Source organism: Semicossyphus pulcher, unplaced genomic scaffold (genome assembly GCF_022749685.1).
Source record: "Semicossyphus pulcher isolate SPU_LCO1_2020_fin unplaced genomic scaffold, fSemPul1.0.p SCAF_6, whole genome shotgun sequence".
NCBI lineage: Eukaryota > Metazoa > Chordata > Actinopteri > Labriformes > Labridae > Semicossyphus > Semicossyphus pulcher.
Window position 1 is genome coordinate 25,330,276 of NW_027211737.1, and position 144,179 is coordinate 25,474,454.

Genomic DNA, 144,179 nt, shown 5'->3' on the forward strand with positions numbered 1-144,179 from the left:
CATCCTCCACCAGCTGCCTCACCCTGATAGCAGATATATTTGATAATAAGTATTTCCTGCAAAAACACATGTACATGTATGTTCTATATGGTAGTTCTCATGTACTGGTGTGTCCAGGCAGCGTCATTCAGTCTGTCTCTGCTCCATGTCTCCACTGTTAGCAGAAGCTGCCAGACTCAGCCGCAGACCAGACACCAGCTGGGGACCAGACCTGGACTCAGGGGGGAGCAGCTCCTCGTCCAGGAAGTTACAGGAGGAGGACCGGGCCAACAGAGCCACAGGCCAAGAGACCGGCTCCGCCCAGATCTTCTAGGAGGAGAGGCAGGAGCGGGAAGAGGAGGGAGGTGAAGAGAGGAGGCCCTGAAGGAGGAGAGGATCATATTTTGTCTTAGCTGCAGTAAGCATGTACCTGGGAGGGTAGAAAACCTGTGCTGTGGCATCATTCAAGTTTTCAAATGACAAAGTTTCATCAGTAAATGTTTATACCATCCTCAAACAAAGTGTCTCTCAAAATGCGATCTCATTTATTCCCAGTTTTTACATGAGTCATTTCTTCTGATGAAGGGCTGCTATTCTGTGGTTAGACATGCTCTTTGTAAAGACAGCCAGTCTGTGTGTCTGACCTGGTTTCTGCTGCTGCCGCTGTGTTGTGTGTCCAGCAGCAGTGATCTCATGTCCTCTGCTTCCTTTACATTACTAATCCTGGCCTGTGGGAAGAAGCAGGATGTTAGCTGTATATTTAGTTAGTATGTTGACATAAAGATTATAATGCATACATGTTAAATGACTTTGTCCGCTAAACAGCTGCCACTTCAACTGCTTTCAGCTACTAAAACAAATTACAACAATGTATTTTTTTTATCTGCGAGCAAATGTACTTTTTCGTTTATCATGTTTTATCATGCAGTAGGTAAACAGGGTCATTGTGGGGAGTAAGACATAGTGCTGAGGGAAAGGGCTGTCTGACGTTAATGTGAACAGTGACAAAAATTCCAAAATACAGCATACAATTAAACTGAAATGTTTGTTTATATATAGGACTCTTTGAAGTGGCTAAAGTGCGTGGTACTCTTGGTCCCGTCTGCAGAGGTGCTTAGCTTAGCCTTAGTGTAGGAACCCCAAGCAGCTTCTTCTAACAGGGGCCGTGCTGACTGATATCTACTTTACATAGTACACTTACTTACTATTGATAAGTACCTCATACAACCTCACTTCAAACAATCCGAACCGTCCCTTTAAGGCACTTTGACTTACTTTCACTTTTGAAACCAAAAGGCCACACACACTTCTTATTTTATCATCACAGGTTTAGTCATCAGGTAGCATCGTATAATAACTACGTGGTTTAAAAGAAAACATTGCTCAATGTAATATGGTTTGATGGTATGAACAGATGAGGTTGAATTATTTGCTCTAATTTAATATTAGTTTTATAAACTGCTCTGGTATGGGTTGTGGTCACTGCAGTCATTGCAATTAAGTCCCTGAAGTGTACAAAAAGAGTAGGGTGGAGGATGGGCAGTACTGAGGAGTCTTCTTACTACCACACACACACAGACACCCACACACACACCCCTCTGAGGCACAGAGGTCCATAAATCCTGTCACAGCTCCCAGACGGTGACAGGCCTGGCCTTTGCCTCTCTTCCTCCTCACCCTGACTCATCCAATGTACACAAAACTCCGGCTAAGCCCCCGACCTCGCCGCTTGTCTCCTCTTCTAACATCAACAAGGAAAAGTGAACAAGGAAATGTAAATATTTGATTAAACATGTATAAGCGGGGACCGTGAGAGTCCTTTGGGCGGATCATGCACGTGTGTTTATGGAGCGTTTGAGTGAGTGGCTTTATCAGAGAGATACGAGGAAACAGAGAGAGTGTGTCGACATTTTTCCTGCTAAAACATGCATTCATAGTTATGCTGGAGTGATTGAAATAACAAATAAATCAGAGCTGACACTGATAACACTCACTACTAAATAAGTGGATTCAGATTGAACAATGGAACAATTTAACGTGCCCACTGACTTCAGCTGGAAAATGCATTTGCAGTCTGTCAAACAGGTTCCTGGAAACAAACCTGAAGTATCATCTGTCTGTCACATGTTGAGTTTTGAGCGTGCATGTGTCTATTTGATATTCTGGAAATAAGACTTGAATGCTTGAGAACATGTGTGAAGTGTTAACCAGCTCTCGGAGCTTCCAGTGCCGGCTGACGCCACCTCAAAAGAGCGTCATTAATTAACATGCCATTATCAGAGCTGAATGCTGGCGGGGGGAGATTAATGCTGCGAGGAGCTGCTAGTGGATTAAAGGTCACATCCTGTGTGTTAATCAGCCAGCACCCCTGACCCCTGGAAGGAAACATAGTAGAATGGGCACATTATTGCCACCTGGCTGGGCACCAATCACTACAGGGATCAAAATGAGGACTGTCCCTCTGAGCAGGCAGTGAATGGACAGATCAGAGAGGAATAAAAGGTGAGAAAGGAGCAGTCATCTGCTTCGATTGGATGAGCCAAGAAAGTGAGATAGAGGGAAAGATTAATAAACAGAGCAACAACAGATAATACAGATTTATGGCCAGTGTTGGGGCTAACGCATTACAAAGTAATCCAATGGATTACTCTGATTACTTTTATGTTGTAATGAATTATGTAACGTGTTACTTCTGCAAGTCAACTACTCATTTAAAGTAATCAGTTACTGGAAAAACAAATTGTCACAAACATGTACAATATGACGGTGAAATGTAAGTTGTGTCTGGAGGATAAGTGCTTGTCAGCTGTGAAGAGCTCGACTTCAAATTTAAAGAAGCATCTGCAGCTAAACACAGCTCCACAACACTGGTGGGACTAAGAGCCTGTGTTGTCCTGTCATGGAAACAACTGTACCTAATATTGTATGCCTCTGCCCAGTTCACTGTCAGATTGTTAGCATAATAAAGAGTTATAAAGGTTATATCATGTCTGCCATTCCTGTTACTAGGCTGCAGAGTTACAGATTATGGCCCGTAAACGAGGCTATGCAATGACGGTAGAGTCAATTCATTCAAAGGTAGACATACAGTAGGCTATACGCCGTCCTGACAATATAACTGACATGTGTAAAGAGTCACAAAGAGGGTTTAAATTTTTGGTAATGCTAAGGCAGTAATCTAGTAATGTAACAACTTACTTTTAAATTAACTGCTTATGGCTGCAATGCCAATAACAGTAGTAAAAAGTATTGTAATGATAATATAACTATGACAGTTGCAGTTGATGTCAAAAAGCTGAATGGGCTCAACAAGCATGTTAACCAGGATAAGGACGTAATAATGTATCCATCCTGTCGTCCATATATGGTCACCTTTGGTTCCAAGTAACCAGGACGATGATGACAGATAAGCAGAAGTTGAGGCTTCAGAGAGAGGGTGTTGCGACAATGGGTGACGTCATTGCTGCTACTTTCATTCCATTGGTACCGTCTGTGGTTTTTACCTCTGATGGTTTCATGTGATGGCTGAGGTCACTGAGTGCAGAACTGCTCCAAGGGCAGCAATTAGAGTCGCTGTTGTCAAGTTACACACCAGCGCCGAGGCAGGAGTATAAGCAGAGAATATCATTAGCATTGACTTATTTCAAACAAAGCAGTGAATGTGCTTCTTACTCGAGCCTTTCAACACATTAAGTGTATGTCCGCCTCCCTCACAGTCTCCTCTCTGTCTCTTACAAACATAAACACACAGAGAGTGGTATACAGGTCTGTTACAAACACATTCATTCTTAGTGTGAAAAGCCTCGAGGACTCTCCAAGGTGGATGGATTAATTTCTGGGTGTTCGAGAGAAAGCGCTCGCAGGCTGGATCAGCGCTTCTATATCATATTTCTGCAGCCCACACACACCTCCCACTCTCCCACATCTGACAAGAATCTCTCAGATCGGAAGTGACTCACTCGCTCGGCAGTCGAAGGCTAAATTCTTCTTCTGTTACTCTCTTACGATGATCACTCAGCTTTTTCCACCGCCTTTATTTTTTTAAAACTACAGTGCAGCCCAGCCTCTGATGTGTGTTGACATATTGAAGAACACACTGTTTTACAGGAATCCACATACTGTTAGAATGAGGTTTTGATTACACTCACATGAGCGCCATCTGAGAGCTGTGGTGGTTTTTTCACATGAATCTGTGGCAGACGCAGTGAATTCTATTAAAATGTAGCCACAGGAGCATGACAAAGACGTTTCTGCAAACACACCTTGAGTGTTGTTTCCTGTGTGCCAGAGGACGGAGGGCCAGGTCAGGTGGAAAAAGGGAACATACACTGTGAATGCTCAGGGAGCGTTGTAGATGCTTACAGAGCGTCCTTTATTCTCAGAGGACCCTGTATTCCTGCATCAACGCTTTCCAGGATGCAGGCGCGTGGTTCACTGCTCGTTTGATGGACTATTTTCCCTCCTTCCCGAGCAGGGCTGTGTACGTTTTGACCTTGGTGTCAGCAGAGCCAGACAGAAGCTGCTGAATAGGATATCTCCCTCTTCCTCAAGGACGCTTATAGCAACATGCTCCCTTTGTGTTTTTCCAGACGATTCTGAAAGCAGATACTTATTTCTCTCAGTGTTTAATTTGCTTAAATAGAGTGTTATGTGTAATCTATGTCATGTGAAATTTGAAATGTGTCCTTTTTTTGATTAAAGCAGCTTTTAATTTATCTGCAGAACACAATGAAAATGTAGGTCGGCTGGTTAGTCCACCACTTCTGCCCTGACAGAAATAGCTCAACAACTATTGGGTGGCTTACCTTGAAACTCTGTAAAGACATTCATGGTCCCCAGAGGCTAAATCATTGTGACTTTGGTGATCCACTGCCTTTGCATCTTGTGCCACCATGAGGTTTACATTTATTTGTGTGTGAAATGTCAAAAAACACCACTTACAGATTGAAGTAATAGCTAATTAGCAAACCTGAATATGCTAACATGCAAACATCCATGGGGCGCATCCTTAGCGGCCCAACGTATCCCCAGATTCATTGCGCACTAATTCAGACAAGATGGTGGACTCTCTTTAATTATCTTTAAAATAATAGGTTACGTTACATGATGTTATTTATGCTAGCTAGTGAGCCCACCAGCTACCTGTTGCTAGGTGACAGAAGCTGCGTTTGGGGCAAGGGTAAGGTCGGGAACAGCTGGTGACACAAACAGAAAATCCTCTGTAGACCAGACCGTCTCCTTTCAGTTCAAGCTTAGCGGCTTACGCTGGATACGAACGACTCATCCTTTGCAGACCGCGTCCTTTGAAGGATGCAGCCCCTGAATACGGAGGCGGAAAGGTGGGGCGAAGTCGTTTCGCCTCTGAGATGGCATCGGAGGTAGTAACAGGCGAAATGGCGTCTGTGTAAACAGCGAAGTTGGCAGGGCAGAACAGCGCAGTGTGTGTGTATATTTTTTTGTTTACACCTCACCTAGTTTTGCTTCCGCACATTGGTCCTATCTAAAATGGCAAAGGCTGCATGACGACGGAACTTCGTTAAGGTGCTGAGGCAGAACCGTAATGTAAAAAGGGCTACAGCTTGTAACTGCATGTTAGCATGTTAGCATGTTAGCGTCCTGATTTTACCACTGTACCCAAGAAACCACTGCACATCCTCACAGATTTATTGGTATGGCTTTAGACTTATGTTACAATAACAATGAATAAAATTACCTAACTGTAATGTGAAAGGACTAAAGCTGTGAATCGTCATCCAACTGAGCAGTTCTCTTTGCTCCAAGGAGCTTTAGCATCTTTAGCATGGCTCACTCTCAGCAATTTTCAGTTATAATAGAAAGAAGTTTTCATAAAAAAATACAGGTCTATAAACCCACTGTACACTACTAGACTTAAATGAAATGGCAGATTGACAAAGTTAGCAACAGGCTAGCTCGTATGGTAGAGCATTTAGCAGCTTAAGAGGCTCCTTTAGGACCAAAAACCTAGCTAAAAAGGAGATTGAATATTGGACTGACATCATCCGGATCATATTGTTAAGTTGTGTCTCAGCTTGTGCCTAGTGGCCAAAACAAAGCACAAAAGTGTATGTATCACAGTTTAGTCTTTGTCTCTTCTTTGCTGTGTCTGCAAATGAACAACTAATCTGCAGGGAGCAACAACACTATAAAGGCACCTACAGCTGGGAGTGGAAACACTAAGTCTGTGCAGCACTGGAGCAGCTTAAAAATAGCTCAGTCCTCCATTGTCCTGTCAGGGTCTGAGTCTTGGGCTGCTGCAATTCACAGGAGAGCTCCAGCTTTATGCCTGGAGACTCCTTCTGCTTTCATCGTCAGATGTTGCCTAATCAGGTTGTCTGTTTGTTGAAAGGCACGTCTGAGTACTGAGCAGGGAACTAAACTCTGGATGCCCTCGCTAAGGGCTCACAATGTTGTCTCAAAACACAAAAAAGATAGAAGTCAATGACGTAGCGCAGGGTGGAGGCTTAGCTTTGAGGAGATTCAGTCAACTTCCTTTCACTCTCTGTAAAGGCTGAAATTACTCAGCGTCTCCAGTCCGAACAGCCGAGTTTCTCCAAGGGCAAATCTGGGTACAAGCACTGCTCAGCCTAACATTTACAGTCGGAGTAAAAAAACTGAGTGTTTGAAGATGTGAAGTGATTGACAAGGATTTTATTTGCTGTCTTTCTGTGGCATGTTCGAGTGTCGAGCTTCCACCTCCCTGTTGAAAAGCCCTTCCCTCAGGGCGCCTTACTCAGCCTTGCCACAGACTCTGCCACTACCTTGTGATCTCACAGCAAAAAGCACATGAAAGATCAGTCGGAGAGAGAGGGGGAGAGAGAGTGTGACAGAGATTACTTCAATCACGCTATCTGCTATTGCACTCTATTCTTATCTCTGTGCTGTTATCAACTCCCAGTAGACCATAAGCTCTGTTGACATTTCACCTCATTTCTGGTGTAAAATACTTCCAAGGCCTTATTATCTCCCTCAAAAGCCTTGTTTTAATCCACTTCTCTCTGTTTGGGGAAAAAAGAATCACTTCCTGCGCCTTCATATTTTCAGTCAGTCCTCTGGGATCATTTAATTTCACTGCTCTGTTTGTATCATAATCGTAGGCATGTGTACACCTGCACTGCTCTACTTTGTCGACAGCGTTGCTTATGAATCATGGGAACCTTATCAACCATTTATGAGTGTGTGTGTTGACATTCCCTTCCATGATGGCTGCCTGCGTCATCTGACACAAAGAATGCATGCTTATCTCTTCTACATCCACCCACAGAATAAGAATTAAGACACCATGTCTATGTCGGAAATGGCGAACGCATCAATTTCCACGGCCTGCAGGACGCATGTGATTGGCTGCAATGTGCTGAGTGTGTTCTGTGCTGTACGTCGTGCCGCCCCCTGCACTGCTCCCCTAAAGCAAACCCATCCCCCCCCCCGAGACATTTCTGCTCTCTATGTGTGACTACATTACGCCAGCTTCCTCTCCCCCACCGAGTGAGCCTTTCTGAGCCGGTCCCTGGGGTGGGAGTCGGCGTGGAAAGCAGGCCTTTTTCCCTGTCCATGGGATGTTATTGATGAGGTGAGGTAATGGATCTCCCCGCTGTGCTCGCAGGGACACTGAGGATAAATCAGACAGTGGGTGAGACCCAACCAGCCATTCCACCTCTCTCCAGACTCAACTGCCATTTCATTAGCTTTATTTATGGGGGTGCTGCACTCTTCTGAACCCCTCCCCTTTCCGTCCTCCCACTGAAAATGCTGCTATTCTTCTTCTTCCTCCCTTATATAGTGCTATGGCAACCCATATACAACCCCTGTCCTGCTTTCCTGGCTTTTTCCTGGAAAACCTTGTATCCTCCCTCCCACACATTTTCCCAGGAACTCTTCTGCTAAATCTAGTTAATGTGGGAGTGAAGATGTAAGCAGTGCATGCACCTACAGCCACTTATCATGCAGTGGACAAAGGGCTGTGTAGATAGCGTTGTGGTGAAGGACACAGCGCTGGCTGGGCTTTTAACATTACATGCAGCAGTGCAAGTCCATCCAGCTCAGCACTTCCTGCAGAGATGTATTTGAGCTGGCTGAGCAGCAGCAATTCACCTCTGGGCTTATGGCTCAGCCACTTAGCGAGAAAAACCGCAGCCAAAAGCGGCTTTGTCCTTGAGGGAAGAGAAAGAAATTCCTTATGTGTCCTCAGTGGAAAGCACTATTCTTTACCACAGGATCAAATGTCAATGCTTCAGCAAAGACAACGTCCATTAATTGGTGGGGAAACTCACTCCACTCTGCGTGAAAAAGGTCCATGTCCATGCCGGCAGAATGCCACTTTGATTCCCTTTCATCACTGAGTCCTGGATTTATCACACATATCAGAATAACACACTGAAAAAAGTCCACAACACCATGACCTCATTTAATCTGTAGAAGGCATCAGTGTTATCAGCGTCTGTATATGTTGTGGCAAACGATCAGAGAACAAATATCCAGGCTGAGTAGCTGTTTGATATCTCTGAAAAGCCTCACCAGTGCCACAATTTGATCCATATGTGAAAGTTGATATACATACATAATATATGCTGTATCATGTCTCTGTATCTAATTTATTTAAAGCACGGAGACCTGGATTAGACATGAAAGGCAGTGAATCACACTCTGCTCGCATGCGTTTTCCATCAGAAAGAGACAAGAATGGGGCTTTTTGTTCGTTTCACGGCGAACATTGATGTCATGACAATCATGCTTGAACATGTCCATACATGGTCCACTCTCGTTTACTCTGCATGATTCCATGCAAGCTAACAGATGGTTGACTGAGCTAAGCTCCAGCGATGCTGTGCCACTGCCAGTTTCATTACAGGGGTGCACTTGGACAGGGGACAAGTGCGAATATGTCTGTCACGCCCCTGGCAGCCTGTGACACCGAGGACATTAAGGCAGAGTTTGCGGCATGAAAACAGGAAACGCATAACATCATTAAATACCTCGTTTAAAGTGTTTAGATGTGTTTTTAAGCAAATATGGTGTGACGTCTTAATATAGGTGCAGTTGAAATATGTGCAAATACAAATTATTGAATGCAATTAGGCTTGTTGTGAGTGCATTACTGTGGTTATTTGAAGGTTAAAGTGATAATCTCGAATCTCTGCTGTTTACACTGACACCGTTTCACCTCTGTTACTACCTCTGATGCCGGCTCAGAGGTGGAACGACTTCGCCCCACCATTACGCCTCCATGTGTTTTACATAGAAGACGGAATGTAAGAGGCGTAATAATCCCGCCTTGAACTGGCAGTGTAAAAAGGGCTAGTGTTGCATGCGTGACGTCCACAGTTGGCTCCGTTTTCCTCGCTGACGGTCGCTTTCCTTTTTAGACTGTTTGCCTTCATCTGAGCGTTTTGAAGTTGTATCTGTAGTCATCGATCTTTTCTTTGTTTGTTCAGCCATAGGAGATTACTGTTTACTCGCAACACTTGCAGAGACCGGAAAAGCAGCTGCTTAGCTCCGCCTACCCTCTCTGCCAGACCAACCACTGCTGGGTGATAGAAAACGCGTCACTCACTGGGCGTCGCTTGTGATTTTTTCCGCAAAAGTCGCCAAAGACACCCAGTCTGTAATACTGCAAATGCAAAGGCTTTCATCAGTGGGCCACAGGCTCAATCACCATTGTGTTACCTCATTCGGACAACATAGATTATCACTTCAAATCAAAAACACAGAAAAAGAATATTAAATGATTTTTTCCCTGCATGGATTTAGATTACATTAAACCAACATAAGTAATAAAAATGCTGGAAAAATTCTTGATATGTGATGTAACAGAGCTACAAACCACAACCCCACTTTATACTACCTTTGGGCGAGGGTGGAAGACTCAGTATTTTGTCTCTCCAGTAAAATTTAGTCTACATATGATCTTGATCTTGAAAGGGAAGGAAAGGGAAAAATGAGAGAAAAGCGTGTGCTGGCGGTCGTCCAGGTGTGGACAGACTCAGGAAGTTAAGCCGGAATTCCAACAATGCAGGCAGTCGTTCGACTCTTCACTGAGATGCTGCCATTTTCCCTCTCAGTGCTGTCTTTGTTGCTGCGAGGAGGAGGCAGCTAAGGTGGCTGTGGGTAAATCCCAGCCCTGAATTTGCATCGTGAACATGGACTGATTTGTGAATGATAGGAGGAAAATAGTGCCATGATTAAGCAGATAAAAAAGGCTGGTTTTCTGCCTCAGATTCCCGCAGAGAAAGATCATTTTCCCAGGCTGTTTGAGCCCAGAGCTGACAATAATAAATGCCTGCCATGGCAGACTGAATAATGTCTCAGCTAAAAATGTACATCATCGCCAAAAGGAAGAACCTGGCATGTAATTATGCCAGTGTTATACATAGCAACACGTGCCGTATTAAATCCATCACCTTCTTCTAAAAATGACATTATAAATGAAACACATGGTTTCAGTTGGAGATATTTTATGTCCATGATTCTGTGTTTCTGATTTAATTGGGCCTGAATTCAATTAGTTTTAGTTTAACTGAACACGCCTTAAGTGCTACCCTTGAGCACAATAGAAAACTGAGAATGGCAGTGTAATAATGTGTTTCTAATCAGCCACAGTTTTGGAAAATGGCTCCAGCGAAAGCGCTATTTGAATTTGTAATCAAAGCCGATCAGTCACAGAGGGGAGCTCCATTAATCTGGTCGACTCTGGATGGCAGCTCGTCTTTTAGGAGGCCTGTTTTGATGAGGATTTTCCCTCCAGCCTCTTCTCTGTTCTCAGGGATTTTCTGTTGTTCATCTTTTATTTCAGAGCCGTAATGACAGTCTGCAGTGCATCTATCAACTGACAGCCTTTTAAAAAAAATCTCCAAAGTCTGCTTAGCTGATGCAGTCAGTCTCAGCGGAGCCTTTCATGTGGGTCTACTGAAACTCCGGCTCTTTTTAATAACTTCTAGAGCAGATAGCTCAGGTGTTTCCGCCTGAAGGAGTTTGCAAATTCATTTCTGCAATCATGAAAAGTACACCTTGTCCAGATATTAACTTTTCAGTTTCTGGTTGTTTTCATGCGGCCATTTGGGCTTTGTCTGCAGCTCCATTTAACTCTACAGGGGATCTGGCTGCAGATGAAACACAGCTGTTGACATCAAAACTGGCAAGTGAGAAACATTTGTGCTTTATCAGTGAGCTGACAAATTGGGCATTGCAGAGATGGGGGATAGATTATTCCGACATGTGCCCCAGCTGAAGTAAACAGCTCTCTTTCCTCTTCCTCTGTGATGGCTGGATGAAGAGATGGTGGTTATACTGATGGTTAGAGGGGGTCTCCCAAACCGCAGAGCAGAAAGAAAAACACGGGGAAGAAAAACAATCCCGTCTGACATCATAGGGAAGGCTGCCGCTGAAATTTAGGTCAGGATATAGCCTGCCTGGAGTGTGCCAGATAGCTAGATGGCAAAGCCAGGATGCCGACGCCTCGTCCAAGTAGAATGACATAATACCAAATCATAATTGTACAACATAAAATATAATTAAACTAATAAAATTAGCCTGTCAAAACCAGGATTACATAGTAGCAGGTTTCTGTCTTTAATGGGCCCTAATGACTGACTTTTCCGTGACTGAGAGCGCTGCAGTATGGGTGGCTGTCAGGCATACACAGAGGTTTCAGACCATTAAGAGGGCAATGGCTTCGACAGAGTCATCAACTATGTACACAGCATGGTGTGTTGTGATCTCCCAAATACTATCCTTCAATGTTAAGTCACTGTATTCACAGCTTGCACTTCTCCACGGGCATCAAGCAGCACAGATGTAGACTTCCTGTAGTGTCAACGCTTGAACTGACCTCCCTTTTGGAGCCTCTGGGTTCAGGCTGGAGCAGGACGGGAGGGAGCGAGAATACAGAGGGGTTTGTCTTCATGGCTGTGGTGTGAGAGGGTCAAGATGTTAATAATATGTGTGCTAACACCAGGATGTAGTGATGCAGGGGATTGTAAACCTAAACTTTTATTTGTTACATCTATTTCACCTATTTGTAATTGTGTTGTGGAATATTTGCTTTGCATCGCTTGTCATACATGTGCATTGCGATGGAGATGAAAACAACATGTAGCCTATGTATCGTATGGAAGTTCTAAGCGGACATGCGTCCATACATTTTATGTGCTCCGTTTTCCTGTGATAATGAGTAATTTCTGGTTGTTTTCTCGAGTACTTCTTTAGCTTGTTATCTCGAGATAAATCTCGTGATAGAGAGTTAATTTCAGCTCATAACTCGTATCGCAAGACTTGCACAAAGCACAAAACAAACATAGAGACAGGCTTAACTTACCTCATTAGTGTGGGTGATGTCTGTAATATCACAGTGACCAGCCTACTGTACTTTTTCTAGATTGAAACACAAAACTATTCTGTTATCACAAGAATCTTGTTATCTCGAGTTAATGAGAAAAATTAATCCGGCATAATGGGTAAACCAGCCTTGTTACTGTCCTTGCTCGTAAATCGAGATCTCAAGAAAACAACAGGAAATGACTCTTTATCACGTCAAAACGGAATAAATAAAATGTATGGATGCATGTCCGCTTAGGGCTTCCGTAGTAAAGAAATACAAAATGTGCAACCTTTTTACGTTATCAGATTATATATGTAGCATTACTTTACATACAGAAGTCTTTAAAGAAACATTAACATGTTTTTATGAGCTGGTATAAGGAAATACAGGTTTTGGGGAGAAATGCGTATTAGGTACATAAATAATAGGCTAATGTGTAGAATGTAGTGCAAAAAAAAAACAGAAACAGAATGAGCTTTGATAAGGTGCGTTGTGATCACACATCACAATATTTGTAATTTGTAATAAATACATTGTGTACAGATAAGCAATTGTGCAGTGTTTTTACATCATTAGATTATATATATATATATATATATATATATATATAGCATACACACACTTACGTAACATTAACATGTTTATATAAGATGATATGTGCAAATAGAAACCCAGGAAAATACAACTTGTTTTGTTCTTGTTTTATTGTACCTAATGATAATTACTTTAACAGTACAGCTATAAGTATAGAAATGTAATAAAAAACACTTTCAGACACATAAAAAAAAACATGTACCCTACATGTTTATATGAGATGATTTGTTCAGAAATATGAACAGGTTGTGTGGAGAAATGCATATCAGGCATATGAACAATAATGTGTGGGACGTAGCGCAGAGACAGACGCGGTGGAAAATGCCGTTAATGTTTTTTGTTTTGGTTCCTTCTGATGATCACAGACTTTAACACTTCATTCCTATATTTCTTGCGGGCATGGGAAAAGTGCAGTCCTTGAGTAAAGAGGAGGGGCGAGGGAGCACGCGGACCTATTGAGAGAGAGAGGCGGTTCAGCCCTGCTATGGTCTCGGCAGCAGCGGCTTAGGGAGCAGTGCTATAGACCACTGTGTTGTGCAGGAACAGGCACGGCAGAGCTGAAAACCGCCAGCGGAACAAATGAAAACGAAAACCACTCTTTCATTTGGATTAATTCACGGGAGAGACACTCAACCGAAGAGAGGAGCCTTTTAAGGGAAATTGGACCGAGTGACGAGGACTGGGACGTTAGCTGCTGTATGATAACACTGCCGCTCGCGCTGCCCCGCCGCTAAGGTGAGTTAGCTTCCATTGCTGTCCGTTGGTTCGGGGGGTCTGTGTTCTGTTGTTGGGCGACGGGGTCCGGCTATTCTTTGGAGGAGAAACACACATAGCAGTATTGACCTTTTCGAGGCTACACCTTACGTTAACGCTATGGTCATACGGTGTGTCGACCCTTGATGTTAGAGAACAGTTCAACTACCTGGTTGCTTATACCACTACTGTACTCATAGATGGCTGGCTATCGTCAGCTAGTTAATTATTTTATAAATCAGGAACACGTGCTACATGGCTAGGCTAGGCTAGCTAACAGCTAACGGTGCTAGCTGCGTAAGCTAGCTGTCAGAACTGCAGAGGAGCTAACGCTAATTTTATTGAGCTGAATTACTCTTACATTGCTGTTATCAGTGAACCGTAAACATGATACTTCCCCGCACCACACCGTCAACATAATTTATTGTTAAATAATGGCAGCTTCCTCCTTGTGTGTCTATCGTTATTGTGGTATGTGGCTATATTCGTTAGCCTGCTATCATGTCAATGCACAGAAGCTATCGGTTTGTAAACAAAGCTTTCATATGAAGTTGACATAGTGCGCTCAAGCAATGGCTCATCTGAAGTTAACCGGTAACGCATTGTTTTGTTGTCAATGGGATTGGATTTTATAAATTAGTGACGATAGTTGCCCAACAAGATTGATGTCAAGTCAGTGACACAGTCAATAGGAACGTTAGGTGAGTAAACGCTAATGGTTGGTTGTCTCAGATTGATTAATGGCTTTTGTACAGTTAACAGTATTATCGTTTTTGTGTTCGACTGTTTTTTACGTTAGTTTATCTCTGTTGTTTGATTTTTTTTAAGGAAGGGTGCTCTAACAGTCACAACTTTTAACAAGAGTTAAGTTATCCACCTGTAAGCAAGCTCTAGACGCTGTCATTTCCCACCTGTTATGTTGTCAAACTTTCGGTATCAACAAATATTTACGGACAAGCTGGTGACACATTGATATAACAACAAAACCATTAGGTGAAATGCGAAGGGGCGGAGCATTACCACAGATTAGGTGGTCATTGACATAAACAAAGGAACTACTAAAGATGTGGAAAGGTGTTCATGTATGTTTATTGTCGGATGATCAATCTTTACAGCCATTTCCATGATAAGCTATCAGATGCACTCTATTTTTGAGCTGTCACTTAGCAGCTTGACAACCCCACTATCACTGCCTCTGGAAATGAAGGTGGCTTGATTTGAATTGTAACACAGCCAAGTGTGTTTTTAGTGGCTTTTGGCCAATAAGTTTTGCACAAACATTCTTAATTCGATCATAATGAAAACAATGTAAAATACTTAAAACTGCTTTGCCATTCACATTCAATCTGCTTCTGAGAAACGGCACTAGGGAATTATTTCTATAAAACTTTGACATATTTATCTCAGTTAAATTAAAATCAAATACACAGGGCAGTGTGTTATCATTCAGAAGATGAGTGAATGATGTTAGATGCTTCACTGATGTGGAGGTAAATGAACTTTGGTTGCATGATTGCAACATGTCTCAAATCCTGGGAACACTAAACCCAAACTGTCTGTAAAGTTAGATACCACTAGTGGTAAGTGATATGTTTTTTGTGCCTTTGGTGAACTGTCCTGTTTGATTATGTAACCCACGGTTTCCCCCAGGAAATGATCTGGCTGCGGTAGTAAGCCATGGACTTGACGCACCTGATCTTGTGATCCACTTAGCTGTTGATGACATACAAACAATAGCCACACTCATAACAACATTTGCTGTGTTGAAATGGTAACTGTGCTCATTTGCCCTTAAGGTTAATGTTTTATTTCATATCATTTTATCATTTTGTGGTTGTTTCAGGCGATATGACTCACCTCTGCTATGAAACACTGCGAGAAACGTTGTGACCATAATTCATTGTGTGCTAGAACACTATTTATGCACTCAAATGGCCAACCATCACAAGGCCTCTCATTATTAAACTGTTGCAGATATTGAAAACCCTCAGTGAATAACATCAGTGACTAATTCTCCCTTGTAGTGTGAAATTCATAAATACAGGCCTATTTGATTTTTTTGTTCGAGTTATTTATTCCAAGAAATAATTGGCAAAAGAGGAAATGACCACAGCTGCAAGCTCCTGTGTTGTGTTAGCATCATAGGTTCAAAATACTTTTGGTAAGAGTCGGCTACTGCATAAGTAGCCTTCATTGCATACAAAAGATTCACCTAGTATGTGACAAGAATATAAAAATGAATGAGAGTTCAAGTGAGGAAATATCTGACAGAGATGAACTAAGAACACAACCAAAGATTTAGCTCCTAGATTTATACTGGGTCATAGTGCATGGAGACAGTTGTTGTGTTTGACAAGAAAATCTAGAGAGCACAAAGTCTGCTAATAATCCATAACAGTGTGACATTGCTGACTTGAGCCCCCTGTACTGAAACTACAGTGTCAGCTGAGCCGTTCAGGTTGTAAAGAGTTAAACGAGAGTGAGGCGATATCTCTCCCCTTTCCAAAAGGGTAATGAGGGCAAAGATAATCCCGTGCTCAGCGTGGTGCCTCAGGGAGACCGTTTCACAGCTAGTTCAATTTCTGCTCGTATTATGAAACACAACACAGTTATGAAACTGGAAAGGGGTGAGTACTTGCTCGTTTTATTGTCTGTGAAAGATGAATCCTCACAATGAATTCTTGTGGGAAGAGAGAGCATGTTGCATCATCATTAATCACAAAAGACTTCCATTAAAGTCAAGTCCTTTAAAGGCATTTATGTCAGAAATCTTCAACTGGTTGACAGCAGATATCTGTCATTTTGAGAACCAAGTAATCTCTCATTCTCATTAGTCTTTATTCAGACAAAAATAGTTTAGATTTATGTTGTTTTCAAAGAGCCACCAGCTACCAGGTACTACCTTTCTGATAGAAAACATTAGGGGATAGGTTTACGAGATTACAGAAAACTTTGGGAACCATTTTGCACAGTCTTCGTCCACTACTCTTTTGGGTTATTGTAACCTGTTCATATGTGCTCCTGATGGCTGTGAGGCTGATCTTGCCTCTGTAACTCCTCTTTATGTCATCCTTTTTTGAGTTCATAAGATAACCTCAGTGCTTCACACCATGCTGTACTCTCCTCACAGCAATCCTCATTAACCAAATGGATTCCTGGATTGAAGTTTTTAAAATAAGACCTAACACCCCGTTGTCTTTGACAACAGGGGGCTGACTCACCAAAATTGCTTGTTAGTTTTGTTTTTCTTTTTTCAATTAAGGTTGATTTTTACATTTTAATTCAACATGCTGAATTGGCTGAATGACAGATGTTTAAGCAACGTTTTGCCCTAGGCAGCCAAAGGCAACCTGTTTAAAGCATTACTTCTTGCATTTTTTCAATTATATACCTCCTTTTGAAATGCTTTTTTCAGCTAGTTATCCCCTGAACCCTTTGACACCAGCTGATTTAAGGAATCACAATACATCTTTGTGTCATCAGTGTCTGATTTACTGAACAACAATCTTGATTTACTGGTACTACAATCTTGCTTTACGGAAGTTTTTGCTAATTTCTCCCACAAAAAGTGCAAAGACATGGGAGATTATAAAACGAGGATTAAAACGTTCTCTTCCTGACTCCGACTCATTTCGTACGCCATGTTTCTGCTTTGTTTTTCACTACTTTCTCAGCCTTTTCATAGGCGTTGCTACAACTTTCAACCACAAATCCATTTTCTCACTTTTCGTCTGTAATGAAATATTGAAAGGTGCTTCACGCAAACATAAATAACCTTACAAAAAAAAAATTGAACATGAATACATTTATAGCAAATTGACTTTATCAAACTTCCATTTACGTCTTTTATTGAACTTATTGTAACATAAATCTGTAAGGAATTACGCAAGAATAATATTTTGTAAAGGAACATTTCATTCTCAGGTGTACCCCCTGCAGGAGGCCCATTTGAGACACATTGGTCTTAATAAATATTTTGATACAGACTTTTGTAGAAATGTCAACGTGAATTTTGGAAGCTGATAAGTTTGGTGACAGTGATGTTAAATTCTAACCCTCAAATTCCACAGGATCCGTCTCCGGCACGTTCCGTGTGCGCCGCGACCTCCAGAGTTGATCGCGCCCATTCAAGTCAATGCTCGTGATTCCAAAGCACGCACCGCGGTCCGTCTTCGGTGCATCCCACAAGACGGAGGCCGCTTCAAACATGCGTCAAGCTGAACGGAGCAGATCATTCCAAACAGGAAGTCACACACGAAAACAGCATACAGCATTCGGTCATTTCAAAATAAAACACCATGTACAGACTGGTACAGACTGAAATTTTGAAAAAAGAGCTCTTTTAATTAAGTAGTGCACTCAGCCATGGTAGAAGCTCAAAAATCACGGTATGATATACAAATGAGCAGCAAATCAACCTGGGAGGTGCAAACTGAACTGTTGTTTGTGTTGCTCTTTTTAACATTTATGTTATTGCATGATTTCGCAATCTCGCGCGATAACGTAGTTCTCCCGCGATCGTGTGATCTCGTGAATCCAGCTGCTTGGGCCAGCGCTCCGCTGCGGATCAGACACACTTCCTGTGGGCAAGGGCTCGTGCCGTGTGACGGACCAGAACCGCGGCGCAGATGGAACGCGGCGGACACGGATCCTTTGGGATCCAGGCATAAGTTTACATAGCCCTTGTTAGTTTCAACAGGGTGAGCTGCTTTTATTTTGGTAAATCCACTCATGGTTTTATTCAAATGTAACTGTTACACCACTGCACACTGAACCGAAATTTATATTTACTGTAATTACAGCACATAAAATAATGATTTGGGGGAAATGACACAAGCTTGGTATTTTGCGGTGCACCCTATGAACCCTTAAAGTTTACATGCAGAAACCAAAGAGGGAAATATGAGGCAGTCACCGTGAAACTGCCTCCCAGGCGCGTTCCCTCCTCCCACCCAGCTTCCCTCTCTCTCAGTGAGTAACAGCAGCTGTCTAGCGTTTCTTGCTCACTAGTGGACTGCACCTGGTTGGTTTCGTGTGTGGAGAATGTTATCCTTGACTCAGTGTGGTACAATATTATGATCAGGCACAGCTGGTCTGTTGCAGTACCTCAAATTACTCACAATAAAGGTGGCATTGAAGTGGACACGGTGCCACATCAGTTCCAGTGGTCGAGCAGTTGTAAGATTGTCTGGCTTTGCCAAATGAAACACTGTTATGGTGTATTTGAGGAAAGTGCTTTTTCATATTTTTATTCAGAAATCCTGTATATCTTGCAAACTGCTATCAGCTTCACTTTTTTGTCTTCATTTTCACCGCCCGCCCACTTTCATATTTAGGTTGCAGTTCTAAGGATGCAGTAGTCAAAGGGTGGGGGTTGGGTGCATTAGGGCTTCTGGCCCAGAGGTTAATGGGGTCCTTAGGTCAGACTGATTTTGCGTCTGTCACTCTGCGGAGCTCAAAAGAGCCACGAGATTTATCTGTCCCTCCAGGAATTTGCGAGGCTGCTTGCAATAATTGAATTCAGCAAATCAGACAAAGACAAATCAGAGTCATGCTTCTCATTTTCACTAATTACCACACTTTTCAGCATAAATCCAATGAAAAACTGACTTGGTGGTGGTGGGGGGGGAGGGGATAAAATCCATCTTTTACATCAAGAAACAACATTATTATTTCTGTGAAGCGATAAAGGTTATTTCTTTGAATTGTCTTGTACATCATACCCCGAGGTGTCTGACACTTCTTACAAGTGCTGCCAACTCAATTCTCAGCAAACCAAAGCAACATCCATTGCTTTCTGGTAATTACAATGTTGACTGAAGGCTGTTTTGATCCTGTGCTTAACACATCAACTGTGAATTTTGTACCCCTGCAAGAAGAAAACAGATGGCTTTACATATGTTTAACCATACATTTCAAGGATAGGAGAAATTGGATAAAAACAGGTTCTTTCAAGAGTATGATTTAAGATCCAATTTTAATGCAAAAGAGATACAAGCAACAATACACTTTTATTTTCTGAAGGCTCGTTGAATATTTTTATAAAATGTAGGACAGCAGCTGCTCTGACACTCGAGCATGATTTATTCTCTTGAAGGCAATGTGTGATGTATTTGGTTATCTGTCAGTTCAGTAAACATTCACCTTTTCTTTTCTTGTGGCCTTGTGGTTTTTATTTAATATTTAGATTTGCCCTCTGTGTGGATGACTTGTCCGCCCTGTTGACAATCATAAATCATACTGTAGCAACAGTTGCAGTATGATTTATGATCGGGAGAATGCACGTCAACCTGGTCCAGTTGATAGGGCAATAACTGTGTAAACCTGCTACCTGTATGCTTCTGTGTTTTGTTTTCATTTAGCCTCTGTCTAAGGTCAGCTCAGGTTAGTTTCTATTTAATGTTTTTCTCTTCTTTCTCTAGACTAATCTGAAAATATTTCATAAAGGCTGTTCAGATCCTCTCCAAAACGTACTATAACGCAAACATGACTTAATCCTTTAGGCTCTATACACTGGTGAAATCCTATGACCTTTAAAAAAAAAAAAAAAATAGCAAGAAAAAAGCAATATCCAATATTTGACTGGACTGCATCAAAGCAGGGGTCTGACTTTTAAACGTTAAAGTCTCACTGAAAGACCGACTTAATGATGAAGGTCACACCATTGGTTGGTTGAATGTGTTAAAGGTTCCCATTCACCATCTTTCAAAACGAGACTCTATGAGGATACACGCAGCCCTCAAAGACTCTTGCTTACTTGGTTTATGCCTCGCACCACTCTCCTAGCATGTTTGACTTTTATATCACTCTATCTTACTACTTTGACCACATGTGTTCACTGTAAGGGAATAAAAAACCCAAAACCTTTTTGCACAATTAACACTAGAAATGTGAAAGGATTCTGAAAATAACAAGGCAGTGCATAACTGGTGTAACCTCTTTACTTGAGAAGTCGTGGAGCTTGTTTGTTTGTAACGTGTATAATTTCAGCTCAGTCTGGACAGGTTTTTCTTTGGCTTGTTAAAAGAAACAATGAGCTTCTAGCTTAGAGGGCTGGGTCTTTTTGTAAGTAGCATTTGGGGTTATGGTGCATTATCACTCGTTCTATTTTTTGCTTTCATAGTTAAGCACTTGTGAAATAAAGATGAAGCAAGATGTTGTCCATGATGTCCAAAAGGATCCTTCCTGGACCTTTACCCGCAAACACACTTAGACGTCACTTCAGTAAATACTCCTTCAATATGTCACAGCATCACAGTACATCATATCTTTTGCTGTATTGCAAAATTGTCTCCATGTGTCATGAGTAAATAAGACTGCAAATTTAAAGCACACATTTGAAAATCTCTCTGACCAAACTCAAAAGCAGATTAATCTTTATTTACAGACTCTACATAAAAATGTAGAATATCTACACGCAGGACTGGACTTAGGTATGAGAATTGTTCCGGTTCCTATTTGTAGTACGCTTGTAGTTTCAGTAGTACTGACCAATCACATATCATCGGTGTATGCAGAAACGCTTCTCGAGTTCCTAATTGGACTGTAAAAAATGCAGCACGACGCAAAGGAAGTTGTTTATTGCTAACCGCTGGCTACAGTGGATATACAGAGAAATTGATCATCATCAACAGAGGCATATATTGTCATCAACCAATAGCCGATGGGTTCTGAGATTGGGCGCAGATTGCAGGTAGAAATGTTCATATTGATGATACAGGATCCTGCCATATAATAGGTTTCTGCCACTGCTAGTTTAAGCTGTTTATGTTGCCTCTCTGTCTAAACAGTGATATAGACAAAAACTGTTCTGTGCTTTCAGTTTGTGATGATGTCTGAAGGTTCCAGTATGAATATGTGTATGTGAGGACAAAAAGAGCCTCTTTTAATAATTCAGATTTGATTATTGTGACCAAACAATTGTAGTGTAGTTAATTAAATGTATCGAATAACTTGTCCAAATACTTCACACATTCTTTCCTCCTGAGACCATCTCTAACATCTTTTAAATATGACAACACTATCATGCTAGGTTTAAGCTGCTTTAATGACTTTTCTTTGTTTTTCATGATAGAAGCAATAAATTAATTCATATAAGAAGGCTTTACCTGACAAATGGACCTTCGAATAGTAACTTGCTGTGCATGTTGTGTGACTTGAATATCCAAAACACCATAATTTAAAAGCCTAATTTAAATTCCCTTTGATTGCATGTTTTTGTTTTGTGTTAATTAGAAATTAATTAAAATATATTTATTATTCATGAGGCTTTCCATTTTAAATTCTCCAGCTAGGAAATGGAGTTGCTATTAAAACCAGTCAGCCATATTTAAACACACTGAAAGAGAGGCAGACAGTGGATTAGCAGAGATTAGAAATGGCTCTGTGGTAAGTTATTCACTTGACTCTGTTACGCAACACAGATGACAGGACATTACTCGTGTGTGTGTGTGTGTGTTTCAGCTGTGTGTAGCGTTAGATTTATCTCTCTGATTAGCTTTAGTTTTTCTACTAGGAATGTGTGTTACAGCATAGTTTGTTTTTCACGTTGTGGAGAGCGTGCTTGTGAGTGCAGCCGAGGGCACACACCTCAGGGTTGATGATCTTTCAGTGGAAATATGAGTAACATCTAACAGTGAAAGGTATGACGGCCAAAGTGGAGTGTAATTACAGGTTATGGTGTGCTCATGTGGGAGGATAGACTCCTGTCTTGACATGTGTGCGGCATCCATGACAGTGCAGTTTGGAACAAATTAGCCCTTTGATGCATCAAAACATCGAGCGGCTGCTGATGTGACATTTAGATGTCATTGTGAATCATTAGGTAATTTCAACACTCAATTTTTGTCTACGTACAATTCAAAACTTTGTGTGTCAAATTTTGATTGAATGTGTTGTCTATAAATATAACTAGCATGTGTAGGCATTAGTGTTTGGCATTACACACGCGCGCTCTCGCACTGTATGCACACCCTTGAGCCCTCTCATGCATAAATGGAAGCTCTGTACTGCTGCTGTCATGAGGGGCAAACAGAGACACTCGGGTTGCATGCTGCCATACAGAAGAACATTTCAAAGCTCGTGAATAATTAAGTAGCAGTAAGGAAGTAGGTCAGCCCAGCAGACGAGTGCACTACTCAGTTTTATTTGCTGCTCCTCAGCATGGAGAGCTGAATGTCAGGTGGGCTTTAAGAGCAGAGAATAAAGAGGGATTTGTAAAGTGAGACTTTTACACATCAGAGTGATGCTGTCACTTTGTGTCCTGTTGAGCTGAGGCCTGTTTGGTGTAGTGCCATGCAACAGGATATGCAGAGTTTTCCTGGGCATTGGTGCAAGACATAGTTTGATTCACGTTGTCAGTCAGGTGGGGCTATTAAACTTCTGTTCTTAGCCTGTTTATGTTTTGTTTTAGTGCTTGTATAATTCATGAAATTTGGTACAGAACCAATGTGATGCTTTTGACACTTTCTGTAAAGAACGCAAACGGCGTGCCTGTAATTGATACCAAAAAATAGCAGTATAATGTCCTCTGTGTTTGTTTTAGGCATTAAGGGAAACCATGATTTATTTAAACTGACACATTTGGCAAATTTCCTGATAATCAACGTTTCACAGTCGTTTATAATCATAATCTGCTATTTCGTCCATGTTTTCAACATCGCGGAAATCATAGGCATAGCTATTTTTCTCATGTTAATTCCATGACTATTTTGATATGATGGAAACAAACAAGCGTTCCCCTTTTTTCTTACAGCCTGTGCATCTATATCTCTCAGATGAGATGCTGCATTAATCCCAAACACTGTTGGCAACAAACTTGGTATCAGTAAATAATCACATGGGCTTTGGTCGTTGCTGTATTCACATCTTTGATGACCCAATAATACTTTGTTGTCCCAGACATCAGCAGTGCTCCATATTTTCAGCAGAGGCCAACACTTTATCGTCTTTCACAAGATGGGATACTGATTTTTCAATCGTCTTAATTAGTGGAAAAGAAAAGGACGCTTCTCAGAAAGAAACAGAATAAGCAAAATTCTCAATATGTTGAACTATTACATTAAATATTTATGGATTTAATCACGCTTTTAATATTTCTTTTTATATTTTTAAAACAAATCTCTATCCATTTTTAAATGTTAATTTTCACATAAATCACATGATTTAACTATAATAATTTGGAGTGGGACAAAATATAGATATTGCAATATACCTTCGTCCCGACTGGTGTGATACAATTATCATATCGCTGGTGCCAAATTCAGCGCTCTGAACAGATCTCTCTACCAATTTGACCGCATCATTGTCTATCTCATGATCATGTATCATTATATGATTGTCTTTCAATAGATCAATTATCGCAGAATCGATGAAGCGTATCGTATCATGAGTTACCCTGCGATTTCAACCCCTAAGAATAATACAAAAAGTAAATGAAACAAAATCCAACAGGTCTCAAGGACTTGATACACTGAAGAACAGAATCACAGATTTAAATTTTGCTGTATTCTTCACAAGTTCTTGGCTCAGACTAACAAGTTATCTTTGCATATTCAGGATCAATCCCCCACACTAATTATTGTGACATGATCCATGTTTGGCAAACTTTGGTATATGTTTAAAAGAGCTCACTGAGTCAGTGGTGGAGACTTTTGGTGATGGAGAGCGCTGACTCACCTTTCAGCTCTATGAATAAATGATTTTCCTTGAATCTTTGAACAACAATGCACTTGGACAACAAATCAGAGCAAAGCACAACTTTTAAATGTCGGTTGTTACGTAGGCGAGTCGACCAGCCTGTTCTGTTTGACTTTCTTGGTTGTCAAGTCTTTTTCAGGTGTTCTTATTTTGGGTTGTAAATACTTACGGCCTTCACCTGGATGGCTATAATGTTTGTGTTGCAGTCAGGGTGCATATTTATAACAGAAGATGTGAGGTGTAAGTTGGCTTTTGTAGCTCTAGTGTTACTTGGCTCAAGGACAGGTCCATGAAGGTATAACAGTTGATATTGGAGAGTCAATCATGTCTGTATTAATAATAACAAACTACAACAGACAAACAGACTCTCGCAGACACACAGAAGGACTGTGACTGGTATAATGACCAGTTAAATCAGCAATAAAACATAATTATAATGATTCATTCTTTAGGTAATGTTTGTTACAACTTTTCATCAAATATTAACGCAGACATATACACAAAAGTCAGTCGTCAGGAACAATCACTGTGTGAAGTGCAGTGTGTCAAGGCCTGAGTTCTGTGCCTGCCAGCAGGGAGGGGGAGGGGAGCCTTATGTAATTTCACACAGTGTGGCTGTGGCAGCCGGCGGCAGGGGAACAGGCAGGAAATCCAATAGCTGCTCTGCTGTCCAGCCTGGATACAGCTGGATGATCACATCTGGAGGGACAGACCAGCCAATCACTGGCCTGTTACACTCTTCTGTCTATCCTGTCAGACACACTTTTACAGTCTGTCTTGAGACGCTGCGAGTGATACAATATCATCTGTTGGAAGATAGAAGGATGCCAGAAGGAGTTTGCCTGCCCAGCTTTTTTATTGGACACGAGTATGAGTCAGTTGATCATTTCGAGCAAGTTAAAAGAACATTTTTCATGTTATTACCAGCTCAATACAACTGACCAAATGTCCACTCTGAAGTGCATCTCTGGTGTTTATATCCATCATTTATGGAAATATCACAAGCAACACAAAGAGATGAAAGTAATAATCTCAAAGATTTTCATTTAAATGAAATGTTAGATAAATGTCTGTTAAGTCACTATCTATCGCCAAATGAGGTAACACAATGGTGATTAAGCCTATGGCCCACTGATGAAAGCCTTTGCATTTACAGTTTATAGTATTATGACAGAAAAAAAATCACTAGCGGCGCCCAGTTAGTGACGCGTTTTCCATCACCCAGCAGTGGTTGGTCTGCCAGAGAGGGTAGGCGGAGCTAAGCAGTTGCTTTCTGCAAGTGTTGCGAGTAAACGGTAATCTACTATGGCTGAACAAACAAAGAAAAGATGGATGACTACAGATACACCTTCAAAAACAAGTGAAAATCCAAAGAAAAAGAAACAAACTCGACGCTCAGATGAAGGCAAACAGTCTATGAAGGAAAGAAACCATCAGCCAGGAAAATCAAGAGTTACGGCCGGAGCCAACCGTGGACATCACACATGCAACACTGTCTGAAAATCTGGGAAGGGTGCTCCCTCAATTACCGTTTATCGCTCTAGGTGCCACCAAAGAGAACTAAATTTAAATCTATATATATCTATGTACGGTGTCTTGAGTGATGAGAAAGGCACCTTCAAATAAAATGTATTATTATTATTATTATTATTATTATCTTCGAGATTATCACTTTAAAGTCTGCAACCATGTCATCGGTCAGTCATTAAATCCAAGTTATAATATCACCTGCATTCAGCTGCAGAGCTGAAAGTGTCAGAGCAGTGAACAGAAAACTGTCTTACATAGTCTGTGTTTACGTGCTACTTGTTTTAATACCCAGTAGGGATGCATGATATTATTGGCAGGTTATCGGTATCTGCAGATTATGGCTTGAAAATGACATATCAGCATCTGCAAAATCTGCATTTATCTGCAGATGTTTCTGCCCATAAAATAGCATTTTAATTCTGTCTAAAACCTCGATGATTCCCCCCCAAAAAAGGAAAATGTTACAAACAAATAAATATGGCATTTTGTACATAACCTAAATTTAAGTAGTTTTCTTATCTTGCCCAGTGAATGAGTACATTTTAAAAGGCACTGTATTATGTTATTTCGGCATCTGCCAGCTGGCCACTACAATATGAGTAGGCATGATGTCAATTCAACTACAGGGGAGACTTGATGTTCTCTGCAATGAGGTGGAAAAAAACATGTGCCCAATATATCGGTATCGCAATCGTCAAAAAGGGTTGGAAAATATCGGCAGAAAAATCCAATATCATGCATCCCTAATCCCCAAACTCTATTTCAATCAGTTATGTTTTAAATCTGGTAATTCTGCTGTTGTCCTGCGTTGCTCTTTGTAAAATGAAGCAGTGAAAAAATACTGTCATACCACTGACAAAATTGCTGCAGCTCAGTGTGGGATTTGAATCATCCGACCTCTGGGGCAGCCCTGCGCTCACCAATGTGTTGCACTAGCAAAGGGCCTGCAGCTAATGCTCCAATCCAGGCTAAAGGACAATTGTTGTTGTCTGGCTTACTGTTGTGAAACTGTAAACCTTGAGTGCCTGATCCGTTTTTGAAGGATAAATCCATTTTAATTCCCCGTTTTCAACATTTTCAAGGTACTAAAGCAGTGATAAATAAACACTGAGATCAAAAGTCTGAGGTTCTCCTGAGTTTCTCTTCCTTTTCTTGGCTGAGGAGGAGGAAGCACTACCGCTTTGAGTGGGAGCCTAATGGATGCTCACATATTTTAAAGCTAAAAATAAAATGTGAGAGGCATAAACTGTTGACTAATGCTCTGTATTTCTGTCACATTTGAAACTAAGTGGATGACCTACTTTTGACACCTTGCTTTCTAGAATTTTCTGATACCACATCTCTTTAGTTTAATTTATTATGAGCTCCATTTAGTCTATATTAAGTGACTGCTCGTTTGATTACATTAGTTGTGTGGTACATTTACATCTTAACAATGTATTGTCTGAAAACATTACAGCTAAAGATGGTCTATATCAAGGTACTGCATTTTTACATTGTTTACATCCAAACTACTTCCATTTTCAGTTTCACAATCACTTGTATTAGTTTTTTACTCGTCGCTCGTCGCTGCAGGTGTTTCCCTGTAGCTAACAACTGTGTTGTTAACTTGGGAAGTGTGCCGCTCTGTCAGATTCAAAATGAAAGGTGTGACAGGCTGTGGTTTCCAGAGATGATTGTACCTCTTTCTGTCAGACAAATTACAGCTGTGCCAAAGTTGACTGGGTGTTCACCCTTTTCTCACAGCGTCTTCAGTTGCTGACTGCGTGTTGTGACTGCCGACTTCCTGTCTGAACGTTTAGCATATGTAAAGCAAAATCAGTTTGAGGTGTCGGGATTTTAAATTTACTGTTTAGTACTAAGAGCAATGCGGTAGCCACCTGCCTGCCAGGAGCTGCACTATATATCAAGCCTGCACACAGGTAATAATTATATCACCTGCTGCCTTTTATAGCCCCTCTGTCACCTTATATTTAAATCCTCTTAGTAACTCATTCTCTTGCTGCCTGTTTGCCTTTAATGGATGTAAGACATCATATGCTTTGATTTAGATGTTTAAGATAACCCCTGGTCTGTTCATGTTGATGTTTTAATGTTTATTCACAGTAAAGTATCTTACATTACCACCCGTGCACTACATTGATCATGTGTTGTCTTCTTCTATCTTAATGTCAGTGTGGCAACGTCTACCAGGAAAGCAACATTCTGCCTTGTCAGCACTCTCTCTGATGTTACTGCTCTGCAGTGTAAAGGGCATGTGGTTGAGCAGATATGGGTTTTCCTGCTGTTGTGCAACCATTTCTTCAAACATGTTTACAGTCACCTTTTCGATGGCTGTTGTGCCGCGACTTCCTTCTTTACTTTGTGTTGTGATTAGGGCTGTGCAATAGATTGCGATTTCATTGTAATTGCAAAATAAGAATTCGCAAGAAACGCATTGCAAAAGTCTGACTTCATCGCAATGATTATGAAAAATGGTGTTATGTAAACAAGCCAGGCTTTCTCAATTGGCACGAGTAAAATGTTATGTATTGGGTGTAGCCCTGGGTACAATGACCATGCCTTTCACACCATTTTGTTTTGATCATATGAAGAACAAGCTAGCTATCAGCACCTCAGATTAAGCGGTGTCTATTAAGTGGTGTAAGAAAACTGCTTTTTGGATGTAGGATTATGCTGGTTTAACCAGGCAAAGTTTACACTTGACCTCATTTTTGAGTTTTACACAGAACTGACGTCTGCAGAAGTCAACTAATAGCTAATATGCACTCTTTTTAATATATCTTTTTTTATCACACTGCATATTATTATAACATAAAGGAACAATGTAATCGCATATCAGTACTCTTGCAGGGCTGTTGTTGACATATACGACAAAATGAATAGAATGGGGAGAGAGAGGCATTGTGATTGTAATTTATTTTTTAAATACATGAAATGTCACCAGATACATGCAGTGCACAGTTATAGTTACTAATCATACTGTTAATCATTTAACGCTCCTGTGAGGAACTTTTGATTGGTGTTGATTTTGACGCCCCTTGTGGACAAAGCTGTCCCCTTTATCTCTTGCCCGTGATTCCACAGCACACGCCGTGGTCCGTCTCCGGCGCGTTCCAGAAGCGTCTCTCCACTCCGCTCCGCTAAAGATACGCGGCAGGTCTATTTTTGACGGAGGCCGCTTCAAGCACGCTACAAGCTGAACAGAGCAGAGCGTTCCAAACAGGAAGTCACACACGAAAACGGCATACAGCATAAGGTCATTTCAAAATAAAACACGATCTGTACAGACCAGCACAGACAAAAACACACTGAAATCTTGAAAAAAGGAACACTTTTAGTAGTGTAGTGCATTCATCCATGGTAGAAGCACAAAAATCACGGAATGATATCCAAATGAGCAGATAATAAACCTTGGAGGTGCAAACTGAACTGTTGTCTGTGTGTTGCTCTATTTAACATTGATGTTATCGCGTGATTTCGCAATTCTTTGGCGATCTTGTGATCTCGCGAATGCAGCTGCTTGGGTGAGCTGCTTCCCCTGCGCTGCGGATCAGACACGCCTCCTGTAGGCGAGGGCTCGCGCTGTCTGATGGACCAGAACTGCAGCGCAGACGGGACGCGCCGGACAAGGATCCTGTGGGATCCAGGCGTAAGTGGTGGATTTTAAATCTGACCCTGCTGACCCATATGTATCACTCACTTTAAATCTTTGCCCTGTAAAATGTAAACAAAGGCAGCGTGCAGTTCATCGCTTCGTCTGACACCTACCTCCAGCCAGCGGTTTCAGGCATCAGTCCTATCCCTGATGGTCTGATTTGCTTCTGTAGGTCATACAAAGACATCAGAATTAATCTGTTTCTAGTCTGTTTCATAATATGGATGGAACATTACTATCTGACAATTTAACATTCATGTAAATAAATAGCCTAAAATGGAAAGCCAAGCATTTATTGAAGAACCTTAACAGGCCCTTCAATTAACGTTGTTGTAACATTCCGTTTTTAACGTCACAGCGGTAGCAGACTGTATGGACTGCTGTTCTGTGTTACTTAACACATAACTCACGTTTCCCACTCTCGTAGCTGTTGTTCGGCGTGGTGGTGGCTTGTACTCCGGCTCAACCAACGCCATCACAAGGCTTTACTGAGAATGGGAACAAAGACACTCAAATGCCGCCTCTCGACCTGAACTTCTGTCTTTAGCATTCAGGTGACATTATCTCGTAAATTAAACCCCACTGTGTGCAGGTTTAGAGGCAGGTGACACACAGACTCTGCATGCGCAGCGGCCATTTCGTTGTGTGCTCTGGTAAATGGTCAAAAACATATTTTTGTAGATTAGTCATAGAAATTGAAAGCAGTGCATGTTTTAGTTTTGCATCAAGAAAGTATGAAGCATGACGTGTTTGAGATAATTTTCCTCACCTTACATCACACTTAAATACAATGTGGCATGTGAGCTAAAATGATATACTGTGCGGTAGTACATATAAGCTAACAGGGTTTAAAGAATGAGGCTGTATTGCACAGAAATAAAAGAAAATATTTTTTAGTCCCCATAAAAATCTAAATTAGTAACAGGCTTTGCATGGTACCTTAGGTCTTTGCAGTGTTATGAAGAGCACCCTCTATAGTTTTGATTAAAACGAGTGAGGTCACATGGAAAAGGGAAAGTGTTTTCAACTGTGTCTATCTTGATGATCTGTGATTACCAAACGCCTTGTTTACCACCCAGATTAACCTTGTCTCTGATCCCTGACCTGAATAAACCTCTTGGTTCTCTACTGAAGCTTTAGTGGATTAATTGTAAGAGCTTTGTTTTCATGTTTAATTTGGATGGACGATTGGGGAAAGGCGAAGGCTGGGTGTGCAGAAACCAACACCTCCAAGAGGGCGTTTCTTTAGATGTATATTTTAATGGCTGCTCTGGGCTTCCTGTCTGTTCTCATGTTGCTGGAAAAGACCTCCAGTTTCTCTCCAGAAATACAGACAATATATTATTTCCAGGAGATGTTAGGGGTCTTTTACATGGCGTCACTTGACATGAGCTGGACCACCCATGCTGCAAGTAAAGACAGGGGTCATTTGTTAATCATTCAGAGAGCAGTGGTTTGCATGTACATATAGTGTTTGTGAGCGGTTCAATATTGATGTTGAGGGTGAGTGAGCAAAAGGGTAAGCGAGCGAGAGCCTCCTTGTCCTGGGCCCTTCGGTAATGAGGCTCCAGGGAGATAAATCCTTATGAGACCTGACAGGGTGCCACATTCCTGGGCTGAGAGTCCTAGCAGCCCCCCTCCCCTGAGCTCGGCTCTCTAGGGCTCTGCTTTATAGACTTCTGATGTTGTTCCCAGACCGAGCTTTATGCCCATTACGCTCACTCATCTGCCTTTTCATACCAGCTGCACGCATTTGAAGGGAGCCAACATCTCTCTTGGCTGTCATAATGATTGCAGAAGTCCTTGCTGACAGCTCAATACTCTCATGTGGTTGTTTTATGTGTAAAAATACTTTATAATTAACAGTGCGTTATTGCTTCACTGCAGCTTCTTCTCTGTCATTGTCCAAGGCATGCTTTCAAGGCTCTTAAGAAAAATATGTTACAAGCTGTTGCAGGCCTTGTTCTCTCTTTTGGAGCTTCAATGTCAAGCTACCAAGTCGGACCAGACAGAGATTTGATGAACTGTTTATGTCAGTAGAATTAAACTGTTGTTTGAAGTCAGCCTCCTGCTCCCCTTGGCAGGCGGGAAGCCGTCTGTGTGCTCTGTGCTAGTATTTCCACAGCTATTCCTAAAATGGAGAGGGGAGGGTGGGTGGGTGGGGGTGTAAGAGGATGAAATATTGGCTTGCACCGCTGAAGGCTGGGGCCCACTCTACTCTGTGCCGAAGACGAAAGCAAAAAAAAAAAGAGAGGGGGAGAAGGAGAGCACGCTAGAGTGAGAGGAGTGAGGTGAGTGAGTTCATTCGCAGTGCTGGCTGCGAGCCAACGACTTGCCTGTGGGTGTCTGTAGCAGTGCCAGTGCATGTGTTTAGCCTCCCGTCTGGAAAGGCCCCCTCCCCTCAGAGTTTATGTCAAAGCTCTCTCATTGTGTTGGCCCCTCTCATCTTGATTCAGGTTTTTTTTTGTCCTGAGCAGATCTTGTGACTGCCTTCAGATTTGTTTTCGTCCCTCTCAGGGGAATCTCTCTGGACTGGACGCTCATCAAAGAGAGGCTTCCCAGGAGGATGGCTTATCTCACCGTTTCTTTGTCTCGCAGGCCTCGTTGCTGCACATTTTTCTCATGCTGTGGCAATGTTATGAGTTTTCCTCATCTTGTATTTCCCCATCAGTGAAGTCAAGTCAGGGACTTTAGCACTTCCCTTTGTGTGGTCTGTTTATCCAGCTCAGTCTGACTGTTTCTTGGAAATATCTGAAGCCACAATATTTGACCACTTGACTCAAAAGCAAAGTCTCTCGTCAGTGTGAGAATTTCAGCAGCGTTTCCCTATCTCATGGCCTCTCCGAGCTAGTGTTTACAGAGCTCCTCTGTTCCTTAAAGCCAGAGCAATGTTCAGCTGTTGGTAATAGAGCCCTTTGCGTAACTGAAATCAAGTGACACTTTGTGTTTGTGACAGTCGAGCAGGAAGGAAGGGCAGATAGTGCCTCTCTTTGTACTCCAAAAAAAGAGCCAAAACCAGACTCAGACAATGGAGACTGGCACACTGGCACTCTACTCCCTGTTAGACCCTGCCAAAGATTCAGGGCACTCTGTGATTTTGGCTGGTCCGAGTTTCATAGCGCTTTTAAATGTGCTTGTTGACTACCGGTTACTAAAACCCTGTCCGTGTTGGAAATCTTACTATGGGTTGTGAATGTAGCTGCCCTGGCCTGCTACTAAGCTAATATGTCACAGTTTATAGACCCCCTTTTAATGTGAGTAAAACCCAGTTTTATTTTTGTTAAGTTTAGTTTATTACATGCAACAGTGACAGCAGTGACTCGTGTTTACACTACCGCTGTTTGTAGAGATAAAAGTACTACCTAATGTCACTGAACTCCACTGACATCTGCACGTTCATCAGGCCCAAACTGTTTGTTTTTCTTACTAATCTGGACTGAGAGATGCTATCAGTAATGCATGGCTGATAAACACGATCTGCTGCAAGGACGGCTCTTTTATTTGGACTGTGTGTTGTTGTCAAAATAAGGATGTAACTAAGTTGCACCTACTACTCAGACATCAGTGATCGCAGATGGACTCTTGTTATCGCGTGTGCGTCCATGAAGTTAGTTTTGCACTGATGTTTCTGTTGCTCTCTGTTAGCGTCGGTTTTGGTCGCGCGTGTACTTTCAGCACGTTGTTATACAATATGCCTTTCCCCATAACTCTCATGTGGCTTTGTTCTTAACGCTATGCGATCTCGTAGCCAAATCTCGTACAAGTTGAAGCCCAATTCGTTGAAGCAAAACCATGAGCCAGACGGACAGACTAACAATCTGAAACTGAAAAAAAAGTTCATAAGCTGTCTAACTATGAAATTGTTAATATTTTATTGACCACTGTGTGTTTGTCATGTTAAATAAAAAGTACATGATGTAACTTCTGGGGTCATTTCTTGATGTAAACATTAAAAATTGTGATAATGCACCAGGTTAGAGGTGCATTAATACTGTAACTGGAATACCCCTAACGCCTGGATCCCACAGGCTCCGTGTCCGGCATGTTCTGTGTGTGCCGCGGTTTAGGTCCGTCAGGCGGTGCAAGCCCTCAGCCACAGGAAGCATGTCTGTTTCACAGCGCAGTGGAGCGGAGCGCTGGCCCAAGCTGCTAGTTTTGTGCGATCTTAATCAACGTTAAACAGAGAAACACAAACAACAGTTCAGTTTGCACCTCTGAGGTTGATAACCTGCTCATTTGGATATTATTCTGTGATTTTTATGCTTCTACCATGGATGAATACACTACTCAATTAATAGTGTTCTTTTTTCAAGATGTGTTGTTATAAAAACAGGAGTCTGTACCTGTACATGGTGTTTTATTTTGAAATGACCGGATCACGTGACCGATCACGATTATTATGCATTAATTACTCGCAACATTACTAATCACATGAATATTCTTTAGAATTTTTAAGGTGTTAATAATATAAGACTAAGATTAACTTTATTGATCCCCCAGGGGGATTCCCTACCAGCTCAACGTTTCATTGTAATACTATATCGTTAATGTAGTGCTTGGTGGAGATCCAGATGCAGACGCAGAGCTGCATCAAGTTTGATGTATTTGACACTTTAGCCGCAGCTTTTTTCCTGCAGGTTTTGCAGACGGGGGATCTGTCGTCTTGCGTAAGTCTCAGGTCCTTCTTGGTGTACCCGAAATGCCGACATGCCCACACTGCCGACTTCACTCGTTACTTTGGTGGATGCAAAGCTTCGCTGCGTGATCTCTTTGCCATAGTAAATGCTAATGTAGCGTAGCCTCCATGTCTCTTGATAAGCATGTCACATCAAGCTTGTGCACCACAGGTGTCACTTTGTTTTCGTCCCATGCAGGTTGCACCAATAGTAATGTACCGGCCTTTTTTAAAGTGGGAACTGTAACACCCGGTGTAGCAAAGCCTACAGATAATTTAAAGTGCAGTTAATATTGAAACCAGTTAATCGCTGCATCCCTATGACACTATAATTATTTAAACTAGTAAACATCGTTAATATTTAGATTGAATAGTTCTTCCATTTTCAACTATTATCTAAATAAGTGGACATGTACACAGTGTTAAATCTTATTCTTTGCCATCTAGAAAATAAATGCACTGGGACTTGTTTTGGGACTTTATCTGTGTGGTGGTTTCTTTTCCATTCTGTTTACAAATTGCTGTGCATCTAACACACTCTGCTATCTTGTCAAGGTTTAGATCAGTGCCTTGTTGAGAGCCTGTATTTCTGCCCCCATGCCTCGCACAGCGCTGAAACGTTAGCCATGAGAGGGACAAATCTTTTGTCAGAAGAGAATGGCAGGAGTCCTAATTTCTTTTTTAGCAGGAGGCACGTGACGTCAAGAGTACTACTTACTACTACTACAGGCTTTTTTAAGTGTCCAAGTGAGACTGGCTGCAGTTACAGCCTGACCACGGCTGAACATTGTCTGAACGTTGAATTACTCCTAATGCATTTTTGTTGAGGGTTTAAGCTATTTTCATCGTTCTACATTTTTCCTTTACAGTGTTATTTATTTTCACTCTACCTGTGTGCAAAATAACAATCTTTTGACGTACAGAGGGGTAGCCTGTGTGGTAGGGGCAGGCACGTACTCATGTACTTGTTTTGCACCTCAGTATCCATTCAGTTTATACGGTAATTGCAAATTTTAGACTGAAGCTGTTCTATATATTTAAAGTTTACACCTATGGAGTCATATGTCACTCACTATTTTTTTCAGTACAATAATAATTTAATGCCAGTACCTGAATATGAAAGTTGTATAAAAATAATAGACGAGACATTCTTTGAAGGTGAGACCACTGTGGTTTGCATAACGTCATGTGGAGCTGAAATCTAGAGCCGGACTCTCAAGACCTACATCTCGATCTGTCATTGAGTTATTTGTGTTTCCTCTAAAGCCCAATTAGACGTGGAGTATTTTTGGTTTGCAGGCTAGCGGCTTGACTTGGCTGCTGTTTGTCTGTGAGTCCTCAGTGTGAGGACAGTGGGCCATTCAGTAAGCAGAGAAGGAGGGGTGCAGCCTAGCAGGTGCAGGAATCGCGCTCCTTTACTCTGAGTGATGAAGGGGGGGCAGCTGTGGTAGGGAGGTGATCACATTCTGATATCCGGAGCAGACAGACACACGCACTTTCATCTGTAGCCACTTTGAAAGTGCCGGCCAGACACATCAAATTGTTTCTGGGCAATGGTTCTGCATATTGCATAATGTTTTATGAATTGCTCTTTGCAGGTACGAATGTGTCTGGAGCTATTCCGATGATGTTGCACAACTAAAACAATGCATTTTGTTCTCCACAGGTTGCTGGCCAGTAAAAACAGCCGATAATGCCCGGCATCTGCTCCGGAGCCACACCCACTTCCTGCTTGTAGAGGAAGCGGCTGTGCCAGCATGTCCTCTCATCCCCAGTCCGTGCCGCCGGGCCGGAGGACTGTGGACACACGGCACCTGCCAAACCCCGCCACTCTACCACTGCAGCTGCAACGGGCGCACACGGTAAGGGACCTGGCACGCAAGGCGATGAACAGCACCGCCTGTGGTGCCTCAGATTTTGAGACATTTTACTGGAGTAACTCTGGCTGCTCGGAGGATATTTAGTAAACATGGCATTACTGTGAACCACTGCAGAGAGCGTGACCCTGGGGGCCCTCTATTGGTGTTTCTACAACAGAAACATTCCCAGGTTCCAGTGTTGTGCACACAGAACTGTTCCCTCATTAGACGTTTGAGTTGAAAGTTCATGTTTTCATCGCCGTCCCACATCTCCTAATTATCAAGATTATGTTCTTCTACGTATCAGGGACAAAGCCATCAAAGAAGAGGCCTCTAGCTGATGTACAAGTTGTACAAGTTCATTCAGTGACCTCCAGGTTTTCACAGGTCGCTTTTTTTGTTCTTGTTTGGCAGGAGAATCACAGGCTTACCCCCCAGGTTCCCACAGCTGCACCTGTGGTTAATCGTTCCCCTCCCATTTATCATCACATTCAGGATGAGATGAGGGTTGACAGGCTGTGTCCCACAGTCACTGATTGGCAGGCGCGCCAGTTTACAGTAGCTGCATGGGTTACTCCACTAGTATGGGAGACAAAAGAAACAAGAGTAAGAAATGAGAGCTGGAGAGAAAAGGACAGGGTATTACAGAGGGAAAAAGGCAGGGAATGAGGATGGTTTTATTCTAACTAATTGAGACTTTGCATAAAAGCATGCATATTATTCCTCACTGACAACGTGTTGTGATTTGTTTTCCAGGAAGTGGGATTGGTTGACTACCACTCTCATCATGCCAGGGACTACAGCCCTCACCTGTCCCAGCCCCATCGCCGTCGGCCTTCTTTGCTTTCAGAGTTTCAGCCTGGGAATGAAAGGTAGGTGCTCTGTTTGCACGAAGTCTCTTCTCTCTTCTCTTCATGTGCTGCATATTGCTTTGTTTAAGATGGCAGTGTGTGTAGATTTAGGCTCGAAATTAACATATTTACTTGGCAGCACTGATGATCCCAACTTCAAAAAGTTGCACCAGCAAAAATTCAGGAGCTCCCACTGATATTTATAGAGCACCACAACTACAATATATATAGGGCTGCACGATATGGGAATGTTGCGATATCTTTTTGCTCTGCGATATTTATTTCGATTTTAAAAAATACAGGAAATTATAGGCAACCTGATAAATGCAGTGTGCTTCATGTTTATGTAAACAATTAACCATCATACTCAGGGTCCAAAATTAACTTTTTGGTCTACCTGTCTTTGGTGGGTAAGCCTAACAATGTGACTGTCCAAAGGACGCATAGCAGCAAACAGAGGAAGCCCACTGTCAACCAACGACTAGTTCACGTTAAGAGCTGCTCTGTTCGTAACCTTCAGGTGCACTGGTGCAACCAGTGAAGTTTAAACTCATACTTAACAGATTGTTGATGCACTAGAGCGCTGCACGAGCTAAATAACGGAAGCGTGAGCGCGGGCCGATGGTGGTCAGCGAGGGACAATTACAAGATCGCAATTACAGGACACGCCAGCGACGTCGTTGCAAAACAAACCTTCGTCAACAGCTTGTATGTTTTGTAGTGATGGCCCGCCCCTGGCGCATGACCTCATTTATTTTAGTCGCCAAATTAGATTTGTACCCGCATTTGGCGAGTGGCGTGTGCTACGTTTGGACCCTGATCATACTTTTTATTATTTGGGACTTTTGAATCTATTTGCTTATAATAAACCAACCCCCCCCCCCCCCCCCCCTACTTTTATCACTCTTGGTACAGACCCTGACACCTGCGCTTGAAATGCATGGATTCTGTGGCGAACGCAGTGTCACTGTGTCACACACATGGTCACTGTATCAGCTCATGGCAGGCACACGGTGTGTTAATTAGTGAACGAAATGGGAAAACAAGGTCGCACTACATCAATTACTTGCAGTCGCACAAATACTCCCAAATATATTTAGAGGTCGTACAGATTAAATTTCGGGTGCATATGCGGCTCCCTGCTGTCCTTCTTACATGTAGGGTTTATTCATGCAGTGTTATTTACAATACAAACATAGCACTAGGCGATCTATCTTATTCCCTATCATTTTCTGCTGGGGACTGACGACACAATATTTTTAGTTTCATATTTTTTTAATCAGATTTTCTGTTGCGTATTGACAGTTAATGTTATGTTACAACATTAATATGAAAATGGTTCTATTGAATGCATTTGTCCTTGTATTTGTCCTGACGATGAGGGACAAAGCACCCTCAGCTGAAGCGTCATGCAGGCTGCATTTTTATGCAGTATTATTCTTCTAAAGCCCCCGCCTGTTAACCGTCCCCCAGTGTAATCCTTATGTAATTGGCATCCGCAAGTCATTCCTCTGTAATGTTGTGTTAAACGGCTCTGCTGGGCAATGAAGCTTGCACAGTTTAGCCATCTTCAATAGACCAACAGTTAGTCAGGCAAAGCATTGTGTGTATAGTAGTTTCTCTCCGGAGACTCAGGTCTTATACCTACCAAAGGTTGTTTATTATTCATATAGCCATGCTTTTTTGAGATGAATCTTCTGAATGATTAATGTGAATGCCATGAATTTAACATGATGCTCAGAGGATAAGACGATAAGTCACAAGACTTTTTTTTGACTGTCATGGCAGACTTTCTGGCGTATGTTAAAACATGCAAGAAGCAGAACATTAAACTTTCAAGAGGCAGATTTTACTAGAAGTCGTGTACAATATGTTGTGTACAGAGTGAGGCCTGTCTTTAAAATATATCAGATCATTTGTGCACTTTTAGCCGCTGGAGCACAAAGGACTTACAGCAGCAGACAGCAGATGGTAGAGTGACTCTTTAGCAGTGTGTGGTCTTCACATGTTGTGTCGGCGTCTGTAAGTATCAATCAGATGGGATTATGCTCTTCAATGTAAAGCTCAGAGCTGTGTTAGGTCCTGTTTAACGCTTAGCTTTGCCTTGCCCACAAAGTGGGAACACTGGGTCACGGGTTGAAGCAGAAATAAACACCACACTGTTCAGCTTCTGCCCACCAGCTCCTGATTTGCTGACACACTTCATTCAATCACTGGTGCTTTGGCAGTCACTCTCTGTATACAGGATGCCTCTTTCTGCAAGACGGATGCCTTGTAACTTCGACAGTGGACATTAGATAGTGATGATATGAAAAGGGGAGACCAGCAGTTAGTTTCTTTGTGCAGACTGAGAAATAAACCGCTGGTCCTGCTGGCAGGCGTCTGTGGGTGGGGAGTCTTTCAGTTAAATCTATCGGGCCTTCAGCATTCCTTTAGAGAGCTTAGTATCCAGTCTGAAGCCCTTATTCTTCACTCTCATTCAGAGTGTGAATAGTGTAATTCTGGCCTTGGCAATCCTTCCACCTATTCTCCTCTCAGATGTGTGCTCGTCTTTTCATAAGTCTCAGTAATTCTGCACACCATGTCCTCGTTTGTTGCGATCTCAGGGTTGTTCACATTCTGAGAATACAGGCGCGAGCACGGCCTCACAATCTGTGCTTTCCTTTTAAAAATGCCATTATCTCTTTTCAGTGTGATTCATCTGTGTATCCTTCATCTCCTCTTCATTTGTCTTGGACTGAGGACAAGGGGAAAATGTGCTATTTAGTTAATGCTCCAAATTAACCCTAATTATAGGTCAGAAAACCACTACAGTGTAATCATTGGTGAGCCACTGTGCTTGTTGTTTGTTTCATCCTCCTCTTTACTCCAGGCAGTGTCTCAGTCACTCCGCCTCTTCCCATCTGTCTGAGATCACCCAGGCTACTCGAGAAAATGAGAGAATACATTTTATAGCAGGCATAACAACACAGAGTAAGCACTTAACTGGGTGTCATTTCAGGCCAGAACAGACAGTAAAGTGCCAACAAACCGGAGCAGTAATGGAAGATGAGTTTGTGTAAAAGCTGTGATTATTCTCGTCATTTATCTGTGAACTCTGAATCTTGTATTTAATGGATATTAAAAAAGTATCCGGAGGCTCCGCTCAGACATTAGTGTGGTATTCTGTTAATAGTTAAATCGCTGTCTTTTTAAATATTTGCGCAGTACAGCATGTATGAGCGTCCTATACTGTATAAGGATTTTAGCGACCAACTAAACTTTAACTGGTGTGAAACAGTCTTAGTTTAGTAATAATGCCTCTATTTTAGGGTTGCACGATTATGGCCAAAATGATAATCATGATTATTTTGATCAACCGTGGACGTCACACATGCAACACTGTCTGGATATCTGGGAAGTGTGCTCCTGTATTTACCGTTTATCGCCGTAGGTGCCGCCAAAGAGAACGAAACTGAAATCTTTGAGATTACCACTTAAAATAAACGGAGCACGCTGTAGAGTTACTGTTATGGATGTCTGACTTTGTGACATTTATTCCTCTTGGCCTTCATACACTCATTATACTGCACTTGTGATGTTTTCAGGTGGTTTTCACCAAATTTACAAACCCGAAATACCCCCAACCAACTGATGACGCTCTCCTGTTTTAGCATAACAACAAGCATTCAAAACGCGACCGCACGTTAATAGCCTATAGTGACATGTTTGCACAAACACTTCAAAGCTGTAACAGAGTATGTAGTTTTGCTCTCCTCGCGGGCTCAGCTCACCTTACAACAACAAATAGTGTGTTTCCCAAATATATACATGTATATTTAAAAAAGACACAATTTTATTTAACCGTTTAACTGGTAGTATTAACCAATTAAATTCTTAATGGTCGGTTAACTGGTTAAAATGCACATCCCTAGTGTGGACGGTTTGTTACCTTCACCTGTGCTCACTAACTTCCTACTTCCCGTGACCTATAAACACCTGACCTATCATGTGACCTATTACTCAACACAAATACACACCCTAGTGGTCAAAGTATATCATTCAAACAATATACACACCAAACTATTTCCAACATAAGACAACGATAACACACATGCTAAAATGGCTCCTACAGAGTATATTTTGAAATCGCAATGAAGAACAATAAAGAGACATTCACGAGGACAGCTACGTAACCTCTTCCCGTTTTCAACAGTTGCTGTAACCACGACAACCACAGACGCATTCGACTGAAAGTCGCCAGTTAGCATGGTTGTTAACATTGATCCAAAACACCGGCCTCTGTTGTTTACCCTTCCAATCTAAACTGCAAGGTAGGCGCTCATGCCATGCCATGCCATGCCAGCTCCCCCAAAAGTTAAGCTAAAACCTCTCGATGGACTCTGGAGGAGTGGCTGTTAGTTAAGGGAGCGCTTGATTTGATATGCAGCAGAGTTTTCTACAGGTGGAGCACACATTTTAAACGTCAATATAGCTGTCAATATTTTTATTGTGAAAATCCGAAAATCGTGATCAGGATTAATATTCGATTAATTGTGCAGCCCCAGATTGACTATATCTATAAGGTTGTTTTTAAAGCCTGATAGCGCTGCCACAAGGCTGGATTTGGATTAAGTGAAACTGTGATATTTCAGCCTTTGTTGTTTGTTATGTCAAAACAAAAACCCTTTGACTTCTGATAGGAGCTTAAGAGTGTCAGCGAACTGCGATGTATCCAAGAATTGATTGGTTTCCCCATTCCTGCCCATGTGTAACTTTCAAATCTCTTCCAATAGTTTTCTTTTATTTCAAACGTTTATCAGTTGTTGTTTTAAACCATTGAGTAAAGTGGTTTTTGTTCAACAGTATGAACAGAAAAGTTGAGCACATTCTGCACAAAGTCTTTGGACTCCACCCGTCGTCCCTCCTCCTCGTGTTTCATTCATCCCAGCTGTGGTGCATTTAGCCTGGCTTCTCTCCCTGTTAACCATCTCTGTGTCGTGCACAGCTGTGGAGCTGCTCCTCTGGGGAGCAGTGCGGAGATTGGCAGGAGCACAAGCGACTGTAGCGCTTTTATAATAACAGCCTGCTATCAGTTCACATGATCTCTGTTCGTGTCGTAATGGGGCCCAAACCAGTAAGAAAGTAATGTGGGTGTTGTGTTGCCCCAGTCCCCCTCCTCCCTCCCACCACCTCCACACACATCTCTTTTTCTCATCCTCCAGACAAATCCTCCCCAGGGATCAGATTATTCTGCACGCTCACAAGAGGGACAGGGAGAAAGAAAGCGGGAGAGAGAGAGAGGGGGAGAGAAGAGCGAGGGGGGGAGTGGGCTAGAGCTTGATGATGTGATTATGTAAGTGCCAGCCCTCTATGGAGATGAGGAAGTGTGTGACTGAATGAGTGAGAAAAATGCGTTCTGGGGGAGTCGTCGCACACCATCTGGGTATTAATTTCGTCCCCCTATTTTTCAAGGTATAATTTAGGCAATCACACAGATAAACACGCACAATCAGTCTCTTTCCTCTGCACCGCATGACACCTTTTAACATGCATATTTAGCCCCTCGTATTACATAACTGACATATCACCCATGTATAAATCTCTGTTGTAGTCCGGGGAACGTCTTGATTGTTACACCACCCCACCAGCATCCTACTATGCAGACACAGGCTCCATGCTCTCTGGCACACGGAGAAACCACACACTTTGCCATTGTGGGCCTTGTACAGCAATTATGGTTGTGTTTTCCCTCCTCTCTTCAGAAGCCACTTCCATTTTAACACAGGCTGCAAAGTCACTGACGTCCTGGCATCTGACTTAAAAAAACGTCTCCCTCAAAGAGAACAGAGAGCCATGTACAAGTGGGCTAATAGTATCGACTTTAACATTCAGAAGCTGTCATTTGACTTCACGTGGCTGCCCTGCCCCCCCCAGTGTACTAATGAGTTTAGTGAATGTGATGAACACGTGCAGAATGTGGTTTATACTAGCACCACACACACAGTAGATCATGACCAGATCACATTACAGTGAGCTGCTCCCCCTCCTCCAGCGGCTGTTAGTGTAATTGTTAGCATTCCCGGCCTCAAGATCACATGTAGTTTTGGGGTACAGTGGAGGGAGTGCCACAGCTTAGCTACTACTGCACATATAAACAAAGCACTTATATGTAACCATGGAGCCGCTCCACCATATGCTGCTAAATTTAAAATCTTTAGACGGTAACATTTCAGTGAGTCACCCTTTCCAGTTTCCTCGCTTTCCTTTCTTTCCACTTTCCACTACGTAGTGACCAAATGCAGGATCCCATTTAGCAGAAAACATGGTCGTCACTGATTACTTTATGATGATTCTGTTTGAACCAAAACAAGCCAGCTGGCGTTTGTGTGCGCGCCTTGAACACACCAGTAAAGATTTAGGTCAGCCTGGTCTGAGGCTGTTACTGTCATCTTGTGCTTTTGTGCTAATTTGTCTTAAATGCAGCCTGCAGAGATGGGATCTGATTACGTCGACATTAGGGCTGTCACTTTTCAATGATGTGATAGAATTCAAAATTGAAGCACGGCAGAAAATGATTGTCCACGAACAAATTAGTAATCTGCTTTCCAGAGTCCCTGAATGCAATCTCATTTAAAGTAGTGTGCCTTGTATTCCAACATATGGTGATAATATGCTGCCTGCTACAAAACAATAGAGAAAACTAACGAGCCAAGCCGTTGTTTTGCTGCTTCAGCGTTGTGACCGTAGCCAGAAAGCACAGGGGAGACATATTCCTGTTCTGCCTCAGAGCGAAGCTGTAGCTAGCTTCGGGGCTAACTCCTGTCACTTAAACTGGGAATCTACACCGACACTGTAGGGTCAGACAGTGTGCGCAACACGTAAGCATCACGGCAGCATCTACTTTGCAATCTACACCTGCTGCTACAGCAAAGATGAGTCACAAAGTTGACCAATGGTAGTTGTGATTCCTGGCCATAAATAGGGGTGTCAGTGACGCCAAAATGTGTGCAGTCTGCCAGAAACAGTAGAAGACAACTTATACTGTAGACTTATTTCTTAACTGTGCATAAATTGTATTTATGTATGAAATCAAATGAGAATGAATTATTAGGATTGGTTTACCCAGATGTTGAGGAAATGTACATATACATTGTTTTCATTTCTTTCAAATGAATCTTGCCTCCTCATCTAGCCGATCAATAACTTGAATAGGAAACTGACACGGTAGTCGGCTAAAATGAAGAGATCACAACGTTTAAAATGGATTCCTTGGTTGTGTTTACATTAAATGGCTTTCTACGCTTCACTGATGAGCAGCAACAGGGAAAAGATTTAATACGTAAAACGAAGCTGAAAATTACTTGCGTATCACGCCCACCTCCCACGCAGCATACTTGGCGATTGGAACATTGAACAACACTGGAGTGGTTCTCTCCCGGCACATGTGTTTAGAAAAATACGCTTCAGATACGTTGCCTGTGTAGATTCCTCTTAATACGCCAGCAAGCAAGACACGGAAGTGCTGCTTGAGTCTTGAGAAGTCATGATGCACAAACACAGTCTAAACTGTACATTAAATCTGTTGTGTATACAGCTACCGATCACTCTTTTCTCTGCTCTTCCGCTGCTCTGGTCGTAACACACACACTTACGTTGTCTCTCACTCGCTCTACCACCCCACTCTTGTACTAAACAATGATTGTTATCACAAGAACTAGTACTTGCAGTTTCTGTATATCCTGTATACATTTTCTGTACCTTTCTATTTGTCTCTAATCCACACTGTATTTTTTTTTCTGTTGCAGAGGACAGGAGCAGCATATCCGCTATGAGCACCTCTACCTGCCAGAGCCCAGCGGCCAATCGGAGGTGGAGTATGCGGAGATCAAAAGGCCCCGTTTGGACATGGGGCCAGAGTCTCTGATGAGGGCTTCATCCCACCGGCCATCATTGCCTCTGGGAGGGGCTGAGGATATGGCAAAGGTTAGTAGTCACTGTAAAATACAGTCAGGGAAATACAGACAAATGACAAGCTATATAAAAATAGAATTAAATTGATTATATACATATTGTGATGATGATGACGCATGTCACCAGTTCCAGTTGTGTGCCATTCATTAGGGAAATAGTGGTTTGTCCCTTCAGGAGTTGCACACTTAAAAAAAGACTTTGAGAAATGACTCAGTGTATATCTGGACTAAATTTTTGGTAAGTATTCCCACTGTGTTCTGCAAATCTGTTGTTTCTGATTAATCTTGCCGGCCCCCTTCAGAGCCCCACACGATATTATTAGACGCAGCGCAGCCGAAGTCGTAGAATGAGATGCTGCTTTGTTGGAGCTGGAGCTCTGCGAGCAGCAGCGGGAAGACTAAGGGAGTTGTGAAACAGCAATTAATAAATAATAGAGCTGACCTAGATTTCAAAAGACTGAGGATGAAACTGTGTGTGCTGCACATCAAAACGACTTGCTCGCAGTGTAGAGCCGCTGATGGGGAGGTGTTCCTGACATTACACAGAGTGCTTCAAACTGCCAGGGGAGGCATACAGCCAAGGAATGGTAAATAGATACACCAATAACAGAGGGTACAGGAAAAAAAAACATTGACTTTTAAGCTAGTAGGGAAATATTCAGGAATGCCAGTAATTCCCCTCAGAGCTCAGCAGGCTGTAAACCCATTATATAAGTCATGTCAGATGCAATCACTGCCTGGAACAAGTGCACAGAGTGATAACGGGGACAGAGGGGGAGCTGCAGCTGAAAAAGAGGCAAAGGGCAAGTGTAGAAAAGGGAAAGGGAGGAGTAAGAGACAAAGAGCGACAGGAAAAGAGGGAGTAGGCCAGTAGTATCAGACAAAGCTTACACTTGTGTTATGACTCACTCGGACAGTGAATCACAGGACAAAAGCAACATTTAGTTACTGTAGCCATTGTGCACTCAGCTTCATTTGACTCTCTGTGGTTAAAGTGTGAGGTATAAAATCAGATCATAATTAGAGGCTCTGGGTTGTCCTCCTTTCCCAGGATGCTCTCATAAGTTATCCTTGCATATCAAACTAGCTTTACATGACTCAAAGTATAAGCACTGCTTTTTGCTATATTTGTACCGTTGTGGAAATCTACACGAGACAAACTTCATAAAACATTCAGAGCAAAACAGTAATTCTGGTCAGACCACTGTCAGCTGAGTGTCTCAATGCCTCCATGCAAATATACTGAGCGTCTCTCTCGACTACAGCCAGACAAAGAAATGGGCTGGGCTGTCAAAGTCAGTATTAGTGTATCACTGATAAATGGGTGTTTGGGCCTCACCATTAAAAGTCGATGACTCATGTCAGGAGCAGAGAGGACCCTGAAACTCTTTTGTCAGATGAATCGATGCATTTTGCAGTGTCATGGTGCACAGAGCAACACAAGAGCCACAGTAAGGTAGGCTGTTAACTTTCGAGCGGAGTCTCAAAATGTCTGAACCACAAAAACCAACTGTAATTGATGTGGAGGGTAGCTTGAAGTAGTGCTGCGTGACTCATACCTCTCAGCTCGGTTGCTGACTGGTAGTGAAGTCAGCTAAATTACCTTTGAACCAGACGCTGTAACAGCCGTCCAGTGTGACTGAGTGCTGGTCTGACAGAGCTGTCAGCAGCCCAGCAGGAGAGCTGCTCCATGGTGTGCTAGGATTTTATAAGTGAACTATGACACACAATTTGACCGTCTCCAACTGTGTGGAAACCTGATGTTTTGACATCATAGAATATGAAATAACGTGGCTGATGTAGGCTGATAGAAGAGGGGTTCTGCACACATATCATTCCTAATATTTGTGGGTAAGGTGTGTTGAAGAAAATACAGAAGCAGTGTAATTCGTTTTTAGACAAACAAATATACATCTATAGGTAAGAAAGCAAAACACAACAAACATGACGATTTAATATATGATGGCACTTTGGCTTGAACAAGACATCCAGAATCTGAAAACAAGGATTGTCTACTATTTTAGTTTTTGAGCCCATGTTCATCAGAGTATACAACAGCGCTGGCAATATCTCAGAATTGTCAACATACAATTTATACTGAGTTTTTAATTTTAAAGAGTCCCCTTACCAATTTTATTTCTCTCATTTTCTTTAAAGTTCTCGATCCAATTCAGGGTTTACGTTTGCCGGTATCTACCGGCTTTCACATGCCGGTATCACATGTAGTTGTACAGCAGTTAAAGATATCAGGGTGAGAATGTCCGATGGGAAAATAAAACAAATACCGGCCATCAAAATTAACTGTCAGCTTGAAAGGCATATTTCTTATGTACTAAAAGAAATAATAACAAAACCCAGGCCGATAAGTGCCAGTTGAATTTCAAAACCATCATTGTCCTTATCTAAGCCAGGATGGTTCGGTGTGGCCGTTGTCACAGCACTGATATGGCAGGCGAGCTGCCCGATTGGCGGCTGTCCTCTTCCCGCTCGCTGCCCCAGGCCAGCCCCGCCCGCCCCGACTGCCTGTGCAGTGCTGCTGCACACGGGACAAGAGGAGAGAAAGCAACTCGGAGCTGTTGGCAGAGGAAACTAAACTGTGATTAATCTGAGCAGCATACATGGGAATGAATTACAATATAATACATTTCACTAGTCTGAAAAAGACGCGAAAAACAACCCTTAGAAGCCGCCTCACTGAGGTAAAGGTTTAGGAGACTTGCAAGTTGTCCCAATGGGTTGGATGGATTTTTTGTGTTTTATTGCTGCGCTCATTAGGCCTACATGGCTGTTCACGTCATATGTCCAATAGTTGTTCTATATGGCCGGTATTCTGGAATATTAACGGCCAAATTGTCAAAAGTGTAAGGTAAACTCTGATCCAATTATTTGAACTATTATTACAGAATTTGTAATTTGTAAGTGCATTCTATCATGAAAGAGAGAACTAATCGAGGAGCAGTAGTCCACACTTTGTGACTGTTTTTGACGATGACACAGTGTTGACAGTGAGACTTTGTCTCTAGGAAAAACATTAAAAAGGTTGCAGCACGTCAGTCTGCAAAAGTGGTGACATTTTAAATTCACACCAGAAATCTTGCACCATTTAGATCCATTGAGACCAGTTTTATTCCATGTTTCAGTTTCTTTATTCTCTGGTTCAAAATACCTCCTTTTTATCATGAGATTGCTGTAAAATGTAAGGACATCTTTCTTCAGTCACAGCTGATTCAGTTGCTTTGTGCACCTGCTGTTGTGTACTCTGCCTCAGAGTGGGCTTTACACCCAAAACGAGCGGGACTGTTGTGAACATAAATGCACATTGTAGCATGAAAACAGGATGTTTACGGCTTTATTCATCTGTTGCCTGGAATGCGAATACTCAATAGTACGTGACTCAGTCACACAGGCTGGTGCTCGCTATACTAAACACATTTACACAGACACGCTACAACACCCGGAGGTTATTTAAAAAAACCCTGACACATGCACAGCCGGAGACATCATGCGATGGTATGTTCTAATTGTGACCCGGGTTGTCGAGGGCATATAAGCTGTAAGCCGTGCTGGGGCAAGGGCTTAGCTATTGCCCCCTGACCTTTTCACACTATGTCGCAGGTGTAGTGACTGCTGATGTGCTGCTGCAGCGTTGACAAGGACAGAGGACGATGTAGGGCACAAGACCCGGAGGGAAAACTCAACATACTCTGAGAATGCAGACTACTTTGACTTGACAGTTTTTTGTTTTGTTATACCATCAAATCCCTCATGGTTAAGCACTCTCTAAACACACTTTGCTGTCCTTCACTTTGCAGGACAACAAAGTGGCAAACTCATGAGCAAAAGACAGCTGCAGCACCAAAAATAGGAATGAAAGGAATTTAATTTTTTAATTTTCAAAAAACCACTGACGTTTTTCCTTTTTCCAGTTCAATGTTCTGAATCTCTTAAACCCCTGTGATTAGGATTACCCTTCAAACATGTTGTGTAATGTTATCTGGTTTTACATCACCATGATTTTTCCCCAGAGAGATTTCTGGCATGCTGAGCTTATACACAGGTCAGAAAGGTGGAGTGTTATTAGAAGAAGCCATTCCAGGAGCTGTTTCCATTGTATTATTTATAGATGGAGATTTTTTTTAACAAGCGTTGACAAACATAAGATTCTTCATCTCAGCCCCTAAACATCCTGTGGTACTGACATTTTCAATCACAGCAGGTCGACGGGGCTATAACGCAGCCTGGCTAGTCCAGATTAGCCCACTTACATAACCTTCATTTCAGACGTTTAAAAATAACGCAGAACAAAACCCAAGCTGGATCACACACACGCAATCATTTATGGAGGCTGTAACTGCAGAGCGCTCACATACATGCAGAGAGAAACACGCATACACTCAGTGGCCAGGAAGAGATGAATCCAGCCCCTGCAGAACAAGCGGGCTTTCTCTCGTAACATTTACATGCGTTGTTGTTACATAAACAGGAAACAGCGCCTCCCTCCCCTCATGTGAATGGATCATTGAGAATTGACTTTAAGCATTTTCTACCAGACAGGAAAAAGGCTTTTTTATCTGAGCTGGATTATTTTAAAGGCAGCTCCCTTCAGGTCAGCACTTTTATAAACAACTCGCATTGACCAAAGAGCTGTACAAACAAGGCGGGCAGAATAGAAATAAAATCACAATAAAAGACTAAGAGCATCCACATACACAATAATACACACATACAAAAATGAAACATAAGAATAAAACAAATAAGAGCAGAGATAAAAACGTAAACAGAATCAGAATCGGGGTTTATTGCCAAGTAGGTTTACACATACAAGGAATTTGTTTTGGTGATTTTGGTGAAGAACGATTAACACAGAACTAGAATAAAGATAAGTAAAAAACTTAAATATATTAAGATGAAAAATAGGCAATAAGAATAAAAATATAAAAAGCAATATATATGATACAACAGGTGTAATTAAAAACTGTACAGGTGTGCAGGATATTGAACAGTGCAAAAAGCTTGCCGTATAAAATTAATGATAGAGCAGTGACCAGACATTATAAAAGTCTAGTGTGCGTTACTGTAACGTATAGTCTGAACTACAGTCTTAACATTCGTGAAATGTTGAGTAACTGAGGGGCTGGATGACAGTCCATGTCACGTGGGGGGATGGGGGTGGTCGGGGCCTTGTTGATGAGGCTGGCAGCAGAGGGAAAGAAACTGTTCTTGTGGCGGGAGGTTTTGGTCCTGATGGAGCGCAGTCTCTTGCCATAGTGGAGGTTCTCAAAGAGACTGTGTCCGGGGTGAGAGGGTTCAGCCACAATCTTACCTGCACGCCTCAGGGTGCTGGAGCGTACCAGACGATGATGGAGCAGGTGAGGATGGACTCAGTGATGGCGGTGTAGAAGTGCACCATCATTGTCTTTGGCAGGTTGAACTTCCGCAGGTACATTTATCACCGCCTTGAAAATGTCAAGCGACTGAGTAGCTCTCATATGAACAGGTAGGCTGTTCCATCGCTTAAGAGCAGCCACCGCAAAGGCTCGATCACCTCTGAGGGGTGCATTTAGACCGGACAGCTTTGGTCCGTTCATTTGGACAGGTGAGAACATGCATTTGAACTCTGGTGCAGCCCAAACAACCATTCCATGGTCTGCCAGAAAAAAAAAGAAAGGAAGCAAACCAAAAAAAGTGGGTGTTGTGGGCTGTTAATGGATGTTGACACTTGCAGAGACAGCCACGCAGCCAGGCAGCAAGATGAGTAGAGGACGATTGTGGGGGAGCGACGAGGTGAGGCTTCTAATAGAAATATGGACTGGCCAAACAATTTCACAAATGCTTGTCGATAAGAATACGGAGGTTTACAAACTATTCAGTGAAAAACTAAAGGATGGTCTGCGATTCTCTCTCTTCTTTTTCTCTCTCTTTGCTTTCCCATGTGGAAATTCTGACCAATCGGAGAGCAGTTTGCCCGCACATCAAAACTTTTGCTCCGCTACTAAAAGCTGCCGTGTGAACACAAACCAAACTGGAGGAAAAATGCAACATTTCAACACTTTGGTTTTTTATTCGGATCAGGTGAAAGCACTCTCAGGTAAATGTGGACCAGAACAGAGACACGTTATCACACTGTCTTGGAAACAACAGGTGGCTTAACAATCTGTCAGATTGGTTAGATAGGTTAACAGACCTAAATAGTTGACTGTGATCTAAACAACATGAGGTAATTGTCACATTATTCACTGTTATAGTTCTATTGGAAATGTTTGAGGAGCATTTAAAACAAACAGTATAATGAACTAGAATCACTTCTGTCTCCCAGATGAGGACGTTTAGGGGAAATTAAATTAAATCAACTACCTCCTCAACTCAATTAGATTTGGTGATTTGGTGTAGTATAAGAATTGTTAGCAAGTTTGATATGGAATAATTGGTGAACCTTTTTAAAGCAATGTTTCACTTCTTTAATTTTTTATGCAAGTACTGTGAGGAGCGTGCAGTCCTAAAATTAATATGATAAGATAAGCTTTTATTGATCCCACACAGGGGGCAAAACGGCGCAGCAATGTTTAATGGCAGTAAACTGATTATTTTGGGGCTTTGGACTATTGAATATGGCAAGTTATGTTTAAGAATACTGTGAAGGACTTTATTTTTCATGAAATGTATTGACGTAAAAATGTTGTGATAAATCAAGGTTGGATCAGTATTAAAAAGTGATTATACACTGCAGCTCTAATCTCATCCTCTGGTACCCATTAGCTTCCAGCTGAGCAGCTGTTAGGATGAACCTCATTTAAGTTTAAAATTTGCCTGTCTACCCTGTGAAGATGTATGAAGCTCTGATGTCTGCTGTTATTTATACCAGGGATGGTCCAACGTGGTCCTGAAGAGGGGTTTACGATGCGAGTGTAGACCCTGACTGAGGAGTTCTGTACTTCTCTTAGAGGATCAGTGTTTTGTGGATGGCTGCTCTCCACTCTCGTCAGTTTGACTGCTCGGCTGATGATCCACTCTGTAAATTATTTGACTGACACACACCATCTTTTTTTCATGCACCAGCCTTCAGAGTATTTCCCATTTCAAACAAGTCTCTCAAGCAGCGCCAGCTGCTTGCTCTTAATAAGATGCATGCATAATCCTGGTGAGTGAGGCTGTGACCTCATATTCATTAGCGAGGTCTGGTGACACTGAGGCACTACGCTGGCTTTCATCACCCGGAGGACTTAATTATTGCTGTGTGTTACCTTCTGAAGGATGCACAGACTGTTTGGATGACTTCTTGTAGCGTAACCTCCAGACTTGTAAGAGGGACTGAAGTTTCTCTCCCCTTAGATTTTAAGTCGATAACTTTATTGTGTTTGATTTTTGACAGTGTAAGAATGTGTACAATACATCTTTCACATCTCACCATACTACTTTTCCTCTCTGCTGTGCCTCTGTAGGACCGTGGAAGTGCCATGGGGAAGCTGGAGCCGATCTCCCCCGTGAGCCCGGTCCACATGGACCCCGACTTGGATCTGGTGCCAGCTCGCTTCTCCAAGGAGGAGCTGATCCAAAACATGGACCGCGTGGACAGGGAGATCACCATGGTGGAGCAGCAGATCTGCAAGCTTCGCAAGAAACAGGTCCGCACGATTATGGGTCCATCACCACTTTGAGACTTGTAGACTGAGGCTTTGTAAAGTTTGCTCTTTGGTTTTAAGAGGGACTTATGTTTCTGGGTAGGGGTGTAATGGATCACTAAACTCACGATTGTATCACAGGTTTTGAGTCATGGATTGGACCATATTTCGGATCAGCAAGAAAAAAAAAGGATATTTATAATAACTGTTACACTCCTCTATGACTGTCACTCTCAGACAGAATAACATCTAATGTAGCTTAATGTTAAAAATCAGACTATAACAGTCTTAATTCTTAAAAGCTGCATCTTTTTAAAAACAGTATCAGTGGGAACCACCATAAGTAAACATGACAAACTCCAAACATAAATCCCTCTGTAGTCTAGTGCATATAGTTTGCTATAATTTACAAAAACAAGGTTTTTACATAGCGGATTTTGCTACATTTAACATGCTCAGCGTTCACAGTGGACGTGTGTGTATTTTGTTTTACTGGCTACACCTGCTGCTTAAGTCACAGGCAATAAAACAAACCGCGAGCGTTATGAATCTAACTTTGTGTAAGAAGGGTACCGCTCAGTTAATATCCTCACAGTAGGCTACAGCAGGCTGTGGGACCAATTTGCGTGCCCTGAGCTCCTGATTGTTATCAAAAGCAACCGGCAGCTAGTTTTCTTCAAAATAAATGCAGACGCAGTGAGAGTGAAAAGAGACGAGCAGATGCCCTGCACCTCTCGTAAAAAATATCACACAAACGCACCACGAAATCTCTGTTCTCAAGCAAGGTTTAGCATCAAGGCGAAGCTTGTTTAAGGTTGGATATATTCAACTGACTTTGGTGAACCGCTGTTGAATATCCAAATTTAAACTAACTACCAACTACAATCTTAAACGTTTTTGTCTCCTGTGTGTTTAGGTGTTTGGTGCTGCCACGGCATCTATGCGGTATCATTCATGTCCACATGACACCTCTAGTCATTACAAATAAGAGTCAAACACAACACTCAGCCTCTTTTCACTGCGACTCTGCATGAGGATTTAGCAAAAAACACATTTTACATCATAATGTTAAACTTTGCATCGGTCCGCGGATCTCATGCGATCCGAACCATGGGGAGTGATTCGTTATGATCACGTATAAACTATGATCCGTTACACCACTATTTCTCGGTAATGTTTAACCTGTTGAATTTACCACCCAAGCACTGGATTGATCTGTTGTTCCCATTGGGAACATAAATCTGTCTGGCTACTTAAAAGAACACAAATAATGAGCTGTTCTCGTTGTGTTTACACTCTTTTTATTCACTTTGTGATGAGGAAGTGTAAAAACAGAGAAGGATGGGATTTGCAGGCGACTTTGCCTCCCGAGATCGCAAATATCACTTTTAGGGAAAGTGTTTGTCATGATGTTTATGTGCTTTATAGGTCTTTGTCTTCAAGTGTTATTTTGTACACAACCTGCAAGAAAGAAAATTGAGTATACAGCACTGTGTCACTCATGTGATGTCACATGTGCGCATTCTGCACATATTTTAACCAGGCGTGCAGGCGTGCCTAAAAGCACTTTGAGGTACTTCAGAGGTTATTTGTCATGCTTGTAGATGTCCAAGTCTTTGCCAGTGCTGGCAGCCCTGTTGGATTTTCTTAGCGGCAGTGCTTGGCGTGTTTGAAATGATCATGTGTGGTTTTCCAGTGCGACTCTCCCTGCCAGACTTGAGTTGGCATCAGTGCAATAAAGTCTTCAGCAGACTTTGCTGTGTTGTAATCGTTGCATTCAAGTTCAGTAGCTGTTTGTTGCTCACTGCGCCACAATCCTGCACACACACTCCTCCAGGCAGCTGCCGTCTCTTTTCTCTTCCCCTCTCTTTGGCTTTTTATTTAGGAGAAAAGTAGGTTAAAAATATATAAGGCTATAAATAACCTGTTCCCTGGGGGAGGAGGAGGATTATGGTGGAGGTTTTGTGACTGCTAAACCACTCATATCCCTGCCACACAGTCTCCCTTTTGGCCGCCTGCCATGTTTTAGAGGAATTCTATGGTGGAGCTCGCTCTTTCTAACTGAACCCTCCACTGTGCACGCTTTATATTAACATACTGTTTGATTTACTCAATTATTAAAAAAGGAAATCATCAGTCAAAGCAGAATGCAGCTAATAATATGACTCTTCTGTACTAAATTATACCTTTGACATCTCTCTGGTGTAGCAGCCTGAACTAAAGCTGGTTTAACAAGCTGATATAAGATGAGACAGCACTTTATTTATCCCAGAGGAAATTTGTTGTGCAGCAGTAACAGAGCAAAATATAAAGAGAGCAAATATATAGTGTGATAAGCTGGCGCACATCCTGCAGCCAGATTCAAACAGAGGCCTGCTTCTTGATGACAGAAAAGCCTCAGTGATAGTATTTAATGAATGAAGTTGCAAGAGAAACAAGAGTTAAACTTCTGAATGATTCATAGATGAAGCTCTACTACTTACGAGCATAAATAAAGTCCCCTCCTTCCCCTCTATACACATGCGGTGTTTATATGGATATTCTCTTACAGTCCGGCTCTCTTCAAGCATTAAAACATCTGGACTAATTAAGTGTCACGGTAAAACTTTATTTAAAGAGTTCTTGCAGAGGCAGTGGATGGGCGGGGGTTAGGGCTTAGGTTACCGCCAGCCTGTGTCGTGTCAGCCAAGCCAAGGATGGCTGGTTTATTTAGCTTTACTCTGCGGTGGGTTTGGAAAGGGAGGGAGGGGGTCTCTGTGGGAATGTCTGAGTTTCCCTCACCAGATGCTTATCCAGGCCCATCATGACGCATGATGATCCATCTCACTCTACTCTCATGTGGATCCTCTGGAGGCCCGCTCTGAAGCCTTGAGAGCAGTGAGAGGGGGAGTGGGTGGAGTGAGGGGGAGCAAGGGGAAGACTTGCCTGTAGATCAGCTACACGCACGCACGCCACTCAGGGACACTTGGCCTCCGCCTACAGACGACTAGCTGGACACGCTCGGCTTCTGTCTCCAGCTCGTAGCCTGCACCATATTTCATCTGTGACTGTTTTAATGTGTCACAGGGTTTTTAATTTGACTTAAGCAGACAATTACGGTTCCTTTATAGCTGCGAAAAAAGACAAAGGTGTAGAGAATCTCTTTATTGTGTCAGAAGTTAAAATGTAGTTAGATTCAGGTGCTCATAAGACTTTGTTTGAGACTGAGTGGAGCTGAGCTTCTTGTTAAATATCCTATCTTATGGCTATCTATGGCTTTTACTCACAAGTCGACATCAATGTGTATAAAGATGGACGACGCGTCTCCATCTGCTCTCATTGTATGAAATTGAAGCCAAAATAGCCCGTGATAGGCGCTGCCATCTTGTGATGGTGACGTCATTTGGAGCCAGAGCTGCGCAGTAGTGATGGAGCCGCCGTAGCCACTTAAAACACACACTTAACTTACCGAAAAAAACCCAGCAAAGATCCCGCAGAACGGCTTCTTGTGTTGGTCTGAGGTTAACGTTCACAGATATGGAAACTTCAATGACTGTAGTGATTGTCTTAGTTACGTCTCCTCTCACTGTTCCTCCTCTACTCTGCTAATCAGGAACAGATCGGCTGCAGGAGCCGTATTTGTCAACAGAGCTGTCAATCATCCTTTTTAAAGCATCAAATAACTAATTAAAACTAAACTTGTCAGAAAAACACTTGGGCGTAAATCAGCATGATAAGAACTAACTATAATGACAGAAACCATGTTTGAGAAACATTTATTTGGTGTCTATTTTGATTTTATAGTTTGACTCGTGTCCCATCTGTTAACATGGAGGAGGCGGGCTTTATGACCTATACTGCTGCCAATTAGCAGGGGGCGACAGGGATGTTTAGGCTTCTAGGGAGCTGTCATGTTGTCCATGTTTGTATACAGTCTGTAGTTGACATTTAGTTTAGCTCTTTTTAGAACAGTTAGTTTAATGTGAAAAAATGAACCCAACGATCCCTCCTGTAAAAGGTTTTTAACATGAATTATGAGAAGCTTCAATTTTAAATACTAGATATTAACTTTGTAAAAGCTGGATGCATGACTACACATTTTGTGCTTTTATTTCTGTACTTAAAGGTGTGTTCACCCAGAGATACTCGATTGAGGAAGACCAACATTTTAACTGGATTACTGATGCTAACACAGTTGGCCTGCTAGCTAACAAGTGGCTAACACAGACACATTGAAGAGTTGCACTACTAGAGAAGGTTTTTCATCAATGATGAATGGTTCATGCAGCAGCACCATTCGTCTGTCTGCTGTTTACTGAGTTACAGATCAGAAAATTTGGTGTATAAACAATTTAAATGCTTTTCGTTTCATCATTGTCTGCCACAATCACAGACATAAGAAAGTGGCTACTTCCGCATGCTGCTTATGTACGTATTCCAGTGTGGGAGGATAAATGATCCCATCTGGTCCATTTCTGCCTGTTCAACATCTGGACACAATGTGAAATCTGATTTTGGTCCCTCTCTAATACCTCCAGGTTTTATTTACACTTGGCTTTAGCTGTTTCTGATAGCTGTCCAGAAATGTAAGAAGTGTCTAAATGAAAATGTGCTGTCAGAGCCAAACTCTGCTTTTCTCTCGAGATGTTATTCAGCTGCATTTCAGCTGTTAAAAGGGGCTTCTCCTCTTCTGTTTAAGTGTAGCTTCAGGGGAAGATTGATGGACAAAGAATCACTGACTGAACTCTGCATGATTGGCAGTGAAACATTAAAATACCCCAGACAGATTATCTCTTGTCCTCTCATCTCATCTCTCTGTCCTCGCAGTTTGTGAGTCTGCCACCCCCAAGTTTTAACTTGATGTCTGTCTCTGTGTTTACTGTTCACTTGAAATAGTCCTTCATAAAACTCACTGTTTCAGCGTTTGAATTCAGAACAATGGATGCTCACTGATAAGTAATTTAGAGGCCCTCTGCTGTTTCAAGCACTTTCTGATATTTATTTCCCACGTTTTCCTCTCTGTCTCTCTGTTTTCTCTCTCTCATTGGATGCTCCAGCCTCACAGCAGGCTTTGGCTTTGTTTACAGCCTGTTGTAGTAACTCTTTGATTAACTAGGCCCTGGGGAGTTAATAGCTATTACAGCTAATAGGACAGTTAGTCTGGTCCCTGCTGGAGAGCTGTGGGAGGACGGTATCTAACACACACACTCTCTAACCTCCCAATAGGAACTGGTTAGCCACAGGTCTTACTGGAAGATGAGAATCCTTTTTTAAAATGTGTTAAGTGCTAAAGTCCTCTTTGTGTGTCTGTGTGTGTTACAGCAACAGCTGGAGGAGGAGGCTGCGAAGCCCCATGAGCCCGAGCGGCCCATCTCACCGCCACCCAGCGAGGCCAAACACCGCAGCCTCGTGCAGATCATCTACGACGAGAACAGGGTCAGTAAATACACACACACTCGCACCAGACACTCGGTCTGTGGGCTACCACTTAAGCTGAAATTAACTTGCATTTTAATGTGGTTTCACTTGATCTCATATGTAAGTTTATTCATCACCACAAGTGAAGTAAGAGTGAGAGAGCTGGGTGCTTTCCCCCCATGGTTCGGTTACATTTTACAGGGCTGATGCTAGAAAACAAACTACCGTAAAATCCAGAATATCAGTCGCACCGGAATATGTTTTTGGATGTATCCCAGAGGGGAAAAGGTTATCTACAGCTATTTATTAATCGTGTGTACACAAGTTATTTCTACAATTGGCAGCTTGTGTTGCAGACTGTGCCTTTAAGGTAAACTAGATAACCCAGCAGGTGCACCTTTGAACAAACCACAGAGATAACCAAATTTTACCACGAGCTCTACCCCACAGTGTGTACTCCTTTTAGTATGTTTGTCATGGGAAGTCAAAGAGAACATAAACAATGTGAGGTTTACTATTGTAGTCTGGGACTGATGTCTTTCCCGGAAATTCTCATTTATCTTGTTTGATGTCATCCTCAAAAGCCCTCGTCAACAAAGTCGGAAGGTGCCACAAAGTATTCATGTCTCACCTGAGCCTCCCACTCGTAACTGTCAGGCGAGGCAGGACGCTTGCCTAACAGAAAAGGCTACTAAAGGTCAACATAGCAGGCATGATGAATCACGCGTGTACACTCGCACAAACGTGCACTGACAGGCTCAAAATAATCTTTTATTAGCTGTGCAAGAATAGCAACTTAATTGTACCTTGAAGAAAAGATAAACCTTGCAGCTCGGAGGTCGTATAAAGATATTTGGAGGTGTTAAGTTGGTCCTTGTCACAGCAGTCATTATGTGCAGCAGTGCTCTGTGCAGGGGGGATTAACTTCATAAGGCAGTGATTCTCAGTGCTCTCAGTCCCCCTAGTGGTAAAATGCATAAGTGTTTTTTTTTTTTTTTAATCTGAATTGGCATTCAGAGCAGAGAGCTCCTCTCTCACTGTATCACAGCCCAGATTCAGCTCTTTGAACAAACCCCGGTGGGAAACTAGGAGTAATGTTAAATCTTCACAGCTAAGAGGAAAAAAGCTCTTGACTCTTTTCAGCAGCTTCTCTGACACATTCAAAGCAAAACATTTTCACAGAATAGCAAAGAAGTGTATTCTGTGGAGGAAATAGATGCAGAAAGAAACCTGTGTGTTGGAGAGCAGGGATCCAGCCTGCCTCACTGTTACCGAGCAGGAGTCTAAACCCACGTCAGCTCTCGGGATGTTGTTGTGACACTTCACTGTAACCTGCGCAGATGTCCTCAGATAACCTCCAAAGTGTCCTGAGTGGCCCCTTTTAGATGGAGCACCACGGCACAGGGAGCGTCCTGCATGACTTTCACCGTCACTGTTATCATGTGCGGCTAAATCACAGCACTTCTGTGAAACAGCAGGACACTGCAGATTGCTCAAGACTGCTCTGAAAGGCTTGAAGTTTAAGAATGAGTCATGGCTTACTCCACAATGAAGCTTGACCTCTGTAACACTTTCCACTTCCCTCTGACTGCTTGGACGTACTCTGGCCTACTGCCTGCCCCCTAACCCCCCTCCACCCTCTGTGGACTGAAGGAGCTTCTAGCTTCTTCAGCTCTTTTCTAGTTTGACTCACGCCAAGCCCTTTGCTACAGCGACAACATATTACTCAGCCACACATTCTATTATTCACTATTACAGTTATTTATTACTTCCTTATTAATGAACATTACATTGGCTCCATTTACACTTGGCTTTTTAAGTATCTTTTCTTGTAATAGCCAGAACACAAACTGGTCTGTTTTCTCTCACTACGTGCAAATCTGGTTAAGCCCTGCTCCAGACTGCGGGTCATGGTAATGCACATGAAGTATTTTGGTAATCCCTGAAACACCAGAAGTTGAATTACTTGTGCACTCTGCAGTTTAATAATGACAATGACAGTTTAGCTAGCTAGCTAACAACAGCATAGTATCACAATATTTGACATCACAGCATTTTAAGCACGAATCTCCGCCAAGTATCAATATTTAATTACACATTTTGTAACAATATTGCAAATAGAAGAGCTCTTGCTGTAGCTGAAGGAATGCATGACTTTTTTTTGAAGAAGTTGCATTGTTCAAAATACCCGCCACAGTTCAGGAGTCCACATATTCTTGCAAATGTCACTTTTACTGAAAAATGTATCTCATTCTATATTAAATAAAGATAATAAATCGCATTAGATTAAAGAGAGATACCGGCTGCTCCAGTAGCAAGGTGTTAAACTCCAGGTGAATGCCAGGTGCTCTTGAAGGCTAAAAAGTATACTGTGAGTTTATTATATTATAGACTCTTGAATTATATATTCTGTTTGAAATGATTGTGATTGCAATATCCATTGTTGTTACGTGTATTTAACATGCTAAGACTGTTTATTCCCTTTCCAGTTTTTTCCTATTGATGATTTATGGCAACACTTGTTTTTCATAATGATAATATATCCAATATTTATGCTAACACATTGTTCATGTTACTATTTATGGTAATACTATTTCATTTTGAATATATAAAGAGGACATATTTAAGCTATGCAATCAATTGTCTATTATTCTAATGTGTTTTTGAATCGCGTTGGTAAAGTTTGTTTCGTTATAAAAATTGTATATATATATTTTAATTCTTTTTCTGAGCCTCTCCCTCCTCCTGAAACGGACAAGCCGTTTTGCCATTCAAAGGTTAGACCTTAGCCACGACTGGCTGACAGTATTTGGAGTGACCATGTAGCCCCTTCCCCCACGTGTGCGATCCCATGTGGGAGAGCAGCCGAACTGCACTGTCACTCCAAAGTTGTAGAAAACATGGCGGCTCTAGAATCGATTGTTCGGCCTTATATGTAGGAGGTAGAATCACCAGAAGGGATCAGAATGATAAGTTGAAATCTTGACAACGTCTTGACTATAAGCTCGTGCAAGAAGGCAGCCTGAGGTGAACGACGGTGAATGACGATTGGTCAGTCTCAGCGAAAGCAAGTTTCAACGTAGAAACCTGCAGCTGTTTTGAGCTAGCCCAGAGGCGACCTTTTTAAAATGTCATTCTGGAAAGACACGGAACTATGCAGTTTTCACTTTTTCACTGAGAACAATAAACACCCAAAGATGTGAAACCCATGCAACATATGAGAATATCCATTCAAAAGATATAGCCCCTTTAAGATATGTGTCTTTATTCATATGCTGGTGTAGTTCAGCCTCCAGGCCACTTGACGATATAGAGGTGAACCTCACCTTACATTCTGTTTCATGACTCTTCCTAACCACGCCCCGAGGACGACCCGATGAGGGTCGAAACCGGCCGGCGTTCACTTCTTTGATATTGATGTTTATTAAGAGAGATGCCCTGATTCAATAAAGGGATTTTAAACTAAATCCTTGGCTTGGCGCGAGTGTGCCTGAAGAAAGCCCAGTGGCTCGACAAATCACATTAGATGTTTGCTCAGCATATTGCTAAACGTTTAACATCGCAGTAATATGGAATCATGATCACAATATTGTATACTGAGGTTTTAGGTCTATAAACTAAAATAAACACATAGATGACTTGTAGACATTTTGACAAAGTCTCACTCTGGCCACTTCCTCGCCTTTATGGCTCACTGCTCTCTCAGACACGCAGGTAATTCAGTTGATTTCCTGATCTTAGATCTGATGAAAGCCATGTTGACTTGTTACCTGCCTGTTAAACATTATGTATTTAAACTGCTGAAGCGGTTTCTTCCTGTCACTTTATATGTGCCACTTTAGCTGGCATGATCACAGGGAACCCTGTTAATGCTTTTTACAGATCAAACTCTTATGTAGCTTCACTTTAAGAAGTCAGATGATGTGTATGATGATGAGGCGGATACAGCTTTTCAACGTCGGGCGTGAATGCATTAAAGCGCGTCTTTTGATATTATAGCGTTTCAATCTGCATAGAGGCACGATGTGCATATGTGAATATGTTGTAATAACATCACACTAAAGCTTAATTATATGATAAGCCTGTGGGATGTGAATATTTGTGTAATAACACGTACAGAATGTGAATGTATGTGTATGTATGTGGGCTTAAGCACCTGACTATAATCACTGCAGCCTCTGCATGCCTCAGAGCTGCTGTCACTACGGTGTCGTCTGCCCCCTCTCTGATCATCGTCCCCAGCTTTCCCAGGCAGGGTTACAGCCACATTTTTCCTGACAGCACACAGTCAGACCCCGGGGATGCTTGACCCAAGTTCACTGTTCTCATATTTGGGACATGGCTGTCATGGAAATGAACACGAGACGGGACAGCCACTCTGAGACTGCTGCATTTTCATAATTCAGTCGAGCTACGCTAAATCCTCTCTGCTGCGCTGTATTAAGACGGCCCTGTAGCGTCTCTCCTGCATTCCCTTCACAGGAGGTACAAGAGTTCATGCCAGACACGAACGGCAGTTTAATTACCAAAATGTACAGCTTATAATGTCAATACCAGACACAGCTCTGCCAATACTGGTGTCAGTAAGGGCTGCATGATATTGGAAAACACTGACATTGTGATAACTTTTTCTTCTGCGATATTTATTTCAGTCTTAAAAAATACAGGAATTTATTTGGGACTATTGAGTTCAGTGACTGTGACACCTGCATGAAAAAGTAGAGAGAGTTCAGGTGGAGCGGCACATTTCTTTATAAAATAAGTACAAACAGACTTGTGGGCTGCTGTTGTGTTACTTATATATAGTGTTCAAACGTATGTTTAATGAGTGTGATCAGCCCGGTGGCAGTTACTTTTTGAAACGAAAGATCACCACCTCCTACTTCCTGTCGGCACGCACAACATCACGCCGTGTGTGCGCTCCAGTTGTAGCCACTAAAAGTCAACACTCCACAGCACGTTAACAGTCCGTTTTTGTAGCCACAGCATTAACCAGGAACGAGACCAGGGTGCGTTGATAACGGGAATACACTCACTTATAAGGACTTTTCCTGTAGATTTGTTGTACAAAATGAGAAACTGGCTTTTCGTTTTGCACCGAGCAACAATAAAATAGCTGTTTGCCTCACTATCGCACGTCCTGGGATGTGACTGTTTCACTTGGGCATATATCGTGCAGCCCTACAGGGATGCAAACTCCTCACTTTTCTGCAAAATGCGCTGTTTTGAGATCAAAATAGGTCACCTATGAGATTCATGTAGATCTGAGGAGCACAGAATTGACAGAACCATTTGAGGTGATCCACAGAATTCTAACTATGTGGTTTGGAGTCTTCTTCAAGGCGGTTCTCAGGGTTTACATTAGTAGGGCATCTCGTGCCTGACGCCGGGGACACACAGGAGGCGGACGCACCGCGAAGCACTGCCTGCTCCCTTTCGATGCCAATTGGTCTGTTTGCAGAGTGAGTGCCTCGGCGTGCCGTGGCACGGAGCTCCGTGGTCGGCTCGCAATCTGCAGGGATGGTTTCAGCGTCTGTTCTGTTCTGAATCTGGCAAGAAAACACACTGATAACTGGATAAAATGGATAAACAAACATGTTTTTACGGCCACAGACCTAACTACACATCACTGGTAACAAACACTGTCTATATTGTGATCATTCATTCAGTGTTTACGCTGATAGGCGCTCCAGAAGTGGACATACATTCAGCTCCCACATCTACTGATTCCTTTCATGTGCTTTATGTAGGGTTGTTTTACCCCATAATGCCTGTTAGAATTAGTTTTGAGGCAGATGCAAATAAAAAGTAACTAGAAATGAGCATGTAATGCAAAATCTTTCAACATTTTCTTCCAGGGGGAGCACGCCCCCAGACCTCTCTAGTTGTGGCAAGTTTTCTCTATCCACGCAATGTTCTCATCTTTTTTTACCCCTTACCTGTTTGCATCCCTGGCCCTAGTATCAGTATTGGAAATGCCTCTGATACCACCCGACATGCAGGATAGGGGGGCTGGGGCGTATGCAAGCCGATGCAGCCGTCCCATACAATTATTTATCAGCCATGTTAAATAATCAACAACAACTTGTTTCACCAGAAATTAATTCTTCTATTCTGCTTGAGCAGTAGCCCACACAGCAAGTAGTGCTCGCCTACCACTGCTGCAAACTGGCAACTACTGTTTCAGAGCAGTGAAGAAGATTTCAGGTCATTTATCATGTGACGGCAGCATTAACAACAACAACAACAACAACAGTGTGATGCTAGCAGAGAGTGTAACATTAGTCAGAGGAAGCATGTCAGCAATTTATCAGTATATTTTACAGTGGAAAATCCCACCAATAAAATGACAATGTTTACAGTATGCATGACTTTAGTTTCAAGGGGTTGCACAAGCGAGTGAGTGAGACCTGCAGCTTATAGATAGTAAAATGTATTTTTTACAGCATTGAGATCAGATTAGTCTGTATCAGTGGATTATAGTTCAGGAATTAAAATCTTTATCAGGAAGGAAAAATGGTATCAGAAAATCTCTCCTGCGAGTGTAGCAGTCCTGTGTGTTACCATGGGGGGGCATAATTGAATTAATGAAGCCAGCCTCTCTGCTCGGGTCTTGTGATGAGGTTGTGTGTGTGCGTGCGTGGTGGAGATGGATCAGCAGCTCTCTCTGTGCAATTATCCACACTTGTAGAAAAGAGCTAATACTCCCTACAGCTTCCTTTGGATCGCTTCAATCCTCCTCTCGTTGTCGCTAAATTTGTCATTTCTAGTATTTAATGCGACGCTACATTCAAAGAGTTTTGAGGACAGTGTAAAGCAGTCTGAAAATGAAGACGAAAATGAAGAGAGAGGTCCTTGAGCCTCTCTTCTCCCTGAGGATGAAAGGCTGGCTGTAATAAGTGCTGTTCATTAACTGCTCCTGTAGTGAGAGAGTGAGCTCTGTGAGGCAACACTCTGCAGCCTGTTACACCTACTGACTGGTGAGGAAGCAGCACGGTGGGGGAAACCAGGATCAATGCAAAACGAGGAGGAAGAATGATTTTATCTAGTATATTTGCATTATGTATAGCATGAATCATCAGTGATTCCTCTTGCATTACGCCTTAGGGGAAAGCTGTGGTCATGTAGTGATTTGGCTTCACTCACAGGTGACCCAGTTGGAAGCCTGCGTTGACTCAACTTAAGCTGTGTGCGTGAGCTGCTCTGGGGTCTTACATCCAAGTCTGTTAGCGTGAGTCTTGTGTAAACTTAGGAATAGATCCCAAACACCTCCTGCGCTCCCTATGCGGTGAAGACAGAGTGAAAGGGACAAGGAAGCAGCATGACACGGCGGCTGGTGAGGAATAAAGGTTGATGTGCACATACGCTCCGGCTGGTTCTCGCTCTGTTATCGGCTCTGAAAGACTTCACTGTCCCTCCATCCTGTCTGCGAACGTGTCAGCCCTGACAGTCTCACTGTGCGGCCACAGAAGGAAATGAAGTGAGATGGAAAGCGACGGAGCATGTGGTGTGTCACTAAGGAGGGTCTGTTTGATCGATGAAGCGGAGAGAGTGAACAGAGTGGAATGAGGAAAAGAGTGGAGCGAACATGGAGAGGGGCAGTCTGGGACACTGCTCACACAACCATTTGTCTGCCGGGGCTAAATATAAGTTTATAGAGGAGTGGGGCTGCAGACGGGTCATCCACACACACAGATGGGAGGCTTTTAGCTGCCCAGCTTCCTGCCCAAACACCTCTCCTGTTTTCCTCCTGCTCCCTGCCAGGATTCTTAGTTTATGGCTGATTGTTGTAGGTAGTACGCTGGAGGTGAGATCTTCTCTCTTTCATCAGTTGTCTCTTATGAGATAAGCACCAAAGCCCTTTAGCCCCCTCCTCCTTTCCCTGTTTTTTTTTTGCTCTTCCTCTCCCACTCACTTTCTCTTCCACTCCCACTTGCTCTCCTGCTGCCTGCTCTTTCTCTCTACCTCCCTCCGCTCAGGGGAGGTGAGTAATTTTTTATTTTTTTTTTACCCTGCCAGAGGAGAGAGGGAGCCGAGGCAAGGAGCTGTGGCCCAGCTTGAGTTAAAAGCTCTAATAATAGTCAGTGCATCCATCTCTCCATCCATCCACACATCCAGCCGCTCATCCATCCAACGAGCGGCGGTGTAGCCTCGGTGATCAAGCGAGCGTGCTCGCTGTGTTGCCGTGGTGATGGCAGAGGTGCAGGCGGCCGGCTAATGTACTACCTCTGTTTGTGTTCCCTCAGAAAAAGGCAGAAGAGGCTCACAGGATACTGGAGGGACTGGGACCCCGGGTAGAGCTGGTGAGTGGAGACTTTCTATCAGATGTTTCTTTTTCCTGCTCATGTTTTTAGTTTTATTTTTAAAAGTGGGAACATTTTATTGAAAGTCCGGTTTAAAGGGAAAAGGATGCTTAAGAGAGATGGGAAACATTTTTGAGACAGTTCTTTTCTGTGCTTTATTTGATTGCTTTATTCAAAGCTCCATTAAGCAATATTGAACATGTATACAATCACATCAGGGCACAGAGTTAATTCATTGTTTTTACCCTAACCTGCTGAGAACAGAAACTCTGCAGATCACATTCACTTTTCCAGTAATACTCTTATGCTTCATTGTTTTGGTCGTAAATCTGCTTGAACTCACTTTACCTGTGCACCTATCTATCAGTTTATCCGTCTTACTCTCTCACACACACATGCAAAAACACACTCACTCAGTGAATTTGAACACTTGGTTTTGCTGAACGCAATATTTAATGCATGCAAGGCGCTACACTAAACAGCTCCTCCTGCATCTTTTTGAGACTTCTGTGGACTTAAATCCATCAGGTTATTAAGCTTCTGCAAATCCTTGTTTGAGTCCCTCGTGTTATCTGTTTAATATTTCTGCAAAATTAGTTCAGGGTAGTTGCACTGCAGACGCAATGTTTGAGCCAACCTTCCACAATCTGCACAATTAAATATGTCTGTTTGATCTGTTTTGTTCTTCCAGCCTCTGTACAATCAGCCTTCTGACACCAAGCAGTACCATGAGAACATCAAAATGTGAGTCTGTCACTACACGTGCTTCACACTTAAAACATTATGATGGTGTGATTTTTGTGGGGAACTGTACCAAACAAAGATATCTCATACTTACATCTGTGTATGATGTGTAGGCCAGAACATCTCTGCAGCACAACATCTGGTATTTTAACACACATTTTATTCTTAACAAATATTGCGTCCTCTGCAGTTTGAATATTGTAATTTCGATACAGTTTTGATTAAATGTTCAGCCCTTGTGTCACCACAGATGTCTAAGATGGATATTAGTCATATACTTTATTTATCATCACTTTTTAATTAATGCATGTAATGCAGTCTTGATGCTCTTGACAATCAAATAGCAGAATATAACAAGCTCTCATTCACCAAACAGTTCTGATTGTTTGATGTGTTTACATCTATCAAAGGCTAATAGACCGGAAGAGTTGGGGGAGCCTGTTCTGCAGAGACCTGTTGTGATTGGATTTACATGGGATATATGTTTATGTAAAGTTAAGAAATCCCAGCCAGTGTGAAGTTTCATGAAATGATACTAATGTTTTTTATGCAGGCAAAGGAGTTCCTGTTGTTTCCTGATACGAGTCCTGACAGATTCTTCAATCTGATCCTTGTTGACAGTAGCTGCTGCTAGTTTCTGTAGTTGTTGTGTACTACCTCAGGGTGGAGACAGGTGGTGAGTCTCTCAAACGAAGACCTGAACCCCCACCCCCCCTCCCACTTTGCAGACAGCAGAGAGTGTAATTTCATAAGGGATGTGAAATTGTCATTATGCAAACCAAGTAAAGGGACTTACTGTAATAAAAGGTTACAACAGGAGCGGATACAGAAGGTAAAATTCCGAGCAGAGGAAGGACTGCACTGTCTGTGACACAGCTCTCAGTTCAGTTTGAATATAACACTGTAGTCATACAGGCAATGCAATCAGTTATCAGTCTATGGGCCCACACAATGCAATATGTCATATCTGTCCATATCTGTCAGTTTAACTCTAGCATTATGTAAGTGTGATGATTTCTCCCCTTCAATCGGGTGAAAAAAGGGACTTTTTGGTTGAAACTTCCAAATGATTCAAAGTGTTTTATGACGAGGAACTTTAAAATATAATTTTGTGGCTAGAGCAAGGGTTACGTTAGCCGGTATGTACGGGCTTTTTGCCGGTATCACGTGTAGTTGTCCAGCAGATATAGATATCAACGGCCAAAATGTGCGGTGGGAAAATATGTCAAATAAATAAATAATTAAAAAATAAGTACTTGCGAATTAAATTGACTTTTGTGTTAATTGAAAGACGTGTTGTCAAGATAACTTATACAGCCTTTGCCTCCACTTTTAAAACATCGAGAGATGGAGATTAATTAATTAATTAGGCATATGTGGCTATTTAAAGCACATGTCCGACATTTCTCTATATTGCCGGAATTCTTGAGTATTAGTGGCCAAATTGGCCATCAAGAAAAAATAAAAAGATCTAGCGTCAACTCTGGGTTGGAGTACTTTAATATCACAGAGGTTGTTTTGTTTGCTTCAGAATGTGATAACCAGCTGCTTTCTGAGAGTTTCCAGCATCACTGAGCTAACAAGGTTGTTGGTTGTTGTTAATGTTTATATTCTTGGAATGTAAGATGTTTGTGAATGTTCAGTGTAAGAAACTGGAGTTTCGTCTAAAAGCATCAACCCTCCAAATCTGAAGTAGCTATATATACAGAGACAGATGCAAAGGCACGGGGATTCTCGTCATGTCTTGTGACGGCTTCAGGTGATCTGTGCTCAAACCTAAAGTAAAAATATTGGCCTCGGTTAGCTTTTGATTACAATGTTTGCCTCTTATAATATGACCTGAAATATTCACGTCTTTATCAGCGTTAAGGTTGTTTTAGGTGAATGATTAATAAATGATGTCATTTTCATATGTGAGTGGAGATCTGCAGTAAGGGGAGCAGAGAGTATACCATGTCTATCAGTAAGGCTTATGTGCATCTGTAATCTTTTAAGTACCATAATTCAGCGAGGCACATCAAAGGGCTGAGCGAGGGTTATAATAGCTCGTCTCCACCGTTGGCACGGCGGTTTGGGCACAGTGGCATACCACAAGACGTGTCTGACCCCTCAGCCACACACTGCTCTGTCTTCACTCCTTTTGATCTCTGCACCGTTTCATCAGTATTATTGCCTCAAAGGAATTAACTGAGAACTCTCCTCTCTCCCTCCGCGCGTGTGTTATTAAATACCACTGTGTCGCTTTGACCCAGCACAATTGACTTCTTTGTTTAGCTAACCGGTTTGATAACCTTGGCACTCATCCCTGCAGGGATAGATGAGTACCAATATCTCTGTGGACCTCTCAGCTTTAACTCTGCATGTACGAAGCCTCGACCGCTCAGACGATGATGAAGAACAAAATCAAACACTGAAGTCTAAAAAAAGCTTGCTTTAAAAACCACTAGAGAAATCAAAAGTGTACATGTAATGAATCTCTCAGCCCTCATGTTTTGAGGTATTATGCTAAATTACAGTGTTCTCTGATACCCCAGAAAAGGCACAGGCTTAGCGCAGGACAAAGGAAACCTTTCGCAGGAGTTCAGGCCTACTAATCTTTCCCTTTTTGCCATCTGGTGTCCAGAGCACAATGCCATCTCTGTCTCGAATCTACCAGTCCTGTCGTAGTGAGTTCTCACCCATTATGTGCCACAATAAGTGCAGATATCGAGCGTATCTAGCAGGATTTGGCAGCGTTTGTCTTTTCTGATGCAACGGCTTGGCTCAACATGTGTCTGTTTGTTTGTGTGGGAGTGTTGATGTAGGTTGGGGTTAAGGCTGCTTAGATTGAACTTGGGTTTGTTATTGCAGATAACATGTTTGGGAAATGAAGACTAGGTCATCGCGTGTGTTTATCCCTCTTAGCCCATAATGTTATCTCGCTATCTTCTAATTTTCTCCAAACCCATTCACCACCACTAGCCCACTTCCTCGTCTTGCGTCCTTGCCTGCGACCCGGCGGGCCCCGCGGCTCAGCTGAAGTGACTAATGTAGAATAAGATTACATTAATCAGCGGGGGAACGTGACCTTACAACTGACAGATTAAGTGTCAGGAATAAAATTCTGTCTTGCAGCGAAGAAAGAGACAAACTGAGTGGCTGCCTAAGGAGATTACTGGCCCTGACCTTTATTTGAAGCGCTGCGGCTGCCTGTTCCCAGCCCAGACAAGTTTTATAACTTTGGCTCACCTCGCTGGCCTTTCCACCCAGAAGCTAGTTTGAGTTTATTGAGCGGTGGCACACAAGGACAGGCATTGTTTGTGTTTGTGTGAGTGCGGCTTTAGTTTGTTTATCAGTCCAAGATGTGAGGCAGAGAAAGTGCAGAAGATGGGAAATGTGTAACCAAGGATCAGGAGAATATTGTACATTTATTATGTGACAAAAGTACAATCTAAAGTGTCATATCCTTTGTTTATCTCCCTCTGCCCCTCTTTTTCTTTCTTTCTTCACCCTCTCAGAAACCAGGCGATGAGGAAGAAGCTCATCTTGTACTTCAAGAGGAGAAATCATGCTCGTAAGCAGTGGGTAAGTACGAATGTTTTCGACTCTCTGCTGGGAATCGGCCCATGATAGATGACTGGTGTGAAACTGGGCCAGCTGCTCCTTGAAGTTAGTGGCCATGTTAGACAGACCAAAGCAGAACAGAGCTCCGGTTCATGATCTGCTGTCAGAACTCTTCCTGTGCCCCGGGGACGTGACGGCGTGTAAAAAACAAAGTATAAAAAAAACTCCCACACACCATCATCTGAAAGAAACCCTACATTTATTTAATACTTGTGTTACATTCACTGTCAGCCAAGCTTTCCTAATGAGCGGGGTTAGTCTGTGCTGGCAGTGATTGAGCGAGACGGAGCCAAAGAGCATGACTATAAATGAAGCAGGGATCAATTGGGGTGAGCTCTGATGCCAGTGCCAGGCAGACATCTTAAAATCAACCGGCCTGACAGAAAATCATTATTACAAATCAAGTCCACAGTTTTACTATGAATGTTCGTCTCCCCACAAGACAGAAACATGGTGGGAAAATATTTTTTTTTTACTGCTTCTAAACTATGAGACACTGCCAGCAGCGACTGTCTCACAGCTCTGCATTTCTTTTCAATTAAAAGTTTATGTGAGGTGAAAAAGAGAATTATAAATGCAGCACCTGTATCGGAGCCTGTGAGACGTGGGCGAGTGTCCAGTCCTCCTCGTGTTCAGTCTAAGTGGGGGAGGTAGCTCCTCGTGGGCAGAGTGCGGGGAGACATCACCTTGTGGTTTACGAGCCCACTGAGAGTCGTGTCTCCTCCAGGTTTAATGGTTCGCTTTACAGCCTGCCTGCGAGGAAGCTGGGAAAACAGTGGGCTGTCGTCTGCCAGGGTCGTGGCTCAAGGCCAGACTCCCAGTAGAATACCAGCACAGCACTTTGCCCCCCCTGAGCATGTAGAGAGGCACATAATAGGACTCAACAGACAGCTAAAGAAGATCGCTGTCCTGGAAAGGAAATCTTTTCAGTGATAGTGCGGTCTTTAAAGGTATCATGAAAATAAATGTCTGTTAAGGCAAAGGAAAGTGACCGTCAGCGAGGAAAATCAAGAGGTACAACCAGAGCCAACTGTGGACGTCACACATGCAACACTGTCTGCATATCTGGGAAGTGTGCTCCCGCAATTACCGTTTATAACCATAGGTGTCGCCTAATACCCCTTTCCCACCAAAATTAGCGCTTTTGATACCGGTTTTTCAGACCTGGGAAGACCCGCTAATAAATGCTGTCTCTGTTCCCATTGCCAGTGGAGTATACTCCTGCTGCGTCACCGTCTGACGTCACAAACACACCCGAGACAGGGTTAGTAAACAGTGAAGATGTTACGGTGGTTAGGTCTTTATTGTATCGATTACTCATTCAATCTGTGTATCAAACTTGGCGCCGACAAATTTGGAATGATGTGCGAGCGCTGCTCGGACGGAGACGAAATTATCACTTAAAAGTCAAATTCAAAGAAGCTTTATTGGTATAACCACATCAGAACAGTAATTTCCAAAGCAGCACAAACAGGAAAACATGACGGTATAATAATTAGAAGTAATCCTTAAATGTCAGTCTTGTCTAATCATTCAGCACATTCTGCTAAATGTTGTGTAATTGTACGCTTCACATTTAATGCTCCATTAGTTTTGTTTCTTAAGATCAAAGGAGCGGCATAAAGTGAGCGTGTGTATTTTGCTCTGCAGCACATTGAGCTCTTTTATTTTCTCTGCTGCTTCAGGAACAGAAATTTTGCCAGCGCTATGACCAGCTGATGGAAGCTTGGGAGAAGAAGGTGGAGCGCATCGAAAACAACCCGCGGCGCCGAGCCAAGGAGAGCAAGGTGCGAGAGTACTACGAGAAACAGTTCCCAGAGATCCGCAAGCAAAGAGAGCTGCAGGAGCGCATGCAGAGGTGAGATCATTTATTTTCTCCCTTCCAATCTGTGATTGTTGAACAGAGCTTTTAATTCCTGGAACAGACGTAATAACTTTTGATTTGTTGCCTACTTACTGCAGTTATTGTTAAGGCTGGCTGTGGATTGGCTTCATAGTGCAGTGTAGGTGGTTTAGTTACAGTAACATGTGGGAAGCTGTGAGTGACGGGCCTTCTGTGTTTCTCCTTTTTGTAGCCGTGTTGGGCAGCGAGGAGGTGGGCTTGCCTCGTCTGCAGCTCGCAGTGAACATGAGGTCTCCGAGATCATTGATGGAATATCAGAGCACGAGGTAAGCTCTTCTGTGTTCACACTGTCACAGTCCTGAAGTGCAAACTGCTGTTGTGGCCAGACATTTCTTTAATGTTGAGTGGCAAACAGGCAAAGGTTGGAACTGCTACCAGACTCTCCCAGAAGAGTTGGACGAGAACTCTCTCCATGTATTTATATGGCATTACAAGAGCAAGATTAAATATGTGGACCAGGTCTCTGTAAAAAGATAAATTTTTCTTTTCCTTGTGCTAAAACATAAACCTGAATATAATTACATTTGTGAATGTTCTTTAATTTCACCTGCACGTAGTAATGAAGTAGGAACAAGCAGGAAAGTCTTTTATGAATCTCTGCAATACAGCTTTGTTTCAGAGACATGCGTCAACCAGTATTGGCACATAATCCAGCTGTTATACAGATGGTATGGTATGCCACTGGAATATTTGTGGCGGTTAAGCTAGCAGGGCTAGCCAAAGCTAAATACTAGCCCTTTAAGGCCACCACAACCTAGCGGCGAGCTGAGCAGCACAGCTGCTTTCAATTGAAATGCTCCCAAAACTTTGATCGTTTCTGGCGGCTTTTACTGCCTGTCTCTTTTTTACAGTGTCTCCTCATTTCTCCTTCTGCTATTTGTAACATAAGCAGTCAACCCATAGTGTCAGCTCTTGGGAAGCAGTAATTACTGTCTGTGTACTTGTATCATAGTTCTGTGATGACTCTTAACTGGGAGAGGATGAAGGTAAACGGCAACGTAGGTACAAAATCACAGCCGTGCAGCAGCCTGCACAATGGGCTGCTTTTGGAAACATGTCAGAATCAAATGTGTCCGTCTTGTCTAAGAAGCACGTTTTATCCATTGTTCAAACCCTCTGAGGAAAATTATGCAAAAAAAATTGGCTCGACTTGAAACATACCAGCAACACTCATGCTGTTTGGACTGACAGGGTTGCCGTAGTTACACTTCAAATATACAAAAGCTCATAGTTCACACATTATGTCCGATTTGAAACTCAATATGCCGGACTGATTCAGCTCACAAAGATAAGATAGTTTTAATCCAAACATTAAAGTTCTTCATGTGCTACAAGACATATCAGGGACAACATCAGTCATCTCCATGGCTGGGCCTGTCTGCTTTTAAACTGCAGTGTCCCAAGAACAGGCTGAACAACACGTTTTCAGTCACAAACCTAAGTAGCCAATCCCGTTAATGGACGGGGTGACGCTATGCATATCAGAAGTTACCAATGGAGCGCAGCATTGCACCGGAAAAGGGGGCGGAGATTAGCGCGTCGACACAGGGTTTGTGTTCCCATCAATGCTGATCAGAGCCGAGGCGATAATTACCCAGGTCTACTGCAGAGTCGTTTGACCCCGTCTGAATGCCGATTATAACCTTTCCCATTATGCAAAAAAGCAGAGCATTTTATATGTCTTAAAACATGACTGGAGCTGCTCTGTAATTCATTAAATTTGTTGAAAGTTGCTAAAGAAAGGTGAGCACACCAACTTAACTCGTATAAAAGTCTTGATTTTCAAACATGTTAAAGGTCAGCATGCTCAGGAGATTTGTTGGACTTGAGGTGTCAGACTCCTACAGTGTGAATGCTCATAGTAGCCACCTCTGTCATATTCACACACTGACCTGTTCCCTTCATGCCAGCCAGGCCCCATTAAACTGAGCAGTGTGTCTAATTGGGTTTTCTTGTCTCATCTGAAGATGTGCTTTCCACCTTACTGCCGTCATTGCCTTCCCTTTGCTCCCCTACTTTCATCTAACCTCAGACATCATGTCTGTTTTAAGATTTTTTCTTTTTGTGTGTATCGAAGAGTGGCAGGAAATACATCTGCCTTAGCCTGCTGAGACAATGAGACGCCCTAAACTTCCTCTTCTGACTTTTGATGTCTTTCAAACTTACAAACGGAATGTATTCAGTTTCATGTTGTGTTTTGCTAATATAAGCACCGTGTTGTTAGATAGTTTCCCCCTCGAGACCAGCCCTCTCACTCCAGCATGCTGGTTTCTGTGTGTGTCTTGTGTGTGGTGTTTGTGTACCTCAGAACACAGAGAAGCAAATGCGACAGCTGGCGGTCATCCCGCCGATGCTGTTTGACGCCGAGCAGCAGCGCATCAAGTTCATCAACATGAACGGTCTGATGGACGACCCCATGAAGGTGTACAAGGATCGGCAGGTTATGAACATGTGGAGCGAGCAGGAGAAGGACACTTTCAGAGAGAAGTAAGCAAGACACTGAAGTCAGACATGGTTTCATCTTTGAATAGAATCATTTTAGCCCTATTTTCTAGCCAGTGGGATGGGTTGTTTTGCTCAACTAGTCCCATAAAAATTGCCTTTGACAGTATGAATTAGGCATTTTGCACCAGAATAAAGTGTAGGAACAGACTACAGGCATTTCACATTCAACTTTGTACATTTCTAGTTTTCTCAAATCCGATTTTAGCCTCCAGCTTCTTTCTCATTTTAAAGACGTAGTGCTTTAGATCTCCCTTTTTAAAGACACAGAGTGAAGCATGCTTTTTACTTCCTATGAAGTGTGTATGACCGGTAATGGGTTTGTAAGTAGTTGTTAAGGAAGTGAATCTTCTCCATTCGTGAGAATCGAGTGGAGGCGTTACAAGCTGCCAAATCAGATCAAACCCACACAGTGAAAATCAGAGACTTTAAAGTCTACCCACATGCACAAGTAGGAGCGTCAGTTTCTTCTTCTAATAACACTGATCTAAAACGTCCAGAAGATATTAGATCATTAGAGCCTGTTGAGTATCATTTATTATTCTGTGTCAGCACGGACGTCAGCTTCTTAGTCATTCTCTTTGTGTCTGAGATTTTCTTCTTTTGGAGTCCTTCTGCAATATATTAGAAATATTCTAGGATCAGGTTGTAAGAGTTTCTTTGTTGTTGCTCCTGCAGGTTCATCCAGCACCCTAAAAACTTTGGTCTGATTGCCTCGTTCCTGGAGAGAAAGGTATTGATTCATTTCCTCTCTTGTTTTGTTTTCTGATCCAAATTACTCAGGATATGATTGTTTAAAAAATGACATCTCTTTTTCTTTTTCAGACCGTGGCCGAGTGTGTGCTCTTTTACTACCTGACCAAAAAGAATGAAAACTACAAAAACATAGTGCGGAGGAACTACAGACGCAGAGGACGAAGCCAGGTAATCTCACCTTTTAAGGTCTTTCCAAATGATGCTCTGCTTTACAACATAGTTTAAAGGGCCAGTGCGCCGATTTTCAACCTCAGTCCTATCATGCTATTATGGGGAGCTAATGCCATTATGGTAGAAAAGGAAATTCAATGTCGCTCTGTGCCTTTGGAGGACGCTATCCGCTTCTCCAATGGGCCCTGGAAAACCTCCTCCAGACGACATGTTTTACGTTTTACTTCCTCAATCTAGGACGCCCACCTCCGATGTCTCGTTCAAAATCGTCAGGTTTGAATTGTAGACTGCAGACATGAAGACTTTTTAGACGATCCACCGGTATATTCTTGTCGTATTTCAGATTCCTTACCGCTCTTAACCATTGCCTGCAGGGAAAACGGTAGCATTTCACTCCAGCGTCTCTCGTTGGGCCGTTCCTCTCAGAGGGAGGGGCGCAATGCACACTGGGTGTTGTAGGAATGTAGAATGGGCCAAACCACAAGCTGTTTGTTGTACAACTTTCTCCACAGCTATGGCGCCAATTTCAAATATTATTGCTTCTATCGATTACAGAGAACACCAGCTTTGACTGAGGGGCCAATTGCTCCTTTAATCACACAACGAGCTTTACAGGCCTGAAAATCTGATGGTAACAAATTGATCATTTTTAAATAAGACACGCAGGCAGAATTATTGGACTTTCCCTTTGTTTTGCTATGCAACCGAGAAGGTGACAGACTGCAGCTTCTACCATTTGTTGGTTAAAGAAACACTTGATTTCCATGTCAGTCATCACACTCCAGGCCTTATGCCATTCTAACTTGTCAGACAAGTTTGGCAGGTACAACCATTTCAACTTTCCCCTACTTTACTTGTGCACTATTGTTGTTGTTACTTAAGAAAGACTTGGCTGTGATCGTATCCAGCTGGACAGCAGCAGGATCACTTGCATGTTTTCCACGAGGAGTTGTAACTTTTGCTGCTCAGGGCGCTCTGCAAGGCACACAACACAGATAAGCGTTATCTGGCGTAAAAACAGCATGCAAAAGGATTGAAACACTTGAGTAAGTACAGAAAATGGAGCATTGTATTGCTTATAACGTGCTCTGTGTGAGAACAGCCTTGATCTCACCATCAGCGCTGGAGCTGTAGTGATGTCATGGCAGAACAGTGACGTAGCGTAAGCCGCAGAAATTCCACAAAAGAGGAGAAAAAACAGACAAAGGTCACACAGTTGTGCCGATCCAGTGCGTCAACTGTCTGTTTCCAAACTTTTTTTTCAAACCGCTTCTGTTGTTAACGAGCTCCCAGTTATTACTTAGCCTCAGATCAGACGCTAGCTGTGAAACATCATGGTCGCAGGCGTTTGAGGAATTGCACATTAATTTACTGGTGACCTTTTCCTGTGGGAACGAGGATGGTGTCTCCTCATCTCTCCTGGAGAAACCTCCGCTCATTACCTGAGTATCAGCTAGCACTAATAGCTCACGGTGACAGAGGGAGGGGGGCTACAGAGGAGGAACAGTGAGTGCAGCGCTATATGTCAGAGCGGCTAAATGCTAATAGAGATTATGTTAGGGTGGTGGAGAGAAGGGGAGGGTGTGTTTCTTACAGCCTTACTGAACCTGCTGTCGTGGAAGAGCTGCTCTGTTTTCTGCACGGCTGACCCCAGATCAGCTGCGGGCTTGTTTAGCGGCAGTGCTCACAGATCTCTATAGCTCAGGTGGATACATTATTAGGCTGATGCTGTGTCTGAGCAGAACGTAAGGCCTATTGAGTTGAGTTTGCTCAACTCTCTGCTATCTTGTTCCTCCTCCTCATGGCTTCTTTCCTTTTCATTCTCTAGCTCCTCTCTCCTACCTCCTCCCTCTCAGATTTGGGAGTTTTTTTTTATGTTTCCTTGCCAGAAGCCACATGTAATTTCTCTTTTTATAGCAGAAATCTAGTAAAGAGATCAACTAAAGGTTCTTTAAATAAGCAGTAGCCCCAAGGCAGACAACTGAAAATACATCTACGAGTACAATTTGTTATCAGAAAGATCATCTCTGACCAAAAGGCTGAAGCAGTGCTTTATACTCTGCAGACGGACTGTATGTCTGTGCTAATATGAACTCTAACCCCAAAAGCCCAGACAGGCAGGAAATTGGTAAGGAAGTGGTTCTGGGTGCTTAAAGAGCATATTTCGGAACTTTCGCATCCTGTTTTGTTTATGTCTTTGGTTGTATCTACTCTACACTTTTAAAAGTGAAACCAAGTCTTACAAAAGTTGTTTTATGTTTCTGTGTTTTTGCAAACGCCGTGACGCTGTTGTTATCTCATCAAAAAGCCATCAAGCCATCAGCCTCCTGCATGCGTCTTCCAAAAGTGCATTTTTGTCTCAGTATTATCTTGGATACCAGATCACCACAGGAAGTGCCTCCTCACTCGCTGTTTGCAAACAAGTAGAAAATGTCGGTGGTTAAAAGAGAGAGTTTGTGGCTTGTTGTTGTAGACAAAGGTTTGAGGAATCTGCTGAAGTGTCGCTGTCACTATTACCTGACATATTCTGATGCAGTCTTTACACACCTCACTCATTGTCATAGATTTGCTCTCATACTGTCGGATTATTTAAAGATATAATCTCAAAGAATTTCATGTAAATAAATGTCTGTGAAATCACTATCTATCGCCGAATGAGGTAACACAATGGTAACTGAGCCTACAGCCCATTGATGAAAGCCTTTACATTTGTAGTATATCATATTATCATGGACTGGGTGTTGAAGTGAAGTCTTCGAGATAAGACCTTTTTAAGCAGAAAAACGATTACCTAATTCGGTGTATAATACGCACTTTTAATACATTTTTTTCATCTGAAAAGTGGGCTGTGTCCTTTACACTGGTGTGACCAATATACCAGTATGTAATGCAGAGAGAGGTCTGTTACTGTGTTACGGTATTTCACCCAGGCGGTGGCTCTATCTGGTTGTTAAATGGTGACGTCACACCTCCATATAAAAATGTTTCCCTGTCCAAGCTGTTACGACGTCTCTTGTTTACAATATGCCGCAGTGCTGTTATCGTCGCTGCTTTAAGCGAGGAAAACTAACTCGATTGTTGCTAATGCTTCGTCACGGACATGCACCGTCATGATCGCCATTGCAGCCGCCACCCTCATAACAATCAACGTTATCGTAGGCTGCCAGCCACCGCGAGCTACAGCACCGGTAGCTAGCAGTATTGCAAACTCGACATGGTGAAGACAGTTGGTAGACTGTAACTTGTGTTTTTAATGTGTTTTAAATTAAAATAAATTGAAATAGTGTTGAAATTACTTTTAAATAAGTTTTTTTTAATAAATAGCTATAGAAAACTTTTTTCCCTCTGGGATACCCCAAAAACAGACTTCGATTTATATTCCAGTGCGATTTATATTCCGGATTTTACATTACCTGCCTTTCCTGCATCCATGGTATGACTGTGCTTTCTGTAGTAATAAAACTAAGATACTGTGCTTCATCCTGTAGGTGATAATTGCATCTATTTTTCATGTATGTGTGCACACCTTGAGCACAAGCATATCTGTCTAAGGTGTACAGGTTACAGGAGAGGTCAGGGTGTTGGCTGGTGAGTGTGCATATCGAGTTACCTTGGATTGTCTTTGTAACGGTGTGCCTTGTTGTTTGTGTCACAGCACGGCCAGCAGCAGCAACAGCAGCAACAAGTGCACCGGAGCAGCCAGGAGGAGAAGGAGAAGGAGGAGAAAGAGAAGGAGGGAGAGAGGGATGAGGAGAAAAATGAAGCCGAAGACAAGGAGGATGGAATGAAGTGAGTCTCTTTTTAATACTGAACACCTTACATCTCATTTTTAACACCTTTTGACTTTGTGAGATCAACTTTACTATGTCCTCCTGCGGGAAATTCACGTTGCAGCAGCTCAAGAGTCAGAGTAAAAGAGTAATGAAGTGATAAACAGAAGTACAAACAATAAGATCAAAATAACTGTAATTATAAAGTCTTACTTATTAATAAGTCTCACTTATTCAGAAGGAGTGTGGTTGGGTTATTGCACAGAAAATTGCATGAAGAGTCCACACACTGTGCTTTGCAAAGATGACATTACTCACTGATTGATCTCGGAACCCATCGGCTATAGTCTGATGATGATATAGCCTCTGGGAGCAACGGTGCATTCCTCGGGCATCTCCGGTTTAGCCAGCGTTTAACGATTATCGACTTCCAGCCAAGACTTCCTTCTCCATGAGCTGCATCATTTACAGTCCAGTTAGCAACTTGAGAAGCGACTGAGTGTTCAGATCAAAAGCGAAGCAAATTCGCCCCTTCAGGTATGTCTGCAAAATAAACGCCGCCATTTGTTGGTTCATTAAATCCCCCTGAAGAGCGCCCGTTCATCCGTTTCTGGTGAGTATCAGTTTCACGGTAAATAGTAAGTTACACAGAGGCTGCACTCTGGCTTACTCCTGCAGTATGAACCTGAAAAATAAACCGTTTTTCTTGCGATTTACTTTAATGAAATAACATCATGATGCAGATTATTCAAAAGGCCTGTCCTCAAGAGGAGAAGAAAACTACTTTTAAAATGCTCGTTTGTTGAACGGAGGTCGGATCGATCATTGGTGATGCATTTGAGGAAGTATGGAAATCTTAATGCTGAACGGTTTTTATGACAGTTTCAAGGGAATTTATCTCAAGTTGAATTTAAGATCTAGAACAGATTGTTAGCTGAACTTGCTGCAGATGTTTGTTTTATAGAGATTAACATGACCATTAATGGGAGGTGGGATGTCATGGCAGATTGTGTTCCGCCTGATTTTGCTCTCCACACCGAAGCCTGCTGATACACGATTGGTCAACACTACTCAGACTTTAAACTAACTACAAACAGAAGCCAGAACACTTCGCGTACTAAAATCCGATCACGCGGTCTATTCACAGAGAATACTCCCTGATTCATCAGAAAAGCACGCTGTGACTGAGAGGAAAAGACGCAGCTGTGTGAAAACCTTTCCCGCAATCTGTATGAGCCTGAATTCCTACAGCTGCAACAATCTTTTCTCTTTCCCCGTCTCTTCAATTCACAATTTTAGAATTGTTCCAGCTCAGGCTTCAGCGAAAGAGTAGGAGTGATTTTGGCGAGGGGGAGCGGATCTGGAAATCCAATCATTCTCTAACCCTTGAGCTCTCACTCCCTCACCTCCAGGCAGACTTTCCACCTACAGCAAATTCAAGCATCCCTCTCTTTCCCCTATTAAAACAGCTGTTTTCCTGTTTATGCTTCTCCCCTTCCCGACAGCACGCCAAGTGTCATTTTTTAAATTCTGCGCTTATGTTGTTAGTCTGGGGTTCTTTGGTTGGGATAAAAGCTGTATGATTAACCTTGCTGTCAATTTGAGATGTCAGTGTGTAAGGAGGAATGTGTGTGTGTGTGGGAGGGTGTGCGGGTGGGTGCATTGGTGGAGGAGGAGGTGTTTTCGGGCACAGTGCCAGCAAAGGATACAAACAACAGATGGAGTATTTCTGCTTTCTGAGGCTGAAAACTCAAAGATGAATACAGCAGGTCACTGGCTGTATTCGTGCTCTTTATGATGATGTCAGCTGACGCCGTACACGGTTCAAAGTTATAGCTGGTCACATTTATTAGCAGTTGTGTCGGACTAGAAGATGATGATGAAGCATTGCCGGCTGCCTCCCTGCTCTGCGCTGAGGCCGGGGGACTCTGTGACTCCCTGCACACCCTGCTGCCTGCCTGTCCCTGGCACAGCTGGCTCGCCTATATTTAGGGTGCCACCGGCTCCCCTCAGCAAGATTAATGGAGCTGCGGGAAGATGAATGGAGGTGCAGAGGGTTCAAACTCTGTGGCTGTCTCCTGACATGCCACTGTGCTGACACTCAATAAATTATGTTGGAGAAAAAAGGGAAGAAAAAGCAGCAGTGTCCGTGTACACGTTCGCATTCAGTCCTCCCAAGTTTTTGTTTCAGTCTGCAGCATCCTCTTGTTGCCTGTTCTCACGCAGACAGAAATGTCTGTTTCCAGCTTTGCTGTGCTGAAGCCAATGAGCTGTAGAGGCCAAACAGCCTGAGGGACACGATCAGGATGGGAAAAAAAGAGATGTTAGGATATCAGTTTTTCTTCCTCATTATGATCCTTTCATTGAGGATTGTCGATACAGAGGACCCCAGCCAGGCCGCAATTTGATTAGCTTTGACCAACAGTGCACTTTCTGCCAGCACTGCAGTTATTCTATGTCGTCACATGAAAATTTCCCTGAATTCAATTCTTCTTTGCAACTCTAAAATTTTAGTTGCAATTGGCAGCCATTATAATATATTATTGCTGTGCAGGCCAGTGGTTCTCAAAGTGGGGTCCCAGGACCCCTGCGAGTCTGCGAACCATAAACTGGGGGTCCGCAAAATAATTATGATACATTTATAATGAATAATAAAATTGTGCTGTATTATTACAAACTGCATGTGTACAGATGACGACCATTTGCGCCAATGAAACAAGCATATTGTGAGCATTACTCCCAACTATGTTAGCTTTGGGCCAATAGAAGCTGACATGATTGTGACACATCACGTCATTCTGTCATGAATCACTCGACTCACTCAGGTCCCGACAAACCGTTCCTGCAGCTAACTTGTTCCTGTTAATTTTTGAGAGCTTTTAACATCGATTACTTGAAAAGTATAAATGTCAGGTTAGATAAAACAACCCTCTGTTTTAAAGTATATAATGTGGTATTAACATGATTCTAATATAAATTATTTTTTGTTAAGCACTATGAAAAAGGTCCGACTTATTTAGGTTGATACGTTTTACAATACAAATGCACTTAAAACATTGTACATTTACATCAGTTTCAACAGGTATTCAACAGCAGACTTCTATATCTGACTTGCTTTTAGAATAGACAAAACTGTATTGTCTACTTGTTGCATGCAAAAGGCAGAAATTTGTCTATAACTTGCGTGTGCAAAAATATTCCATATAAAACACAGTGTAACACATTTACACAAGGTGGCACGTTTAAAACCATCAAATACACTTAAAACACAACATATACATAATATAAAACATTATATAAAAAGATGCAGTAGAGCAACATTAAAGGAAGGCACTGGGTTCTGAATGGTGAATGTTAAAGGGGTGTTCAATAATAATATATAGTGCCATGTGCAGTAAGAGGTAGCAGGGTGACTTTTACCTTTTTACCTTCAGTCTGATCCTCAGCAGTGAAACACATGCTCAGCTCAGCGTGGCATTAAAAACCCTCTATACAAAAGCAAAACTGCATTGGGTTTGAAATATTTTCAGTACCCTACAATGCTGCTCAATAGTAAGGGTCCTCTGTAAAGGGCTTTGACTCAGTGACCCATCATATGTACACCTCCATGCACCCTGTGTATCTCTTGCTGACTGTGTTGACATTTCTCAAACTCAGGGATGACACCTCTGGAGAAGATGCAGAGGACAAAGAGCCCACTGTGGCTTTCAAGGGTCGACGCACAGCCAACAGCCAGGGGCGCCGCAAGGGCCGCATCACCCGCTCCATGACCAGTGAAGTAGAGGAGACCACCACACCGCCACTCAACAATGAGCTCGGTCAGTCGATGCCTACTTTTTCCTTTGACTTGTGTAATGTGAGTGTACAAGTGATTATTCAAAGGGATATGAAATTGAAAGTTGTGCACTTGGTGCAAAACATTGAGAGAATGAAAGAGAGCCAAAACCAACAATATAGGGGGAAATAGTGAACACCTTTTAGGAGTGATAAAAACTGATAAAAACTGTAGAGCGGAAGTTTTGTATAAAGTGTTTCGCCACCATCACGTGGGTTTGACTTTGTCACCTTTGATCTACTTCATGTCTCCCACCCCACACCACAAGAGTGCACTGTTGTTCCTCTTGTCTTATTCACACGCAGCCTTTAACTCGCACATTTTCAAATGGTATATTAAGAAAACAAAACAGTGAGACATGGTGACTGCATGAGATAAGTACTTTAAATCCCATCTGCTGGCAGGAGACAAAAGTATAATTCCAGGACAAAATACTCAGCGTGTCAGCAGTGTCCTCTCACTTAGCTCTTTGTTTCTCACAGATGGTAACTCAGCCGTGCACACGCTGACACCCCTGCTGCAGGCTATCAGGGATTTTTGATGTTTCAGCAGTTGTGTCTGTATATGCTGCAGTCTGTCCTGCAGCCCAGGTTTATTCACAGGGAATCCCCAGGTGACCCGGGCTGTAGGGGCCCTCATCAGCAGCCCCTCCCCCCTCTCTCTGCCACTGTTTGTTCCCATGCTGGCAGCAGTGCTAGCTGTCCCATAGTGCCCTTCACGGGTCCAAATAGAGGACACATAAGCACAAGTTCCTGCTCCGCTGTCTGTCAGGCAGGGCCAGGGTCGGCCTGGCTTGTGGCCTGTGCAGGGAGAGAAGCCAGTTGTTATGTCTATAATCATTAACTGACTTCTCTCCTTGGATTTCCTGCTTCCTCCGTCTAAAACAAACAGTCCCCAGCGACCCACGCTGCACTGCCTCACTGGCAAGCAGCACAAGCTACCCTGCCCCCCACCCTCTTATTCTTTTTTCTTCTCTAATTTCTCTCTCTCCTTCCTTTCCTCTTGTCAGTCACTCCCTAACTGACTTTGTGACAACTGCCCACTCCCCCCTCCTCCCCCTCCTCCCGCCTTCTCTGACTTGGTGCTTCTCTATTTTTTTAACAGCCAATCTGGAGATGAATGAGAGCTCTCGCTGGACTGAAGAAGAGATGGAAACTGCCAAAAAAGGTAAACCTTTTATCTCGCTATAAAGCGTAACTTCATCGCAGTTACTGTGCATTATAATAGAGACACCAAAGGAAACAACACTAGCGAAAAGTCGAGCTCCGTTTTTCGCTTTCTAAAGCATAGACGTGTGATGCGGCTGTTACTTCCTGTTAGTGAGACAGGAACCGCCACGTGCTGCTACGTTGTGTCTATGCGTGTATGTGTCAGTCTGCCTGCGCTGGCTCTGCTGCTCTTTGGAGCCATTTCCCCGTCTCTCTGGGTCAAGGCAGCCTGTCTTTTTATCAAGCAGGCTGTAAAGTCTGCCTCTTATCAGCCAGCCCTCGCAAATGCAGCAGTCATTAACTCAGCCTGTTTATTGTCTCTGACTGAAGATTACCCAGAAGCCTATGGCTGATTCACAGAGGTCGCTGACATTCTGCCCGTTTTCCTAGAGCCAGCACTCTGTCTGAGTGTGTTTGCTGCGTGCGATCCAGGAGTCTGTTACTGATGTACGCATTAGAAACCACTGAGGCTGAGGAGATACGAGCCTTTGCAGAGGGATTCCCTCCAATCAGATCTGGTTCTCATCTGTTTATGGTAGTAGTTTTTGGGTGCTTCAGACAGAAATTATTCTAATATCTTTCACCTTGGACTGCTTAAAAGTTCTTCACTGTGTATTAAAATGCAACCTTTCATCAGTGATTTTGAAAAAGTAGGTCTTAGGTGGCAACGTAGCGTCTTTGTAATGTCAAGCGCTTTCTGTTCATGACTCAACGCAGTTTCACTGCCGAGCGGCCGCTTTGTGGCCATTTGTAGGTGATGCGTCATCTCGCTTCGTGTGACTCTCAGTTCTGCTTCTGATGGATGAACCTGTCCTCCTTTGTAATCAAAAGTAGATGAAGTGCCTCTTGAAAGCAGCTATCAGCAGCTCCAATGTGATATGAAACCGCATTTGGTCGAGAGGAGTTATCACGTCTGCCTCATCCCGTGCGTGTGTGTTGTCCCATGCAATGTGGGGTTCATGTATGCGTGCGGGTCTGTGTGTTAAGGGGTTATTTTGTGATAACTGGCGCTGGCCTGGCTTGAACACGGTCCTGTGTAGTAATCCTGGTTAATGTCTTCAGTTCCATTCTCCTGCAGCGGGATTAGTGGGGCTCTCCATCCCAGAGGATTAGTCTGGCAGCTCGGTGGGAGCAGGGCTTCTATGAAGGGCTTATGTAACCACAACCACAGAGTCCCGGCTGCAGTACCCACGGCTGGAGAGGAGGGGCTGCTCTTGCCGTTGTTCATCAGTTTTAACAACCACCCCCTCACCTGCCAAAAGGGATTCCCCCTCCAGGAACCCACACTCCAAATTCATAACACCCCCAATTTCCTCGTAGTATTGAATTGGCTTGTCAAGGTGCTCCCCCTTGCAGGTGCTTGATATGTATATGTTTTAAAGAGGCTTAGGTGTCCTCATGCTAATGTGTTTATCCCCTTGAGCTAAACAGATCTGAATAATGGCATTTATAGTGCCTGGCAGGACATCAGCATTCCAGCATGGCAGCTGCCAAGCCAGCGCTGCCTTCGAGGATGGCACGGCCACACGGGGAGAAAGATCACTCCTCTCTTCACTGCTCATAAAGACCGCTACCTCAAACAAGGGACAGCCAATCTTTGCAAAGCCTCCCTCTTAAATCCACCAGTTCTGCCCGCCTGCTTGTGTGTGTAGCAGAGGTTGGGTTTTTGTGTGCACTCGGTCCAAGCTGTGTGTGTGTGTGTGTTTGCATGTGCACCCTTCTTGGCTGGCGTTTATGTAAGTGCACTAATCTGGCAGGCTTTGCTTGGGTGCAGGCAGGCAGGCAGCTGGATAATGGCCCCTACTCTGCTTGCTGGAGGAACCCATTTTCAAAGAGCAGCAGGTAGAGACTGCCACGTTATTTTTTCTCCCCGTCTTTCTCCTTCGCTGTTGCTCTATCTGTGTCTCTCGCTCCGTCCGTCTCCCTCGGATCGGCGATGGCAGCGGCCCAGGTTGGCAAGAGCTGTGGAAGATTTGGCAAGTGCCTCTTTTCCCCCACTCACTTTGTCTCTCGCCTCTCTCGGTGTTGTTATAGACTGGAGAGAGGTCACATTCAAGATGAAAAGCAGGTCAGTCAGGAAAAATGTGAAAGCCTTTATGCTTTCTCATGGTATCAACATCAACTCCCTCTCTCCCCCTCCTCCCCGCCCCCTCTCCTCTCTCTCTTTGCTTACTCTCCACTTCTGTATCCTTTCCCTTTCTCCATTGTCTCTTTGGCTCAGTTGCTCTTCTCTCCCTCTCTCTCTCTCTCTCTCTCTCTCTCTCTCTCTCTCTCTCTCTCTCTCTCTCTCTGTTTACTCTTGGACTGCCTGAGTGTGTGCGTTTGCGTCTGTGTGCTAGAGTATTAACAAGAGAGACGGAGAGAGAGAGAGAGAGAGAGAGAGAGAGGGTTCGAGTTAGTGTGTACTCACTCATGCGTTTGTGTGTGTGTCTGTTCGTGCCGCTGTGCCTGCTGGCAGACTGAGGTAGGGGGAGGGACGGACCGACGGAGAGAGAGAGAGAGAGAGAGAGAGGGAGGGAGGGAGGGAAAAAAAGAGAGATAGAGGAGAGATCAGATGAGGGGAGAGAGAGGCAGAGCACATAGCACCGCCCCACAGTCCCACTTTCCTGTGGAAGTCTTCCCAGACGACCGCCATTGGGGAGAGACACGGCAGAGAAGAACAGAGCAGCGCTCAGTGAAGCACAGGGAGGACAGAGTGAGAGGAAAAGGAGGGGAGAGGCAAAGAGCATGTGCTGTTTTGGAGCATGTCAACTTGACACCGGCTCAAGTATCAAGCCAGCTGGCAGGAAGAGCGCTGAGACTGAGCTGTTTTCATCTCCTCTGCTCCGGATCGGAAGGCCCAGCCCTGAAGAGCTTCCCGGCCGGCCCTCTGGAGATCAGACCGTCTGATAGCGTTATCCATTACAGGGCCACGACACGGCGCTCGGAGTGACAGGCATGTGACAGACAGGAACAACCACTTTCTGGCTGCACCAGGTGTTGATTGCACTTTCCAGGGGAGGAGCTATGTGGAATACAGTGACCTGATTGGCTGTGAGGATACCACCTGCTTCAGTATTGCTGCTGCTGATTGGATGTTTGTTCCATGTGTTTTGCTCCAGAAACTAAGGCCCTGAGTCGAGCAGAGCTGCTTTGGATCGTGTTTTGTGTGCCTGCATTTCATGGAATAAACTTATAAAGAGGCCATAACAAAGTGACCTTTAGCTTTTAGTGAATGAGTTGCATTGTGATTGCTTCAAGTACAGTGGGTGCAGCAAAGTGTCTTACTTGTTTACTTGTGTGTTTTATATTAGGCCACTGTTTGTGTCTTTGTGTGTCGGAGCATGCGTTTGTTTGTGTGCACTCTGGCAGGTCAGAGGGAGTCTGACTTGTAGGGCGGTCTGCTGCCCCCCCCTCCCCTCTTGTGAGGCGGCTGTAAAAGGTTAATAGGTGTCGGTCACGTGTCTCAGTCCTTTTGGAGCGAGTCAAGCCGACCTGTCTGCTTTTTCTTTCTTTTTTTGAGAAGCAATGCATTCAGTGGCAGCGATGAATATTTCAGCTGAAAACCCTCTCCCATTTTAACACTTGACAGGTTGTAGGTGTGCAGTAGCTTTTAGACACCAGCAGCAGCTCAAACTGGAAGATCACCTTCGCTTGTTATGGTTCTGTTTTTTTTTACTGGCATTAATAAATTCACAGCATGACTGTGAATATTATTCATCTTCTCACATCTGCTGGATGATGCACAGCTTTTACAGCTCTAATGGCAAAAGTGTTTTTATATCACTTGATATGTTTGACAGAGGAAGTGTTTGAGTTATGTCAAAGATAAACATAAAAGATGGCTTTGAAAGGGTGTTGAATTTAGTCAGATAGTTTCTTGGTACTTTATCTTATTTATCATGAAACCCCAGCTAGCTATTAGCTAACCTCAGATGAATCGGTGTCAATTTCGTGGTGGAAAAATAACAGGATTTATTTTGGATTCAGGAGGGACATGTTGCAAACACATGTGTGGTGTAAAACATGCAGAGCAGCAGATCGACAGAGAAACTTGTAAAGAGAATTAGAGCGAGTGTGCACTCTGTAATATTTGATCATTTATTAAATTGCATATTGTATTTGAACAAAGTAATCAGATAGTTTTCTTGTAGCGTGCAGGCTTTCTTACACACAGCCCTAGGTTAATTCATCTTCCTATCCTGTGTATGAGTATTCTCATGCACACAGATAAATACAGTCTTGTGAATAATACCCTTCAAATGAGCTAGAAGAGCTTTATTGCAGCTATTACTCATTAACAACATTATTTATGAATTCTTGGAATCAGAGTCAGCCTCTCTGATAAACACGAGCGGTAAAATGACAGCGCTGTAAACAGCTGTCCTCTCCTCTCCTCTGGCTCCGGCTCCTGCTCGTTGTCCCACTGCCTCCATTAAGCGATGAGATGCAGAGACCTCTGAACCTGTGTCCAAGGTTATCCCAGTGAGGTGTTGGCTCTCTGCCTGTTAATAACACCACCCTCCCCGACAACTCTTTGAGAGGCTGTCCTGTTGCCAGGACCTGTCAGGCTGGCACAGGAAACAAGTGGGTGGTGTAAGCTAAGCCTCTTACAACACACACTGTTAATGAGCTGCCTTTAGCTAACAGCAGACTCTGCGGGTGGGGAGGGGAGGGGAGGGGGGGGACAGCGGAGCAAATTCTACGCTATCTGTCTCACTCATTCACTTCCGCTTACACACCGACCGCTCTCTACATGTCTTCTTTTACCACACATGCTCTTAGCCCCTGTGTGTGTGCGTGTGTGTCTTATGACAGGTTGATCTATCACAGCTCGGCCCGGCGGGTGCATGTAGACTCTTGTGTAAGGCGCAATCATGTGGCTGACTGGGTAAAGACCAGGGTTTCTTGGAAGTGGGTCACATCAAAGTCAGTCAGAATGTGACACAGAGTGACCCCAGCGGAGAGCGTTAGTGATGTCATTGGTATGACTGACTGTTCAGCCTTCACACCACCGACGCTCCACTCTCTCTTCACTCTCTATCTCTCTTTCTCCTACTTAGGAAGCATATGGCATCGAGCCATGCTGCTGCTGGGAGAGGGGGGACTACTGTGTCCATGTAGCGTTGTGACTCCCAGGCTGTGTTACAGCATCGACAGCTGTATAGAAACAGATGTTTATGGCTATTGATTTACCATTGAGAGACATACTGTGCGCCTCTAGAGATACTTTTTATAGTATATAAACCAAAATAACCTTCACAATCTTTACGACACTTGCTCTTTGTACAGCTTACATCATATTTTTACAACTGCATGGTGAACAATTGATATGAAGTGGAGACGTAGAACGTATCGTCTATGTCGTCGATCTTTGCGCCTGTCCTAATTCTTCTGTCTGTCCATCTGCTTATTCCAGGCCTTCTCCAGTATGGTAGGAATTGGTCCGCCATCGCCAAGATGGTGGGATCAAAAACCGTGTCACAGTGCAAGAACTTCTACTTCAACTACAAGAAGAGGCAGAAACTGGATGAGATTCTGCAGCAGCATAAAATGAAATCGGTAAGCCAAGGGAAACTTTGTTAGCTGAGTTTGCTTCCTGTGAAAGTGGAAGCCATGCCTGCTTCTTGTGCACGAGCACTCTGCAGGATTATATCTGGCTTTCTGCTGCATCTAAAACCCTTTGGTTCCCTGGGCTGTTTTTATTTAGTGTGTGTTTGTATTGACCCAGGAGAAGGAGCGAAAGGCCCGTCGAAGGGGCAAATCCTCCCAGAACGAGGAGACCAGCGCTACATATGCAGCAGAGGAGGAGGAAATGGAGGGCTCAGGAGCAAGCGGCAACGAAGAGGAGGCCCCTGAAGATGGAGAAGGTACAACGCTTTTAAAAGATACAAACATTATGCTAATTATCACAACAAAACACTGCATTAATCAAAGGTTGTGTTTTATATGCATTAATCAATGATATAAACGTGTCATCTGGCGGAGGACAGGGAGCTCGCTAAACTACACTTCCTCAGTCTAGGACGCCCGCCTCTGATGTCATGTCTTGTTCAAAATCGTCACGTTTGAAATGTAGACTGCAGACCCGAAGACTTTTTAGACGATCCACCGGTATATTCTCGTCATATCCGATTCTGTGTCGCTTCTGTATGTAGCGAAAACGGAAGTGTTTCACTTCAGCGACTCGCTCGGCCGTTCCTTTCAGAAGGAGGGGCGCAGTGCATGCTGGGTGTTGTAGGAATGTAGAATGGGCGAAACCACGAGCTGTTTGTACAACTTTCTCCACAGCTATGGCGCCAATTTCAAATATTGTTGCTTCTATCGATTACAGAACACAGCTTTGACTGACAGTGGCTTTTTGCTCCTTTAAGTTTCTAAGTGGTACTCTTTCAACTATGTGTTTTACAGAGGTCTTAATTAGTGTTGATGTTGCAATGGACTGTATTATATTTAAGTTTCATATTGTCTTCACTCCTCATGTTTGGAAAAGTCTCCAGTGAGTGTGCAGAACATTAGAAACACTATAAAATGCAGCGTGTAGCACCAACGCAAACTACAAGCTCAATGATGCATACCCTTCTCTGACAGTGTCAGTCAAAACTGCACAGCATTATCTTTATAAAAGTTGTATCTGTAGCTGAGCTGTTGCATTGAATTGTACAGTTATACTTAATAAAGAAGCCACTGAGTGTGTATATATAACAGCAAAACTCGGCAGCTCTGTTAGCTAGCAGAATCGTGTTCTGCAGAGACACATAGTAAAGTATTCTGCTTGTAGTATACTGCTCAGACTGTAGTCCCACAATAGAGCGCTGAAGCCCCGGGGGATTTCGTCCATCATCCCAATTGGTTTTGTGTTCCTCCTTATTGTACAGTGAAACCTGATTAGGCAGAAGACTGGCACTGTGAGGAATCTGGTTTAGCAGAAAGAGATGGGGCAAAGATGGAGGAAAAAATGACAGACACATGTAACATGATTTACAGCATGAGCCCAGTCTCGTCTTCTGATCTGTGTCTCCTTTTGTCCTGCCAGGTGGAGCCAACAACAGCTCCGACACAGAGAGCCTGCCCTCGCCACACTCATCAGAGGACAGCAAGGCTAAGGAGGAGGGCTCGAGCCGGTCAAAGGCCAGCTCCAGCACCGGGGACAAGGAGGCGTCCGGGTCAGACATGGGCCAGGCCGGGGACGAGAAACCTCCTGTCAAAGAAGATGCAGACTCAGTCATCAAGCAGGAGATAAAGACTGAGACTGGGGAGCCCAGCAAAGAGCAGCCCGCAGCACCCAGCGATGCCACAGATAAAAAACCTCCTGCAGCACAGTCGGAGGATGTCAAAAGCTCCTCCAAGAGCTCAAAGAAGGACCATGGAGCTAAAACAGGCTCCCATGGGGACAGTGACTCGAGTGCCACTTGCAGTGCTGATGAAGTGGAGGAGGCGGACAACCCAGAGAAGAGCAGGTAAGAACTCTGAGCAACAATTCATTTAATATATAAATGTACTATCTCATGTAGTCTCTCCTGCTTTGCTTTATCAATGACATCATTCGGTCTGTTCGAGATTAACAGTGTCAAAGGTCCTCTGCTCTCTGAGCACTGGTTTACAAGGTGTCCTACTTCTCTGGTCGAGCAGACATCAGAAAATAAAGCAGCGACCGTTTTGAAGTGTTATTAGTTGCCTAGCTACACTGTGCAGCAGTGAAGCCATATTTGGCAAGCCACTTATGTCTCCACCGCAGATTGCTCTTTTCTATCAACCAGAGATTTTATTTGCCCTTTGTATAAGTGACAACATATAAAGCTATATATATGCATCTAGTGTGTGTTTGTGTGTGTGTGTGTGTTTGTGAATGAGGCCACAAAAATGGGTGTCAAAGTGCGTGGGAGGAGTGATTAGTCCTGTTTGCACGGTATTTGTTCAATTTTTTTTCCATGACAGCAGACTGCATGTACTGGCAGAGCCAGGGGAAACGCTGCCCTCTCTGCCAAAGCAAACAAAGGGAGCGAGTGTGTGTGTGTGTGCATGTGTGTACACACTTTTGTGTTGTCGTGCATCAAAGTGTGTATGTGGCTGTCTGTGATTCAGAGTATGATGTGTGCTTTCGACAGATGTGCGAGACATGGATATGGATTTTTCCTTGCAGTTTGTTTCCACAGTCTCAGTCTCTGTCAACACACATCATACATACAGTAAACCCCCCCTCACACACACATTAGATTGATTCCCTGCTGTTCCCCATCATTTGAATGCTTAGATACTTTAAGTGATTGAGGTTTTGTGATTGTGCCCGTGTCTTCAGAGGGAATCTGTTGGCAGGCACATGGGATGGAAACACAATCAGAATCGCTGCCCTCTTCTTTTTTTAAGCATTTCTAATATTTCCTCAGAAGAAAATAGAGAAGGAACAAACTTATTTCTGTGTCTGTGTATTTGCAGAATAACTTCTCCTCGACCGAGCCTGCTGAACTACACTCACGATGGAGTCATATCCTCGCCGCTGCAGAAGCCCATGGACCTGAAACAGCTCAAACAGAGGGCTGCTGCTATTCCACCTATTGTGAGTCGCTACTTAAACTTTCTTATTTTTCCCCTTACACACATTACACAACTGCTACGTGAAGATCATCTGAGCATCCAGTGTTTTTGTAACATTTGCCCAGCTGACACAAACACACACACACTTCCCTTGCAGTGGTATCAATGCTATCCCTGCCTCCCTGCTTGCAGAGATAACAATAAGGCAGGTGAAATTGTTCAGTCATATTTGTATTAGATAAGCCAGCCAGATGGAGCATGATGGGACAGAGTGCTTTGTGGGGAAGAAATGAGATCCGGGGCATTAGGGAAATGTAAGCTCACCACGAAATAAGAGAAGATTATTAGCTATCATGTTGATCAGATACTCTATGTGGCTCAACCATATGTCAAACACCAGGCAGGAGTGCGCTTGTGTTATGCGTGTGCTATGATTGTAATCTTTCTTTATTTCACCTCTCATCCCGTGTGTAGATGCCAGAGGCCTCAATGCAGGGCGGTCAGCGAGGCGGGGGTGGTAAGGCGGTGCTGCCCCCACACGCCCTGGCGCTGTACCAGCAGCAGATCACCATGGCTCACGGGGAGTCCTCTCAGGAGGTCAAGCAGCAGCAGCAGCAGCTTTCAGGCCAGCCGGGCAAACCGCAGCCGTACGGCTCGCAGGCAGACAGAGAGAGGGAGGCTCTTCACAGCAGCAGCCCGCGCATTCGCCCTCGCAGCCCCTCCTCCGGCGACAAGGATGGTACGCACACCTCCACCAGGATAGACCTCTACCCCTCATGCACTCATGTAGCTCGTCAATTGTCAGTCATGTCAGATAGAGAAGTTTAGCATGTTTTGTGTTACAAATGAAGAAAGCGCTCTCACATTTCCACTTTTGTTCAACCTCTGTCTTTTTCCCATGCCGTCATGTTCTGTGTTATCCCTTGTCTAACTCTTTTGCAGGCTGTATGTATATATTTTATGGTGCTCTGCGAAAGATGTAAAATGTAGAGTACATGGAGCTTAATGTCAGCGCTGCACATTAATGCAGTTTTAGTAGCATTTGCTCTAGTTAAACTTAGTTGGTCCTTGCTACACGCGCTAACCTTGAGCCTTTGTTCTTCAGTGCTCAGGGTATTCAAGTGTTTCTGGGACACTCGTGGAGAGGGAACTGATAAATGATCTGGTATTGCTATTGACCCAGAAGGGAATATAGTCTAGTTCAGTGCACTTACTGTGAGTTGGTGGAGTGTGAATCTGTGCGAGTACAGTGGAGGACTTTTAGCTACAGTCCAGACAAAGACAGGTCTTTTATAACCAACTGGGCACGGCAGCTGTGAAGTACGGCAACCCCCTTTTCACTGTTTCAAGCTCAAAAAGCTTTTTATAGAGAGGCAGGTGTAGACATATTTACAAGCTTCATTATAGCTACAGCTTAATAGCATTCTGTTGCCCAGTGAAGCAGATGTGGTAAAAGAAATCAAGCTTCTATGCAGTTCATGTTATTGTGTGCGAGTTATTCTGTGAGGATGCGATGATCTGTGGTGTGTTTGTGTCCCTTCAGAGCTGGAAGGCAACGAGAGGTGGTTACTGACCCTCCTGCAGGGATTAAGTAGGTTCACCCCTTGCCACACCATTCCCTTTTTTAATTACACCTTAACCACACTGCAGGGTGATCACCTCCCCTGCTGGATTTCACTGTGTGTACTTTACAATGAATATTAGCAGTGGCTTGTTGTGTATGTGGTGAAATCACATCGGCTGGGAAGTGGCTTGAGGGGTTCTGTGTGCTCATGGGCGACAATGATGACAATGTTAGCGGAGGCTAATGAACAGTTTCTTTGATAAGTTGGAGGTCTAGCTGAATGGTCTCCTTTGATCCTTTGACCGTGTTTTATGTTGTTGTTGCAGAAAAGTCCCGGGATTTCTCTCCGCATGGTGAAGCTAAGAAGCAGGCGCTGGGCCCTGATGACCTGAGGACCTCCAACCTGGGTCGACAAGTTCTCTCCCCCTACCCCATGTCCCCACGAGACATGGCGAAGATCAGTCACGACCAGCATCTGCTCCACTTTAACTGTGAGTCCTCTTCTGTCTCCTGTCTCTACTTATTCTATTCCCACTATTAGAACTCAAATCACCAAGTTTTAATGTCGTATCTTTTCTTCCAGCGTTCCAGCAAGCGGGCCACCCTTCTATGTCTGGCCTGCCACAGGACAGTGGTCGGTTAGCAGCAGTGAGGCCCCTCACCATGCCAGAGCCACCGCCGCTCATCTCCTCCTCCAAGCCAGGAGGCTCCATCACACAGGTACAGCAGCACACAAGTCAAAACTAACTTTACACAGAAAAAATCTTAGAATCTGATATTAGACGAATACTGTGGATCACCGTTATGATAATAACGGTTATGCCTGTTTTTTCAGGGCACCCCAGTGCAGCTGCACAGCCCAGCTCATGGGTTAGACCACGGAAAGATGCCCCCCACACAGATGGGGCTCTCTTGGATGGACCAAAGGAAAGTGGGTGAGTAAAGTTGTCAGGAGGGACTAGTTCACTTCAGTTTTCCACTTCTAACACGTCTTCTATCCATTGCATCACAGACATGTCTTTCTCATTTCCGTGTCTGTTTATCCCTTGCAGGTCCTTACCCCGTGGTGAAGCAGGAGCAGTTGTCCCCTCGCAGCTCGTCCTCCCAGGCTGACAACCTCTCAACCCAGGGGGCGCCTCATGATAGTGCTGCAGGACGTGGTGGGTGGTTCACCTTCTCTATAACGTTTTTTTCATATACACTACACTGGTATTGGTGCATCACAGATCAGTCAAGATGCCGTACACCTTCGAATAACAAAGTCACATCATGAGTTTCCCACATGTTCTCTTCAGCACTGTCATGCTGAAGAGATTTAGCTCCTCTGCATGACAGTGGCCTGAGGCACACAGCGAGGACCACACTGGAGTGACTTTGGGACAAGTCTCTGAATGAACTCGAGTGGCCCGGGTTAGACTTAAATCTCAGTCAAGAATCGGTGGGGAGTTGAGTTCACTGAAGCTCGTCTAATCTGACAGAGCTTGAGAGGATGTGAGGAATGGGAGAAAGTGCGCAAAGCTGGTAGATGCAAACTCAAGAAGATTTAAAGCTGCAACTACTGCCAGCCGTGCCCCTACACTTCAGTTTAACTAAAGTGTCTACAGAAAAAAACATGGCTGTCACATGTTTTACAAATTTACATATGTTTTTATTGTACTTAACTTAGACTGACTCATAAATAGGAATAATACATACATATAAGGCAACAAGACTTTGTATTGGTTGCAGCTGTGCTTTCATGCCGTTTGTCTGACCCTGTTTCACTTTGACTACTCTGACCTCTGCCTTTCTTTCTTACTTTCTGTCTTCACAGGTTCTATTCCAGCTGTTCAGGGTGGAAGCATCACTAAGGGCATCCCAGGGACCAGAATGCATCCAGATTCCTCCATCTCCTACCGAGGGGGCTCCATTACTCAGGTCAGTCCAGCTCTTGGTCCTTGTTACAGGTGCTGTACAGATTTTTACTCTTATTGTCAATCCAAGTGGATATGAATTCATGCCGTCTCTTGATCAAAATTAGACCCACATTAAATGAGGGCAGTCCATTGTATTTTGATTTGTTTGACAGCCACATTATATCTGATTTAGGGCTGCACGATATTGGAACAAAAGTGACATTGCGATAACTTTCTGTTCTGCAATATTTATTGTGATTTTAAATACAGGAAATGATGCCAGATAAACATAGTTTTTATGTCCATATAAACAATCATACTTATTTGGCACTTTTAAGTCTATTTCTTCTAACAAATCAAACCCCTCTCCTACTTTTAATACACTTAGCTTAAATACTCCGACACCTGCATGAGAAGAAGAGATAGTTCAGGTGGAGCCACACATTTCTTTAAATAAATACAAACAGACTTGTGCCTGCAGTTGCATTACTTTACAGAATGCCATCTACCATTTCTAATGGTGTTTAAATACATGTTTAATCAGCGTGATCCGCCCTGTGACGGTCACCTTTGAAAGCTCACCATCCCCTACTTCCTGTTTGCACACACAACCTCACGTGTGTGCTGCAGGTGTAGCCACTAAAAGTAAACACTCCGCAGTTCGTCCGCTCGGTGAACGGTCCGTTTCTGTCGACCAGCACTGGGATGAGGTACTCACTGAAAAGCTTGTTTATAGTTTACAGGCAGGTGACAGAGTCTGCTGCTCAGCGGTTTACTCTGTGCTCTGGTGAAGTGCTTCACTACATGATATAAGCTAATCTTTTCTGTAGATAAGTCATGGAAAATGAGAAACTGGCCAGTTTTTGTTTTGCACCGAGCAACAATAAAGTTGCAGATTGCCGTGTTTCACTTAAAGGAGCAGTTCGCCCCTGGAAAAAGCCACGAGTCAGTCAAAGCTGGGGTTTTCTGTAATCGATAGAAGCAATAATGTTTGATCGCTGGCGTGACCTACTACTTCAGGTCTGCAGTCTACATTTCAAACCTGACGATTTTGAACGAGACATGACATCGGACGTGAGCGTCCTAGATTGCGGAAGTGTAGTTTAGCGAGCTCCCTTGCCAGACTACGTCAAACGCACCATCTGGCGGAGGTTTTCCGGGCCCATTGAAGACACATTGCGATTGTGAAAGGATATGTCACGCAGCCCTAATCTGATAGATAGAAATTATCTGTTGCTTTTGGTTAATTTAAATTTAAACAATTTTTAGTTGAATTGGTTTGCAATATTTGGTGGGGGGTATTCTGCTGTTTCCGCTGCTTGTTTGATAAAGAACAACTGGTGTAACCCACAGCTGATGCCCTGCTATCTCTTCACTCAGAGGAGCAGAGTTCTTTATTTGTCATCTCTGTGTTGTGCTCGACACCCTGACGTTACTGCGTTTCGAATATTGTGCTGACAGTGTTGAAGTTGAAGTAGTGCATTACGACACACAACTGCAAACCGTTATGTTCCCCTTTATCTGGAGAACCTCTGAACAACCTCCTGAGAATAATTAAAATGAGCCGGTTAAAAATGATGTGATGTAAAAGAGCCGTTATTTGGGTTCAGGAGACGCTTGTTTTTATAGGAGATCATAAGATGATCCGGTTCTGTCTTCAGGTTTCTGTGAGAACAGTTTACTCAGGTTAATGTGATTTGCTCTGTCAGAGGCTGACGGATGTAAGTGTTGAACTGAAACTGACACTGTGATAAACTGTGTTAAGGTTCATCATAAAAACAAAACACACATAATTTTCCATTCCCTGACCTACTCTGAGCGTTAACACTGGTTCTGCCATTTGTTTGAAGCCGCTCCCATCTGCCTAACACTCTTCATGTTGGCCTTTGCTTTGTGTGCTTATGATGAAAAAAAAGCTGTTAAGACGTCATTAGGCGAGCTGAGAGCTGCGGCTGCTGGATTTCCCTGCTGCTGTGACATAACCACAGCTCTGAGTGGCCCTGTCACCCTGGCAACAGGTACACACTGTACCGCGTCTGTTCCCTCTTTTATTTATCTATTTACTCCAGACGCCGGCTAAATCAGTCATTGATATGCCCACTGTAATATCACCTCCAACTGGCATACAAGAGAAAACAAGTGTTGAGGGGGCTGTTATCCAACATGATGGATTAGTAATGAAGAGGTGGGAGCGTCAAAACATAATCAGTTCTGTTGTAAACACCTAAATATGGCGATGTTCGGAGCAGATGAGGACTGCTTTCTTCGGTCAGTGCCATCCGATCCTGTAAATATCACCCTCTACTCGTCTGGCCCCCCCCCGACCGTTAGCGGCGTCTTCTTGGAAAAGCTGCAGTCAACAGACGAGAAATGTGATCTCAGGCTCTTCTGTGTCTCCTACTCAAGCATCCACCTCCGCTCTCACTCGAGCAGCGTAGAAACATTACTCATAGTCACAAAAGCTGCGTTGTCATCTACTGTTGCCAAGTTGTTGAACCTCCGCTTCTTCTGGGAGTACTACTTTGTGTTTCACAGCTGTGTTTGTTTATGTGTGTTGGTTTTGCTGCTCTTTATGTGGATCCTTGTCATCCATCACGTTGTTTTTCTGCTTCTTCTGTTTGTGCCCCAGAGTTTTTGTCACATGTTCTTTATGTAACACAAGATTTGATTTGTGTTACAGTCGAACCGACGGCTCATTCAAGTCAACAAGAAAAACAAACGATATACCTCTCTCGCTTTCTCTACCATCGTTTTATCAATCAGGATTGCTTCTGTTTATCTACACTTATATTAGACGGCTTTATAACAGACATTACCTAATTGTTTAATTGAGTAACAGACGAGTAACACTGTCTGTGTAGCGTTGTTTGTGGTTTTGGGATTGGGTAATAAACTGTCAGGTTTCATGGTATTGCTGCTTACCCTAAATAAAGGCTTTGATTAGAATTGATTAGTGTAATCCCCTTGACATTGTAGAGGTGTGAATTTCCTCCGCTTGCAGTGTAATTACCTGAGCCTGACTTCTACACAGGCAAATTGCTATCCAGTAGGAGTCTGTTGGAATTCTTTGACATGTAAAGTTGCTGTCGTTTTTTGGTCTTTGCTTCTTTTTGTAACATAAAAGTCATCATCAGACTCTTGGCATCTCTTAACAAGAGCTCCTGCTGCACACTGAGATGACAAAGGCCAGGTCTCACTCCTCCTCTCTTCTCCACAGGGGACGCCGGCTGATGTGCTCTATAAGGGAACCATAACCCGTCTGATCACAGAGGACAGCGCCAGCCGAGCCGAGAGGGAGCGGGACGAGGCTCTGTCTAAAGGCCATGTGGTCTACGAGGGCATCAGCGGACACATTCTCACATACGACCGTGAGTACATCAGCTCGGCTGCTGAATATTTGATATCGCTGCCAAGGATTTTTCTTTCATTTTCACTGGGATCTGGCTCAACAAATGGAAGGGTTTCTATTGATGTAAACTTGCAAGCGCGACATAAGCCTAGCACTTTAAGTGATTGCAACACAATGTGCTTCAGAATAACTCTCCCACACACACATACACAGCAGGGAAAGGATTATTACTTAGAATTACTTAGTCCCAGTTATTATTGTGTGCTGTTAATGTTCAGTGCCTTATAAATTAATCAGGAAACCCTCATCAATTTTCATTCAGGAAGCAACAGAGACAGAGTGAGAAATTATTTTAAAACTAACTTGGTATAAACCTGCATAGACACTAGGGCTGCGATACTGTTATACTTTTTGTTCTGTTCCGATTTTTAAAAAATACAGGAAATTATTTTTATTATTTGGGACTTTAAAATCTATTTTCTTATAACAAAACAAAACCCCTCCTACTTTTACCACTCTTGGTTCAGACTCTGACACCTGCATGAAAACGTAGAAAGCGACACGTTCTTTATGGAACAAATACAGACTTATACTTCTATTGTACAGTTGTGTTATTATTACAGTATGTCATCAGCCGTTGCTCATGATGATCAGATGTATGTTTAATCAGCGTGATCAGCCCCATGACAGTCACTTAATGAAAAAATCACATCTCCTGCTTCCTGTCGGCACACACAACCTCAGGTGGTGTGCGTGTGTGCTGCAGGTGTTGCCAAAAAAGTAAACCGCACGTCCCCTCCGTGAACTGTCTGTTTATGTAGCTCCAGCTACATTATACAGCTAGTTAAACAGCACTGGGACGAGGTGCCTCTGTTAACGGGAATACTCTTACTTATAGTGAGTGAGTGTTATAGTGAGAGTATTCCCGTTAACAGAAGCACATCGTTCCGGTCCGGGTTAACCATGGGGCTACATAAACGGACAGTTCACTGAGCGGATGTGCCAAGAGTGTTTACTTTTAGTGGCTGCACCTGCAGCACACAAACAGCGTGAGGTTGTGTGTGCCGACAGGAAGCAGGAGATGTGAGTTTTTGTTCTTGTTTACAGTTTACACTACAGACAAACAGACTCTACAGCTCAGCGGTCAGGTCTCTGTGTGCGCCAATGTGATCAGACGGACTTTTCCTGTAGATTAGTCATTAAAAACAAGAAACTGGAGAGTTTTCTTTTTGCACCGAGCAACAAAAGAGTCGCCGCTTGATGTATTTCACTTAATTTGCCTCAATATCGCACATCCTGTGAATATTGCACACATAAATAAATCTCTATTAATAGACGGACTTAGAGGTACTAAAAGCTACTACACTATTATTTGATCTCATTGGGCCTCATTCACAAATCTGTGCTTAAACCGTGCGTATGATGTTTGACACACAAATCTGGGATTCATCAAATATGTTATTTTGAGTTTTATGAGTTTGTTCAAACTCTGCGAACAAATGTAGATCTTCCTCAGACCATGCGTACGCACAAACGATGAAGGACCGGTTTTCTCAGAAAATGTAAACACGCACCCTTATAACTTAATGCACAGCATATTAAAACTATTCATCTAAATAAAGCCTTTAACAGACAACAACAATTAAAACCGTGAATTTAATAATGCACTGACCAAATTAAATTGTTAATTCTAATTAATTAATTGTTGCAATGAGCATTGTTGTTTTCATTTGAATAAAATGAAATTAATTACAAAACAACACTTTAAATTCTGAAATGAATGACCTTTAGGAGACGGTTCTTGTTTAACATTATAATGTTCACGCTCAGTGCGGGAACAAATTCCAGATATGAATGATTCAATTATTGCAGCCAGTCTCTCATGCTGCGCTGTCAGATCAGGTGGTCCTCCACCTGTTTCCTTCCTCTTTTTTCTGCTCAGCGATTCTTTTTTTACCGTCCACCTTGATGTCGAACTACTCGTTATTTTTACCTGAGCCACGGTCCGAACCTCAGGACCACACACAGCATCTACAGCCTCAGCTATTGAAGCCCAAGCTTAATTTTTTTCATCATGGTGACTCCTGAGGACACGCTTTGCTTCCACCTCCGACACAATCACCTCAATTTCCGCTGTACTGTTATTCTTTTGTTTTTTTTTTCTCACTTTGGGGCCATGTCTTGGAACCTTTTCCCTCTTTTTATTTGTCTTAACCTCGCCGCTCTCTTCCTGATACGTCGAGCGGATGTCCTTGTATAGACAAATGGGGCCGTGGTCGTATGCATAAGAACATTTCTGTGCATATATATTAGTGAATGAGGCCCAGTGAGTTCTATCCTTTAGCTAAGCTTTTTTTAGCTAACCTAATTATTGTATCTTTTTCTTGTCATTTGTAGGCCCGTCCTCTCAGACCCCTAAAGATGAAGGCCGAGGCCCCGGGCAGCCTGAAATCTTAGGCCTGAAGCGTCCGTACGACGTCATGGAGGGAGGCATCTCTCGAGGACTCCCTATGAGGGATTCACTGTCTGCCACCAACTGTGAAGGTGAGAGACGACACAACCACTCTGGTGCTCTCATGAAATGCTACAAGACATAATTCTGTTTAACACATTCAAATCTTATCATTGATGATATCATGTATCATGCACTCACTGCTTCTCCTCCTCCTCAGGTCTGATTGGTCGAGCCATGCCTCATGACAGGGACAGTCCGCACCACGCTGCTTACAAGGATGCTCATCACATCCGGGGCTCCATCTCACAAGGTAAGACGTCACCGCAATATAAACAACAAGCATTTAAAAAAAAAAAAAATTAATTCCAATTTTCTTATAATGGTAGATTTCCTTTCTTCAAGATGTTCTCCCCAATATGTCCAAATATATTCTCCTTCTGCTGAATGAACATTAAAAATTAATCCACAGTATGTTTTTGATGACACTAGAAGAGAAACAGGCTGACATTGCATTACTAATTACTGTTTTGGAGGGGAAGTGTACATGGTTATAAGCCTGACAGATCAGTGACATAACTGGACTGAGAGAAGTCTTAAAGATGTCGCAGAGGATTAAATCTTTAAACTGATTTTTATCAGATTTGCCTCTCTGTGCTCGCTCAGCAAAGCTGCAGAGACAAGAAGCTGTTTTTCTCTGCAGCTTTCTGTCTTATCTGTTTCTTCATTTTTGTTCCTGTCTGTCTAAATACGAATAAAATCTGAAATATGCTGCTCAGTCTTGATTATGGAAAAATAGAGAATGACTTATTTGTATGATTTCAGGTATACCTCGTCATCTGGACCCTCAGGATGGTTACCTGAGGAGGGAGCCCAAGCAGATGAAGAGAGAAGCCTCCCCACCCCGTGGGCCCGGCTCACTCTCAGACCAGATGAAGGGCAGGGAGGGCATGGTGCCCACGGTGAAGGAGCCTGGGCGCTCCATCCACCTTATTCCCAGGGAGGAGCTCCGACAGCCTGGCAAGGAGGGCATCATAGCACAGGTATACACAACACATGCTAACCAACCTTAACACTAAATCTTCAACCCTCTCTTTATTAACTCATGTTGTGCTTCTCTTCAGGGAACACCCATGAAGCAGGAGGCAGCTGGTTCAGGGAAACGTCACGATGTCCGCTCCATCATAGCCAGCTCACCACGTTCCTACCACAACGCACCCTCCCACATGGAGATGCGTGCTGAGAGGGGCCGCTACGAAGAGGCGCCTAAAGGGCGGCCCAGCGCAGTGGTCAGTACGGCCAGCCCTATAGCCCGCTCGTCTCCCCTCACCCTGGGGTCCGAGCAGGGAGGCAAGGCTCATCATAGTCCAGTGGGCTACGACGACAAAGGCAGCCTAAGGACCCCTTACCCTGGACCCTCGCATCGCAGCTCCCCGCTGTCCAGAGAGGGAGGCCAAAGGCAGCATGATGGCAAGTGCATCTCATTCAGTCGAGACATTTTGGAGGCTTGATTCCTATATGACATGGTAAATGACATTTTTCGCTGTTTGTACTCCAGGTTCCAGTAAGAATCCGCCCCAGGAGCGTAAAGCCACACCGACCCCGAGGGAAATGAGTGCTACCAAATCACCACTACAGGGTGTTGCTGATCAGCAGACCTACGAGCGCTTGCTGCAGGGTCTCGGAGCAGACGTGTACCGTCAAATCCCCCTTGCCTTCGATCCTGCAGCACTGCCCCGCGGCATCCCCATTGACCCAGGTACATCCCAATTGACAACAAGCTCTGTCCTCTGAGACTCTTAAATGTGATGTCCTTGTTGGACCTACAGGTGTTTTCAGTTATTGTGACCTGAGCGGACCTCAGCTTAAATGAGACTGGGTAGAGCTATGTGAGGGCACCAAATCCTTGTTGTACTGTATTTTAGTAATCCTAAAGGCTTACTGTTAATCATCCCTGAGTGTGAGTGAAAACAAAAACTAGGCTAAACCTTTGATGCAGCACCGTGAATTCATTCAACATTCCAAAGAGAAAACGCCAGGTGGACCAAAAGTGTCTGATCATCCTTTAACAAGGACTTCCTGGTTTGTATTTTATCTGCCTACCAGTACCTATAGTACCACGTCCAGACATACAAAGTGTTTACTCTTGAAGTGTCATACCAGAGGGCCTGTCCGCCTGAACTCAACCTGACAGGTGAAACAAAACTGTAGCGGCAGGGAAATGTCAATCAAGCCCCGTCTGTACCGCCCACACTGTCTTCAGAAGACGTCCAGTCAAGAGCGATATGTGACATCACCTGTATGTCCTATAATCAGTTTGATTTGTTTTCCATTCCAGTATGATTGACAGACATATCCTGACACATGTTTCCGTCTCTCCATACACAGCGGCCTACTACTTGCCTCGCCACCTAGCCCCCAACCCAGCGTACCCTCATCCCTACCCCTACCTCATCCGTAGCTTTCCCGACACCGCTGCCCTGGAGAACCGCCAGACGCTGCTCAACGACTACATCACCTCCCAGCAGATGCACCAGTGGCCTGCAGCGGCTGCCATGGCCGCCCAGCGCTCAGACCTTCTGAGACGAGACCAGCCCCTTCCTCTGCCCTACTCTGCAGCCCCCCGTGGTGAGGCCAGCTGACTTTCACTATACTCACTCCCTCAAATATGTCTTACCTTGTTCTTACCTTTGTAAGATGTTTTTAAAGCCTGAAATGTACTTCCACAGGTCAAGTGTAACTTTGCCAGAGCAGCAGGGTTCATGTTGACTTGATTTCATTCAATATTTATGAGGGACTTCCTGTTTAAATCAAGGTTGGAAACATTTAAAAACAGTTATCTGTAGGCTGAAACATGTAGAAGTGCAGTGCTGTGCGTCTACTGAACATTTTACCTCTAACTGAAACTCATGTTGATGATGTGTTCACAGGTTTCTGTCTTATAAGTTATCTAAAAACTTTAAAGGATTCAGCTTTAGACATGTTGATATTTGTTCTGTAGCCATAGATTGGAGTTTTTTCTGACGCTGCATGTTGCATGTCCATCTTTGATGGTATTTGTCCAGCATAAGTTAGTTGTTGGCTGGTGGGCTCCATTGTTGTAAGTTGTAATCTCAGAGATCTCGATTTCATTGTCTTTGGCGGCACCCATGGCGATAAACGGTAATTGCAGGAGCACACTTCCCAGATATCCAGACAGTGCTGCATGTGTGACGTCCACGGTTGTCTCCGGTTGTAACTCTTGATTTTCCTCGCTGACGGTCGCTTTCCTTTTAAGACTGTTTGCCTTCATCTGAGCGTCGAGTTTGTTTTTTTCTTTGGATTTTCACTTATTTTTGAAGTTGTATCTGTAGTCATCCATCTTTTCTTTGTTTTATTCAGCCATAGTAGATTACTGTTTACTCGCAGCACTTGCAGAGATCGGAAAAGCAGACGCTTAGCTCCGCCTACCCTCTCTGGCAGACCAACCACTGCTGGCTGATGGAAAACGTTAGCGTCACTAACTGGGCGCCGCTTGTGATTTTTTTTCCGCAAAAGTTGCACCCAACACCCAGTCTGTAATAATACTATATAATGCAAATGCAAAGGCTTTCATCAGTGGGCCATAGGCTCTATCACCATTGTGTTAACTCATTCGGCAATAGATGGTGACTTAACAGACATTTATTTACATGAAAATCTTCTAGATTATTACTTTAAGCAGCAGTGGAGGTAGAGGTAATTAGTAGCTGCTAGAGATGGAAACAATAATCTGACAGTAAGTTGCTTTCTCTTTCTTGAGTATTTATTATTCTTATTTATTTTGCCAAAGCATCAAATAGATTTAATTTGCTGCAGCATTTTTCAGCCAGTTATGAGTAAGAGTTGTGCACTTAGGATGCTTAAAAGCTATTAAGCTGAATGTGTGAGCAGTGAGGGAGTTTGCTTTTCAGAATAATGTAAATTACTGAACGAAATTACTGCAAGTATTTACAGAAACGTGTCTTAAAACTCTCGCTAAAGCAGATGCTACTTAGATCAGACGGATCTCCCTTTTAAAGCTCTGTCATTTTATCTACTTTTCTTCCATTGTTCTGTGTTCATGTAACATTTCCCATGTTTGAACCAGCGGGTAAACGCTTGCCCACATAGAAATGTATTTGTTTATTATTTTCAAGTTGATTTCATTATTATTAATTTCAAACAGACAAACCATGTTTTTCTTTTCCTCACATTATAACATGACCTATAAAAATCTCCAACTGTTGTATCCATAACGGCAAGCAGGCCGTTTGCTGTGTGGATCGGTTTTGTATCTTGTGTTGTGAACCAGTGCAAGAAGTCATCGTTAGGCTTTCTCTAACCTGTTACCTGTCATTCATTCAGACCCAAACACATATAGAACCAGGTGTTAGGCTTTTCTTTACACTCCTCTTCTTTCTGTCCTCTAGGGATCATCGATCTTTCTCAGGTGCCACACTTACCTGTCCTGGTCCCTCCCTCTGCAGGGGCAGCCGGCTCCCCCATGGATCGCATCACCTACATCCCCGGGGGAAGCGCCACCTTCCCTGGCAGGCCTTACACCACCTCCCCCATCTCACCAGGTACGATTCAGTTCACACAGAGGTTAAATACGTTGTACGATTATTGCTTCTATAATCGTTCTTATTGCTTTTTTTTCTCAACAGTTGGTTCCTCGCACATGAACAAGATGCAGGGCACGTCTTCAGAGCGCGAGCGTGAGAGAGACCGCGAACGGGACAGAGAGAGGGATCGGGAGCGAGAGCGTGACCGGGAGAGAGAGAGGGAGCGCGAACGGGACCGGGAGAGAGATCGAGAAAGAGAACGGGAGAGAGACCGGGAACGAGAGAGGGAACGGGACCGCGACAGGGAGAGAGAGAGAGACCGAGAGCGCGACAGAGAGAAGGGCGGGTCTATTGGAAATGTGGAGCACGCCCCCATCTGGAGACCAGGTGTGGAGCACATAATGTTTTTAACTAGAAGGAAAAATGTGATTTAAGGGAGAAATAATGAATTATTAATCAAATGGATCTGTTTTGTGCCTCTCAGGTACAGAGCACAGCTTGGCAAGCAGCAGCAGCAGTGTGAGACCTTCATCCCAGCCGTACAGCCACCAGCACTCCCCAGTGTCCCCTCGCACCCAGGAGAACGTGCAGCAGAGGCCGAGCGTCCTGCACAACACAGGGGGCAAGAGTCTCTCTGTCAGCGAACCCTCCGGCTCTGTGTTTCGGTAAACTGTGTTTAAGTTTTCTTTTCATGAGGGCAACACTGGGACATTTCCCAGATTCCTCACAGCAAGGGGAACATTTTGTTTGTCTTGTTTACTTAGCACGTTTTATTTGGCTTTCCAGGTCCATGTCCTCAGGGCCAGCCCGCTACCAAGGTTACCCGGGCCACCTCCAAAGGACAGGTGTGCCCCCTGAGGCCTACCCACCTGCCATGGACTCAAGTGTAGCCAAAGAGCAGAGCCGCGAGGGAGGCAAAAACAGGGGAGGTCTACCCAAGCACATGCAGGACCAGCACGGTCCCTCCGGCAAATCTGACCCCAAGCTGTCCAGCCCAAGTCCAGGAGGAATGTACCCGGGTCCCTATCCCTCGGCCTCAGGTCGGCCGCAACACCTGCTGCCTCCCCAGTCGGATAACCCTCCCGGCCGTGGAGAAAGCGGTACTCCTAGTAGGGAAAAGACTCAAAACAAACAGATGTCCATTCAGGAACAAGAGCTCCGAGCACTCGGTAAGACCACCATGACTGCGGCCAACTTCATAAACGCGATTATTATGCGTCAAATTTCTTGTGAAACGGGGATGCCAGAGACCGGTTCGCTTGTTGCCAGCAGCGCCACTGATGGTAAGACGCTCTGGATCCCAGGGTCCCCCTCATCACCCAGACCCTCCCCCGTCAGTCTGTGGCCTATTGCACGCTGTGGTGGTTGGCATTATCAAATCAGCCCAATTCATTTACATTTTTTTCCTTCGATGCTATTCTTTTTTGCTTTTTTATTATTAGTTTTTATTTACTTAAAGACCACCGAGGGGCCCTCTGGAAAACTGAACCTCTGGCCCGTCTAAATTGGCTCTGACGGGCTGAGATTAAATAAGAAGAGTCAGTTCTTATTAAACATTGATACAATTATAAAAGCTTACAACTCAAACCGTTTACTTTTCCATGAAGCAGATCCGAGGTGTCCTTTAAGGTGCCCTTTTTAAGGTAAACGAGCTGGTGGGACGTTAAGGCAGAACATCCTTTGCTGCTTATTTTCTTTTTCGAGGATGTGTCTTGAATTGACCACGTGGCACCCCTTCTCCCTCCCATTCGGCTGCTTACTTTAAACAGAATATTTCACCACATGCAAGTGGCCATGACAGTAATATTTAAGACTTTTAAAGAGGCATTTCACTGCAGGAGGCCTTTACATCCCGTGTTTAATAGGCTGCCTGTATTTCACTTTCGCTGCTGCATGTCTGAAGAGGCACTGCTTCCTGTCCTAGTCCTATTTGAAACATATTGTGCTGCAGCACTACTCTGGACCACATGTAGCCCAGATGACTGAAGGGGAATAGAGAATTGGTGTGCCAGTCCCTTTCTTTAAACGTCATAGAAAGCTTTACCAACCACAGAACTGAGTCCCTGGGGTCCCTGAGAGCACCGGTGCTGCACAGGAGGCGGGTGGGAAAGGGGACGTCGAGAAAGACTCTCAGCCATCCAGGGGGAGAGGGGTCCTGCAGCTTCTGCCGCCCCAAATCTCTGCATGTCCCTATTTAAGGCTCACTGTAATTTCTGCTGATTGTTTTGTTTATTTTCTTCCCACACATGCCAAACGCTCAACACATCTCTCTCTCAATCAAGCCTCTGGGAGTTTGTCCGTCATTTGGAATGTGATTTTGTTTTGTTGTTTTCTGCTTGTCGAGCAATTTGTCTCGTTTGTATATATTACCAGTCTGCAGGGCGGGTGAGAACCGCATGCTGGGTCCAAATGAGTGTTGTGGCTTTAAGTCGACAGGAAGCATGCTTCTCAAACAGGCAAAGACTGCCAGGCAGACTTATTATTAGGGCATCATCACCTTGCTGTTGGCATGTAATCACTAACTAGCAAAGAGAGAAATGAAAGCTATTGTTAGCTGTTATTGAAATGAGCGCAGAGTGTGTTGTGTTGTTGTTAGCTAACAACATAAACTGCAGCATCCTGTCCCTCCGGGGGACTTGCCCCCCTGAGAGTCTGCACAGTCAGTCCTGACCCCCACGCTCGACTTACATCATCATCTCCTGAGAGAAATACTGTAGTGCAGGAGCTGAGTAAGAAAACACACGGTGAGACATTATGCACAAGGGAATCTTAAAATAGACCCACAATCATAAAGTCAATGCATTAATATTCTTTGACTCTAACAGTACCTTTAGCAGGTTTAAGGAAGTACAGTAAGATGTTATCGAGTAAATCAGTTGAAAGGTCTTAAAAGACGCTCTCTGACTTCTTCTTTTGAGTCAGTGATGCAAAACGAGTCAATTTTAGCCTCATTTCTTGGCAGCTGCTCTCTATGCAAAGAGTTCATCATATATGAAGAACTTACCGAACATACAGTGTATTATATAATATATATAACGTGAACCCGTTGAGCTTTCATGTGCAGATGCTACATGAAATGTTACAATTACACATCCACCATATCTCTGATGGATGTGGACTGACACGTCTGAAGTCTGCATGTTTTCATGAGCACATTTTAAAGACTTTAGTCCCCTTTAACTTAAAAACAAGACTAACTTTTACCCATGTGTGGATGTTATGTCTGGCTGTGTTTGTGTGTGTGTGCGTGCGTGTGTGTGCCTTGGTTTTGACTCTCAGCTCAACAGAAGATGGAGCCACACGGTCTGTACCGTCCTCCGTCTGAGGAGAGACTGTCTCCGGGCCAGCAGCCCCCGTCCCCCTGTGTGAAAGGCAGCCAGAGGGTGGTCACCCTGGCACAGCACATCAGTGTACGTTCACTTTAACACGACAAATAACAAAAACGGCACAATAAAACGACAAGGATTCTATATTTATGCAGAGGTGATTTTAAAGTTAAGGACCTGGTATCATTTGAAGGAGTACTAATGTTCAGATGTGACTTTACAGGAGGTGATAACTAAAGACTACACCAGGCAGAGTCAGCAGCAGCAGCAAAGCTACCACGGCTCTCCTGTCCTGGACCTGACCCGTCCACCCAGTGCCTCCCAGCTCCCACCCACCTCACAGGAGTCTGCACAAGGGCCCCGGTACGTGGACAGCCTTGGGGGAGAACGCAACAGAGACCGGTGAGCATAACATGATCACTTTAATACCCCTTTCCTGCCAAAATGAGCGTGTTGACGCCGGTTTTTCAGACCCGGGAAGACCCGCTAATAAATGCAGATTATCTCTTTTCCCATTGCCAGTGAAGTAAACTCCTGTCAGTCTCTTTTCTGCTGCATCACCGTTTGACGTCACAAATATGCTGGGAACAGGGTTAGCGAACAGAAACCTGTCGCCTTATTTATTCTTCCCCTCAGATCAGAAGAAGCTCACTCACCTCGCAGTCTTGCCAGGATTGCTATACGAAACAAAGAACAAATTCGACCTTGTATGTTGTTCTTCTGTATTTACGCGACAGCAACGGGAACTCCAAAGCGCATCATGGCATCGCACAGGAAAGGGGGCGGAGATTAGCGTCTCGACACAGGTTTTGTGTTCCCATCAATGCCGATCGGAGCCGAGGCGATAATTACCCGGGTCTACTGCAGAGTCATTTCACCCGGGTCTTAACCCACTAAGCAAAAAAGCCGGGTGTTAGCGGGTTTTTTGACAAGTGGGAAAGGGGCTTAAGATTTCACCCTTTTTTACTGTTTTTCTAAAGTAAACAATGCAGGATTTATGTGACTCCTTCTGTAAACGTCTCTGTGTTTCCCTGCAGGTCTCCTCCTCAGCCCAAGTCCTCCCCAGTCAGTGTTTCAAATGACGGCATTGAACCGGTGTCTCCTGCTGGAGCCAACTCTGAACCTGAAGTCCAGGGAGGGGCCTCCTACCCCAACGAGCAGGGGGAGCAAGGGTAACTAACAGCTCACGTTGCAGTAGACGTCCACAGAAACAGCTCGCTGCAAATAGTTTTTATTGCTTGTGTGAACTTAAGCGGGTGCTGTCAGTTATCAGGTATCACATTGCTAAGCATTAGCCATATTTCCCAGCCATACAAGTGCTGTATTACCTCCTCTAGGACAGGAGTCGGATGCCATCCTAATTTTGGGAATTGTTCATGATCGAGGGGGTTTGAGGGGCTTTCAATCCTAATTTATATTCACTGAAAGAATGAAATTGGAAATATAAGTGGCTACAATAATTTGGTGTTTTCTGGAATCTCATTTAGAGGGTGTTACCAGGGGGAGGAGCAGTGCAGGCATCATAAAAGATGATTAAATATATAAACAGATCAACATTTTACATCCAAACTACGTTAAGAGTATAAGGGGGATATCAAAGAGCTTGATCAGTGTGCATGTGTTAACCTGCCTCTCCTTCCCCTCCTGCAGAATGGGCTCTCGTTCCCCTCCCAACGCCACGCAGCCTCCGGCTTTCTTCAGCAAGCTGACTGAGAGCACGTCAGCTATTGTGAAATCAAAGAAACAGGAGATGATTAAGAAGATGACTGTGGTTGGAAATGAGGGGGATTTCAGTAAGTGTGACGTCGGCACATGCCTAAGTGTGTGAGTATAAGTCGTTTCATAAGGAAGGGGGCTTTATTAAGGAAAATGTTTTTGCCTCTTTCAGACGCAGGTCAGCCTGGAACAGAGATCTTCAACATGCCGGCGTCTACAACTGCAGGTAACCTTTTTAATCCTCATCAGTTATTAGATTTATTTAGAGTCAGGAAAGAGAATTACATGGCTTTATTTTCAGTCACATTTGTAATGTTGGTTAAATGGCTGGGAATGACTGCAAAGTGGCTCAATGACTGTATACACGCTGCAACTTTTGCTTTATTTAACAATGTTAATTCACCAAACGGCTTATAAGAGTGCTAGTGTGTAAGAAAACTGGAGATAAATCAGATCATTATTACATGATAATACGTGAAGTTAACCCACTGCAGGTAACAAAGTGTATGAGTGACGGCACATGGTCGTATAACATTTAGAATTGGCTTTTGTTTTGGAGATAAATTCCCATGTAGTGCAATGAACTACTATTGTTACAGGCAATGGCTCAGAGCGAGTACAAAATCTAAAATACCGGTGGATCGTCTAAAAAATCTTCCGGTCTGCACTCTACATTTCAAACCTGCCGATCTTGAACGAGACATGACATCAGAGGCGGGCGAGGTGTAGTTTAGCGAGCTCCCTGGCCTCCGCCAGATGACGCGTTTTAAGTAGTCTGGAGCTGTCATGTCGTCCATCTTTTTATACAGTCTATGATTTGTTTAGTTTAACTTAACTTACTGGAACAAACAGTGTTTAATGCCACAAACATGTCTTTAACTCGTCTTTTGTCCCTCATTGCTGACCTTCCTTCTTTACTATGTACGTCTGTGGTTCTTTGACTTTCATTACTCGCTCTCTTCCGCCTCTTTATATGCTCCTCCATACCCTCTCTTTCTGTGTCTGATTGCACCTTCTGTACTTAACGTCTCTTTCTCCGTCTGACTCTTTAATTTGCTCTCACAGGTCCTGTGAGTGTCCGCTGCCACCCGGCCCCAGAGACTCCTGGTAACTCAATCGGCCTGGAGGCCATTATAAGAAAGGCCTTAATGGGCAAATACGATGATCAGTCCGAGGAACGCTCTCCATCCAACGCTGCTAACATGATGGGCTCCGGTGTGTCCTCTAATCTGTCTGTGGCTGACGGACGTGCTGAAGACTGCTTCTCACAAGGTACAGCAGCCTGTGACAGTATTTATCTGTTCTCTTCACCCTTATATAGTCTTGAATGTGCGGTCCCGTGAAGTGTAATTTCCACCCTGGCATTCAAAATGTTCCCTTCGAGACAATCTGGATTTGCACTCAGCTTCATACCAAGCTTTCCAACAACAACCCTCCGATCATCAATCAGAGATATGTTGGCTGTTTGGAGCGCAAACACAACTGAGCCGTTAATAATCTGTGTGAGGGAATCAGAAAGGCCTCCTCTACAGTCAGTCTTCAGTTTATGATTAGGCTCTTATTCTCTTAAACTGTATCCAGTCTTTTTCTTCTCTTTAAACATTGCCAGCTAATTCACAAGACTTATTTGAAGTCTTTTCTGACAATATTCTTAAAAACCATTAATCATAACAGTTCAGAAAAGATACTGAAGGCATTAGATATCCCAGCAGTCCTGTACTCTTCAGCCAAACTATTGCAGTTCAGTTACTTCCTCAGTTACACTGTGTCGGCTCCATGCTGAGCTGGAACTGGTTTGTGCAGAGCTGTGTGATACTTTATGTCTAAGCTCCGCCTCCTCTGTCTGCAGGTGGGGGAAAGTCCTCAAAAGGCAGCGGGCGCTCTAACGGGCGGAAGGCCAAATCTCCAGGACCAGGCCTGTCAGGGGGGGAGAGACCGTCCTCTGTGTCCTCAGTCCACTCTGAGGGAGACTGCAACAGAAGAACTCCTCTCACAAACCGTGTGTGGGAGGACCGGCCTTCATCCACCGGTACTAAACGTTTCTAGAGACTCTTTCATTCACTTTACACCGAGTTGAAGCAGCTCTCTGTTGTGTCTGGAAAACACGTCATAACAACTCTGTCTCTCTGCAGGTTCAACTCCGACTCCCTTCCCCTGTAACCCGTTGATAATGCGATTCCCAAGCGGGACGGTGTCCGCTCCCTCCCCCTCCTCTGGGCAGCCGGTGGGCCAGGGACCCGGGTTGGGACCCGGACAGGGCCGGTCCTGGGAGGAGGAGCCAAAACCTCTGCTCATGTCCCAGTACGAGACCCTGTCTGACAGCGAGTGACCCGGAAATCATCATGCCACAGGACCCGCTTACACTCAACCAACTCTGTGCTGCTGCAGCCCCACACACACTCATACACACACACACACACACACACACACACACACACACACACACACACACACACACGCACCTGCCGAGGTATCTGCAAACCTCTCTGCACCATTCCTCTCTGCATTTCCTCCGTCAGTCGTCAAAGCAAGGATCAGGTCCTCTCTTCACACACCTGAGGCGCAGAGCAGCGACGAGCTGGAACACTGCTGCTCCTTGTGAGTGTGTGTGCGTGCGTGTGTGTTAGCACCTACGTGTTATCGCTCACTCCAGGACTACTCTAAAGGACAAATCACTTCTTTTTATTTTTAAACTTTACTACTTTTCCTCACTGGCCTTATCAATAAAGACACATTAACCTGCACCTTTCAGGTGTAGCGCTCTAATGTGCTGACACTCGGTGTGGAGGGACTCTGAGGTCGTGTTGTTGGTCGGTCAGGAGCCTGACGGCGGCTCTAGTGACAGATTTTGAGTGCAAATCTGACCTGAGAGCAGCGGCCAACACAGCGGGCGACCCTCTCACGTTTCTTCACGGTGAACTCCAGGTGCAGGCGGCCTGTGCGCTGCTACCACTACAGAAACACGTGCGTGGGGAAAGGAGGAGAATCAACATCTTGTTTTTCTCGTTTCAGTTCTTTAATTTTTCTCCTTTAAATTCAGTCAGTCCAGTCCTGTGTTTGGAACGTGAGCTGAGACCTGTCGTACATTTTGATGGTGAACTTTTGATGGTGTCATTTGTTGTCTATTATCTGCAATGATGTATCTTTTTTGGGGGGCATGGACGGGGGCAGAGATTGTTATGCGGGAGGGTCATATCATTGGTTTACAGGGTAAACATGCTGTTCATGCTGATGTCATATATTAGGGGAGGGGGGGGGTCCTGAGGAACGGCGAAGGCCTGTTGACTTCAGGCATCCACGTGGGGAGAGATGATTTGCCAGATGGATGGCACTGAAACAAGTGACACTTTCTCACTGTTTTTATATTAACCATGTCTGTGTTTGTTGAAACGGTTTTTGGATATTAAGCACTTAGTTGTCAACATGTTCACAATGGCATTTTTAAGAATCTGTGTTTCCCGGGGCAGGAGAGAAATGGACTCGAGAACAGCGTAGAAATCCCACCGTGGAGGCATCCTGTAACACCTATCTGTTTAATTTTGGTCTCTATTCTTCATCGCTCCCACACTCAAAGCGACAATCACTCGGCCGCTTCGAGCAGGTGCAGACCAACCTTAATGCTGCTTACAGACGAACTCCGCAGCATCACCTGGAGTTCTCTCGCATTGAAGAGGTGATTTAAAAAAAAAAAAGCCATCTTTCTATGACCCTTGGTCCACGGCGGCAGCGGCAGCGGCTTCACCCGGCCCGCTAGAATCCCATCTAGGAGCTGTTGTGACGGTCTGACCTCTGACCTTTTACTGCCTAGAGGAGGAGCTGAGACCCAACTCGTCATCAGATTTTGTACAGTTATGAGATAGTGTTAAGTGCCATTTATTTTACATATACAGTACTGAAGTTACCAAGTGACGCACAATTTCTTTCTCTCAGCCCCTCATGACAGGGTTCAAACTGTCCACGCAGGGAAATCTGAAACAAACAAGCAAATGAAACGTCCTCTGTTTTTTAATAATCATGTTTTTGTGTGCATTTTTTTTCTTCATATTCATCACAGCCTTAGCTTTTAACTGTTTGACTCGATAGATTTATCTTCAAAACAAACTATCACAGGAAGCTCCGACCTGGGCCAGCATCCTGTTTCCTACACTATGAGACCTGTGACATTTTAAGTGTACTTCATCACACCCCCCTGTCTTTGCTCTGGTTAGATAAGGTGGAGACATTCAACGCTGGTTTTATGTTGCATTAGTTCTCAGATTGTCTGCAGTGTTTTAAACGCCCCTCTCTGTAAATCATGTGAAATGGCTCGTGGGAAGACTTCTGTCCTCTGATTAAAACTCTGAAACGATGGCGGCGAGCTTTTTCAGCGGTTTAAGAAGACGTCTTTTAACCGTAGTTCATTTCTCACAACACGAACATGACTGTTATAGGACTACCTCCTCTCTCTCCTCCATCATACCTGTCAATCGTCTAGCATGCCACACCTGCAGAACACTGTTCTAGGTCTTTTTGCTATGAAGATGGTTTGTAATTTCATCCTGCGAAGCAAAAGTACAGCCGGGTCTGTCCATCGGCCTCTCTGCGTGTTTATCATTTATCCACTGATGAAATTTAAGAATGTGACAGTAAACAGACTAAGCCATATCCAGCTGCTCCCTAATCCGACGACAGATAAATACCATGTTTTTAAAAGTATACTGAGATGAATTTTAACATGCATCCTCTTTTGTTTCTGTGCGTACAGTTTGTTTTGATTTCAGCCATGTTACAAATCATAAACAGTCATTTAAAAGTCAATTTCTGATGTGTTCCCTGGACTGTCCAAACATGGGTGGGGGGGTTGGGGGGGGATTGACATAAACCGTACATTGTTCAACCATTTTGTGCATAATGATTTTTTTTTTTATTATAACCCACTGTATAATAGCAAGGATTGTATATAAAACTGAAGAGATGTAAATATTTATGTGGCTTGCTTCAAGGTTGGTATTACGATTAAAAAAAGAAAAAAAAAAGAAATATTCACATGGTTAAATTCTACATGCCCACCAGCAAGCTTTGTGGATAGCAGTGTAAAAATGAAAACAAAAAAGACACTGCCTTAATGTTTAAATAAAAAGCTTATTGCCATTCATGGTCTCTGAGTCATCTTATTTATTAGCATGTTGTGTTTCTATTATGGATGAATTCACTCGCTTTTCATCTGTTGTGTCCTGCAGCGAAATGTGCAGTCAAGTACCACCAGGGGGCAGCGTTAGCATATTTTTAACTGCAAATGTGGACAAATCGATTAGTTTTTCAGACCTGTAAGCTCACAATAACAAGATCGCAATGATGCCAGGAGAAATTGATGACATCATTATCATAAGCCTCGGAAAGTTTATGAATAAGACCCATGGTGAGTTTACAGGTTCAACTTCTCTGCTCCAGCTGATGGAGGTCAGCGGCTCCGCAGAGACCGATTCAAACAGCAGCTTCGGTTTGGGGAAAACCCTCGTCAAGTTGTGACCTCTGGTCAGCCAGAGCAGAGGCCACGACCGGCTATGGCCTGAGTGATTAGATAGCAGCTCCAGCACGGTGTGGGTGGGTTGGTTGGTTTAGGGAGAGTAGGTGGAAAACAATGAAATCCTATATGATCTCTTTCTCTCCTTATCTTTCTTTCCTGACGCACCTTTTTTTTATGTGCAGTTTACTGCTCCATATAACTGCATCCATACATACATTTACTCTATTCATAATATTCAGCACACTGATGATTGGATCTTATATGAATCAGTATCAAACATAATTAGAAAAAAAAAAGAAATCCAAGGATTTAAAAGCTGAAGTGTTGTTGAACTAATAGAAAAATACATTTGATCCTTTCTTTATTAGCTCCTGTTGCTTTAACAGCTCCTGTTATATATTAATAACCCACATGAACTATATCAGCTGAATGTTTCAGTTTCATTTTAACAGCCTGATTTATAATGCCCCCAAGTGGTCAAACAATCCATTCTTGGAGGTTTTAAATCTGTTAAGACTACAAAACTTTAGCATTCCTCCAGACAGTATGAGTATGAATATGTGAAATGATTTGACAGAGACCCTGTACTGTCATCCAAAACGGTGTGGAGACTTCACAAAGCCCTCTAATTAATTAATTAATTAATTAATTAATTTACCCTTGCTAGTAGCAATGATGTTTTAACCAGAAAGTATTTAAAGCTGTCGTTGTTTCCACGTGGCCTCTTTGTCGTTTGGCTGGGAATCCCCCTTTTTCAGAGAGTTTCCTGTGTTTTGTTTTTTTGTTGATGCCTGTTTTGGGTGCCAAGCGACGGTAAGGCAGAGCGCTGAACTGCTGAGGGGAATACTACGAAGCAAGTTCAACATACACAGGCTTTCTTTAGGTAAGCTGGCTCAATAAAGCCTCAAGCACCAGTTAGAGATAACGGGTATCATGAAGGTGGTTTTGAACTTTCTCTGTTTAACCCAGGCTTTCTGCTTCAGGCTCTGTGCGCACTCAAAATGGGCATTTTGCCATTAGACGCTTCTTCCACACAAAAAGGAGCGCTCGTCGGCTGTCTGCTTCTGTCAGACCGTTTAAATGAGAAGCAAAATATAGAACTAACACTGCTGCTGCAAATAAGGCAAGAGAGGAATGCTGCAGAAATGTATTTATACGTAAATCATTGTAGGCCTATTTATTTAATTAACAGTATAGTCAGGAACTACAGTTAGGTCGGATACTTTTTCTTCATGAAAAATGGAAATAACTTTATAGGAATTAAATTGAACTGAAGTTAATGAATTTGTTTGGTTTTTCCTCAGCTGAGGATTTATATTTCCTGTGGAGAACATCGTCAGGGCATTATTAATGAAGGACGGCCTCTTACAGCCACTACAGCTTTGAAGAGTAAGGTGATCTAGCCAGGTTAAAGAGCCAGCTTCATGGCAAGGAAAACAGTTTACCCTCTAAACTGGCTTCTGGTACAGTACACCCCTCAGGTCTACATTCTGATTAACAGGGTTTGAAACCCATACTCATACTCATACAAATTGCTTTTGGTGATCATCTGAGAGACAATGACTTAACGTTTGGCTTCATCCTACATCAAACTAAAAGTGTTAATATGCGTTAAGTTATTGAAATAATTTATAGAGAACCAAAACAAAAACTTGGTTGAATCATTTCTTTTCTGAACCTTGTTTTAGCCCTCGCTGTAGTTTGGACTTTTGTGCAGTTTATGCGTGGATCTTTGTCTGTCAGTCCTCAGGTGGAGCTCCCTGAGAGGCTGGAGTTGAGGGTTCGTCAAGGAGGAGTGCGTCTGCTAAGTTTGGTCCATCCTCAACATACAGACATTCAAAAAGACCAAGTTTCCCACAGCAGCTTGTTGTTTCCTCGGCTTCCAAAACCTCTAGTAAATTGTGATTAGTGTTTTGAGAAAATTCTTAGAGTTAGGTTTTGTGTTTCAACCATTATTTCCTTTGTTTCCCTCGTTTTCTTTTCAGTCACTTTTCTCCTGTTTTTGCTTTGTGAGGGAGGCAGGTTTAGTGAATGTCCTTTTATTATTTGCCTAATTTACGGTAACAAAGTAATTTAAAATGAGAGTTTATTTGTTTTTCTTTGGACTTTGTTATTATTATTTACTTTATTAATTGTAATAAATTGTTCTCATTAATTGGACAGTTAGTCCAGCCTTTAACACCTTTATGCAGTGCTCCTACAATTGAGACAAGTGCTCAACAACCTTCCCAGGGATCCTTGTGAGACCTGAAAGCCTGCTGTTTATGACCATGGGGTCATGTGGAGGAGTCTTTGGGCTGCAACCTTAGATGAAAATCCTACAGTACTGTAGAGACGGTGGTTTCTCCTGACTGCATGTGAACTGAACTTGCTGATCAGGTGTTTCAATTGTGTAGCAGTAGATTCTCCAGAGTATTAAGGCCAGTCATAAATCCTAACTTTGTCTTGAATTGAATCCCAGGAACTGACCAAATTGTGTGTCCAGTGTCTGGACAACTTCCTCTGTCCCTTTTCCAGAGGATTTAAAATAAGCTTACCAGGAAAATAAAACTTAGCAACAGAAGCACTCAACACAACAGAGTTATGGTTTGGGAGTTTCTTTTTTTATTCAATTAGGATATACATCTTTTTAAATTATTTCCTTTGATCAGAACAGGAACAACGATTGACGTACAAAAATATAAAGAGAATTATGAAGTGCCTCGATGCCACATATACAACAGGAAAATATTTTACAGTAACAAAATCAAGTGTTCGGAAACACAAGTATCTCACATAAAACCTCCGACGTATTAAACACCACCCACCAACTTTCCCTCATCTCTCTCACATCTCACAGACCCTCATCACATGACATAACTCCATCATCTCCCCAAGAACCAAACTGTTTTGGTATAAAAAGTCGACTTCATTTTCTTAAATCATCTATAATTTGTCTTTATAAGAGCAGATGTGACTTCTGTCTTGCTCGTAGTGTATCTACTTACTGTTCCCTCATTAAAACACAGTACCATCTTACAGCACTGATGCACCACCTCATCTTTGTGCCCTCCACGTCTCTCCTACCTTTACACTTACCCGGATTGTATTTTACAAACTATGAAAATAACAAGACCGCAAGCTCAAGACCTCAACTGAAAGTTGGGAAAACATGTTTGCAATAAAATAAAACCGATACCTAAGACAATTTGAGGTCTGAAGTTTCAATATTTGCCATGTTCAATAATCTTACTTCTTATATATACATACTGTATATCACCAGCCACTTCATTAGGTTCACCTCCACAATCTAATGCGACAGCTCTGCTTTGAATTCTGCTTCTACAAAGCCTATAAAAGTTAATTTTTTGTCGTCTTTGTCACTAAGGTTAAATTGTAGGTGTACCTAACGATGTGGCCGGTGAGTGCATATAAGACGGACACAAAAAGTTGTGAAACGCTCAATAAAAATCTATTTTACATCTTCAGCAGGGATATCTGGTTTCACTGCTTCTCTTTGTACATGTTGGTAATTTATTGCATCAGAAACAGCCCAATATGACAATTGTTGATACCTGAACACAACCCGAAACGTCCAGTTGCACCAGCTTTTTGTAATTTAACAACAAAGTGTCTGCTAAATAAATTAAATAGCCTATGTGCCGCTAATAACTGCCAGGTGTAACTGTTAGCTACATAGACTCAACCAACTGACAAAGCTAATGTTAGCTTGCTAATATAAGAACTGTTCAGAGTGAAAAATTAGAGAGTTAATATCTCAAATGGTTGAAACACATTTTCCTGACACTTAAGAAGAGTTAAATAAAATCTCACAACAGCTTGCCTCAAATTAAGAAAGTCTTTGTTGTCTTTGCTGATAATGTCAGACAAAATGACCGAATACTGTTAGCAAGGTTAGCTTAATTTGATATCTCTTGAACACCAAATGTCTCCATGTACACACTTATAAACTAAATAAAGTATTAGTTAAGTACATATACAAAATGTTTATAGTGCATTTGCATGTATATTTTTTTACCTTTAGACTCTTATTTGTGGGGAAAAATGCTACAAATTGTGATGCTACAATGACGCTTTTGATGGGACAGCTGTTAGCTAGCAAACAGTTTCCAGCATAAACTACTAGTTAGTTAATTAGAAACTAACAGTTACTTCACATACTTAAACTAAGTAATTGATTTACAAAGAGCTGGTGCAACTTAATCCAGAGTGTTAGCCTGATTTGAGAGGCAATGAAACAGTGTTACGTTGATTGCTAGTTGCAGTTAGCCATCCAGACAAGAGTAGTTTGAAATAGTTTAGACGACTGCGGGTCACTGCACTACTTAAGTGTTACACATTGTTAGACACTTCCACATGATTGTCTGATGTTTTGGCACTTTTATGTGTTAAAAAACTCCACCAACTGGAACCAAAGCAGATTAAAAGATGAAAAACAAAAAAAAGGCAAACAAGCTAAGTCCCCAATCATCTTGTTACTACAGATGAAGTAGTCCAACAACTGATTTTATGATTTTTTAAGTGTTTAAATCTTAATAAATAATGACTGAAGATGTTTTTAAACTTATCGATTGTTGCTCTGCTGCTCTTCAGCTCTCCTCTGAGACCCTTAACTCATATTAAGTTACACTGGAATTAAAACCAATAATAATAACAAGGCTTCTTTAAGGTCTCTAGAAACACAACTATTCTTATCTCCAAGTGATTAGACGTGAATTAAAACTATTATATTCTGTTTCTGCCAATAGATCCTCTAATCACACGCAACCTTTAGATTCGAAACCAAGGCTTTTAACATCTCCTTTTTATTTATATTCTCAAAGCAATCTTATGTTGTTTATGGTGCTGTCCTCCTCCTTTTGATTGAATACAGTTTTATTTCTAGAGCCCACTCTGGCATGTGCATTTTGTCTGAATTAAATGCTTGATCCTACAAGAAAAGCTGCTGATTTAATGAGTTAATCAAAACAAAAGTAAATGATCTGTCTCGGTTTGTGGAGTTGTTACAAAGACATGAACTGTTCAAACTTTCTTTGGTCCAATTTTTCACATGCAGCACTGAAATCCCCCCCTGCAATTCCAAGTCCACTGAGAGGGACTGCTGATATACAGAAAACAAGTGCAATAAAGCCACATTAGAAGCTTTGCATTGGTGTGACTCGGATAAAGTCCTCGACACGTGTCATCTTGACTGCACAGACAATCTGATCGATACCCTCACTGGGGTCACAGTCCAACCTGAAGGAGACATAAGGCCACCAATTTGTCAGCTCTTGTGTTAAATAAGACATTAACCATTGATGTTCAGCTTTAAACTGCCAGAGACCACCTCCCTTTTTAAAGACTGCATCCGTAGAAAGTCTAAATACACTGTGAAGAATCACTAAAGGGTTCCCAGAGTTTCCTCCATGATGAACGTAGCATCAGGTTTAACTCAAAGTATTTCCCTTTCAATACGGGCCTTTCAAAGTTCCTCGTCCTCCACAAACAAAGCAAGATGAAGACAAGGAAGTCCTCCACCCGGTCCGGGGTCCTACAGGTCCTCTGTGTAGATGATGCAGGGACTCGTATCCTCGCTGGACTGCAGCTGCACCGTGGAGACGAACCAGCGGCGAGACCCCGTGGCGTTGTAGTTGAGCGTGGTGCGGTAAGTGTTCTTGGCGTGTTTGGGGTAGATGATGGTGGTGCTTCTGTAGCTGATGGGCTTCTGCCGCGGCTCCAGGTACACCTGGGACTTGTAGCTCCTCCAGGTGCAGTCTCGCACCGCCACCACTGTCTCGCTGAAGGAGGTGGGTGTGGGGATGGGGGCGCAGTACACCTGGTCCTGGTAATGCTTGTCGGAGTCGTACTTAACCGCTGAGCTGCACCTGGAAAGGAGAAGGTGACGGCTCTTTAGAATCACTTCTAAAGCTGACCACTAGGTGGCAGTGTTGACAAAAGAATATTACTCAAAATGAGCTCCAGATTGCTTGTGTTTTATGTGTCAGAGTTCCCTTACTTGATCTCCTGCTCCGGTTTGGGGTTCACCTCGATGCTTTCTCCGAAGAACACGGGGTGCATGCGGGTCTTTGGGTCCGTCCCCGTCGAGTTCAGGAGCAGGTAGGGCAGCTGTGCAGAGGAAACAAAAGAATCACAATCTCACAAAAACCTCTAAGAGCCGCCGAAATGTTTGTAAGCATCCTGCCAACGTGTCCATTCAAGGAATTCCAGTTAAAAAGTGCCAGCGTGTTTGGGGGTTTGAGCAGAGCCAGCAACACAAATTAAAAACACATCATCCCCACCCTCTCCAGGAAAACACGCTCCTTGATCCGCCCCTCACGAGAACTAACACGGACTTTACTACAACAACAGTGGGACAAGAAACACAGTAGTGGGGGCAACACTTCCATTTTAATTCACATAATTACACTGTGTGGGTCCAGTTCATGAAGTGTTGGTGGTAAATCTCTCTCACTCAAGCTTTCCCCGCAGCTCAGGCCGGCTGGAGAAGTGTGACCCTGACAGCCTCTGTGTCTGTGTGTGTGTGTGTGTGTGGACTCACAGATGTTGGGCCTACTGTAGTTAAATACATATAAAACACACTTTAAAATATGAGTCTCTCCAGCAGCTGGTAGGCAGGCTGAGAGGAGATGATGCTGTTAGAAAATGTTAACTCTCTGATATTGGAAGATTATCTTTTTACCTGCCAGCCTCACAGGGGGGTCAGAGGTCACTTATGTGTCACAAAGACTGATTTTTATGGGTTAAAATTATGAAGCATGCATGTTTGAGAACTTCTCTCTCACTCGTCTAACCTGACCGCTGTCATTACTTCACCTGCTTCCCTCAACAGATCCGTTTCACACATCTCGGCCACTTTCACTTTCACACACACACACACACACACACACACACACACACACACACACACACACACGCACACACACACACACACACGCATAAAACACTTCTGGAACCAAAACAAACAAATCTATTTGCTTCTCTGCCCTGAGTTTCACCAAAGGTCCCACTGTAGTTAATCATTCTTGTAACACTTAATTCCTCTGATGCTCATTTTCTTGTTTAATCCCTTGATGGTTTGGTCTATAGGAGACCTATTCATTTGGTGGCCTTCGGGCTGACTCTGGCCCTTAAACGACCTCAATTAGTCCTTTTTATATTCATAACAAATAATGGAAAAAGGTGCAATTTTTTATTTTTTTTCTTCCAATTAGAAACGTTACCTCTCACACTTAAAGCAGCCATACAGAGGAAAGGTCATTTTTGGCAGATGTTTAAGCCAATTCATTATGTACATTTTATCTAAACACAAAGGGGATTTAGCTGAATGAAACTGAATAAAAAAGGTGCTAAATGCTCTTCTAAGATCTCTTCTAAAAAGCTGCATTGTTAACACATTTAAAATCCTATTTTTTTCCGACATAGGTAATGTACATGTCTGACCCTGTAGCAGAGCACCCTAAAGCCCAAGGGGGGATTTTGGATTACTACTGACTACTGTAGTTGATTGTTGCATGAATTCATGGGATTGTATGGGCTTTATTCAGAGCCTGTGTACGACACAAGTTGATATCTGTACATAACAAAGCTGTATGTAGCAGGTCTGTTTTAGTACTGACCCTTGACCTCTAATGGTCCACAATCAGAGCTGCACCAATCAGAAACACAGATCCTGTCATACACAGTGACACAAGCCTGTTATTTTCTCTTTTCCTCGCATGTGCACCTCCAAACACTGACCGACTCTGAATCAAATGGCAGCCCGACCACAGCTCTCACATTTCACACAGGAGGCTGTCACATGCTGTGGTTTGGCCGCAGTTGAGCGCACATGCCACTACAGGGGACGAGCAAGAACAGGCCAAGGGCACGGCAGCTCGTCTTACCTACAGCCTGCGATCACCGACACACACTATCTACATGCTACAGCTGCTAGTTTCCCCACGCAGGACTTAAACACTTCATCTACAGGCTGGTTTTTTTTTCTGCTGCTATGACCTGAAAGAACTGTACGAGCGTGTGATTGTCTGTCCTCTGTGCTCCGGCATGGAGAGCATCCCGGGTATTTCTCCACGGTGTGTTCTGGCAACTTGTGCAAAGCAAACACTCGTGAATTGCAGGCAGGTCACCTCCACGCGGTGGATCCCCCCAGCGTGCACACAAATTTTAAATCCCACTGGAAGCACATTTCTGCCCAGGAAAAAACTCTGCAGCTGAGAAACCCACACGACGCACAATGCAGAGCGGCGGACACACGCCAACTCAAACACAACATCTCCAACTGCTCGCTGTATGTGTGAAGCGAGGCCTCTTATTTTACATCCTGAGTTTGTGAGGACGTTAATGTGGGAGCATCAGTATCACACAGAGAGAGGCAGAATTAGACAAAGTCATGAGATCCGTCCTCCTGTTGGTCCTTCTGTCTAATCCACCGACACTTGACCGCTATCCTTCAACAGTACACGACCTTAAACAGCTCAGAAAACCAAACGATTACACGACCACTCTCATATTTTTCATACACCCAGTCCCAACTGTTATTCAATCAACTGTTAAGACGTGCAAGTGTATGATTAAATATCTTGCAACTGCATAAATTTGACCCATGTTTGAAAACAGACACACTGTCTGAGCGTTTATCCACGTTTAATTTAGAAGTGAGAGGTCATCACGCACTTATGCAACGTCCTGCAGCCGCTCTAACAAGCCCCCCCGCACCCCGAAATAGAAGCTGAGGATTGTTCTTAGGTGGCATACAAAAACAACACAGAAATAGAATTGGAAAAAAACAAAAAAAAACAGCACATGTTTACCCTCACGTCCCGCATGTACCCAAACAACCTGCGGAAATTTCTGATGGAAAGTCTGATTCTTTCCACACACAGAGAAGGGATTAGAAACACAAGCCTCTATCAGGACGGATCTTTAAAAGGAGAAACCACAAACAGGGCAGTCCCACTCATCTGAACCTCCGAGAGGATTAGAGGACTTCTCTCTTTTTCTGTCTCGGGCTTCAGCGCACCAAATGTCACGCAACTCCCAGGATGCAGCGCTGCATTTCTGAGGCCTCCCTCAGACACTTTAAAAGCCACCCCGACCTGCGCGGACATGTTCTGAAGGCTCTGAAACAGGGAGCGACCTGGAAATTATTTTCACTCAAATGAGCCGTGTTATGTCATGTGCCACACAAATCAGGAAAGAGGGACGTGACATCAATCATCTTCCATGGAATATATTCTATTATGTAAAGTATCGCGTCTGTTTTCAGCTACATAAGCACTTATGTTGGCTTGGGATGTTCCATGTGAGTTGTTCATTCAAAGACAGCTCTTGTACATGTTGCTTGCATTATTACGGGCTTCCAATTATTCCAATATAAAGATTTTCAGGTAAATAATTCAAGAAATAAAAAATCATTGTACGCAAAATGATAATAAAAGTACATTTAAACATATTAAACACTGTTGCGTATGACCATTGGCCATTTCCAGAGTGGAACATGAGCTAGAATAGAGCTAGAGTACAAACAAATCTGACATCCATCCATCCTTTATCTACACCGCTTATCCGGTTCAGGGTCGCAGGGGGGCTGGAGCCTATCCCCACTGTCATTGGGCGGGAGGCGGGGTTACACCCTGGACAGGTTGCCAGTCAATCACAGGGCTGACACATAGAGACAGACAACCTCACACTATTTAAGAGTCACCAATGAACCTAACGAGCATGCCTTTGGACTGTGGGAGGAAGCCAGAGTACCCGGAGGGAGCCCACGCATGCACGGAGGAGAATGTGCAAACTCCACACAGAAAGGCCCACTACGTCCGAAGCAGGATTCGAACCAGGAACCTTCCAAATGTGAGGCGATTAACAGGGACGACTTTAATTGAATATTGCAGAGGGGCTTTTTTCTACTTTGTTTCTACAGCTGACACATCTAAACAGACTAAGCACTAATAAATCCAGAAGGACCCGGCTTCCACACACTGATGTATTTTCATCAGTCATTTCGAGCATCATTTACAAACTTTCAATTATTCTCTCCGCTTCTGGCGACTTTATTTCAACACCTTTTAATTTGTGACTTTGGCGAACTGGGTGAGACACATGGGGGCCATCAAGCAGCAGAGCTCAAAGCACTTATAAACACAGGCCAGACACCAGAGGACTGTGAGACATCTGCACACATGTTCATCTTACAGTAGTGGCACCAAAGTCACAATTATAAATACAGAATTGTTTCATATATAGTGTTGGTTTACAACTTGGATACTGGGACCCTCATGAGGGGTTTTATTTCAAAAAGAGTTGATGCCAAATGATAAAAAAGAAAAATAATAGGTAAATATATTTCTGATACATAACTAATAATATTTCTCTTTAGGTAATTTACTGACCTAACAGAAACATACACAAGCTTTGGAGAAGGGTTGCCAGTGGACACTTTAGAGGGCCAGAGAGTTTGGGAAGCACTGATCCTTCCTGTTCTTTGGAAACGTTTTCAGCAGAGGACACAAACCTGATGGACTATTTTAAGGTCATAAGGAGCTAAAAGTCTGCCTCACTGCTTATTATAACTTCACTGAGGCTCCTCGGCCTCTAATCAACATGGCCGACATGAAAGCCCTTAGAGAAGAAGCCTGACCTGAACTTCTTTATGACAGGCCACATAATCCAACACAGGCCTCCACCTGATCGCAGCAGTCATGTTTATGCACCATCACTCAGATACATGCTGCTAACAACTGTGAATATTTTGCCTTCAGGGGGGCCGGGAATCCTGGCAAGGACCCCCGGGAGTCCCTGGACCCCAGCTTGGAAACCCAACTAGGCCTAATCAACCCACTGACCTTTATGACACCATGTGCCCAGCTGGTGCCTCAGAGTGATTTTTTTATACTTTATTAAGGGGCTGTGGCATCTTTAGCACAAGTGCAACATCTGAGGTTTGCAGGAGAGGAATTTAGAGAGAGAGAGAGAGAGAGAGAGAGAGAGAGAGAGAGCTACCAGATGTTTGAGTGGGACTGAAGTGAATTCTGTTTCTGGCCAAACTCTAAACTGCTCTCAGATTTTCAGTCTCTCTCACAGCAGCGTCATTATTGTAAGTCTTTCTATCCTTTAATTCTCTGTGTCAAAGAAGTGACTGAATGCAGAATTATTCAGGACACAAAGCAGAGCCGAATCACCGCTTTCACATCACCAAATTGTTTCAAATCACAGAATAAATCCAGCCATGTGTTTCTTACCAGTTTGCCTTCTCTGCTCTCCTTTTTATAAAATCCATGATGGCTTTCGACGGGCGTCGTGCAGCTGCCGGAGCGCGACTCGATCAGACCCGGGGAGAGGGAGCAGAAGGGCGGACTGGGACTGGGGGGCAACCCCGAATCCGGGCTGTCGAGCAGCCCTTCCCGGTTCTTTCCTTTCAGGCTATCATCCATCGCTTGTAAATGTAGGTGCCCCACCATTTCTGGGACGGCTCAATACAGTAAAAACACCCCAGACGAAGTCGCTCTGACAAGTCTCTCTTTCTCCTGAAGCGCTCCGAGCTGCTGCTGCTGCGCGCTCCTGCGTCGAACAGAAACAATCCTGGGAGAGCTTTTTAGATTACTTCTGCAAACATAGAAGAGGTAACACAATCAGATATATGCGCTTCATCATTGCCCAAACACTGTGGACAAAACTCAACTGAGTAATACCAATTATAATCTTTATTTATCCAAATGTTACCCTACCTGCGCGTCGTGAAGTATCCAACTTTAATCCCCACAGATATTCCAAATAGGCATGAAAATCAGAAAAAAAAGTTAAACAACCTCCAAACTCGACACCAAAGTGAATTATCAATTCTTCCAATTAAATATAACAAAAAACAAACAGTTGAACAAGTCGCGTAAAAACAAAAGTCGACCGTGCGTCTGGCACCGATCTGGAGAGAGCTCCTCTCTGCTCTGCTCTGCTCTGACTGTGTGTCAGTGTGTTTCTGAGTGTGTGTCTGTGTGTCTCTCTGTGTGTGTGCGCGCTCTCCAGTGGAGAGCTCCCTCCTAATGATCCTGCCAGGCTTTTTCTTTTTTTGCACCTGGATCCAGTCCAGCCCTCAGGATCTGGATCACTTCCATGTACAACCGACAGCGGCGTGCACGTCCTCCCCGCTCCTGCTGTTCTCACTACTCACTGCTGAACAGCCTTTGAGCAAGTTACTCAAAGCCCTACCTGCTGGAAGAGTTCATATGTGCATATAATGAAATATACAAATTAAGCTACAACTTAATTCAGATGCAACAATTCACAAACAACAGTTATTATACATATAATTAGCTGTTAGCAGTGATAAACTCTAGTCTCTCATTGTTAACTGTTTCTTCATATTCAATTTTATTTGCCTTGAAAATTATACACTTTTTAAAAAAATGAATGACCCCATGATTCTACCTTTGTCTCTAGCGCCAAATACAGGACAAACTTTACATTTCCAGTCTTTGAGAATGTGTTCACATGCACATGACTCTGATTGACTGGAGCTAAAAACATTTAAAACCTGTGTGAAAAAACATTTCCTATTCTAGACAAACTCTTATGGAAGGTGACTATCTTCGGTTCACAACATGGTTGCTAAAAGACCAACATTCATCATGTCAAATAACAACTTGTCCTCCCCTGAGTTTTAAAAATAAAACAATATCAGGGGGCTTCCTCCGAGCAGGAGAAAATAACACCAGTTTAATTTTGTCCGCACAGGCTTAAGTTGAGTGAGCCGAGTGTAAAAATATCACAGACAGACTGTTTATCAAGTTCATCTGAGGGAGAAACACCACAGCTGTACAAAACAGTATCGTCTGTATAAGGACGAATATTAGCTCAGTGTGCTTAAGCTTTGGACCCAGCAAAAAGAGGAACAAAACACGGTTAGGGGGTCAAAATATTTGCTTATCCGACTTGTGATAGAAAAAATTGCATCATAAAGGCCTGATGTGTATGCCTGGAAGGTTTTTACAATACAATTTCAGGCACCCCTATCGTGGACTGTACCATTATTTGAACATCTCGTCTGCCTGCTTCACTCCCATTATTACAGGTGATCGTATTCTCATGAACTGATGGACGCTGTAACTAAATGTAAGTGGCTATCTTACTTCTTTATTACATGTTGCTTCTTTTTACTTAAACAGTTTCTGATATAGATGGTGTCATGTTTCTAAGGGACAACACCAATAGCATCTCGTTACAGTGAAAGTGAAGTTTCAGTGAAGCTAACTTGCATAAGCAAGCTAAAGCTAACCTGCCTTACCTAACATAAGCTAACTAATGTCAGCTAGCTGATAGAGCGCCCTTTCCATTTCCACACACCTGCGTAGGATCGGCAATCAACACACCTGCCTGCCATCCAGCAATCACAACCCTGCGCTGACTGCCAGTCCCTGTCGGATCGTTGTGCCACACACGGTTTGTTGATGTGCCACTAGTCCCACTCAAGTTTAACCTTTTAGCCTGCCTGTATTACTGTTTGTTTACCTGCTGCCTTCACTTACACCTGTTCTCCCTGTCTCCAAGATCTCCATTTTGCCAGCCTGCCCAGCCACCTACCGAAACACTCCATCGATCCCCAGCCCAGGACCCCCAGCAGCCACCCCTTCACTATCCCCTGCCAGTCTTCTAAATGAAACACCTTACCTGTGGTCAGTCTGGGTTGAGCCTTAACTCGTGACATAAATAGCTAGCTAGTTGTTTTAATGTCTTAGCTTTCTAATTGATGTGAACGTTTAGGCTCCGGGCTGCAGTGACTGCAAAAGGGTTTAAAAATGAGCTGGAAACTTTGCTAAATGAACCCATGTGGAAAGTTATCTGGATGATCCACAGTTATTTCATCGTAATCCTGCTGTGTGAGAAAACACCCTGAAGTTAAATAATTTATGTCAGTCAGTTGCTTTTGTGCAGCAATTTGTTTTGCTTCAGAAAATATTCAATCATGGAAAGGATTATTAAAGGATTAAAACAGTTACTTTCACAGAGCCTGTTCGAGATGTGTCTCTGTGTGTCTGTAACCATCCTGCCTGGAGTATTTCAGGACTGGGTGGAGATGGGTGGGAATGCTGTAGATCCACCCGAACTAAATGAGTGTATGTCGACACACACACACATTTACACACACGGAGCAGACATAGCAGACCTGAGTGAACACATGAGCAGACAGCCGAGATCACAGCAGGCAGAGGAGAAAGAAATGTATCCTTGTTGACGGTTGCTTCCACACACGTCTGTTCTGTTCGTTCTGTTCCTACAAACCGCAGCCCTGCCAAAACAGAAATCAGAGTGTGTCTGAAGCAGCTGATTGTATCTTTGATGGTCCACCAGCTCTCCATGGTGATTACCACAGATTGCCAGGAAATCATGCGCGGTGATTTTTGTTTTTCAGCTCTCATAAAAACTCAAAGATAACTCTGTTTGTTGTTGGGAAATCTTCTTAATTGCTCGCCTGTTAAGCTTGTGCAGCTGTAATCTGTGTTATTGTTTTGAAGCAGCACTGGGAGTTTTACTGCCGGTCCTCCTGTCAGGTGCGTTTTTGTCTCATCATGTCCGTCTTAAAGAGCCCGTCATGTGGATCAGAGGGATTAGAGTTCAGGTCTGGTACAGATTAGCTGTTAAATAGTGGGACACAGATGATGAGCGTGTTTGTGGGTAGAGGAATGTCTGTGAGCAAACAGATGGGAGTTGCTCCTATAAAGTGCTTCTAGTCCAGAGAAGGAGCTTTTACACCACAGGTCTCATTCACCCTGTCACACACGTTCATTCAGAGACTGCTAGGCGAATCTGACCATCAGGATCTTACCAACCTCTGTCACCTCTGCCTTCAGGAGCAATTTGGGGCTTGCCAAGGACACTTCCACATGTAGACTTGCCCTGTAGACATGTGTACTTCCAACCTTCCAATTGTACGACACACTCTACCACTGGTACTCAACTGGTGGGTCGCGGAGAAGGCCCACTTCGTCCGAACCTGGACTCGCACCAGGAACCTTCGAGCTGTGAGGTAACCACTTTATATATCCCCTTAGTACTATCAAAAGTATTGAGTTCAGGTAATTTCTTTAACTGATTGTACTGTTGACAATGTCTGTGAAGGCTCTCAGTCATCCAGGTCATACTAATGCAGAGTTCAAACAGGACCTGGTTGAAGTTCTTAAAGATGTTTCGCCCCCATCTAACGGCTTCTTCATCTTCAGTCGTGTAACTCAGGAAGTCTTCCAGATGTAAGGCAAAACAACTTCAGACATCCACCTGGGATATTTTTATGCCTGTTGTTCTGTTTATGCTGCACATGTGTCAGCGTGTGGTCAGAAACACTCTCCTCCTCCTGCAAGAGGATGCGCTCCATGAAGATCAAAACCACAAGAACAGTTTCTTCCCGACTGCATCTAACCTCATAAACAAGTCCTGGGACCCCGCTGGCACGACTCTGACACTGCATCATTAACAAGAACATGAAGTCTAAAACGTGAGTCAGTGCACATTTTTGTTTTCATGTTTTCTGTCAATATTTTGCACGTTCCATCAATTGTTAAATACTGTTCTTTTTGTGTTGAAGATTCTTAACTTGCAGTAGCTCTTTTTTCCTTTTTCTTACTAAAGATGCTTTTCAACAGCAGGAACTTTCCCCAGGAACTAGGAACCTTTTGAGGAACTCAGGGTCTAAATTTAGTTCCCCGGGGTAATTGATTTACCTTCTGAAAAGTACCTGCTCGAGGGGGTAGTACTTTCCAAAGGTACAGGAACTTTCACTGCGGGGCCTGCAGTGTTGATCGAATCTGATTGGTCGAGTACTCGCAGGGTTTTATTTCACCCGCCATGTTTAAAAGACTGCAGCTGCACGCTCACTGTTATTATCGGTTGCAGTTACTTTCACTGCTTCTCCTTAAGTCATTGGCCTGATTTGCATAATCTTCTCGGGGCCCCAGGCCGCTGTGGAAACGCAGACGACAGTGGGCCTCAGGAACCATTTAGTTCCTTGAAGTTTTGGTCAAAAAGCGGCTTACGTTCACTGTGAACCGTGTGCACCAAAGTCAAGGGGAGTGTTTCGGAAAACCAATTTGCCAATAAATCTAAGTCTGATTTTAAGCACTACACCAGTCGTACTTTTTACAAACAAACAAACAAGGGAATCATATTCTGACTAGGCCGAGTTAATGTTTTCTCCATGTGTTCTCATCCATCACAGGCTGGTTCAGGGAGATTAGTTATTCTTTGAAAAGCTGTAATCATTCATTTGGCTGCATACCTGTTTTATCCTTTCCTTACTCAACCTTTGACCTTTTCCACTCTGGATAGTAGATCCGGGACATTATGGAAAAGACACCTTTACCATTAGTCCGAGCGGCCGCCCCCGTTCTGTGGGAGTTGATTGAGGAGATCTGCAATCAGGATTCTGTACCTGAGAGCTTCGAGCTCCCAGGAGGCTTTGAGACAGACGCAGAGGGGGGAGGACCGCCGGGCCGTCTGCTGATGATTCATATTTAGTGCTCCATCATCCTTCCCCCTCATAGGGCTATCACTCACATCCTGCCACACACACACACACTGACAAAAACATGAGGACACAAACATGTTTACATGCAAAGATGCAGAAACACACACACAAATACAGACATGGAGCAGTCCCACACACACACACACACACACACATTCCTGATCTGCAGAACTCCCTGGCTCGGTCTCACTGCTTTCACATAACGCTGCCAAGCCAGCTGTGTGAACCGGGTCTGGAACAGAGGGAGGGGTGATACAGGTGTGTGTGTGTGTGTGTGTGTGAGAGAGAGAGAGAGTGAGACAAACAGACAGACAGAAAGCAGTACCCTCATTTCGCCCCCTTGACCGATTTTTCAAGTCTGTGTTTTCAGTGCAGCCCAGCGTGCACGTTGGCGTGTGCGCGTGCTGTCTGGAATAGCTCTCAATGTAAACAAACCACACAGAGGCCGGTCCTGGCAGGGAGGTTGTTTTGAGCCGGCGGGGACGTCACTGTGGTTTCCACTCACACAATGCTCTTCTTCAGACTCTCAGTCATAAATCTGGTCTTTCTCACAGATAGGTGACCAGTCTCCAGTTTGCTTTTCACACAACGTACACATAAACACGTTCACGTGAGCCGCACACCTCTGCTCTGCTCTCCTCGGCCTGTTTGAAAAGAGTTATGAACACGCTCTGACTCGGTGATGGATGAGCCTGACAGATTCTAAATATGCCATCCAGACCTGAGAGTTCAACCCATAACGCTCCTCTCATCTCTGGAGCCGGACTACATCTGGTTTTAATGAGCGGAGACCCTCTGCCTTTTCTCCTCCCGTCGTTTACAATCTCTTCTTCTATGGAGACAAATGGTTCCATGCTGCCACCCATCACAACATCACCTGACCATGTTAGAACCTGAAAACAACTCTCAATGGATACCTTTAATGTGTCTCACTTTGTTATAATGTCTGTGTTTCATGACACACTTTTTTGTGGGCAATACTGGACATGGACAATATTCATGTCCTCTCTTTGGCCCAAGCATAACATTTGTAGAGAGTGACATAACTTTCATATTCAGCTGATTTCACAGTGTCTAATCCGTGTCTAAGGGGATATTTTTTGACTCACACAAATAAGCTTAAAGCTCCTGTGAGGAACTTTTGGTTTATGTTGATTTTGGCGCCCCCTGTGGACAAAGCCGTACCTCTTATCTGTTTGCTGATTTTGTCCTGTCGATGCTGAAGTGGTGGTTTTTAACAAAAAATATCACCCTGCTTTCATCAACAGTCGTATCACTCACTGTGAATCTTTGTCGCTAAAAATGTAAACAAACCAGCGGTTTCAGGCATTAAAAATAAATATATAAAAATAATCAGTCTTGTCGCTGATGGTCTGGTTTGCTTTTGTAGCTCATATCGAGTAATCAGAATTAATTTCAGTCTGTTTCATAACCAGTGAAAAACTCCTCACAAAGCACCCAATGTGAAAAACACTGCAGAGAAATTTGCAATGTCAGCTAGCTTCTTTTCATCAAAGCGTTTCAAAAACTTCATATCCAACATAAGCTATAGGCTTTTTGGTGTTTAGTGCTAATTAAGAAATACTAGCATGCTAACGTGTTAAGCTAAGAAGGTAAACCTTGAGTAGATACGCTTTTAACATCAGCATGTTAGCAAGTTGATATTAGCATTAGCTTAAAGCACCACTATGCCTAAGCTAAGCCACAGGGCTGCTAGCATGGCTCGAGACGCAAGTGTACCTCTCTAGTAAGGCAACATTTTGTTGAGTAGATTGAAGATAATTGGAAGTTAGCATTAGCTGAGAAAGGTTGTTATACACACGTAGGTGCAGGGCAATCAAAAAAGAGCCCGCACACTTGCTCAATGCCACAAGAACTTTAATAGGCTAATCACGCTCAATGTCTTCTTCAGGTGATAGTTCTGAACTATAGCATTAGCACTAGCTTTAGCTCCCACGACTACAGAAGACATTTTGTAAGTTAAATATTATTTAATTGAGGTTTTAAACTTTGGTGGAGTCATGTTTCCTCCTTTGTCTGTTTGAAATAACTTTAAAATTATATGTATAGGCCTACATGTGGTTAGGATTTAGCAGACAGAAAGATTGGCACTTTGAAAAGCCAGATCTAGGAATTTCAGATCTTGGAATTTAGCAAATACATATTTTTATTTTCTATTCATACTTTGAAATATGCAAATTTGTTTTCTGCTCAACTGGGATTTATCAAAAATACAATTTTGCAAGAAAACTAACAATGAATATAAACCTTGGCAGTTACTTCAGGTCACCCAGACCTCAGGAAACTTCGTCACTATTTGCCCTCCGCTTTGTTCCGGTTTAATTTGTACCACATGAAATCTTCAGCATTTTTATTATCTGTTCTGCTGCACATAAATAAGCATCACAGTTCTCAGGTGATAGAGTTCATGTTTTCCACAGTTTTAAACATGTCTAAATCTTTGTCACAGATCAGTCGGTGTGTCTCTCCGTGCAGCCTGCACACTCTGTGACCTCCTCTCTGAAACCTCCCCGAGGCTGCACAGCTGTTAGCTCGCATGTTAGCAGCTCATCCACACTCAGCTGTAATCAGTGAATCACCTGCACGCGCTTCCTCTGACATTCTCACTTCCTTGCAGCTTTGTGTGAACAGTCAATAGGTAAACAGCAGGAGGGCTTTTGTTTAATGTGTAGCTGTCACATATGCAGCTAACTGTGTCTACTGACATGCTCAGTCATGCAGGTTCATCGTAGGGATCTTTGTCTTTGTATATGTGGATCTATATTAGGCTGAGGCATTGATTGACAGATGATAAAAATGCATGAACGTCATCAGAAATCGACTTTGTGTGCAGACAGTCAATACTCAGTCTCCGGTGGAGATATGGATGGTGCATATGAGTCACAGATCTGTCAGACAAATACCAGGGAGCGGGAGTGTCAACAGTTTCCACCCTGAGAAAAATGAAACGTGGACGGAGATACAATCAGTGCTTTGTGGCTTTGAGTCGATTCTCAGTGTAATTTATTGACTAAACAAGCTGTACAGTGGTCACAGGGAGGGCTGGGCTCAGCAGGGGAGCAAACACGACCATGTGAGCGAGCCGAGAGAAGACGAGAGAGGTCACGGCGGGGGGAGAGGACGCAGAGATAAGAGCTGTTTATGTTTCTTGTCCCATTCATCTCCATTGAGAAGCATTCATCTCTGCTCTTAGGGAGAGAAGGCCCTGCCCTTTGCCCCTCTCTCTAAAGCATAAACAAGCCCCACTCTCGGGTCCTGGATCAGGCCTGCCTGTTTGCTCAGGGTGTTTGCTCCGTGCAGGTAGCACAAGGAGAAAAAATCAGATGCAACAATCTGAGATTAATGTCAACATGACGGCAGCTCACCACAGGAACATAGTATTTATCACCCTGCAATTAAACCTGCTGTGACTTCCTCTTAAGTGACAGATGGATTTATTCTCTGCAATATATTTTCACAATAAAGCGTCCTCTCTGCCCGTGGGAGAGTTTAATCTCTGGCTGCTTCACACACCAAACCTCCGTCTTTTATTTGTGCTTCAATCAGAGTTTATAACTCGTCTTCTGTCAGATAGAGAGCTGCTCTAACGCTCAGTGGAGGTTGTGTTTCCCATGGTGCTTTGTGTTTGCCTTCTTGCCTGCAGGGATAAAATGACAAGTGTGGACCACCCATGTCTGCTTTGGCCTCAGTGTTATTTAAGGAATTCCCCCAGCTTCAGTGTGTGTGTGTGTGTGTGTGTGTGTGTGTGTGTGTGTGTGTGGGTGTGTGTGTGTGTGTGTGTGTGTGTGTGTGAAAACCTTAAGCTCAAGTTTATGTTTGGCATGCTTGTGCTTAAGCCAATGTGATGAACCTTTATTTTGAAAGGTTGTCAAAAAGACTTAAAGCGATTACACTATAATAACTAATAATTGATCATTTTGTAACCAGGTAAAATCTTTAAACAAACATTTATTCAAACGTTGATGTGAATTTTATTGTTGTTCTGTGTTTTAGTGACTGGGAGTGTTTTTAGCAAACAGTCATTTTGTCTTTTTTATTGTTTCTAATCCTCACAATGTTTCATTTAGTAAGCCAGCATTTTATTAGTGTTGACACTTACATCACATTAAAGTGTTGAGAAGCATTCAAATACTAATGCCGCACTCGTTTATTGTTATAAATATCTAAATATGTGTAATTATATCATGTCATTTAATTTGAGTGTGTATTATTAAGTGATTCTCATACAATGCAGGAAAATTACATTCAGGTAGATGTTGAAGTGCTTGTAATGTCCTTATTATGGTCAAACTTTTTTCACAGCTTAAAATTTTGTTGTACTTGTGTTCAAGCCACAGAGAGCAGGAGGCAGAAAGAGATAAGCTTTAAATTTCAATTCAAAGAAAGGTTGCGCAGCTGTCGCTGAAGGAAAGTGAGAGCGAGAGTGCGTGCTGACAACTAGCATACGTTTAAATGCACAGCAGTTACAGAAAATAAAGTTCTATCGACAACTAAGATCAACACAGAAGCTGCGGAAAAAACAGGAAATAATGCAATACGCTTACCACAGTATGTTGCAGGTCCAAAAACAAACGAATGGTTGCAACCAGAAGGTGTGTTCCAGTTCAGCAGCTGCATCCTTCGAAGGACCGATTTGAAGGCCTATTGTGTCACAGCGGTGCGTCAAAGGCGGTCCTATTTTGACACGACAGTGCCATGAAAGTGAAGCCAAAGCATTTCAAGCGTCCCCTGCTGACTGAGTCAAACTATAAAATCAAAATACACGCCAGATAAATGTTTCTCAAACATGGTTTCTGTCATTATAGTTAGTTATTGCCATGCTGATTTATGTCCAAGTAGCCGATCTGTTCCTGATTATCAGAGTAGAGGGGGAACAGCGAGAGGAGATGTAACTAAAAGAATCACTACAGTCATTGAACTCTCCATAATCATTAATATCTGTTTCAGACATGTGAATGTGCTAACGTGCGGGATCTTCACTGTTTTTTCCTTGCGCAAACTCTGGCTCCAAATGCACAAGATGGCAGCGCCCACTTTCAGGGTATTTTGGCTTCACTTTGTACAGTGAGAGGAGGTGGAGACATGTCGTCCATCTTTATATACAGTCACTGGTTGCAACCATGCTATATTGTCTTAACAAGCATCTAAGCTGGATGATGCTACTTGGGCATAACATTTTGGTTACACATGAAATGTTGGATTCATTTACAGTAAAATGCACTTTTTATGATTTAGTGTAATCAGGTGTATTTTGCTATTATAGCCGTACCTGGTATGACCAGGAGCTTATGGTGGCTAATGCAAGCTAACATGGGGTGAATATAACGTAACATCCCTTCACTATAAGAACACTCCTGTTACAATAGCTGAGCATTTTAGCAACATGCTGACATTAGGTTAAACATATAGGCCTTTCATAATCTGTTACTTTATGCTGCTGATGAATGCTAAATATCGGAGGGTTTAATAATAGTGAAACATACATTTTGTCTGTAGTTTTTATAAAGCCTCTGCTGACTTGGAGAGAAGTAATGAAAACAGTACGATCTGTGCATTCAGACTGGGTCTTGCCAAATTCTTTTCATCGCTGGGTACAATGTTACACGCAGCATCTATAATCACTCTCAGTGCCTCTGTCAGAAGCAATCAGCATTTTCATGCCCCTTCTTTCCATCTCTGTGCACACTCCCGAAGACAAAGTGAAGCCTCAGTCGGAGGAGCTGCGGGCTGAATAGGTGGTGCAGACTTTAGGTGGAGCTGCATATTCTCCCGAGGTCAGAAGCGTCTGCTGCAGCCTGGCAACAAACCCACTTCCTGGCTCGGCTCGCTTCCAGAGGCTCAAACTGCCGTCCATGTGTTTCTTTCTGCAGCTTCAGCGGCGTACATGTGTTTCCAACTTGTTGAGCATCCTGGGTGAGGCGTTCAGGAGGCCTATTGTGTGGGGAGGTTCACTCTCGGTCCTGCAGAGAAACTTAGGGAGATAATTTATGGGAAATGTGGTGTAAATTAAATAAAATAGAGGCATTAATAGGCAAACAGAGATTCTCCATCACTTAAAGTCACTCAGCCACTCACTCAAGAGACTTCCTTTCTGTCTCTGTTTTTCCATCTTCACTCTGACATTACCTCTTCAATGAAGTGTCGACCTTTGACCTCTTAGAGATGGACCTCTTCCCCCCGACTGATGCTTCCTTCCTCGCTCTCTTCCTTCCTGGCAGAGACATGTCATGTGCAGTGGGTGGCCATATTTGGAGATAACATCCGTGCATCCGTCTGTGTTTTCCAGCACACGTCAAACCTCATACCTCCTGTTTGACATCTGACTTTGGACGAGTGCAGAGACAGTTTCAATCCCGGCTTTTGTGGAGCACAAAAAGTGTCTGGAAAAGCCCAAGAAAGCCAAGTAACAACATGAAAGGAAAGAAAATTCCTCACATTTTTCCCTATTATATTTTCAGCTCAAGAATCAAAACCACTTCAACCTTTGGAAATATCCACCTATAATCACTTAATGCCTTCGATGGAAATCTTTTGAAAACTCAGAGACAGCCTGTGAAATTATTGGAAAATTGATCGCCGCTCCAAGTGCCTGAAGGCTCCCGTTGATGGCAGACTTGTGAGTCAAACCCGTCTGCCATGACACACGCTGACAGCGGCTCTTGTTTTCTGCGGCCGCTGTCTGGCCTCGGGGCTCGGGGAGGAAACTCTCCGCTGCACACTCATTCACGCGCACGCACACACACACACATTAATGCGCTGTTGCTCAACACAGCTGTGGGTAAACAGGCTGTGTTTAGATGCCCTTGTCTCAACTTGTACACACACGCACACAATAACACAAGGACACATACACAGAGAGGCAACAAACCCTGCAGAGTGGGCGGATTTGCAGTGCCACACCAAACGCTCCTGCCACAACTTGTTACACTGAGGGAAATTGCGCTGTTGCACTTTTATACAACATAATAACATGCATGCACGTCTTTGCACTCAGCTCAGAGATGTACAGCAGCTTGTACGTCTGGTAAGTAATTGCTTTGCATGAAAACATCTCATCAAAGGACTGATGTTAACTGGCATAAAAAGACTAAAAAGCTGCAGAGAGATTTTTGAGTGATTTCAGTTCATCATAATTCAGAGTGACCTCCTTCCTCATATGCTCTTTGAAAACAGGGTACGACACTTTGTGCATACATCGGATTGCACAATGGGCCTGCAGCTTGTCAGACTGGAGGGCGAAACTTTTGACAGTCATGAACCACCCTCTCTATTACATGCTGGACTATGTGAAGTTCAGCCACAGACTCCTCCGACCAAAGAAAGACACAGGAGGTCTGTCTGCCTCAATCAGGCTCTACAACACACCTGAACATGCTAAAAATCTAAATGTCAAAAGTCGGAGTAAACAACTGTGTCTCATGACTGTTTGACCCACTGATCAATATAATCTCATCCCTCACAGACTTTCTGCTGACTCATCCCGACTCCGAGTCACAGTTTCTGAGCATGACGCTGCTGAATGTAAAGGATCTGTCGGTGTTTAAAAGTGTCTGAACTTTGTCGGGAGGACGCTCTGTGATCTGCTGAAACGTATGCAGCAGTTTGTCAGCGTGGCCGCAACATTCCAGGATGTTATTCCCTAAAAGCAGGTCAGTCACGGAGCGCTGATTTGGGCAAGTCGTCCCTGCAGTCTGACTCACAGGAGGAACAACATACTGGTTTTCTTTGATCTATTCTGTTGGTCATACGAGACAGGTGGAGTCACGTCAACGCCTACCAGCTACAGAAAGATGAGTCATTTAAAATTATGTTTAATTGTTTTTTAACTGGTTTTAGGCAAAGAAAAAAAGCTTCAAGTTATAGATAATCCATTTTTGGATGTCAGGGTGGATATGCGCTGCCACGTCCTTCATCCTGATTGACAGGTGGCCAAGGTGGTGACCTGACCATCACAAGTAGTCTTCACAAAACTGACCCTTATTTATCATGGGTCCTCTTAAGACCATAAACTCATTAGGGAAAAAATGTTGAGGTTATAAATTTAATGAGAATAAGGGTCATTTATTCATCTGGTTTCTTCTGGTCTTGAAAAATGAAGCCAGTGCAGAAGTGCAAAAAACTGCAGTTCCTCAAGTGTCCACTGGGGACTGGCTCCAAGAGCCACAAAAAGAACCCATTAGGGCCCATATTAAAATGTCCATTTTTACAGGAGAGATAAACACAACACGTTTACAGCCTCGTACAAGAAACACTTTCGATATATTATTGCACTAAGCAGCAGGTTTACTGAGCTGCCATATACCTGGCTTGTTAGCTTGTTCAGTGTTTATCAAACATTTATTGATTTGTTGGTCTGTGCATAGGAGTCAGGAGTTGTTGTTGACTTTTCCCAGGGGGAAAATGGTGTACTGTAGTGATAAGAAGATTATTTTAAGTTACCCAGTAGCCTACTTGTCGTTCACCAGCCGCTCTCTCACCGGGGATTCGGGGGAGTGAGCGGCAGTCCGCTATGTTCCACACATTTTTTGAGCTTCTTAAGTCTGATAAATAAACAACTGTGGTCAGCCACAGACTTATCTCTGGCTCCTCTCCAGCACCACTCTCAAATATGGTCACGGCGGCCATATCCCGAACTTGAAGGATCATTTACACAGTTGAGAAACCAGAGGGTGATGTCGCGGTGGCAACTTCTGTTATTCACACAGTCTATGCTTGCAAATAGTGGCGTCGCCCACTGCTGGCCATTAGAGAGACCGAGGGTTTTAGGCACTTCAGTGTTGGCTTCACTTTTGAAACAGGAGACTAGGTCCAGTTCTTTCACAGTCTATGGTGTGGCATGCCAACATATAAAAAAAAAGCCAAGAGTATTCTGGAAATATTATTTAACCTGGTTGTAACACGATCCTCTGGTGTCCCGTCTAGACAAACCACTGCCGTTTAGTTTCCCAGAATTCATCCTGCAAGTAGTTGATGTTACTGTGGCCCATTTTTACTCAGGATATGAGGGCGCAAACTTGGACTTCAGCTTGGTTTTGGCAGCGAGGCTGCTCAGCTGTGTGGAGCTGGACTTAGATCACGTCTTAACCACTGTCCCACCATTCCACTGACCTGTGGGCGGATATAACAAGAAGCCAACAGCAGCACATCGTACCGCTCCGGCATCCTCCGGCCTCCTTATGACGTCCGAGAAGACCATCAGGCGGTAAAAGCAGGTCAGATTAAAGTAAGAAAGCTGCTCCCTAGTCAGTCCTTCACGGTTTATTTCCCTCTATAAGGTAATATTTTCACATTGACTGTATCCATTAGCCCCCGAGCATTCACAGAGGAACGTCATAATAAGATTTGTGCATATGTTAGCTATAAAGAGCCTCGAATGTTGTGGCAAGTGCAACCGTGCCGTTAAACTGGAGGCAATGTTTGAGTTGGAGAGGAGGGATTTGGAACGATATGTTTTTATCCGCTTCTCTGCACTTTGAGCCAACTGCTCCATTATCCCCCATCCATTTTCACAGGCCGCTTTTATCCCTCACAAAGCCCAAATACCGCAGAGAAAATGGGACGGGGCCGATTTACAGCGACAGCTCGGGTTTTATGTTAAATGTAATTATAAATGACTTTTTAAATGCCGCTCTGTATTTGTTTCCCTACTGTAAGAAGTCGGTTAATGAATTTAATGTGCAGCTGTTGGCACGAGAAGTTCATTTTTCTCCCTGATTGATTAAAGAGTGAAATGATTTACAGCTGCAGAGGGAGTCTGGGTTGTTTTGTCATGTGCGCGTCTCTGCATGATTTTAGCTCCCCTCATTTGCGTCATCAGTGTTTCAGACTGTGTCAGACATCTTGTTGAGTGTGTTGTGCTGCTGGTGAAATGCTACAGTTCAGTTATAACTTGAAGATACTTCTTCGAACAGCAGCGCTCCGGGCCGATGACTGACTGACAGATTGAGAGTGATCACGGCCCTTGAGGTTTGAGATGAGAGGTTTATGTAGTCACAGACAGACGCACGCTCCCTCCTTCATTTTCATGTAGATACGGAGCTTTTTTTCTGCCAGAGAAATATTCT

General features: G+C 43.4%; 2 protein-coding genes across 5 annotated transcripts; one reads left to right on the forward strand and one right to left on the reverse strand.

The window, feature by feature from the left end:
* The first annotated feature begins 13,434 nt into the window (after nt 1-13,434).
* Nucleotides 13,435-117,204, forward strand: ncor2 (nuclear receptor corepressor 2). 4 transcript variants are annotated; one of them, XM_069683856.1, is made up of 47 exons: nt 13,435-13,639; nt 35,885-36,080; nt 36,834-36,949; nt 44,716-44,893; nt 52,320-52,502; nt 57,801-57,914; nt 66,143-66,199; nt 66,891-66,943; nt 70,441-70,507; nt 72,232-72,404; nt 72,622-72,715; nt 74,758-74,936; nt 75,630-75,684; nt 75,777-75,875; nt 79,534-79,667; nt 83,306-83,466; nt 84,588-84,650; nt 90,090-90,232; nt 90,402-90,540; nt 91,707-92,130; nt 93,107-93,227; nt 93,680-93,944; nt 94,749-94,796; nt 95,096-95,260; nt 95,353-95,489; nt 95,605-95,704; nt 95,822-95,929; nt 96,583-96,686; nt 99,882-100,032; nt 102,411-102,557; nt 102,686-102,778; nt 103,291-103,508; nt 103,590-103,935; nt 104,024-104,224; nt 104,854-105,093; nt 106,896-107,048; nt 107,133-107,417; nt 107,515-107,695; nt 107,817-108,199; nt 110,310-110,440; nt 110,580-110,758; nt 111,394-111,528; nt 112,007-112,149; nt 112,245-112,298; nt 113,138-113,344; nt 113,922-114,101; nt 114,205-117,204. In XM_069683856.1, the coding sequence occupies exons 2-47, from the start codon at nt 35,976-35,978 to the stop codon at nt 114,399-114,401; spliced, it is 7,209 nt and encodes a 2,402-aa protein (XP_069539957.1). In that variant the 5' UTR covers nt 13,435-13,639; nt 35,885-35,975; the 3' UTR covers nt 114,402-117,204. The 4 variants fall into 4 exon arrangements, with proteins under 4 accessions (XP_069539957.1, XP_069539960.1, XP_069539958.1 ...); XM_069683859.1 differs by having other exon boundaries at nt 106,953-107,048; XM_069683857.1 differs by having other exon boundaries at nt 90,405-90,540.
* Nucleotides 117,205-120,159: 2,955 nt separating this feature from the next.
* On the reverse strand, nt 120,160-129,510 carry rflna (refilin A). Its single transcript, XM_069683050.1, has 4 exons — nt 129,308-129,510; nt 128,822-129,185; nt 123,577-123,686; nt 120,160-123,445 (listed from the first exon to the last, which is right to left on the reverse strand). Exons 2-4 carry the CDS (start codon nt 129,038-129,040, stop codon nt 123,112-123,114), a joined length of 663 nt encoding a protein of 220 aa, XP_069539151.1. The 5' UTR covers nt 129,041-129,185; nt 129,308-129,510; the 3' UTR covers nt 120,160-123,111.
* Nucleotides 129,511-144,179: the final 14,669 nt, after the last annotated feature.

Coding starts and splice junctions, on each gene's coding strand:
- ncor2 (XM_069683856.1), top strand. CDS start 35,976: ATGTCCTCTCATCCCCAGTCCGTGCCGCCGGGCCGGAGGACTGTGGAC. Junction 36,950..44,715: donor TTTCAGCCTGGGAATGAAAG/GTAGGTGCTCTG, acceptor TTTCTGTTGCAG/AGGACAGGAGCAGCATATCC. Junction 111,529..112,006: donor AACGAGCAGGGGGAGCAAGG/GTAACTAACAGC, acceptor CCCCTCCTGCAG/AATGGGCTCTCGTTCCCCTC.
- rflna (XM_069683050.1), bottom strand. CDS start 129,040: ATGGTGGGGCACCTACATTTACAAGCGATGGATGATAGCCTGAAAGGA. Junction 123,687..128,821: donor AGAGCAGAGAAGGCAAACTG/GTAAGAAACACA, acceptor TCCTCTGCACAG/CTGCCCTACCTGCTCCTGAA. Junction 123,446..123,576: donor AAACCGGAGCAGGAGATCAA/GTAAGGGAACTC, acceptor TCTCCTTTCCAG/GTGCAGCTCAGCGGTTAAGT.